Raw genomic sequence first — 139,498 nt, 5'->3', positions numbered from 1 at the left:
CAAAAATGAAGTTTCCTGATTATTTACTTAACACCGGGTCTTCCAAGATGTAGAAGAGTTTCTTTTTTTCAGCTGATGAGAAAACAAGGTTTTGGAAGAAAACAGTTCACCATTTGCTTTTAAATAAAATTTAAATATAAAATAAAAAAAACAAAAATATTTGGCACCCGAAACTTCTTAAATGACAGAATTTTCTTTTCTTTTTTTTTTTAATAAAATAATGGAGTGTTTTTTGTTTATGTTGAGCCTATTCGGTTGCATTAGACAAAGAATATTTTTGATATATTTAATTACTCAAATGTAATTATTTGCATTAGTTTAACGAGGCAAGTCAATTAATAAAATACTTAATTATTATTATTATTATATTTGTCAATTTTCTTTAAATAATACATACAAATGGAATTAAAAATCTCCAACTCTCCATTTTAAAATGCATAAGCAGTGTTGTTTTAGTATTATATAGTATTTTCTACTATTATAATGTTTAATAATATTTTGAATTGGCTTTTATTTTTATGTTTTCAATGTAATTTTAGTTTTAGTAATTTTGTGAAATGTTTCTTATACTTTTTTTTTTTTTAATTTCTGTTTAGCTTCATTTTTAATGACATTCATTTTTTATTTTAGAACGTGAACTTTTTTTTTTTATTAAAAACTCTTTTTAGAAATTTAAAAGCTCTATTTCAAGAAAGCAAAGTTTTTATACATTTTTTAGGTTACATAACCATTGAAAATGTGGACTTTTCTTGGTTTGGTTTGTTTTGTTTTAGATGGACTATCTCTTCAAAAAACAGAAATCAAAATTATCCCTATTTGCTTTAAAATAAAATAAAATATAATTTTTTGGGGACCCCAAACTGTTTGGTTATCAAAATTCTTAAATATATCTTCTTAAATTACAGATTTTTTTTTTTTTTTTTAATTACAGAATTAAATTTTTTTTGGATGGACTGTTCCTTTAAAAAGCAGACATTAAAAGTGTCCATATTTGCTTTGAAATAAAAATAAATATTGTATAATTATTTTGTTTTTTTGTTGAATCAATGATTTTCATTAGAGAGGACCCTTATTTGTCAGCTGAAATCTTGTGGACTACTTTAAAGCTGTCTAAAAATGTATTTTGGACTGTCAAAATGTTCTATGTTGAGCCTCATTCAGTTGCATTTGAAAGAGAATATTTTTTGATATATTTATTTAGTTACTTTTATTCAATGATTTGCTTTCTTTATAATTGTTCACGGTTTACATTTTGATGAAAGATTGAAAGACACACACAAAGATAATCATTTACTGTACAATAGTGCCAAATTTTCACATTGAGTTTAAGCCTCACACAATTATTGTCTTTCTCCAGGGACCACGCCTCGGCCAAGACCAGTTTTTTCCAGCACCTCGTGGAGGACCGCACTGAATCTGCCTTCTCTTATTACGAGTTCTTGCTTCACGTTCAGCAGCAGATGTCAAAGTAGAATGGAAGAACCCCATAGAACCGGCCCTAGGTTTAAGGCTAGCTTCTGTTCCGCGGCTCAACTTTAGCAAGGGAGCTCTTTGATTGGACCGCAGAGAGACACAGAGACACGCCCTCCTGGCCCCACCGGCCAATCACAGCCTGTGGCTCGTCTAGGGGGTGGAGTGTTTAAAGACAAATAATATATCGGACTATTATGGCAAAAATAAAAGAGAGAGAGCACAGAGGACAAAGATGAAATGTAGAGGACTTGACTTGCACATAGAGACACTGAACAATCATTCCCATCTGCTTACTCCCCTTTCATATTTAGCCATCATCATGGGTAGCCAGACGCAGCGAAGAACATTTTCCATGTTAGTTTCACTCCGAGTTTGTTTCCATTGTCTGAATCATTATATGCATGTATTTGGGTTTTTTAATACATGCGAAACTCAGAGCTCTTTGTTGCATATTATTAATCCCTTATGTTTTCTTTATTTGCTCCTTTTGTTCTCCTCCTGTCATTTCCCCTCTCCCAACGCGTTCCTCTCCTTCTGTAATGTGACTTGTGAAACCGTGTCCGTCGTGATGGTGTAATAATTCATCTGTCTTCATCCAGCGTCGACTCGACAGTGGCTGCTCGGACTCTCCTCTCGTCTTCTCAATATCAGCTGCTTGAAACCGTTTAATGAAGCTACGACGTTCCTCGCTGACGACGCATTGTTTTCTTTGAGAAAACGGATCAGGCCACCAACAAATGTTGCTATCCACTTTGTAACTCTCAACACAAAAAAATATTTTAATGTGCTATAATTTATGACGAGCTTATTGAATAAAATGAAAGGATAATTCTAGTTTTGGGTGTCTGCAGAGATATTTTTATTATGGTATTTATTTACATTTAAGCAGGTAAGTCAGTTAAAAATATATATATATTTTAAATATATATATTTCTTACTTGCAATTACAGTGTCATTTTCATATTTTGCTTAAATATGAAACTTAAAATGAGGCTTGAAACTTTACATAAAAATGGAATTGAAAATATCCAATAAGAGTTTTCAATTTTTTTAATGCATAATAAAAGTGTTATTTTAGTATTAAATGTGGCCCTGGACCACAAAACCAGTCTTAAAGGAGTAGTTCACTTTTGGAACAAAAATTTACAGATATTGTACTCACCCCCTTGTCATCCAAGATGTTCATGTCTTTCTTTCCTCAGTTGTAAGGAAATTGTTTTTTGAGTAAAACATTTTAGGATTTCTCGCCATATAATGGACCTTTATGGTGCCCCTGAGTTTGAACTTCCAAAATGCAGCTTCAAATGAGTCTAAACGATCACAGCCGAGGAAAGAAGGATCTTATCTAGCGAAACGATGGGTTATTTTCTAAAAAAAAAAATAATTTCGAGCTTTTTGAAGCTGTATTTAAACTGCATTTTCGGCAAACTTGCATTTTCAACTCGGCGGCACCATAGAAGTTCATTATATGGAGAGAAATCCTGAAATGTTTTCCTCATTTCTTTATGACTGAAGAAAGAACTAAATCTATAGGTAAAACAAAAACAAAAAAACTAATAGTTATCGCCTAACTAGTTGATTGATTACACTGATAATTGCAAACATTTTTTGTATTACAAGGTTTTTTTTTTCTAAAAATGTTAGGTTTAAATATGCAAATAAGGCGTTTACTGAAATATGTGCTAATTTACTATAAAAATCTGAACATTGGATGAAGTTTCTAAATTCTTGTTTCATTTTTTTTGACAGATTAGAGTCAAATGTTTTTACAGATGGAATTTGGGGTATCTCATTTTTGTCACTCCATAATTTAGAAAATACTTGAGAAAAAAAATATATTTTCACAATATTAAAGGATTTAAAATGTATATAATCAAGCAAATTATGAACAAACCCCTCTGTAAAAACCTTCAGGATATAGGCAGGAATAAAAATGCAAAGTTTGGTGTGTGTAAATGCTACTGAAGTAGAGATTTATGACCCAGTGTAAGAGAAAAAACTCATTTTAAGAAAACAGCCTTTAAAAATATGGATTGTAATTGAAATCTTTTAACACAAGTGGATAAAGTGCTATAAAAGAAATGCGTAACAGTATCTTTTGGATGTTTTCTTTCCACTAGTCTGAAAAAAACACTATGAAAAAAGCCCAAAATCTCAAACTTGACAGATGCATGAAAAAACTGTTTTTGCCTGCATTGTCTATAGCCAAAAATACATTTTATGGGTCAAAATTATATTTTTTACGCCACAAATCATTAGGATATTAAGTAAAGACCATGTTCCATTAAGATATTTTGTACGTTTCTTACTGTAAATATATCAAAACTTAATTTTTGATTAGTAATATGCATTGCTAACTTCATTTCTCATGGTCACATATAGTATTTAATGCTATTATAGTATTTCATATTTTTAATTCTCTTTTATTTTATATTATATCTTAATTTTAGCATTAATTGAGTATTTAATTCAGTTATAACTATCAAAGAAAATTGTAATAGTTGTTGATAATTAAAAAAGGGCTATTTATTTTCTCTGTAAAAAGCAGAAATGCAAGCACGTTTTTCTGTAATCTCACCCATTTTTTGTTCAAACATCTAAAATGAGACCATTAACAGGGATTTCCCTCTGGGTGTATGACTCTTATTTTTACAGATAATAATCAAAGGGGAGTGAAAGCAAAACACTTTTCTTGTTCCCGGTTCTTTAAAGCGTCTAAGAATAGATCAACAAAGCTGAGAGGAAAATAAAACACTTTCGTTTAGTCTGACTGAGGAGGAAAGCAAGCGCATGATCGTTATTCTTTCTACTCCCTGTGAATCAGCCCGTGATTAACCACTGCGGTAAAGCCAGCCGCGGTTCAGAAAAACACGGTCAAGCCAGCCGCGATTGATTTTAAACGTGCGCGCATATTACAGTCATTACGGTAGTTTCAGAAACAGCCCAGAGAGAACGCGCTTGCAGAGCGCTTTCATTTAGACGCCCAGGACTGAGAGATAATACTACAAAATGCTCGTGAATTTTTACTTACTTATTTATTTGCATTTCTGCTTTAATATTCGTGTTATTTATTGGTGTCTTTGATGGTTCTTTTTTTGAGATATGGGTCATTATTACACACTTTAGAGGGGTATATTGACTCCATTTCTAATAAGTAGAAAAAAACAATGATCAGTTCTTATTCAGGACGTCCCATACTATTTACACACCTCATATGAAACCATTTTACTGTAGCATTTTTGAGATATAAGACATTAATACACTTTAGAGGGGTATATTGACTCCATTTCTAATAAGTAGAAAAAAACAATGATCAGTTCTTATTCAGGACGTCCCATACTATTTACACACCTCATATGAAACCATTTTACTGTAGCATTTTTGAGATATAAGACATTAATACACTTTAGAGGGGTATATTGACTCCATTTCTAATAAGTAGAAAAAAACAATGATCAGTTCTTATTCAGGACGTCCCATATTAAATGCACACCTCATATGAAACCATTTTACTGTACCATTTTTGAGATATGGGTCATTATTACACTTTAGAGGGGTATATTGACCCCATTTCTAATAAGTAGAAAAAAACAATGATCAGTTCTCTTATTCAGGACGTCCCATACTATATACACACCTCATATGAAACCATTTTACTGTAGCATTTTTGAGATATAAGACATTAATACACTTTAGAGGGGTATATTGACTCCATTTCTAATAAGTAGAAAAAAACAATGATCAGTTCTTATTCAGGACGTCCCATATTAAATGCACACCTCATATGAAACCATTTTACTGTACCATTTTTGAGATATGGGTCATTATTACACTTTAGAGGGGTATATTGACCCCATTTCTAATAAGTAGAAAAAAACAATGATCATCTCTTATTCAGGACGTCCCATACTATATACACACCTCATATGAAACCATTTTACTGTAGCATTTTTGAGATATGGGTCATTATTACATTTTAGAAGGGTATATTGACCCCATTTCTAATAAGTAGAAAAAAACAATGATCATCTCTTATTCAGGACGTCCCATATTATATGCACACCTCATATGAAACCATTTTACTGTACCATTTTTGAGATATGGGTCACTATTACACTTTAGAGGGGTATAAAAAACCCATTTCTAACAAGTAGAAAAAAACAATGATCAGTTCTTATTCAGGACGTCCCATATTATATGCACACCTCATTTGAAACCATTTTACTGTAGCATTTTTGAGATAAAGGACATTATTACACTTTACAGGGGTATATTGACCCCATTTCTAATAAGTAGAAAAAAACAATGATCAGTTCTTATTCAGGACGTCCCATATTATATACACACCTCATATGAAACCATTTTACTGTAGCATTTTTGAGATATGGGTCACTATTTCACTTTAGAGGGGTATATTGACCCCATTTCTAATAAGTAGAAAAAAACAATGATCAGTTCTTATTCAGGACGTCCCATACTATATGCACACCTCATATGAAACCATTTTACTGTAGCATTTTTGAGATAAAGGACATTATTACACTTTAGAGGGGTATATTGACTCCATTTCTAATAAGTAGAAAAAAACAATGATCAGTTCTTATTCAGGACGTCCCATACTATATGCACACCTCATATGAAACCATTTTACTGTACCATTTTTGAGATATGGGTTATTATTACATTTTAGAGGGGTATATTGACCCCATTTCTAATAAGTAGAAAAAAACAATGATCATCTCTTATTCAGGACGTCCCATATTATATGCACACCTCATATGAAACCATTTTACTGTAGCATTTTTGAGATAAAGGACATTATTACACTTTAGAGGGGTATATTGACTCCATTTCTAATAAGTAGAAAAAAACAATGATCAGTTCTTATTCAGGACGTCCCATATTATATGCACACCTCATATGAAACCATTTTACTGTACCATTTTTGAGATATGGGTCATTATTACACTTTAGAGGGTTTTTTTTGACCCCATTTTTAATAAGTAGAAAAAAACAATGATCAGTTCTTATTCAGGACGTCCCATACTATATGCACACCTCATATGAAACCATTTTACTGTACCATTTTTGAGATATGGGTCATTATTACACTTTAGAGGGGTATATTGACCCCATTTCTAATAAGTAGAAAAAAACAATGATCAGTTCTAATTCAGGACGTCCCATACTATATGCACACCTCATATGAAACCATTTTACTGTACCATTTTTGAGATATGGGTCATTATTACACTTTAGAGGGGTATATTGACCCCATTTCTAATAAGTAGAAAAAAACAATGATCATCTCTTATTCAGGACGTCCCATACTATATGCACACCTCATATGAAACCATTTTACTGTACCATTTTTGAGATAAAGGACATTATTACACTTTAGAGGGGTATATTGACTCCATTTCTAATAAGTAGAAAAAAACAATGATCACCTCTTATTCAGGACGTCCCATATTATATGCACACCTCATATGAAACCATTTTACTGTACCATTTTTGAGATATGGGTCACTATTACACTTTAGAGGGGTATATTGACTCCATTTCTAATAAGTAGAAAAAACAATGATCACCTCTTATTCAGGACGTCCCATATTATATGCACACCTCATATGAAACCATTTTACTGTAGCATTTTTGAGATATGGGTCACTATTACACTTTAGAGGGGTATATTGACCCCATTTCTAATAAGTAGAAAAAAACAATGATCAGTTCTCATTCAGGACGTCCCATACTATATGCACACCTCATATGAAACCATTTTACTGTACCATTTTTGAGATATGGGTCATTATTACACTTTAGAGGGGTATAAAAAACCCATTTCTAATAAGTAGAAAAAAACAATGATCAGTTCTCATTCAGGACGTCCCATACTATATGCACACCTCATATGAAACCATTTTACTGTAGCATTTTTGAGATATGGGTCATTATTACACTTTAGAGGGGTTTATTGACCCCATTTTTAATAAGTAGAAAAAAACAATGATCAGTTCTCATTCAGGACGTCCCATACTATATGCACACCTCATATGAAACCATTTTACTGTAGCATTTTTGAGATATGGGTCACTATTACACTTTAGAGGGGTATATTGACCCCATTTCAAATAAGTAGAAAAAAACAATGATCATCTCTTATTCAGGACGTCCCATACTATATGCACACCTCATATGAAACCATTTTACTGTAGCATTTTTGAGATATGGGTCACTATTACACTTTAGAGGGGTATATTGACCCCATTTCTAATAAGTAGAAAAAAACAATGATCAGTTCTTATTCAGGACGTCCCATATTATATGCACACCTCATATGAAACCATTTTACTGTAGCATTTTTGAGATATGGGTCACTATTACACTTTAGAGGGGTATATTGACCCCATTTCAAATAAGTAGAAAAAAACAATGATCAGTTCTTATTCAGGACGTCCCATATTATATGCACACCTCATATGAAACCATTTTACTGTACCATTTTTGAGATAAAGCACATTATTACACTTTACAGGGGTATACTGACCCCATTTCAAATAAGTAGAAAAAAACAATGATCATCTCTTATTCAGGACATCCCATATTATATGCACACCTCATATGAAACCATTTTACTGTAGCATTTTTGAGATATGGGTCATTATTACACTTTAGAGGGGTATATTGACCCCATTTCTAATAAGTAGAAAAAAACAATGATCAGTTCTCATTCAGGACGTCCCATACTATATGCACACCTCATATGAAACCATTTTACTGTACCATTTTTGAGATAAAGGACATTATTACACTTTAGAGGGGTATATTGACTCCATTTCTAATAAGTAGAAAAAAACAATGATCAGTTCTTATTCAGGACGTCCCATATTATATGCACACCTCATATGAAACCATTTTACTGTACCATTTTTGAGATATGGGTCATTATTACACTTTAGAGGGGTATATTAACCCCATTTCTAATAAGTAGAAAAAAACAATGATCAGTTCTAATTCAGGACGTCCCATATTATATGCACACCTCATATGAAACCATTTTACTGTACCATTTTTGAGATATGGGTCATTATTACACTTTAGAGGGGTATAAAAAACCCATTTCTAATAAGTAGAAAAAAACAATGATCAGTTCTCATTCAGGACGTCCCATACTATATCCACACCTCATATGAAACCATTTTACTGTACCATTTTTGAGATATGTGTCATTATTACACTTTAGAGGGGTATATTGACCCCATTTCTAATAAGTAGAAAAAAACGTCTCGGGTTACGTATGTAACCTTAGTTCCCTGAGGGAACGAGACGCCGCGTCAGGAACGCTATGGGGAACGCCATTGGCGGGCCGCACTCTGAATCATGTCTACAACCAATGAACGACGGGGGTGACGTCACAGGCGCGGTGACGTCACTGACCAGGAAGTATAAAGCACGTGCGTTTGAAGCCGGCGGCAGCTCTTAGGAATGAAGCGAGCGCCGCAGGGGCGGGAATTATGGTCCGAGACGCGGCGTCTCGTTCCCTCAGGGAACTAAGGTTACATACGTAACCCGAGACGTTCCCTTCCGGGAACTCGAGCCGCGTCAGGAACGCTATGGGGAACGAGACTACCAACGCCCCCATAATTTCCGAGCCCTGCGAGTGTCTGCTCAACCAGGGTGGAAAAAGAGAGAGCCCTTGTCTAGCATTACGCGGACAAGAAGGCCCCGAGTCCTCGGCCCTCGGGCACACGAGGAATGGTAGTCTTCCTCTGGCTGGTCGCCAGCCAGAACGAGAGGTACTCCGCAGCCCTCAGGCACACGCAGAGTCTTAGTCCTTTGTCTGGGAGTTAGCCAGAACAAGAGGGACCGAATGACCACTGTCTAGCACTCGGCGGACAGATGGTGTGGGAAGTCCTCGGTCCATAGACCCACGAGGAATGTGAACTCGACCTCAGGAGGCTCCTCGGCCCTCGGGCACACGAGGAGAGGGTGATCCTTTGTCTGGGGGTTCAGCCAGAACAAGAGGATCCAAGGCTCGGCCTGGAGCTCTGCCAGGACGTGAGGGAATAAGCCATTGTCTAGCATTACGCGGACAAGAGGGCACTGCAATCCCCGGCCCTCGGGCTCACGGGGAAGACAGTAGGGGCCTCTGCCTGGTAGCCAGCCAGTGCATGAGGCACTCCTCGGCCTTATTTGAAGGCAGACGAGGAGTCTTAGTCCTTGGTCTGGGAAAGGCCAGAAACCAGAGGGACCGAAATACACTCGGTCTGATAGCATCCTGCGTCAGAACACGAGGAGAATTAAGCCATTGTCTAGCATTACGTGGACAAGAGGGCTGTGCAGTTCTCGGCCCTCAGGCACACGAGAACCGTGACCTCTGCCTGGTTCGCCAGCCAGTGCGAGAGGCACTCCTCGGCCCTCGGGCTCACGAGGAGTCTTAGTCCTTTGTCTGGGGGTTCTGCCAGGACAAGAGGGACTGAAAGAGCTTTTGTCTAGTCTTCCACGGACAAAAGGTTAAGGGTGCAGATCTCTTTAGTGGCGAAAAGTGACTTCTCTTCTTTCCGCAGAAAGAATGCGCCTTGAGAAGTCTCCTCCTGGCTAGGGAGGTGGCTGACCCTCTAGGCCTAGCGCACTAGGCCGAGAGTACAGCTGAGCCTGGAGCGGCTCTGAGGTCAAGTTCGTAGTACCTAACGAATGTTAGGGGCGAGGACCAACCCGCAGCATTGCAGATGTCCTGTATTGGGACACCTGCTGTCAGAGCCCTCGAGGCCGACAGACCTCGAGTAGAGTGAGCCTTAAGTCCCAGTGGAGACGGGAGACCAGAGGACTCGTAAGCAGTAGCTATGGCATCAATGATCCATCTACTAATAGTAGGCTTTGAGGCCGGGCCCCCTCTCTTGGGACGTACCCGACCCTGGGATAAAGGAAGGCCTTGGCCATCCCAGGGGCGAACTCTAAATGAGACTGGGCCACTGAAAGGGCCTGCAGGTCCCCAACTCTCTTGAGAGAGGTGAGTGCTAGTAGGAGCGCTGTCTTAATTGTTAGAACGCGGTCCGTAGACTCCTCTAAGGGCTCGAATGGAGGCTTACATAGAGCTTCTAGTACCACAGCCAGGTCCCACGTGGGGACCCTCGGTGTCACTCGAGGCCTCAGCCTGAGTGCACCGCGGAGGAACCGTATGACCAAGGGCTTTCTACCTACTGAGAGGCCACCTAAAGGGGCGTGGTAGGCACTTATGGCCGCCACGTATACCTTCAGAGTGGAGTGAGCTAGCCCTGTGGAGAGGCGAGACTGTAAGAACTCCAGAACTGTACCAACCGGGCAGTTGACTGGGTCTAGGTGGCGCTCGCGGCACCATCTCGCGAATAAGTTCCACTTAAGGCCATACAGTTTCCTCGTAGAGGGAGCTCTGGATTGGAGAAGGGTCTCAACAACCTCGGTTGAGAGACCCGCTCCTATGAGTTGTGCCCCCTCAGGGGCCACACCCATAACTTCCAACTCTCTGGGTGGGGGTGGCATATCGCGCCCCCAGCCTGAGACAGAAGGTCCCTCCTGACGGGAATCTCCCACGGAGACCCGTCTAGGAGAGATACCAGGTCCGAGAACCACACTCGGGACGGCCAGTACGGGGCTACGAGTAGCAGCCGTACTTGAAACTGACGGACCCGTTCCAGAACTCCCGGGAGCAGAACGATCGGGGGAAAGGCGTACAGACGCAGCCTCGGCCACGTCTGTGCCATGGCATCCAGCCCCAATGGAGCTGGAGGAACTAGAGAGTACCAGAGGGGACATTGCGATGTCTCTCGAGTCGCGAAAAGGTCCACCTGTGCCTGGCCAAACACTCTCCAGATCTGCTTCACGACCTCTGGGTGAAGCATCCATTCCCCGGGCCTCGGCCCCTGCCTCGACAGGACGTCTGCCCCCACATTCAGATGTCCAGGAATATGGACTGCTCTCAGGGAGAGAAATTTCTCTTGCGACCAAAGGAGTATCCGGTACGCCAGCTTGTATAAGGGGCGTGAGCGGAGTCCTCCCTGGTGGTTTATATAGTAAACCACCGCAGTGCTGTCTGTGCGGACCAGCACATGACGGTTTCTTAGGTCTGGGAGAAATCTCTTTAGAGCCAGGAATACAGCCAGCATCTCTAAGCGGTTTATGTGCCACGAGAGATGGTGAATGCTCCATAGGCCTTGGGCTGAGCGGCCACTCATGACCACCCCCCAACCGGTAAGGGAAGCATCTGTCGCTAGCGTGATGCGGCGACCAGGAGCTCCCAGAACCGGTCCCTGAGAGAGGAACCAGGGTTTCCTCCACATGGCCAAGGCACGTAGGCAGCGCCGCGTGACCTTGATCTTGTGGAGCGGGTTTCCCCTCGGGGAGAACCCCCTGGTTCTGAGCCACCACTGAAGTGGTCTCATGTGCAGCAGTCCAAAAGGTATCACGTTGGAAGCGGCCGCCATAAGACCTAACAGTACTTGGAACTGTTTGACAGTGAGTGACTGGCCTAGCTTTACTGCGTTTACCGCAGTCAGTATGGAATCGATCCGGGCAGGAGACATACGTGCCTGCATGGAGATCGAATCCCACACTACGCCTAAGTAAGTGGTCCTCTGTAGTGGAGAAAGCACACTTTTCTTGGCGTTGAGTCTCAACCCCAACTCTTTCATGTGAGCGAGAACAGCACCTCGATGCTGAACCGCTAACTGCTCCGAACTGGCTAGGATGAGCCAGTCGTCTATGTAGTTGAGTATGCGGATGCCCTGGAGTCGCAGTGGAGCCAGCGCAGCATCCACACACTTCGTGAAAGTTCGGGGTGAGAGAGCTAGGCCGAAAGGAAGCACTCTGTATTGGTAAGCTTTGCCCCTGAAAGCGAACCTGAGATACTTCCTGTGCTGAAGAAGGATGGAGACGTGAAAGTAAGCGTCTTTTAGATCTATCGTGACAAACCAGTCCTCGGACCTGATTTGTGACACGACCTGTCTGACTGTAAGCATTTTGAATTTCAGTTTCTTGACAGAGCGATTTAGAAGCCTGAGATCTAAAATGGGCCGAAGCCCCCCATCCTTCTTCGGAACAATGAAGTACCGGCTGTAGAACCCGGATTCCCTGTCTTGAGGAGGGACCACCTCGATGGCCTCCTTCCTCAGAAGAGTTTCTACTTCCTGTTCCATTACCAGACCCTGCTCGGGGCTTACTAGAGTTGGAAATACCCCGCTGAAAGGTGGCGGCGTGGCGCCGAACTGAATAGCATAACCTTTCTCTACAGTACGCAGGACCCAATCTGAAACTTTTGGCAGTAGTTTCCACGCTGCCAGAAAGTTTACTAAGGGTACCAGCCTCTCGAGACTGGTGTCTGGATTTATTCGAGGAACTAATTCGGAGACCTGTAACAGCGAACTGGCAGGAAGTTCTTGAACTAGCTCCTCGAAAGACCCCCGTGGGGGCTGCGAACTCTCCAGGGCCGCTACGTTTCCGGGCGGAACAGCTAGAGGATGTTCGCGGGAGATCGCCGTGCCCTGTAACACTGGCAGGGTTAGCTGACAAATCTCCTGAGGGCCCCGAGGGGGTTTGAAACCCGCACCTGAAGGTACGGTGCAAACCCCCTCGAGAGGGGCTGCCCTCAACGGCCCTGAGCCACAACCGTCAGGGCCGTTTAGCCGAGGACCTCTTCGATTGGAGGACGACCCTCAGGTCGGGCCTCTTCTTCTTAGAGGCCCCCGACTTAGAGCGTTGCTTTCCGGGTCCCCTAGGCTGGGCCGGGGGAGCACGGGCGGCAACGCTCTGCTTTTGTGCCTCACGGTAGGAGCTCGTACACGGCTGAGGCTGCTTCTTGGATGGTGCAGCGAGGAAGAAAAGTTCTGAACGCCGCCGCCTGCTTACGGGCCTCCTGGTGCCTGGCTACCACGGTATCAACCGAGGCACCAAAGAGGACAGAGGGTTGCAGGGGGGCGTCCAGAAGCGTGACCCTGTCCTTCTCTTTAACGTCGGACAGGGTCAGCCAGAGATGCCTCTCCGCGGCCACCAGGGCTGCCATAGACCGCCCCACAGCACGGGCGGCCTCCTTGGTGGCGCGGAGAGCGAGATCTGCAGTCTTTTGCATCTCTGTGACGCTAACTTCCTCGCCGCAGCTGAACTCCTTCAGCAGGTCAGCCTGGTAGGCTTGCAGGATGCCCATGGTGTGAAGGCACGCCCCTGCTTGACCTGCTGCCGTGTATGCCTTGCCCATCAAGCCAGATGTAACTTTAAGGGGCCTGGTGGGCAAGGACGGAGCCTTCAAGGACGATGCCGAACCGGGGGACAGATAGCCCGCAAGCGTCTGTTCGACCCGTGGCATCGCCCTATAGCCACTCTCCCCCCCCCCCCCCACGTTTCCATAATTTTCAGCGGGGGAGAAAAGACGGGAGGAGTATGGCTTCTCCCACGATCTCGAGAGTTCTTGGTTCTGAGGGTTAGGGTTAGGGTAACCTAACCCTAACCTCCGAAGAGGTGGATGTGGAGAGCGTCGATAAATCTGGAACCGCAGAGAAGCAAATTGGATGAGCGCTTTCTGCGGTCTCGGCCACCACCTCCACGCCCAAGTCTTCCGGGTGTGTTGCAAGCTTACCAGGCCGACCTGCTCAAGGAGCTGGATGAAGGCGAGGGGGCTCGGCCTGATGACATCGCCCAGCTCCGCAGAACCGCTGATTTGTCTCTCCGCGCCACCAAGGAGACGGCCCGTGCCATCGGCAGGTCTATGGCAGCTGTAGTGGCTGCGGAGAGGCACCTGTGGCTGACCCTGTCCAGCATCAAAGAAAAGGACAGGGTCTTCCTCATGGACGCCCCGCTCGTGCCTTCGGGTCTGTTCGGCGGTGCTGTCGATACAGTCATTGACAGACACCAGGAGGCGCGACGACAAGCCGCGGCGTTTCAGCGGTTCCTTCCTCGCTGTGCTCCAGCTCAGGGCATACTAGTTCCTCATACAGGGAGGCCCAAAAGCAGAGCGTCACCTCGCGTGCTCCCCCCAGTGGTAGGGACCGCGGGCCACATCGACGCTCTAGGCCGGGCTCTTCTAAGCTCAAGACTGATCTGAGGGTGGTCTTGCAGGCTAAGAAGTGTTCGGCCAAAAAGCCCTGACCATTATGGAAGGCCGATGGGGACAGTCCCCTCTGGGGAAGAGTGGTTAACACCTCATCATACGGTGCCCGTCTCTCCTCAGTGTCCCCAGGGGATCGCTTTGCCAACCCTGCCACCTCTGGTGCTTCAGGGCACAGCGGTCCTCAGCGAGCATACCTCTCAGTCACCGCCCGACATTGTAGCGTAGCGGTACCGACATTTCACGACTCCATCCTTCCCGAACACAGGAAGTTCCTGAGGTTTGCTTTCAGGGGCGAAGCATACCAATATCGGGTTCTTCCTTTCGGCCTTGCACTCTCACCCTGCACTTTCACGAAGTGTGTGGATGCAGCTCTGGCTCTTCGGAGACTCCAGGGCATCCGCATACTCAACTACATCGACGACTGGCTGATTTTGGCCCAGTCTGATCAGATGGCGGTTTAACATCGAGATGTTGTTCTGTCACACATGAAAGTGCTGGGGTTAAGACTAAACGCCAAGAAGAGTGTGATTTCTCCATTACAGAGAACCACTTATCTAGGCGTGGTGTGGGATTCCTCCATGATGCAGGCACGTTTGTCTCCTGCTTGTGTCGAGTCAATCCTCACAGAAGTCGCGAGAGTAACAGAAGGCTGGTCACTCACTGTAAAGCAGTTCCAGAAACTGCTGGGTCTGATGGCAGCTGCGTCCAACATAATTCCTTTTGGCCTGCTGTACATGAGACCCCTTCAGTGGTGGCTCAAAACCAAGGGATTCTTCCCGAGGGGAAACCGGCTTTGCATGATCAAGGTCACGCAACGATGCTTTCGTGCCTTAGACATGTGGAGGAAACCTTGGTTTCTGAATCAGGGCCCGGTGTTGGGAGCTCCTTGTCGCCGTGTCACGCTTGCGATGGATGCATCCCTCACTGGCTGGGGAACGGTCATGAGTGGCCGCTCGGCCCGTGGTCTGTGGAGGGGCCATCATCTCACTTGGCACATCAATTGCCTGGAGATGTTGGCCGTGTTTCAGACTCTGAGACACTTTCTCCCAGACCTAAGAGATCACCATGTGTTGGTGCGCACCGACAACACAGCGAGTTCGCGCCTCTTGTACAAGCTGGCGCACCAGATACTTGTGTGGTCCCCGGGGAAACTCCTCTCGCTGAGAGCAGTTTACATCCCTGAGCATCTCAATGTGGGAGCAGACGTCCTTTCGAGGCAGGGACCGAGGCCCGGGGAATGGATGGTGATGCACATCTGGAGAATCTTTGGCCAGGCTTAGGTGGACCTCTTGCAACTCACAAGAATGCGCAATGTCCCCTCTGGTCCCTTGAGGCTGGATGCCATGGTACAGACATGGCCGAGGCTACGTCTGTACGCTTTTTTCCCTGATCGCTCTGCTCCCGGGAGTTCTGGCGAGAGTGCGCCGGGATGGGGTTTGACTTCTTTTAGTTGCCCCGTACTGGCCAGGTCGAGTTTGGTTCTCAGACCTGATTTCCCTCCTAGATGGCTCCCTCTGGGAGATTACTGTCAGGACGGATCTCCTCTCACAGGCGGGAGGCGACATCGTTCACCCCCGCCCGGAGCTATGGAAACTATGGGTGTAGACCCTGAGGGGGCACAACTCGTAGCTTCCGGTCTCCCAACTGAGGTTGTTGAGACCATCCTCCAGTCCAGAGCTCCCTCCACGAGGAAACAGTATGCCCTGAAGTGGAGACACTTCACTTCATGGTGCGGAGACCGCCAGTTTGACCCAGTTAACTGCCCAGTTGGTACAGTACTGGAGTTCTTACAGGCCCGTCTCTCTGCCGGGTTGACCCACTCCACCTTGAAGGTCTATGTGGCGGCCATTTCTGCTTACCACGCCCCTCTTGGTGGCTCCTCAGTGGGCAGAAACCCCCTGGTTACACATTTCCTTTGCGGTGCGCTGAGGTTGAGGCCTCCAGTACGCTCTCGCGTCCCCACGTGGGATTTGGCTGTGGTGCTAGAGGCTTTGTGTAAGCCTCCCTTTGAACCCTTGGAAGAGATCTCTGATCGCCTTCTCACTATCAAGACTGCCTTTTTCTTGGCCATCACGTCTCTTAAGAGGGTTGGGGACCTTCAGGCCCTCTCAGTGGCTCCTTCTTTTATTGACTTTGCGCCTGGATTGGCCAAAGCGTTTCTGTATCCCAAGGCGGGATACCTTCCTAAGGTCCCCAAGGTTGCACCTCTGCCTATCGTACTGCAGGCTTTTCATCCTCCTCCCTTTCGGGAGCCTGACCAGCAGAAGCTTAATTGTATGTGTCCAGTGCACATACGTCCACAGATCTGCCCTGTGGAGGAAGGCTGACCAACTTCTGGTCTGTTATGGCCCTCCGAGGAGAGGCCGCCCTGCTGCTAAGCCTTCCATAAGCCGTTGGATTGTGGATGCCATCTCGGTAGCCTATGAGTCCTCTGATCTCCCCTCACCCTTGGGAGTCAAGGCTCACTCTACCCGTTCAGTATCTGCCTCGAAAGCTTTCTTCTCGGGACTTTCCCTGGAGGAGATCTGTATCGCTGTGGGCTGGTCCACACCCCTAACCTTCGCTAGGTTCTATGGCCTAGATCTCCGAGCCTCTCCTGGCTCCTACGTTCTCTCGCCCTAATTGGCAGGGACACTTCTCCAGTATGGCGGCGTGGGCATTCTCGTTCCCAAAGCGTTTCGATGCAGCTCGAAGTTACCTGGAAGGGAACGTCTCAGGTTATGTATGTATGCCTAGTTCCCTGAAGGGAACGAGATGCTGCGTCTCGAGGCCATACTTCTGGCATTCCCTGCAGCACTTGCTACTTCCAGAAGCTGACGCTGTTCTATCCGCACATGCTTTTCCTGGTCGGTGACGTCATCACGCTGGTGACGTTCCACGATTCCATTGGACTGATTGCACACATGATTCAGAGCGTGGTCACGCTGGAGGCGTTCCCAAAGCGTTTCGACGCAGCGTCTCGTTCCCTTCAGGGAACTAGGGTTACATACGTAACCTGAGACGTTTTTTTCTACTTATTACAAATGGAGTCTACATACCTCGTTAAAATGTATTAATGTCCCATATCTCAAAAATGGTACAGTAAAATGATTTCATATGAGGTGTGCATATAGTATGGGAAGTCCTGAATAAGAGATGATCATTGTTTTTTTCTACTTATTTGAAATGGGGTCAGTATACCCCTGTAAAGTGTAATAATGTCCTTTATCTCAAAAATGCTACAGTAAAATGGTTTCATATGAGGTGTGCATATAATATGGGACGTCCTGAATAAGAACTGATCATTGTTTTTTCTACTTATTAGAAATGGAGTCAATATACCCCTCTAAAGTGTAATAATGACCCATATCTCAAAAATGCTACAGTAAAATGGTTTCATATGAGGTGTGCATATAGTATGGGACGTCCTGAATGAGAACTGATCATTGTTTTTTTCTACTTATTAGAAATGGAGTCAATATACCCCTCTAAAGTGTAATAATGTCCTTTATCTCAAAAATGCTACAGTAAAATGGTTTCATATGAGGTGTGCATATAATATGGGACGTCCTGAATAAGAGATGATCATTGTTTTTTTCTACTTATTAGAAATGGGGTCAATATACCCCTCTAAAGTGTAATAATGTCCTTTATCTCAAAAATGGTACAGTAAAATGGTTTCATATGAGGTGTGCATATAATATGGGACCTCCTGAATAAGAACTGATCATTGTTTTTTTCTACTTATTAGAAATGGGGTCAATATACCCCTCTAAAATGTAATAATAACCCATATCTCAAAAATGGTACAGTAAAATGGTTTCATATGAGGTGTGCATATAGTATGGGACGTCCTGAATAAGAACTGATCATTGTTTTTTTCTACTTATTAGAAATGAAGTCAATATACCCCTCTAAAGTGTAATAATGTCCTTTATCTCAAAAATGCTACAGTAAAATGGTTTCATATGAGGTGTGCATATAGTATGGGACGTCCTGAATAAGAGATGATCATTGTTTTTTTCTACTTATTTGAAATGGGGTCAGTATACCCCTGTAAAGTGTAATAATGTCCTTTATCTCAAAAATGGTACAGTAAAATGGTTTCATATGAGGTGTGCATATAATATGGGACGTCCTGAATAAGAACTGATCATTGTTTTTTTCTACTTATTAGAAATGGGGTCAATAAACCCCTGTAAAGTGTAATAATGACCCATATCTCAAAAATGCTACAGTAAAATGGTTTCATATGAGGTGTGCATATAGTATGGGACGTCCTGAATGAGAACTGATCATTGTTTTTTTCTACTTATTAGAAATGGGTTTTTTATACCCCTCTAAAGTGTAATAATGACCCATATCTCAAAAATGGTACAGTAAAATGGTTTCAAATGAGGTGTGCATATAGTATGGGACGTCCTGAATGAGAACTGATCATTGTTTTTTTCTACTTATTAGAAATGGGTTTTTTATACCCCTCTAAAGTGTAATAATGACCCATATCTCAAGAATGCTACAGTAAAATGGTTTCATATGAGGTATGCATATAGTATGGGACGTCCTGAATGAGAACTGATCATTGTTTTTTTCTACTTATTAGAAATGGGTTTTTTATACCCCTCTAAAGTGTAATAATGACCCATATCTCAAAAATAGTACAGTAAAATGGTTTCATATGAGGTGTGCATATAATATGGGACGTCCTGAATAAGAACTGATCATTGTTTTTTTCTACTTATTAGAAATGGGGTCAATATACCCCTCTAAAATGTAATAATGACCCATATCTCAAAAATGCTACAGTAAAATGGTTTCATATGAGGTGTGCATATAGTATGGGACGTCCTGAATGAGAACTGATCATTGTTTTTTTCTACTTATTAGAAATGGGTTTTTTATACCCCTCTAAAGTGTAATAATGACCCATATCTCAAGAATGCTACAGTAAAATGGTTTCATATGAGGTGTGCATATAATATGGGACGTCCTGAATAAGAACTGATCATTGTTTTTTTCTACTTATTAGAAATGGGGTCAATATACCCCTCTAAAATGTAATAATGACCCATATCTCAAAAATGCTACAGTAAAATGGTTTCATATGAGGTGTGTATATAATATGGGACGTCCTGAATAAGAGATGATCATTGTTTTCTTCTACTTATTAGAAATGGAGTCAATATACCCATCTAAAGTGTAATAATGACCCATATCTAAAAAATGCTACAGTAAAATGGTTTCATATGAGGTGTGCATATAGTATGGGACGTCCTGAATAAGAACTGATCATTGTTTTTTTCTACTTATTAGAAATGGGTTTTTCATACCCCTCTAAAGTGTAATAGTGACCCATATCTCAAAAATGCTACAGTAAAATGGTTTCATATGAGGTGTGCATATAGTATGGGACGTCCTGAATGAGAAATGATCATTGTTTTTTTCTACTTATTAGAAATGGGGTCAATATACCCCTCTAAAATGTAATAATGACCCATATCTCAAAAATGCTACAGTAAAATGGTTTCATATGAGGTGTGCATATAGTATGGGACGTCCTGAATGAGAACTGTTCATTGTTTTTTTCTACTTATTAGAAATGGGTTTTTTATACCCCTCTAAAGTGTAATAATGACCCATATCTCAAGAATGCTACAGTAAAATGGTTTCATATGAGGTGTGCATATAATATGGGACGTCCTGAATAAGAACTGATCATTGTTTTTTTCTACTTATTAGAAATGGGGTCAATATACCCCTCTAAAATGTAATAATGACCCATATCTCAAAAATGCTACAGTAAAATGGTTTCATATGAGGTGTGTATATAATATGGGACGTCCTGAATAAGAGATGATCATTGTTTTCTTCTACTTATTAGAAATGGAGTCAATATACCCATCTAAAGTGTAATAATGACCCATATCTAAAAAATGCTACAGTAAAATGGTTTCATATGAGGTGTGCATATAGTATGGGACGTCCTGAATGAGAAATGATCATTGTTTTTTTCTACTTATTAGAAATGGGGTCAATAAACCCCGTTAAAATGTAATAATGTCCCATATCTCAAAAATGCTACAGTAAAATGGTTTCATATGAGGTGTGCATATAATATGGGACGTCCTGAATAAGAACTGATCATTGTTTTTTTCTACTTATTAGAAATGGGGTCAATATACCCCTCTAAAATGTAATAATGACCCATATCTCAAAAATGCTACAGTAAAATGGTTTCATATGAGGTGTGCATATAATATGGGACGTCCTGAATAAGAGATGATCATTGTTTTTTTCTACTTATTAGAAATGGAGTCAATATACCCATCTAAAGTGTAATAATGACCCATATCTCAAAAATGCTACAGTAAAATGGTTTCATATGAGGTGTGCATATAATATGGGACGTCCTGAATAAGAACTGATCATTGTTTTTTTCTACTTATTAGAAATGGAGTCAATATACCCCTCTAAAGTGTAATAATGACCCATATCTCAAAAATGCTACAGTAAAATGGTTTCATATGAGGTGTGCATATAATATGGGACGTCCTGAATAAGAACTGATCATTGTTTTTTTCTACTTATTAGAAATGGAGTCAATATACCCCTCTAAAGTGTAATAATGACCCATATCTCAAAAAAGAACCATCAAAGACACCAATAAATAACACAAATATTAAAGCAGAAATGCAAATAAATAAGTAAGTAAAAATTCACGAGCATTTTGTAGTATTATCTCTCAGTCCTGGGCGTCTCAATGAAAGCGCTCTGCAAGCGCGTTCTCTCTGGGCTGTTTCTGAAACTACCGTAATGACTGTAATATGCGCGCACGTTTAAAATCAATCGCGGCTGGCTTGACCGTGTTTTTCTGAACCGCGGCTGGCTTTACCGCAGTGATTAACCACAACAAACTCTAAAAATACAACCTTTTATCTTCCTCTGAGAACATCTAATAAGTCGTCCCGGGCCTCGTTGAATTTGCTTCCCATGCTCAGATTGTTAATGATTAATGAATCATTAACGTTCCGTTATAAACGCAGCTCTGCTGCTTTAAATATTCGCGGGCTTTTAAGTTTGCTGGATTCTGATTGGCGGTTTGATTGTAGTTCGTCTGGGAAACAAGCGATCTTGCTGTCAGTGAATCCAACGATATGGTTCTTCTGTGTCGTTAGTATTTTAATAGTTGTGGTGTGAACTATTTTATTAATTTATGTATTTGTTTGTAAAGATTTATCCATCTTATTCTTCAGTGCAGAAGTAAATGTATGGGAGAGAAGAGAAATAATGAGAAGATTAACAACGTGCAGTAAACGGTATGTTTGCACTACAAACCATAATTAATGTAATACATTAAAACAACATGGTAAGACACACCTATCTGCAATATCAAGCAGGAAAACAAGCTGTTCCCTTCCGAGGGAACTCTCACCGCGTCCCCTAGGGGTCGCTATTGGGGAACGCTGCAGCGTGACTCGTGTCTGAAGAATGCATAGAAAAACTCCATGAAATGGCCGGCGACAGCGTATGACGTCACTGCGGCGCGCACGTCGCTGCTGGTGCGTCACTACCGGGCGACACAGTATAAAGAGTCGCCGAAGTAAACATACACCCTCTTCGCTGTCTTCAGCTTTCTCTTTGTCTAGGAGTGCATATTCTCTCACCGGAGGCCTGCTTGTGACGTGTGTGGTAATCTGATACCCGCACTTTCACACTGCCCGAGCTGTGAGGGGAGAACGCAAGCAAGATTACCTCTTGAGAGAGTAGAATGCGATCGGTGCATTCATTGCTTGTTTGTAACGAGAGGCACGCTCTCATACCCACTTGCTACGACTCTCTGCTACGTGGGTGTGATAAATTACAGCTCGTCCAGCTCCCGAGGGACTAATGGGCTTATCGCGAAAACGCAGTACGCAAAAGAGGGAGGTGAGTTTCTCTGTTCCTCATTTTGCATGAGTGTGTTTGCCTCTCGCGGCATTAACAGACGCATTCGCGGCGTCGCCAGCGGCTCCTTGCTCGTTTATTCCCGAGGGAATTTGGCGTCTGGGCGGAGTTTGTTTAGCTCCCGCGGGAGCCGAATATGTGCTGCGCGTCGCGATTGTGGAGTTAATTTACTGCCATAAAATATGTGTGTGCATGTATATGTATATACATATGTATGTTATGTATGCTTATATATGTACATATAAAGGGGAGAGATTTTCCTAGACTAGTTCGACCATGATTATGCAGATCATGGCAGAACAGTCTTAGTAACTACAGCTGTCTGAGGCTAGCTGTACGTTAACTCTTCCTACTTTAGGGCTGGAGGCTTTCAGTCAGTTTTACCTCTGGTAGTCCTTCCTACACATACAGATATCTGCGGATATCTGTGTGTGGGCTTACTGATTACTTTTTGTTTGGAAACAGAAAAGTAGTTCTTTTAAGCTCTTGCCTAGATGGTGCTGTCTCCCCTGCTAGGGTTTAAATAGACAGCCCACTCTGCTGGGTTGGGCTGTTTTCAGGAGGACTAACCGGAGGTCTTTCACTGATCTGTTAGTTTTTCCCAGGCTCTTTGGCCTTTCTGGATTTATGTGATTTGGGCTAGGTAGATCACTGCCTTTGAGTCCTTCACTCCATGAAGGCCCAGGTTCGAGCCCTACAACATGAGCTCCCTGCACGCAGCGGTTCTTATGTCCCATAAGAACCTCCATTACCGATGGTCTGGATTTTAACTCCTTAAGCAGGTTTTGTTTAAGTTTGAGTTAAATGCAGGTCACTCATGGGTGAGTACGATCCATATTTTTCTTTTAATAAAGAAAAAGAACTTAATACTGTCTCAGGCCTGTGTGTTGTGTTTTTGCTTTTCAGAGAAAAACACGACGAGTTTACGGCGGATGCTCCCCCTCTGATCCTACGGGTTATGGTTACGGCAGTGTTCGTCCTATCCATGCCACAGGTCGTGCGGTAAACCACCCTCCCAGCATTTGTTAGACATAGGACTTATGTCCTCTTCAAGGTAAGCTCCCTAAGTTTCTTTCTTAGGATTGCCCTTGGCATGTTTAACATTTGTCCTTTGCAGGCCTTTTTCTGAGAATCCCTCTTCCAGACTCTCTCTGTGGACTTTAGATCCTGTGAAGTGATCTTATCAGCCGAAGGTTCTTTCCAGCACCTCCTGAGTTTTGTCTCCAAGGAGCAATTTCTCAGTTCTCCAGTAACTAAAGTAGTACTCCCCTTTCCGCGGAAAGGGTTTATTCAGAGAACCGCTTCTCGCTGACAAGCCAGGCTTTCTCCCCGGTTCATCTGGGTTAGGAGCCTGTCCCTCTTGTCCAGGCTGATTCTCACTCTTCAGGCTCACACTCGAGCTGGGCTCTCCCCTTCCCAAGGGAAGGGTCCCTAACGAGCGCCCCCTCGATGGGATGGGCGTTCCTCCCTGGCCTTCAGGGTTAGGAGTCTATCCTCATAAGTTCCTGCTCCAGGGGATTTATGTCCCGTTGAGACAGGAACATAAGTCCACCTAGACTGGGGTCTGTCGATCCCCCTGTTAGCCCGAGGGCAGGGTCGATTCAACCGAGGTAGTACTCCCCTTTCTGCAGAAGGGGTTTATTTAGAGTACTGTTTCTCGTTGACAGAGCCAGGTTCTCCTCCCGGTTCATCTGGGTTAGGGGCCTGTCCTTCTTGTCCAGGCTGATTCTCACTCTTCAGGCCTCACGCACGAGCTGGGCTCTCCCCTTTCCGAGGAAAGGGTCCCCAATGAGCGCCCCTCGTCGGGACGGGCGTTCCTCCCTGGCCTTCAGGGTTAGGAGTCTGTCACCATGACTATCCAGGAGCTCCCTTCTCAGGAACTTGAAGTAACTTTAGTAGCTCCCCTTTCCGCGGAAAGGGTCCTCTCAGAGCTCTTCAATGACAGCAGCTCACCTTAATTCAAGGTTCGTCAGTAGCACCACTGTCGTGTGGACAAATTCCCCTTTATTTGGGTAGAATCTGTCATCAGGCTTCCTGAGTCAGGTATGATTGCTCCCCTTTTGAGAAAAGGGTTCCTCTCGAGCGCTGCTCCTGGCAGGAGGAGTAAGCTCCCCTTCTGATGAAGGGTGAAATCGGAGCGCTGCCTCCTGGCAGGCGGGTTTTCCTCTCTGTTAATCAGGGTTAGGAGCCTGCTTGCCTGACTTCCGGGTCGAATGTCACCTCCCCTTCAGGCTTTATGACTAACTAGGAGTTCCCCCCCCCTTTTTTCAGGACCTTGAAATGACCTAACGGCTGCTCCCCTTTCTGCGGAAAGGGTCCTACTAGAGCACCACCTTCTGGCGGGTGTTGGCATTTCTCCCTGCTTCTCAGGGTTTTGAAACCTACCCTTAACATGCTAGAAGCGAAGGCTCCTACGATTGAAGCCTCCTCAGGCTGTTGGCAGCTCACCTTTTAGGGTTCCCTCAAAGCAGCGCCACTGCCGCATGGTGAATTTTTCTCCCTTGGCTAAGGAAGAAATAACCTCTATCTTTCTCAAGGTCCTGATTTGAGCACGTTCGCTCCCCTTCTCAAGGGTCCCGTTTAGAGCACGGCTCCTAGTGGGATGAGTATGCTCCCCTTACAAGGAAGGGTAATTTCTGAGCATCACCTTCTCCTAGTAGGCATCCATGTGGACTGGGTCTAGTACGCTCCCCTTTACACTAAAGGGTCCCTTCAGAGCATTGCCCTTTTTAAGGACGGATGTTCCTCCCTGCAAGTCGGGGTTAGGGGTCTGTCCGCTGTCTGCGTCCACTATATGATGGTCAGTAGCTCCATGATTTCATCAGTCGACTAACAGTTTGCGGACTGTCTGTCCTGATTGGGGTGTAGCATTGCTCCCCTCTCTAATCAGGGAGGGTTCCTCCCCTATTTTAATTCTCGTCATCCTATGACAAATCTGGAGCTTTAATATGAAACCCCCAAAATGGGGGAAAACACAGTCTCCAAATCCCATTTTACTAGGGTAAGTGTCCCACGCTAAACCCTGGGCACTTTCTGAAATCCACAATAGTGGTAAGTGCGCACAGAATCTTTGTGCACTTCCTAAAATCCACATAAGTGGTAAGTTCCCACCAAGTTTTTGGGTTCTTTTCTAAAATCCTATACGGTATGGGTTACGCGGTACTCGTTCCCATTTTTTGAGTTGGTTTAAAACCCCGGTCTCCCTGGGCCCAACTTCACTCGATATCACCTCAGATATCTCCTGACCATCTGTTATCCAGGGTGCGTTATCTGAGGATAACCCCTGCTAGAACGGTCTCTGTCTTGGGACAGGCCTGTTAGTCACTATTTTTGAGTCAGTTCACTGAGGGAACTAGACACAGTAGTACTGGCAGTTCCTGTTCTAGTTAAGTCTAAGTATTAACTTAGCCGTTCCTCCGAAGGAATCTCCGATTCCAACCTGAGCTGTGCTCTGGGTCCTTTGACCCATTCAGGTAAGTGAGTAACAGTTCAGGCTTTGGCCGGGGAGGTTACGTTCTGACAGCTGTCACCTCGTCCTATAGGGATAATTCCTCACAGAATTTACACTTAGTGCTCACTACTATGCACTCCCCTCAGCATGGAGACGTTGGTATAGTTCCCTGAGAAGGGAACGAGACACCACGTCCCCTACGCTTCTTACCATGCCTCGGACGAGAAGCTTCAGACAGTGAAGCGGGTGTATGTTTACTTCGGCGACTCTTTATACTGTGTCGCCCGGTAGTGACGCACCAGCAGCGACGTGCGCGCCGCAGTGGCGTCATACGCTGTCGCCGGCCATTTCATGGAGTTTTTCTATGCATTCTTCAGACACGAGTCACGCTGCAGCGTTCCCCAATAGCGACCCCTAGGGGACGCGGTGTCTCGTTCCCTTCTCAGGGAACTAGGGTTACATACGTAACCTAGAGACGTTTTGTACAGCTAAAAATAGCTGAATGCAGTTAAGACCGGAAGCCTGAGCCATATGGGAAAAAAAAGGTGGATGAAGATTTTTTAAAATGATATCTTTCTATTTATTGGTGTATTATCGACTTAAAGGAGTAGTTCACTTTAAGAACAAAAATGTACAGATAATGTACAATGTTCTTCAGTCATAAAGAAATTATATTTTTTAAGAAAAACATTTCAGGATTTCTCTCCATATAATGGACTTCTATGATTCCCCAGAGTTTGAACCTCCAAAATGCCATTTAAATGCAGCTTCAAAGGGCTCTAAATGATCCCAGCCGAGGAAGAAGGGTCTTATCTAGCGAACCGATCTGTTATTTTTTTTTTAAAACATTTACAACTTATATACTTTTTAATCTCAAAAGCTTGTCTTGCCTAGCTCTGTGTGTTTTCCAGTTCATGACAGTTAGAGAATGTTGAAAAACTCCCGAAATCGCTGCAGAAGTACCGACCCAGTGTTTACAAAGTGAACGTGCAATTAAGATCAAACACCCTTTACAAAAAAACGGTAAAACAGCGATGTAGGGCGATTTTGAAGTTGGAGGAAAAATGAGATGGGAGTTTTTCGACATACCCTAACTGTCATGAACCAGAATTCACAGAGTACACACAGAGACAAGATGAGCATTTGAGGTTAAAAAGTATATAGATTGTAATTTTTTTTTAGAAAATAACTGATCGTTTGGCTAGAAAAGCCCCTTCTTTCCTCTGCTGGGATCATTTAAAGCCCTTTGAAGCTGCATTTTGGAAGTTCAAACTCGGGGGGGCACCATAGAAGTCCATTATATGGAGAGAAATCCTGAAATGTTTTCCTCAAAAAACATAATTTCCTTACGACTGAAGAAAAAGAAAGACATGAACATCTTGGATGACAAGGGGATGAGTACATTATCTGTAAATGTTTGTTCTGAAAGCCAACCACCAGAACACCCTAGCAACATGACAGAAAGTTTTCTTTTCCAAAGGTAAGTTAAAGATCTTATATTTCTCATGTAAAACAGTGTCCCATGAAAGCCATCAAGGGAGTTTGTGTTGAAGAGTGAGATTAGGGTCCATTGGTGCAGTCATGGGTAATGCACCATAAACACAAGCGGTCTCTCACGGCACGCGTCATTAAGTTCGAAAATGACCCTCAAGTGTTGCCACAGTCCATGGATTTCAAAGTCACAGTGTCTGAAAATGATTATTGTTCTCATGCAGATGTTGGAAATGTGGAAAAAAAATGTTTTATAGGTTTTATGTAAAGCTCAGCATACACTTCAGTTTTTATTTTTTCATGGGTTTCCTACTACATATTTCAGTAAGAGACATCATTTACATTATATTAAGCCATACAAGTCTTAATACCCAGGGTTCCCTTTTAGTAAAGTTAAAGGGAACGCATTGAGAGCATTTGAGAACGCATTGGCGCTCTGCCCCAAGTTTACAGGTCGGATGTCCGATTTCAAGCAGTGAACCCTATTGGTAACAACAAAACTTGCAGCCATGGTTGCTTTTGGGAAATGCACCCCAGGTTCATTGTGCCACAGTCATACGAAGGCAAGCTAATGTGATGGAACAATACAAATGTGTGAGATTAAGAGATAATTTCTGGAGAAAAAATAGCACAGATACTGGACAAGGAAGAAATTTGTGTATGCAGGTGCACAATCAGCAAGTCACTTATGCTCACACTGCAGGAAAATATGGCCCAAATCCATTTTTATTTTGCTCTCATGTGACTTAACCTGTTTTTTTTTTTTTCATGACAGTGTAAACAGCACAAACTGCATTGAATCTGATCTTTTCAATTTCAATTTGTATTACTTCCATATGTGGTACTAAATCCGATACAGGTCAGATGTTTTGTAGCGCAACTGCAGTGTGAACAGTCATATCAGAATGCATGTGACATTTAATCACTCTAGATTAACATTTGTCACGATTCTGCACTCATGGAAGTCATTTGAAAGGTAGTCAGTGGAAGTACAGTGATGCACAGTGATGCACAGTGAAACTCATAAGTATTACAGTGACAACTCTATATAAGCAAAACATGAGGGCTCAAATCATAGAAGTTTCAAAACTCTGCTCTCTTCTGTCACATCCTTGTCTTTATTTTTCATATTGCCTGTGCATAATTTCGCTCGCTTCTGCGGAAGTTCACACAATAAATAAACCAAACCAATCTCACGGCAATTTATACATATTTTACGAGGTGGCTAATTTGTGCAAATTCGTATGAGCCAGGTCGTACAAATTCATATGTTTTGTCAAAAATCATACATATTTTACAAGGTGGCAAATTCATCCCTAAATCTACCCCTCACTGAAAACGTACAAAATCTTATGAGTGAGGTTGTATGAATTTGTATGAATTAACCACCTTGTAAAATATGGAATAATTAGTTGCGAGATAGCATTGAATAAACGCATTATCGCTTACTTTACATTCTCCGTGTTTACTTCTGTATAAGAGCGTGCTGCGCAAGTGTTGCCAAGTCCACAGTTTTACCATGAAATTAAGCTACTTTTTCACTGTTTTCACGTGATGTTTTTCGAGTTGAAGCGACCCCACTAATGCGATATTTATCCCCCCGGAATGCGTTTGGGCTAGTTTTGGACTAGTTTCAAATGGGTCCTATTATGCTTTTTCACTTTTTGAATTTTAACCAGTGTGTGGAGTGTATATTTGGGCATAAAAAACATCTACAAAGTTACAAATCTCAAAGTCTACTCCAAAGGGAGATATATATTTTTTTTTTTTACTTTTCAAAAACTACAACAAATGACTCCTTTGGACTAAAGCAGAGGTTTTCAACTCTGGCCCTCGAGGTCCACTTTCCTGCAGAGTTTACCTCCAACCTTGATCAAACTCACCTGCCTGTAACTTTCTAGTAATGATGAAGAGCTTGATTAGCTTGTTCAGGTGTGTTTGATTAGGGTTGGAGCAAAACTCTGCAGGAAAATGGACCTCGAGGGCCAGAGTTGAGAACACCTGGACTACAGTGTTTGTTTTCTGGATGCTATGATGTCACAACACGGTCCATTAGAAAATCATTCAAATAAATCCTGCCTACGGAAATTCAAATCGTTGGCGGGTGGGGGATTCGTCCAACTTTAGCAATGTAGCATGGACAGACGCTTCTAGGATGCTTCCGCGAGCTGCAGGGAGCATTGAATAAAGTGTCTGCGAACATTCCTTATGAAGTTCACCTGAATTCTTGAATCGATTTTGCTTGATAAGCCTCTCAAGGCTGCGGTTCTCTCGGTTGGTGTTTTTCTTCTACACTTTTTCCTTCCACTCAACTTTCTGTTAACATGCTTGGATACAGCACTCTGTAAACAACCAGCTTCTTTGGCAATGAATGTTTGTGGCTTACCCTCCTTATGAAGGTTGTCAATGATTGTCTTCTGGACAACTGTCAGATCAGCAGTCTTCCCCATGATTGTGTAGCCAAGTGAACCAAACTGTGAAACCATTTTGACAGCTTGACAGAAACCTTTGCAGGTGTTTTGGGTTGACTAGCTGATCGGTATGTCACCATATTCTAATTTGTTGAGATAGCAAATTGGTGGGTTTTTGTTAAATGTGAGCCAAATAATCAAAATTAAAAGAACCAAAGACTTAAACTACTTCAGTCTGTGTGCATTAAATTTATTTAATACACAAGTTTCACAATTTGAGTTGAATTACTGAAATAAATGAACTTTTCCATGACATTCTACTTTGAGATGCACCTGTATATCTTTTGGGAAAAAAAAATAATTTGTCTGTGTGGTGCATAACAAAATAATAAACTATTCTAGCATTAAAAGGTATAAAAAAATACAGGTAAAATCATAATAAAATAATAATAATAATAATAGTAGTCAGTCCAGCCCATGGAATTTTCTTTTATAAACCGACCCGGCCCCCAAATTAAAGAAATGAAAATTATGTAGCCCTCTCAGAAAAAAGTTTGGGGACCCCTGATCTAAGCTGTCTACACATTTCATTTTTCACAAGGCAGACCTTAATCAAACCCGGAACTAATTGAGCCACTTGTGCCATCCTGGGGAGAAAGCTATTGTAATATTGTAAATTATGTGAAAAAATAATGCGTTTTTCAAACCACCAAGCATGAGAGCATGTTCTAGTGCACCCCCAAAACAAAATAAAGAAGCAATTGAGTGGATTTTGTTGTCAAAACCTGGCAACCCTGTTCGTATTGTTCTTTTGCACATGTGAGTCGGTTTAGAAACCATGATCTGTTCACACTGGAAATCTGATATTGGCCACATTTAGATATTGGCTCTCAGTGTGAACGTAGCCTTTGATTGGAGCAAGATGGCAATATATCGTACCTTTTAGGTGGTGTTTTTCTTTTAAGTGATTTTATTGATGTTATTTATTCTGTCCTAAAATAGTACAGTGCATCTGTATGCACATGCTAAGCGTTTGTATGAGAACTGAAATATACTTTCAGCTTAAGTTGACTTTTTAGAATAGTTTTGAATTTAAAATGTAAAATTAAAGGTTCGATGAATTGTGAATTGTTCATGAATGCACAAAGGAGGTTCACGGTTGGCCGGCGTAGATGGGACCACATTTCCTCTCCTGCAGAGATTGAACACACACAGACTTACCCTGTACAGAGGGTCTTTCTTCAGTAAGACACACCTATGGGACTCTGAGGGCTTGTTTAGTAATAGAGCACGATGTTCAAGGCTCATAACAACACAACATAGTTGTAAAGGAGTGGTCTTTTTGAGTGGGACAGACTTCACCCGCTGCCCTCCTGACACACACACACGTACTTCTTCTGTTGGCGGCGTCTCTTTTCCACCACAGCACTCTTTGATATTTCTTTGGAGTGAAGTCACACTCTTCCTCTTGCCCAGATAAATGACCACATTTTCCCTTTGCGTGATCCAAGCGTGTTCCTCTCTCTTTGTCTCACGTCTTGTGCTTTGGATACAGCATGACGTATACTGAGATCTCTGTAATTATTCAGTGGAACATTTTTCATCATATTTTGTTCTGTTGTTTGTACACACCCACAAACAGATGGATGTTTTTATGCATTAAATGTATCGCTGGCCACCGAAAAACATGGCATTTCCTGTCTGAGCACAATATGCATTGTTTGACAGGAAATGGGGGAGAGTGCGGTATTCCTCACAATAGGCAGATTATGTCTTGGGAAGTCAGTAAACATGGTCCCTGTTTCTTTAAAAAAAACAAACGTCAGTGGTTTCTTTTACAGTCATCATCAGATCCGCAGTGGAATCTGTTTACAGCTATATTTGATCTGTTATGAATAACATGTAAGAGATAAATTGCTTGCTTATACAGTTAAAATATGAAGCAGCACAACTGTTTTTAACATTGGTAATAACCATAAATGTTTCTTGAGCAGCAAATCATAACATTAGAATGATTTCTGAAGAATCTTGTGACACTGAAGACTGGAGTAATGATGCTGAAAATTCAGCTTTGCGTCATATAAATAAATTATATATTAGAATATGTTCATATAAAAAGCAGTTCTTTTAAATTGCAATTATATTTCACAATATATACTGTATTTGGATTAAATAAATGCAGCCTTAGAGAGCTTAAGAGACTTCTTTTAAAAACATTACTAAGGCTTACTGACCCCAACCGTTTCTCTGAGTCAACTCTGCTGGGTCTTTTATCATCCTGACCGGCTGACTGTATATTCCCGCTCATTATATAACCTCTTACCGAATAAATAAATAAACGTGTGTGATTCAGCTCTAGTCAGCATTAGTGTATTGATTTTTACCTGACTGTGTCCTGAGTCTCTAATGATCACAAGAGAACATCAGCTCTCTTCCTGATCGCAGTGTTTTTCAGAAACATTTCATGCATAGATAGACACACCTGTGTGTACACATGCAGTGTTTATTTACGCATTACATGTCAATCATCAGAATAATAGACCAAAACAGGAATTGCTGTCCCAAAGAAAAAAATAATAAAGGATGTTTTAAGTAGTGTTCCGACTAAAATAAAAGAGATTATTATTATTTTTTTTTTTTTACTTGTTGTCATATAAAACTTAATTATGTGGACCCTCAAGGTTTCAAAACCCTTTATTATTTTATTGTATTTTATTTGATATATGTCATTATAAAAAATGTGTATATTTATGCATGCTTTTTTTGTGTTGGCTTTGGGGAAAATGTGGATTTTTGCTGAATGTATTTAAACAAGGTAAAATGTTTTAAGCTAAACAAAGTAAAACAGTTTTATTGAGAGCAAAATGCAAACTGGCTGAAATATTTAATAAGTGGAGGGTTGGGCATGTATGGAAGCCTAAAAAAAGGTAATTGTGACATTTTATCTCACAATCCTGGCTTTTTGTCTCGCAATTGTTTGTGCAGTCAGAATTGCAATATAAAATCGCAATTCTGAGAAATAAAGTCAAAATTGCGAGATGTAAACCGACAGTTGTGGCTTTTTTCAGAATTGCAAGATATAAACTTGCATTTATGAGTTATAAAATCAGAATTGTGAGATATTAACTTTTTTCCCCTCAAAACTGGAATTGCAAGTTTATATCTCACAATTCTGAGAAGTGTCAGAATTGCAAGAAAAAAGTAAGAATTGTTTATATCTTGCAATTCTGACTTTATAACTTTCAATTTTATGTTTATATCTCACAATTCTAAAAAAAAGTCAGAATTATAATTTGCAATTGCGAGTTTTTATCTTGCAACTGTGAAGCAATTATAAGAAAAAGTCATAATTGCTTTAAAAAATCAGAATTGCGAGATACAAACTCAGAATTGTAAATCACTCAATTCTGACTTTGTAACTCGCAATTGCGAGTTAATATCTCACAATTCTTAGATAAGTCAGAATTGTGTGAAAAAATGTGACTTTCTGACTGTATAACTTGCAAGTTTGAATTTTTATCTCATAATTGTAAGTTTAGTTTTTTCAATTGTCAGAAAAAAAAGTCAGAATTACAAGATACAAACTCACAATTGCAAGAAAAAGTCATAATTATGAGAAAAAAGTCAGAGATGTGTTTATATCACGGAATTCTGACTTTATAACTCGCAATTGCAAATTTATATCATGCAATACTGACCTTATATGCACAATTGCGATTTTATAAAACAAAATTCTGACTTCATAACTTGCAATTACAAGTTTTTATTTCGCAATTGTGAGTCTATTTCTCGCAATTGGGTGTTAATATTGCAATTCTTAGAAAAAGTCAGAATTGCGTGAAAGAAGTCAGAATTGCGAGATACAAACTTGCAGTTGCAAGAAAAAGTCATAATTGCAAAAAAAGTCAGAATTGTGTTTATGTCTCGCAATTCTGACTCTATAACCTGCTAATGTCAGTTTTTATCTCGCAGTTGTGAGTTTAGTTTTTTCAATTCTGACAAAAAAGTCAGAATTACAAGATACAAACTTGCAATCGTGAGAAAAAGTCATAATTATGAAAAAAATGTCAGTTTTTTCAAAAGTTTTTATCTCGCAATTGTGAGTCTATTTCTCGCAATTGGGTGTTTATATTGCAATTCTTAGAAAAAAGTCAAAATTGCGTGAAAGAAGTCAGAATTGCGAAATACAAACTTGCAATTGCGAGAAAAAGTCATAATTGCAAAAAAAAAAAAGTCAGAATTGTGTTTATGTCTCTGATTATGTCTATCTTGCAAATGTAAGTTTATTTCTTGCAGTTATGAGTTTATATCACAATTCTAAGAAAAAAAGTCAGAATTGGGAGATACAAACTCGCAATTGCGAGATATAGACCCGCGAGAAAACAAGTCAGAATTGTTTATATCTCGCAATTCTGACTTTATAATTCACAATTGCATGTTTTTATCTTGCAGTTCTGAGTTTAATTCTCACAGTTGTTAGTTTATATTGAAATTCTGAGAAGAAACTTAGAATTGCAAGAAAAGAAGTCAGAATTGTGAGATGAAAAGTCGCAATAACCTTTTACATTTATTTTGTGGAAAACTGGCTTCCATAGGCATGGAATTTTTTTTCAAGAAATTTTCTTTGTGGAACCTCAAGAGTTCCTACATACAAACATACATAAATAATTTAATTTTATTTCTTTTCTTTTATATTTTGAATGATTATATTACTGTATTGATTATAATATTATTTAGACTTGTGCATGCATTTTCTGTGCTGTTTTGGGGGGAAATTTGTGACATTTTGCAGAACGGATTTAAACAAGGTAAAATGTGTTAAACTAAATTGAAAAGGAGTCTTACTTGTAGTGGAAATCAAACTAATCAAAATAAATAAGGGAAGGGTCAGGCATGTGTTCCGTGTTATAAATGCTATTGCAATCTTGTGGAAATGTGCTGAGCTTTTGATGGAGTTTTGCAGATACTGAATCTGTTTTCACTCAAGACCTTACTAAAATTAACTATAACTTTAAAATAGACTCACATATAGTGTGTATTTTCTCCTTATACTACAGTCACATTACCAAAAGCAGTAATGTATGACAGACTCTGTTTAAATGTTATAAACAACCTGATGTCTTCAGTCTGCACAATACCACACACATCACTTAAATCCATTTATCTCACATTTAGCCTTTAGTAAGTTCCTGTTATTAGTGTGTCAGGAAAGAGTGATTGACAGTGTGTCTGTTGACAAGATGTTCATCTCTCTCTCTTTCCTCAGTTTGTGGAGACTCATTTCTTTGGGTCGGTCCTGGTTTGAGTTCCAGATGTTGATCAGATCTGAGGGAGGAGTGTGTGCTTATGTAACAGCCATGTGCCGTTCGCTCTACACGGCTGCTGTCCGTCTGTCGTTCTGCTTCTGACTGGATCCTTCTACCAGTATGTCAACCACCAGTTTCCCACTAAAGCAGTTTGATCTGGTAGTTGTGGTGTTGACATGTTCATATACCTGCTTCTGTTCAGAGACTGAAATGATGCTCTAAATTGGGCTGGAATTTCTGTCTTCAAGAGCTACGGCACATTTTTTAAAACTAGAGCTAACGTTTAATAGGTAAAATATACAAGACTCCTGTCTACAAGAAGAAAATAATCAAATTAGGATAGAACAATGGAAGTTTATTTCTTCTCTTCTTCTGAGTATTTGATACAAATAGTCATATAAAAAGAACTCTATGTGTTTTTTATCCTGTGTTAATAATCAGTTATTAATAATGATTCTCACTGCTCATTCTTTTAACCCTCTTACACCTTAGGCCAGGGTGTAAAATGATCTTAAAATCTCTATAGAATGATTATCTAATTGTTGATATTATATTTTTATAATTTTATAATCAATTCCTATACATAAGCATTATTATATTTATTTTATTTATAGATATTCATAAAATAAGTTCTAAATTAAATTTTTATACATTTGATTAAATTTAAATATATTTTTATTTATTATGTACATAAGTATTATCATATTTATTTAGAATGCATTGTATTTATAGATACATTTATAAATTAAATTATAATAATTTTGATTATTAATTAGAATTTACATATTTATCATTTGCAAGTTTATACGTGATTCTGACTTTATATCTCACAAATCTGACTTTCTAAATAGTAGTGGCAAGTTTACATCATGCAATTCTGAGAAATAGTCAGAATTGTGAGATATAACCTCGCAATTGTGACAAAAAAAAGTCAGAATTGTGAGATAAATACTTGCATTTGCGAAAAAATTCAGAATTTCCGAATTTATCTTGCAGTTCTGACTTTAAAATTGTGACTTTTTTTCTCAGAATTGTGTAATATGAACTCACAATTGCGAGTTATGACTTTTTCACAGAATTGAGTTTATATCTCGCAATTGTGACCTAATAACACACATTGCAAGTTATTAAGTCAGAATTGCAAGATATAAACTCACAACTGCAAAAAAAAATTGAAAAATTGCGGGATACAAACTCGGATTTGTGGAAAAAATTCAGAATTCCTCATTTTTACCTCGCAATTGACTTTATAACTTGCAAATGCGAGTTTATATCACACAATTCTGACTTCATAACTCGCAATTGCAAGTTTATATCATGCAATTTCGAGGAAAAAAAATCAGAACTGCAAGATACAAACTAACATTTGTGAGAAAAAGTTTTGAGATTTTATCCCACAATTCTGACTTTATAACTCACAGTTGCAAGTTTATATCACACAGTTCTTAGAAAGAAGTGAAAATTGCGAGATATAAACTTGCAGTTGTGAGAGAAAAAGTCAGAATTCAGAATTTTTCTAGCAATTTTGACTTTATAACTCATAAATAAGAGTTATAAAAGTACTGTGGAAAAAAGTCAGAATTGCAAGATTCTACTATTTATAAACTCACATTTTCAAAAAAAAGTCAGAATTCAGAGTCAGTTTTTATCTCGCAATTCAGTCTTTATAACATGCAATTGTTAGTTTATATCACACAATTCTTAGAAGTAAAAATTGCTAGATATAAACTTGAAATTGCACGAAAAAAGTCAGAATTCCTGAGGTTTTATCCCACAATTCTGACTTGATAACTTGCAACTGGGAGTTTATATCACACAATTCTGAGAAAAAAGTCAGAATTACAAGATATAAACTCACAAAAAGTCAGAATTCAGAGTTTTTTTTGTCTCACAATTCTGGCTTTATAATTTGCAATTGTTGATTTATATCACATAATTCTGACTTTATAACTCACAGTTGCAAGTTTATATCACACAATTCTTAGAAAAAAGGTAAAAAATTATGAGATATAAACTTGCAATTGCGAGAAAAAAAGTCAGAATTCCTTAGATTTTATCACGCAGTTCTGACTTTATAACTTGCAGTTGTGAGTTTGTATCATGCAACTGTGAGAAAAAAAGTCAGAACTGCAAAATATAAACTCACATTTGCAAAAAAAAGTCAGAATTCTGTTTTTATCTCGCAATTCTGTTTTTATATCTTGCAACTGTGAGTTTATATCACACAATTCGGACTTTATAACATGTAGTTCTGAGTTCATATCATGCAATTCTGACTTTATAACTCACAATTGCAAGTTTATATCATGTAAATGCGAGAAGAAAGTCAGAATTGCAAGATACAAATTCGCATTTGTAAGAAAAAAGTCGGAATTCCAAAATGTTTTCCCACAATTATGACTTTATAACTCACAGCTGCAAGTTTATATCACACATTTACAAGAAAAAAAAATCTGAATTCCAAGTTTACATCTCAAAATTGCTCTCTCTATATCGCAAAATTGTATAATTGCTCAAAAGCCAAAAATGTGCATTATTTTTGCAATGCAAGTAAAAAATACTAACTAAATACTGGCTGAATAATTTGATAACATATTTCTATATTCATCATATATTTATTAATTAAGTTACACATAAATTATACATCTGTTTAATAATTAAAGTGTATAAATTATGTTATTTTTATTATTATTTTGATTATTTGAAGATATTTGTACATTATACTATGAGATACATAAAAATGTTGAAATTAAAGACTAATTTTACTCTCTATTTACTCAAAATCCATTGCTACTGACTAAAGTAAATATTAAAATTCACCAAATATTGGTTGATTAATAAACCTGACAAATCAACTGATCACTTCAAATACACCTATGTGTCTGAATGTTTACATGAGGTTTAGTTATGAAATCATACTGTATGTTAAACGTGAATCTTCTCCTCCACCCTGCTGAGTAACTATAAGCATCTGTAAACACACCTGATTAAAATCATCCTCTTTCTAACTAATGTTGCCAGAAATTTATCTTGGACATCCACACCTTCTCTCCTCCCTCTCCAAACATGTCACCTCTCCACCCTTATACAATAAACACCTTAATACTGTTAAAACAAGTGACCTTTTGCAAGTGCCTGTATTCCCCTAACATTATTTTATGACACAGTATCACTTTAAACAGCATTTAGACCTATGATAACCATTCATTATAAAAGATATACGGAGCATTAAGCTCATTCTGTCTCAGATCATGAGCAGAAAACAGCCCTCCAGGTTAGAGACGGGACCAGAGCGAAGTGCCTGAGCTCACAGGAGCAAGTATGGACACTGTTACCCAAACCTTTTCAAAGAGCTTCAGAAAACAAAACTGTGAGTCATTCAAACTCAACACCCTCTCCTCAGGCAACAGAAAAACACTTTGGGTTAAAGGAGATGTAGAAATGACTCCAATAGGGCTGGAATCAATACAACTCTCAATGCCAGTGAAATAAAAGACAGTATTTTGAGTCGCCTGTATTGATTCTGTTTTGTTCCTGCTCAAAAGTGAAGGACACGCATCAGTTTCATGACCCAGTTTCTTTACAGTTTAAGAATAAGTAGATGAAAAATCAATGCAGCTGATCATTGGGGGGCAAGCATTACTATTGTTTTTTCACACGTGAGCTCTTCGGAGTTGAGTGAGTAAGTATTTAGCAAGATCTAAAACAACATCGAGATCACCTAGCAACAATCCAGAACACCCTAGCAACCATTTGGAAATTACAGCTTTCAATTGTCAACTCCTTGTTACTTAAGATTTACGGAAGGCTGTTTCCGCCACTGAATTAAAATAAAAAAAAAGGTAATTGCGACTATTTATCTCACAATGCTGGCTTTATTTTTCACAATTGTGAGTTTACATCTTGGGGAAAGTTACTTTAAAAAGTAATGCATTACAATATTGAGTTACTCCCTAAAAAAGCAACTAATTTTGTTACTTAGTTACTTTTTATGGAAAGTAATGCAATACGTTACTTTTACTTTTGAAATCTGGGCAGGGCTTGCTTGTTTGTTTTTAATATAAAAAGTTATATTTTTGGCAAACGTAAAAGCCTTTTAAGACCAAAATCCTCAGGCTTAGAGAAAAGTAAATTCACGTCTGTACAGTAGACTGCATAAGAAAAAAAAAGGTCAACTCTTCAGCAATAAAAAAAGGAAAACAAATGTTAGATTATCTTGAGTAATTTTTGCTTATTAGTATGGTTGAATTGGATCATCGAACGGTTGGCAGCAAAGACATCGGTTATTAAAATGAAACGGTAAAAGTGACACTCACAGCAGCTTTGTAGATTGAGTTTATCTGTTTATATGAGATGCAATTGCCAAAAATTAGCGAGAGCGTCACGCTTGCTTCAGGATGCGTGTAGTAAAAAAAAAACGCGTCTCCACCATTCATACATATTACAGAGGCAAACGGAACATGCAGGATTCATATTAAAACAGTCTTTTTGCATTTCAGTTTTCACAGACACTCGTCCATATCGCGATTTGATTTAAGTAACAGGACAACTTTTGATTTATTAATCCAAAAATCAATGAATTCCGTGGCATTCCGCGCTATAGTAGATTCCGTTTTTTTATGAATGAGTCCGCGATCCAGTCCATGTTTTCGTGGGAGACATTGTAAACTCACTCACTCATGCCGGCATGCACTGCGGTCTCATGAGGAAATGCAGCTTTTTGATATAAAGTTTTTCTTGTTCCCGAATTCAAATATTTTTTTAAGTATTTGTTCGAAATAAGTATTTGTAAAAAACACGCTATTTGTGCCTTTCCGAATACCGTATTCGGGTTCGGCTCCACCCCTACTTCTTACAATTCATTTTTTTATTCTAGATGTAAACACACAAATGCAAAAAAAAGGTCAAAAAATTTTCTTGCAGTTTTGGCTTTATAACAAACTGCAAGTTTATGACATGCAAAAAAAGTTTATATCTTGCAATACTGACTTCATAACTCGCAACTGCGATTTTATATCATGCCATTCTGAGTAAAAAGTCAGAACTGTGAGATACAAGCTCACATTTGCAAGAAATAAGTCAGAACTCTGAGTTTTTCTTGCAATTCTGATTTTATAACTCGCAATTGCGAGTTTATATCTAATAATTCTGATTTTATACCTTGCAATTATGAGTTTCTGAGAAAAAAAAGTCAGAATTGTAAAATACAAACTTGCATTTGTGAGAAGAAGGTCCGAATTCTCAGAAAGAGTCAACATGATACGGTCCATGTAACGCATCACAATTCAATTTTCTTTTTTTTTTTCAATGTTATTTTTGCAAAATTGCGACTTCAGAAATTATAATTTAAATAAATAAAATCCAAATGATTTTCTATTTTTTAATTTTTTAATTTAAGATGAAAAAATTGAGTTTTAATCTCGCAATTCTGAGGGGGGGGGGGGGGGGGCTCTAAATTGTGAGATAAAAAGTTGCAATAACCTTTTTAAATTTGTTTTTCAGTGGCAGAAACGGGCTTCCATAACGATTATAAATAAAGTGAGAGAACATATAATTCAAATACTAAAACTGGGATGAATTTTTTTGTTACTTAAAATATAATGAACTTTAACTGAAATAAAATAAAATAAAACAGAAACGACAACACAGAAAAAGAATAAAACTTTGACTAAAGTTAAAATGAAAATATAAAAATTTTAAATTTAAAATAAAAAAAATGGTAAAACTTAAGAATAGGTAACACTTATTCACTATTACCTGCGACTTTTCCCTTAATAAATTCCTAATTTGCTGCTTATTAATAGTTAGTAAGGTAGTTGTTAGGTTTAGGTATTGGGTAGGATTAGGAATGTAGAATAAGTCATTAATATGTGCTTAATTAGTACTAACAAACGGCTAATATTCTAGTAATATGCATGCTAATAAGTCGTAGTTAATAGTGAATAAGTGTTACCTAATCTAAAGTGTTACCAAAAAAGGACAATAGTATCTCAATGACACAAATATCACTCAAACTAACGGAAAACAACTTGAAGTTTTAAAGATTTTAAAATAAATAATAATATAAAAATAATAAAATAAAAACAGGAAAAAATTTTTTATTGTAGTTCCACATAGTGACCTACAAGAAGAAATAGTCTTGTGTTAACCGTTTCATTCACCTGAACAGGTGAATCTGACAGAAGCAGATCAAATTATATCACAAACATGTTGGATAGATCATCATGAAAACACACAAAAAAATTACATATTGTATGAAAATCCATTCTTTTAAACAACTCCAGACATCAACTTTTTTCATAAGTTATAACCGCTAAAAGAATGCAGCTCCACAGGACGAGGATGTGTGTGTGTGTGTGTGTGTGTGTGTGTGTGTGTGTGTGTGTGTACTCTATAGGGGATGTGTAGCATGTAAAGTGATATATAATCAGTCCAGAGGGTCCAGTGGTCTCTTTGTGGGAGTCTAGATATCGGCGTCCCCCATTTCCTCTCCTCCTCTACAGAAACCTCCCCTTCCATTGAGTTCTCCTCTGACAAACACCCGCAGGCTCCTCTACAGACATGTGTTTTCGGGACATGACAGACTGGTGTTTCTGTTTTCAGAGAACTCACCGCTCAGCATTCTTCTTAAGCTTCACAGTCATGACATGAACAAACACAACACACGTGCTGTAAACTGCTGGAGAAACAGCCGACAGATCTGCAAAAACACCCAGCGGATTGAATTTAGTACCGGATATGAAAGAGAGATAATCAGTAAAAGAACTTCATTAGAACTTCAAAACAAGAACAGTATTTGTACGAACTAGATATAATCAAACTGCTGACAAATGCTGGACAGCCCGCATGAGTTTCACATAACACATGTAAAAAAAGTTGATATTTTGTAATAATTTCCTACCATATATCAAAACTTAATTTTTGATTAGTAATATGCATTGCTAAGAACTTCATTTACACAGCTTTAAAGACGATTTTCTCAATATTTAGATTTTTTTTTGCACCCTTAGATTCCAGATTTTCAAATAGTTGTATCTCGACCCAGTATTGTTTTATCCTAACAAACCATACATCAATGGATATAGGTTATTTATTCAGGTGATGTTTAAATCTCAGTTTCAAAAAATGTACCCTTATGACTGGTTTTGTGGTCCTGCGGTCACATATAATAAAAATAATTAATTTGCTTATTTATTGAATAACAGTGTTAAAGCACTCATACATTATAGTATTATTTGGAGGACCAAAGTACTCCGAATGTAATTATTCAATAAATAATGAATTCAATAAAACAAGAATTAAATGTATCTGAAATACATGATTCATTATCATTCATAAATTCAGCATATTGTTATGAAAAAGCACTGGAGAAAATGGGCTGAAAACAATTAAAACAGCAGATATTTTAAACAATAAAGGTTGTGTTTTCATTGAATTTTACTAAATAAATGGATGCATTTAATTAGTAATTAATTTATTCATTTATTTAATTATTAATTACATTAATTATTTAATAATTATATAATTATTTTAGAATAAACTAGTGCATTTTATTGTTGTTTTATTAAATTCATTATTTATTTAATTAGTTCATTTTTAGTACTTTGGTAATCCAGTAAATGTAACATTTACATTAAATTAATATTAAAAATGATAAAAGTCTCTGTATATATGTACAAAATGTTTTTGATATTAATAATAGGTGTTGTTATTTTTTATTAATAAATAAATAGTATAAATAATGTATTATAATAAATAGTATATATAAATAAGTTATATACAATTTTATTGTACTTTTTATTATTATTACAATTTTATTATTATTATTATAAGATTAATAAATAACAACACCTATTATTATTAAACATATTCATAAATAATAATAACAACAACTATTATTACCAGAATAAAAAAAACTATGTACAATTTTGTTGTACTTATTATTATTAAACATAATAATAAATTATATCAATACCTATCTTTATTTCTATTACTATAATGAACACTATAAATTCATAAATACATTAATTAATAAATAACATTAATAAATAAAAACACCTATTATTATTATTAAACATACTGATAAATAACAAGAACTCATATTATTATTATTATTATTATTATTATTATTATTAAACAACTAAATTGAAAAATAAAAAATAAATGTACAATTTTATTGTACTTTTATTATTATTAAAAAACATTATTAAATAATAACAACACTTATTATTATTAGAAAAATTTATTGAAATTAGTTTTCATTTGTTTTACAATTTTGTTGTACTTTTATTGTTATTAAAAACATACTAATAAATAATAACAACACGTTATTATTAGAAAAAATTAATTGAAATTAGTTTTCATTTGTTTTACAATTTTGTTGTACTTTTAATTATAGTATTAATAACAATAATAAACATATTAATAAATAATAATAAGTATTATTATTAGAAAAATACATTGAAAACAATGTTCAATTTTGTTACTTTTTATTATTTCCATTATTATTATTATTATTATTATTAAAAAGAATTATTGAAAAATAAAATACATGTACAATTTTGTTGTACATTTATTATCACAATTGTTAATCATAATAAATTATTAATTAATAAGTGTTATTTATTAATGTTTAATAATACTAATAATAACAAAGTTGTACATACTTTTTATATTTATTTATATATATATATATATGCACACACACACACACACACACACACACACACACACACACACACACACACACACACACACACACACACACACACACATTTGTGTATTTTATCCACATAATACTAATTACTATTGTTTGTATAAGTATATGTTTTGGCATGGTAATGATTTCCTGGTTTCAAAACAAATAAAATACACATTCATTTGTTTTAATTGTGACGTACAATTCCTAAGACATGTTTTAATGAGGTAAACACTGCGTGATCTCATTGTCTGATGTACATTCAAAGGTCTGTCACACTTCTGCCCCGCAGTGACGTCACCCGGAGGGCATTACATAATGCTGTGAATGATCAGAGGCTGAGCAGATGGAGTTTGGCCATAATCAGGTACAGTACACACATCTGACGCGTCCGCACTCGCTGCTGCTGCTGCTGCTGCTGTCACTGAAAAGAGGCGTTTCACACGCGTCAACGGACTCAGCTTCGTGGAGCTCACTCTGACTTTGTGTTTTCCCTTACCCACAGCTTTTCCTCGTGGAGGCTGGCGCTTTTTTTCCAAACTTTGACTTTATTTGCATGGGACGCTGAGACTGGCATCGGTCGAGCTGTGATTTTTTATTTCCAGTGCATTTTGTCTGTTTGGAGTTGAAACATGAGCGCGAGTGGAACCGCGATGGCGATGTACGGGATGCATTTAGCGGAGGATCAGATTAAAGTTCTGGAGGAGAATTTCACCAAGGTCAGCAAACATCCTGACGACGCCACGCTGATGCTGATCGCAGCGGAGTGCGGGCTGAGCGAAGAGGAGACAGCGGTGAGTTTATTGTGAGATCCTCGTGTAGAACGCTACGCAACGAACTAGAACGTTTGGAAAACGCGTCGCGTTGATTGGCCGATTGGAAGCGTTGCGGTTTGCCGCGACCTTCTGATTGGTCAAATGGCAGCGCTCGCGTTTTGTTTTGTCGCTTTTAACGTACAAAATCTCTAGTTTAAAAAGTGTTGATAGATCTATCTATCTATCTATCTATCTATCTATCTATCTATCTATCTATCTATCTATCTATCTATCTATCTATCTATCTATCTATCTATCATTACATTATTTATACGGCTTTCATAGTTTTCTAAAACATTTTTGACATCAGTTTGGTTTTTTTAACCTTACTAAACTTACTACTAGTCTCACAGGGTTAAAGAACATTCAAAGTAACGTTCCCATAATGTTTTCAAAATGATAAAATTGAACCTTTCCTTAATGGTTTCTACAATATTAACCAAGAGATTTGTTTTAAACATTTAAAAAACTCGATGTTTTGAACGTTCACAAGAAATAACTTGATTTATGTGAATATTAGCATACATATTTGTGACCTTGGACCACAAAACCAGCCATAAGGGTCTTTTTTTTTTTTTTAGAACTTTGATACATCATCAGAAAGCTAAATAAATGTAAGTTTTCGATTAATGTATGTTTTGTTAGATAGGACAATATAACTGTTTGAAAATCTGGATTCTGAGGGTGCAAAAATCAAAATATTGAGGAAAACGATTTTAAAGTTGTCCAAATGAAGTTCTTAGCGATGCATATTACTAATCAAAAATTAAGTTTTGATATATTTACGGTAAGAAATGTAGTAAATATTTTCATGGAACATGATCTTTACTTAATATCCTAATGATTTTTGACATAAAATAGATAATTTTGACCCATACAATGTATTTTGGGCTATTGCTACAAATTTTGTGGTCTAAGGTCACATTTATGTTAGCTGGGATGGTACTTATATCTGATTACACCACAGCTTTTACATCTCAGTGTAATTACAAATGTTAAAAACTTGATACTACAATGCTGTGTGTCCAAAAATATGGTAATACCATGGTACGTTTTAGTTCAAACAACATATGGTTTGACATAAGGATTATGAACCTTTATTGCATAACAACTGCCTGACTTTATTTGATCAGGGAAACTTTATGACGACAATAAATGTTAAAGTAAATAATAATGCCTCTGGAGAGGTGTTTTTCATTGCTTAGAGTGACCTAACTTACACAGATTGAGTCCCTCAGGAGGTTGCAACGTTTAATTGCACAATGAAAGTTGATGGATCAACTCTTCTGGGGTGTGAGCTTACAATTTTTCAGTGAACGCATGACATCTTTAACCACTAAGCCACATTACCCTTGATGCAAGCTTCTCTCATGCATTGTCTTCATTCCTGTTTTGCTGTCACCAGCTCAAAATAACACACTGACAGCATTAAAAAGGCAAAGGGCTTGTGAATGGAGAACTGACACTGACCATAAACAGAGTGTTTGAGCACAATAGGCGACCCGGAGCGCCTCCGGACGCGCCTACTCTCTTACGGATATGGTCGACATGTTCAAACGCATTGTGTCTGATTTCTAAACATGCTCTTTCACATTAAAAACCCACACAGAGTCATGATGTAATGGGCAGTTAGTAATGATGTAATGCATCTACTTACAGTATCTAACAGATACTTCAGCGCTTGTGAGCAACACTATCAGTGCTGACAGCGTGAAGTTAAGCAGCATTTTACTGGAAACACATTCCATATTGAGGCTGGTCTATTACTGTCACTGTGATTGTGAAAAACCAAGTGCACTTATAAAAAATGTGAACGCCTTTGTGATAAATCATCCTACACAATAGAACAGGCTTAGCAATTCACTATTTTAGGGGTGTGTGTATTTACAGAGTGCTTAAATTTACTCATGCTCAAGTCTTAGTTATTAAAGAGTTTGGGGGTTTCCGATGGAAAGCAATAGTTTTATTCAGAAAGGATGCATTAAATTAAACAAACGTGACAGTAAAGAGATTTTTAATGTTACAAAAGATTTCTATTTCAAGGAAATGCTGTTTTATTTAGATTTCTGTTCATCAAAGAATCCTTTAAAATGACAGAAACTGTGAAACTGATCAAAAGAGCAAATATCTGCCAATGCGCAAAACTGAATTCAAATAGAAAACAAGTTTTCATACCCCATTTACAGATATTTGTTCTTGTTTTATACGTGAACTCACTTAATTTGAATTATCCTTTTAGAAAACAAGACTTCTCATCTTTATTTTGCATCTTAAGAAAGTGTATATTGATTTAAAGATGTTCATATATTTGTGGAATACTGATTAAGATTAATATTTTTCAGGACTGTATGCGGGGTTGCCAGGTTTTCACAACAAAACCCAGCCAATTGCTACTCAAAACTAGCCCAGTTTTGTTTTGGGGGGTACAACTGCATTTTGTTTAGATATCTGAATTGGAAAACAGGACACAAATACTGAGGAAGATTGTTATTTTCAGTACTGTATCCAGGGTTGCCAGGCTTTTACAACAAAATCCGGCTAACTGCTACTCAAAACAAGCCCAATCGCATTTTGGGGGCCCAATTGCGTTTTGTTTAGATATTTGATTGGGAAAACAGGACAAAAATACTGAAGATGATTGAATATTTTTCATCATTGTATGCAAGGTTGCCAGGTTTTCACAAAAAAACCTGGCCAATTGCTACTCAAAACTAGCTCAGTGCAGTTTTGGGGGCCCAGTTGCATTTGTTTTTAGATATTTCACATGGAAAACAGGACATAAATACTGAGGAAGATTATCATATTCAGCGCTGTGTACAGGGTTGCCAGGTTTTCACAACAAAACTAGCCCAGTCGCATTTTGGGGACCCAATTGCATTTTGTTTAGATATTTCATTTTATCATTTGTTCAGATTATCATTTGTCAACACTGTATACAGGGATGCCAGGTTTCAGAACAAAATCCACCCAATTGCTACACAAAAACTAGTCTAAATCTATTCAAAAACTAGCCCAATCACGTTTGGGGGGATCTAACCAAGATAAATCGTGTTATGGGAGGTAAAATATAAGTTTTTTTCATTTCAGGGGCAAAATATTACATGATTGGGGTTGCTTCAACTCGCAGACATGAAAAACAACCCGTGTCAACAGTGTTAAAGTAGCCCAATTCCGCTGGAAAACCACAGACTTGGCGACACTGACTGTATGCAGCATTTAATGCAATGACTTTATTACTTTCTGCTCTGATTTAAGACCTTTTTAAGTGATTTAGGGCTTTTTAAAATCCACGCTAATATACTCTATGACCCTGTTTGAAGACTATTAGGAATGTGAGAAATTGTCATGAAAATGTAACCAATAAAAGCTAAGCGCAGTCTCGTCTATGGCTTTACTTCATAGGCAAATTTGACCTGGGGAAAAATGGTTTGAATAACAAACTCTGTTCTAGCTCTGGGGGAAATGATATCACCTCTTTGCATTATTTTAATGCTAAGAAAAACTCAAACGCAAAGGGTGCGGTATGAGGAACAGGTGTACACCTCTCTTTCTCTTTGTAAACCGGTCATGCCTGCTCGCCGTGTTGGCTAGTAAACACAGGCGCTGTGTGTCTGTACTGTAGGGTTAGTGATGGGTGGATACTCTAATGTCAAGTGTTTGGCTCTGAGTCAAACGCTACACATGCTGCACTAAAACCTGTGGTGAAGATGAATGACGGTGCTTTATTTCTGCTGTTTGAACAGTGTTTGCTGTTCTTCTGTTGAAAAATAATGGTGTGTTTGTGTTTTTTAGATGAGCAAACAAAATAGTTCCAAAAATAGGGTGACCACACGCCTCTAAATTGTCTGAAATGTCTGGGGTTTGGCTTTGTTTTGCTTTTGACGGTCTCTACAGTCCTTATACGTTACGCCACGATTGGTCAATTATGTACAAATTACTTTTCAGTCATTACCTTTAGCAGGTATGAAAACAATATGAAAACATAGCCAAAATCTGGACATTTTAGGCAATTTAGAAACCCTCAAAAGAGGATATATGATCACCCAACCAAAGAAGGGGATTTTATACAAAGCTTTTTATATACTCCCATGGTTTGTTATGTAAAACACTGACAGTGTGTTGCAAGGCTTGTGTTAAAGAACATTGTACCTCAGAGCTGTCTGTTTCTATGAAAATCAGCTAATTTGGGACACTCTAAGGCTGATGATACACTGGGCAACTTTTTGAGCAATGTTGCCGGGCAACTTAGGCAAATGTTGCCGTCAATGGGCAACCAGGTGAGATACAGGGCCCACGATTGATCTAAATTATCCAGATAGAAATCTGTTACCCATTTTCAATGGGAAAGTGCCCAAACAATATTGCAAAAAAAAAAAAAAGTTGCCCTATAGAATTGCTCAAAAAGTTGCCCCGTGTATCATCAGCATAAGATTAGTATGTGTGTAAAAGTGAAATATTTACTCAGTTCTTCACTCAGTACTTGTGCTGAAAAAGATTCAAATAATGCATTCAATTATAATCAGATTGATGGTTTAATTGGATTGAAAAGCCTGTGTGTAAACAGCTCAATTATTCTAACTGAGCTTGATCTGAAATACGTTATCAATAAGAACTAAATACACATGTAAACACTTGAATCTGACTATTTCAAAAATACCTTGCATTCATGTAAAAAGAGCTTTCAGAATCCGAACTGACAAAAAATGGTATGTAAACATACAATCTGAAAACATATTGCAAACAATCAGTATAATCTTTCTCTATCTCTCTCTCTGTCTTATAGAAATGGTTCAGGATTCGAAACGCTCAGTGGAGGAAAGCAGAAGGTCTCCCTGCTGAACTGGGATCAGTGAAGGACTGATGGAAGATCTTCAAGTTCTTGTTTTCTTGCCGTTGCTCTCTTTCCGTTCCAGTGATTGTTTAGTAGACCATCTCACTGTCTCTCTTATTTGAGAATGTTTTCTGAAGTTTTATTTTTTAATTTAATCTAAGTTGTAATCTTTTGCTCAAAGTGTATGTATGCCATATATATTTTATTGCCATAATGACTATTAAATGTCCGTAAATAAAACTAAATGTAAGCATCTGTATATAAAGAATTACATCTGTATGGTTAGGGTTTAATTTCATGTGTCAAATAGAGCTTGTTTGCTTTCTCATTAGAAGGACCATCATGGAGCTGAGAAACATCAAAGATACACTTTATCTTTATCTTTATTTATAAACCTATAAAATAACAAAAAGGTCTCTTTATCATCTCAATTGTTTGTGCTAGACACTAATATGAGATTAAATGGAGAACATACTGACGTGTCTTCTGCTTCTCAGTTTTTCTTCGTAAAATAGGCAGCAGAGTTTCATAATCTATGAAAGAGTAGAGTGTTTTTAGGATGCATCATCATTACTGCTGCTGAAACAGTCAGTTATTGTCATGTTTTGGGCTGTACTAATCGATCGGAGCGAAAAAACAACAACATTTGAAGTACTATAAACTGCCAAAAGTTATAACAAATCAAGGAGAAGAGTGCAAAAAACTGTCTGAGGAACAAAAGGCGTTTGTGGTTGGCCAAACTGAACCAGGATTTCCAGGACAAGAATCTTGACAACATTCATGTTTGTTCTTATCATTTCTGATCAGGTAGGTGAAATATTAGGCTAATATCTTAATTATTACTGCTTGTACGCATCTTTACCACCTATTAACTATAGTTTGCCAAAATATTGCACTTTCCTGCTTACTAAGTCCTTTGCTATATGATTTAGCAGCTTCCACATGTTTTGTCTGTGGTTTAGATAGCATAAATTAGCAGAACAACATATTCAGTAGTACATTAACCATGCCATCAGTGCTTTTGTTGTTTACATGGAGTAATGCCAATATGGCCGCATCTAGGTAGCTGACCAAATCGTAGCATAAGCTCGTTTTGAATGCATCTGCAAACCTGGGCACCAACTTGAAATGTGTTAAGGAAAGCCTAGGTGGTTTTAAAATTAAATCTTGATGACAAGGATGGTGAAAGAGTCGACTAAACCTCACGAGTCCATGTGAGAAACAGTGTAAAGAGTGTGAAGCCTCAGGCGGACTTAAAAGCTGATGGCAGCGCTTCATGAAATATTTAAATCTTTAAACACATCCAGTAAGCAAAGGATGGACAGACAAGGCCACTTTTGAATGGTTGGCAGAGCAAAGCTGACTGCAGTGGTAAAGTGTGTGTGTGTGTGTGTGTGTGTGTGTGTGTGTGTGTGTTTGAGCAGTGGGCCGTGAAAAAACATCCCACACCCTCAACGGAAAAACAAACATGCTCATTTGACTGCAGCGCAGATGCTGAGTTTAACACAAACACACTGCAGTACGTTTCCTGGCATATTTTAGAAGATATTAAAATAATACAACTAAGTTAGAACTTGATAGAAATATGAAACTGCAATGCATTATAAGAAATATTTGGTAAATAAAATAAGTGAAAATCTATATAAACTGAGGAGAGAGAGAGAAAGAGCGAGGTGTAGTGAGAGACCATATCACTCCGTCATTGGTTGATTGTGCTAGTCTCCGCCCCCTCCTGCACCAATCAGAACACCCGAATACTTATTGATTTCATCTGCGCCAGTTATAGCAGTGTTGCCAAGTCCGAGGTTTTGCCGCGGGTGATTTTTTTATGTCAGCGGGTTAACGACCCCAATAACGTTATCTTTATCAGCTGGAATGCGAACTGTACCGGGGGAACCCCTCCAAAAAACGTGTATTTTACGTTTTCACTGGGGGACCCCCCTCAAAATGCCACTGGGCTAGTTTTGAGTAGCAATTGGGCGGGATTTGTTGTGAAAACCTGGCAACCCTGCAGTTTAGCTAGGGCTTAAACGCTTTTGCGGTAACGTTACATTAGCGTGTCTCTGAGGTGGCCAAATTCCGGCAAATTACTGGTTAACCATTGGCGGTATTATTTCTCATGACTCTTTTTATCTACTTTATCTATTTAATTTTATGGTATTATATAATTTTCCCTCCACATCTTCCCTCAGGTCATTCAAGATTTGGAAAAATAGCGTAGCATTACGTGACTTGCTTACCAATGGAAAGCTCCTCTTCGGTAATGGGTCAGAATGAAAGTCCAAACGGTTGATAAAAAACATCACAATAATCCACAGGTTTGTTGTTTTTGGTCTTGTTTTGAAGCTCTATAGAGGGTTTGCACCTACATCACAGTTTATATTGGAGATACTTGGATGTAAACAACAGCATGGATTGCACGGTTAATGTAACGTTACTACTCTATGTTACTCTGCTAAACCAAGGGAAAAATGCGTGGAAGCAGAAGCATCATATAGAGAAGGACTTAGTAAGCAGGAAGGGTGCAATATTTTGACAAACTAAAGTGAATAGATGGTAAAGATACGTACAAGCAGAATTAATTAAGATATTAGCCTAATATTTCACCTATCTGACTGGAAATGATAGAAACAAACATGAATGTTGTCAAGATTCTTGCTCTGGAAATCCTGGTTTAGTTTGACCAACCACAAATGCCTTTGTTCCTCAGACAGATTTTGCACTGTTCTCCTTGTAACTTTTGGCAGTCTATAGTACTCAAATTGTTGTTCTCGGTCCGACCAATTAGTGCAGCTAAAAACATGACAATTTACCATTTTCACCAGCAATAATCAGTAAAATATGCAAGTTTTGTTCGGTTCAGTGGCATTGTTTACATTCTTTGCTGCCAATATGGCCGATTGATGACGCATCCTTGATGCTCCCTTGTTGGTAATACATCTCTGAAACACCCTGGGCTGCAAAATGGGTAGAAGCTAGAACCACAATATTTAGTTTTATTATATTCAAATATGACTATATATGTTGGAATACCTCCCCCATTTGATTACTTATGTTATTTACACATGAATCGTTCACCTCTAAATCTGTCTGATGAGGTTCTGACTCTGTTCTGTTTGATGAGTTAATACAGTGAGAGGAACTAGATCTGTTTACTGAATCTGAATGGCTGACGGAGAGCCGTGGCATTGTGTGTCACCACGACAACTCGACAGACACAAGTGGAATCTGTCACCCATGGGTCAGAGAGAGAGTTAGAGGAGGATCATGGGAATAGGAAAGACTTGGAGAGAACAGCAGGGGGAAAAAAGACAGAGAGAGAGGAAAACCGGACTGATTTGAGATCCAACTGGCTCATGTAGTGACATGAGCAAGCAGACAGGGTCCAAACACAGGCAAAATGTGCCAGACAACTCATTTTCAGTTAATTAAAGAATCACAACAAAGCATGCATTAATGCATCCATTTTAAAATTGGTTGTTTATTGTTTTTTAACAGTAAATACAATACATCTATTGAAATACTGGTCATTGCACACAGTCATTTTTATTTTATTTTTTTCATTTTGAATCAATTCACATGATTCTAATACAGACGTGAAATCTAAGTGAACTACAGAATGAAAGTCCAGGCATGAAAACTTACACCGATGTTCAAACCAGATGCTTATAGTCATAGATTTTTCTCATAGGGTTTCTCATTGAAAGCAGCGGCTAGACAGAAATCCAAAAAAGAGACAATCTGGAAACACTATAGGCGTAAAACACAGTCCTGTTTAGGGAGCCAGGCGGGGTTGGCAGCAGGCTAAGAATAATGTAGTACTTAAATTTCAGTCAAAAGTAGTCCAGAGACCAAATCTGAGACCGTGATTAGAAAACCAGAGCAAAAGCAACCAGAGCTCAACCAATCAACAAGCCCCTGATAGGAAAAGAAAGTGACAATAACTGCAGATGATGAATGTGCTGGAAACCACAGCTTTGTGGTCTGTCTTGTTTTCTCAGGGGTGCCATGTTGGTTCTCTGGGTGGGATGTAATCTTTCGAGAGGGCTTTAGGAGTGGATAAAGCTTGGATCCGAGCACTCGCTGTGGCGTTTCTTGCTACTCTAGACACCTGTAAGAGAAGCCAAAGATGCCTGAATCAATCCACACTTGAGAGTCCAGACAGATTTCATGCCGTACTACCAACAAAAACAACTGACAGAATGACCAATAGTTTTTTTTTTTTCTTTCATTTTATTCCAAGGCTCTCAGAGGCCCTGTTTACACCTGGTATTCAGATGTGATTTTGTCAAAAATATCACAAGTAGACATTGGAGACACATTCCTGTTTACACCTGGTGTTTTAATCAGTCTCTTTTATCCACCTTCGACCACTTTCCTGAATGCGCAAAAAGATTAGTCAATGCAAAGATGCAAATTTGGTGATGCCAAATTTTGTCAAGATGTAAAATTCTTTAAACCTGCTAGCGATGCAAGATTCTATGTGTGTGCGAAACAGAGTCCTACCCGACGGGTGAACCGCTAAAACTGACGTAACGGTGGAATAATATTTATCTGTCAGGTGCAGTGCAGGTGACAGGCACGGGTATTTGCTCTTTGGACTCAATCCGGTACACGCTGACCCTGCTCTCAAACGGTCCCGTTTTGTGTTCACGCTCTGTCTGAAGACCGTTTAAAAGCCCTTTCACATGGGACGCGGCAAGCGGTGGAATCTCTGCGCGGCTGCCGCTTTCTCTCATAGTGAAAGTGTTTTGCGGTCGAGCTGGTGTTCACGACGCGGTCTCGGGGTAAACGTATTATAAACAACAAGGTCTCATTTTACTTTACAAAAACAAAATAAATGAAACGTAATGAAAATAGGCTACTATATGTGACCCTGGACCACAAAATCAGTCCTAAGGTTAAATTTTACAAATGAGATGTATATATAATATGAAAGCTCAGTAAATAAGCTTTCTATTGATGTATGGTTTGTTAGGATAGGACAATATTTGGCCGAGATACATCTATTTGAAAATCTGGAATCTGAGGGTGCAAAAAAATCAAAATCCTGAGAAAATCACCTTTAAAGTTGTCCAAATTAAGTTCTTAACAATGCATATTACTAATCAAAAATTACATTTTGATACATTTACAGTAGGAATTTTACAAAAAATCTTCATGGAGCATGATCTTTACTTAATTTCCTAATGATTTTTGGCATAAAAGAAAAATCAATAATTTTGACCCATATACAATGTATTTTTGGCTATTGCTACAAACATACCCCAGCGACTTAAGACTGGTTTTGTGGTCCAGGGTCACATATGTGTTATTTGCTATTTGTCATTTTATGGGACAATGACTAGCGTAGTTTTCATATCAGACATAGTTTACTAAGACATTTTACACATAATTGTATTTTTTACCTGCGCAGGCTGTACTACACGCATTTTCTGGATTTTTTTTCTTTATTTATAGCCTTTCTCCGTATTTTATGGATCATACAGCTCCCTTATAGCCTATTTTAAATGATCTTGGCATGTGCTTAGTGAAATGTGCTTTTGGTTGTTAATAAATCTGTGCGGTAACTGCTTAAATCGTGGCTGCTGCTCATAAAACGATTAAAAATACATCTTTTAACATGCACCGTGACTGTAATAATGTTTTGTCTGTCATTTTTTTTTTCTACCGTCGTACTGTCGCGTGACTGTAAAACCAAAATGCTGTCGGACGTGAAGACGGGGTATCTTTAATTTCAGTTTCAGCCGAACTCATGTTGCTCTACTAAATATTCAGTTCAAATGATTTCTGCATCTGATTCTGCAATGAAAGCACAAGCAGCGCTGTTGCAGAGTAGGAGACGTCAGCAGCTCAACCAATAGGATTAGACTGTCGTCATATCGTAAATGTATCGTCTTCACTCTACGATACATATCGTAACATTTTTGCATCGTGAAATATCGTACCACGAAATATCGTCACATCCCTACTCAGGATTAAGTGCAGTGTGAAAAGCCCATCTGTCTCTTACGGTTCGGATTGGACTCTCTGGTCGTCCGGGGTCATAGAAGTGTCTGTTCTTTCTTAGTTTGGGCAGTGAGAGCTGCTCGAGTCTGGATGTCATCTTGGCTGTTTGAGCTGCACATGAGATGAATGTCTGCACATTCTGCACACAAATACACAAGCCAATGTGAATGATGCTTGGATATATAAAACTCAATGTCACAATGAATTAAAGCATCAGAACCAGTTCTTGGTTTAAAAGTGAGGTTCAAGTCCAGACCTGTCTGTTGCTGGTGAAGTTGGGGTGGTTGGTTTTGGGGTTGGCCAGTTGGAGGATTCGAGGTGAGACAACCACATTCCTTACAGTGGGACTCACATGCCAGATGGGACAGTCATGCTCACACAAGAATGAGTGTGGAGAACTGAAAAACAAAAGAATTCAATACTTTTATTCAGCAATTACAAATTAAGGATGCATTAAAATTAATCAAAAGTGACAGTAAAGGCATTCATAGTGTTTCAAATAAATGCTGTTTGGACTTGAATCCTGTGGAAAATGCATTGGTTTCCACAAAATCAAATCAGCAAATTAGGATGATTTCTGAAAGATCATGTTGCATTGATGACTGGAGTTATGATGCTGAAAATTCTGGCTTTGCGTGACTGGAATAAATTACATTTTAAAACATAAACAAATTGAAAACAGTTTATAAAACAGTAACATTTCATAATATTACTATATATTTGATTCGAAAGAATGATAGTAAAGAGGCAACTAGCTGAAATAAAGTTTTAAGTTTGATATTTCTATTTTTTTATTTTAGTTTAATGACTGTTTATTTCAAGTAATGGAAATGCTTTTCCGAAGACCTGCAAAAATCATCTGCTTTTGGTTTGATAGGAATCAAAGCTTTCTTCTAGTTTGCAGCGCACATGTTCGAAAGATGTTACGTAACAGAAGTCCACAGGTTGCAAAGAAATAGTTAGCTGAATCCAGAGATGAATATAACGGCCTGCATGCAGATGATTTATTTACCACACAATTTCTCTCAAAAATATAAACAACAAAGTCTTCACAAACAAAATTAAATGACAACAAAAGTGACTCGTTATGTTAGTCTGTAAAACAGCTTGGGCCCAGATCTGAGATTGTGATTTACGGTTAAAAAAGACCTCTGTGGTCAAACACAAGACTCGCCAGGGGTTACACTCAGACAGTCGTCTATTGTCTGACAGATCTTCTCTCTTTCTCACACACGCAGCGCTACTGAAAAAACAGATGTTGAATTTTGGCTTCCTCCTCAGCAGGAGCTAAATTTAGTTATGGAAAGATCTCATAAATGTGTCCAGGTTCTCGTTTGACCTCTTACTTCACTTCCTGGGCGCTTCTTCCTCGAGTTTTGGGAGTCGCTAGCCGGACAATGTTCTCGTACTGCCCTGCATGAGAGGAAGGGTGGGAGATCTTCATCCTTCTCCTCTCCTCCTCCTCTTCCTCTTTCCTGCAGGAAGATTGCAGAGGGAACGTCTGACTTCCGAGAGAAAATCCGCCTTTTCAAATAAGACAATGGGACGAGTGTTACAGGATGCTCGCTAGGAACAAGTGAAACTAGGATCTGGAGAGTGTTTATGCTAATCACACCCATATTTCTCAGCGTGGACTTTTATAAGAGTGATTTTTATGCTCTCTGGTGGAGAACGGAGCTGGAAACGCTCTTAGCCAGCTGGACTCGGAGAAGCAAATTAATTTTATCCATTATCTCATAAAATCTCTCTGGCTTTAAACACAACCTTCTCATTCAGAGGATTTGGGCGTCTTTAACCGGGCTACTGGGTGGAAAAGGGGCAGTTGGGCAGAGAGAGAGAGAATTTTAATGCACTTTTTCCTCATAATATGACTGTGGAATTTGTCAGGGTAAGAAAGAAATCAGTGTTTTTGAAAAACGCAGAGAGGAACTGCTACAAAGTAAATAACTTAATCACTTTAATAGCATATTTGATCAAATTATGACGTATGGTGTAAAGTATGACCTGTACACATGCACGACCTAAAGCTTCCAAAAATGAACAAAGAATTGTGAAATTCTAATTTCCTCTAAAAGGGTAGAAGGTAAATAGCAGTCGTCACATGCTTGATTCTGAATGCTGACCTCAACTCATTTATTATTAACCTAAGCGTTCTTTCCATATGAGCTGAAACAGCTAAACCTGAGCTCACACAACTGTCTTCATATACACTACCACTGCACTGTAAAAAGTCACCAGATTCAACTTAAAAACGTAAGTTCAGCAGCTGCCTTAAAAGTTTAAGTTAAATCAGCTTAAAACTACAGGTTATTTTAACTCAAAATAAAATGAGTTGATTTAACTTGTGAGTTGAAATGAAACGTTTTTAAGTTAAAACTGGTGAAAACTTTTTACAGTGTGGGGTTGGTAAAATTATTTATTGTTCTTGAAATAAGTTCTTTAAACAGAAATACTGTAAAAACACTAATATTGTCCGACAAGCCACGGTGCTCCCCGAGACGACTCGTTCTTCTCGAGTCACATTAAAGATTCGTTCAAAATGAACGAATCGTTCAAGAATGACCCATCACTACAGAGAATGACAAACTGAAGTGCAAGGTGATGTCATCAAAATTACTGATCCATATTAGCGGAAATTAGAGACTAGGTTTTTAATGCGTATATCTTCTAAATGCGAATTTTGCCACTGTTTTGGAGCACGTAGCTTTTGGATAACCTTACGTCTAGCGAAATGCTAGAACACATTTTAATGTCATATAATATAGGTTTGAATATAAATTCTTGAACATTGTTTGACTTGTTAGCATAGTGCTGATGAAAATGAAAAGGTTATTTTTGATGTAAACACACCTTTCACCAATAATGTCCAGCAACGCGGCTTCGGCTGTGTCAAATGCTATGCCTTGAGACCCTACGCCCGTTTTCATTTTGTACACATTTTTAAAACTACAAACGCGCTCCGTGTGAAGGTTTCACTCGTTTAGCTCACAGCAGTCGTAAGCCCTTATTTAGCCAGAATTTAAACAGTACCCGTTTCATCCAGTAGGTGGGACTGTTAGTTGACATGTCTGATAACTACTGCACTCTTAATACTACCATGTAAATGGATATTTTAAGGTAAAATTAAACAAATCAAATGCAATAAACAGTGATGCATTTAACAGTGCTATGGCAGGTATCCAACAGTGGTGTTGGATACCTGCTGTTTAGGCAGTCTTTTCCTACACAATTTGATTATTTTATTAGCACCCCATTAACTGTACAACAAAATCTCCAACTAAAAATCCTGGAGTTGCCACTGATTTAAAAATATTTTTTGAATTAATTTACGTTTAAAGAGTTAATTCACCAAAAAATGAAAATTCTGTCAGTAAATACTCACCCTCATGTCGTTCCAAACCCGTAAGACCTTTGTTTATCTTTGGAACACAATTTAGGATATTTTTGATGGAATCCGAGAGCTTTCTGACCCTGCATAGACAGCAACGCAACTGACACGTTCAGGCCCAGAAAAGTGGTAAAGATATTGATAAAATAGTCTATTTGATATCAGTGGTTCAACCGTAATGTTATGAAGCTACTAGAATACTTATTGTGCTTAAAGACAACAAAAATAATGACGTTATTCAACAATTTCTACTCTTACAGCTCCTGCGTCTGCAGAACCACACTCACGTATCATGATTTGGTCCTGAAACTGACATGGAAGAGAAGAAATTGTTGAATAAAGTTATTTTTGTTATCTTTGTGCACACAAAGCATTCTCTTTGCTTTAGTAAATAATGATTGAACCACTGATGTCACATGGAATATTTTAACATTTGTGACTCTGGACCACAAAACCAGTCTTAAGTCGCTGGGGTATATTAGTAGCAATAGCCAAAAATACATTGCATGGGTCAAAATTATTGATTTTTCTTTTATGCCAAAAATAATTAGGAAATTAAGTAAAGTTCGTGTTCCATGAAGATTTTTTTGTAAAATTCCTACTATAAATATATCAAAATGTAATTTTTGATTAGTAATATGCATTGTTAAGAACCTAATTTGGACAACTTTAAAGGTGATTTTCTCAGTATTTTGATTTTTTTGCACCCTCAGATTCCAGATTTTCAAATAGATGCATCTCGGCCAAATATTGTCCTATAACAAACCATACATCAACAGAAAGCTTATTTATTGAGCTTTCATATGATGTATACATCTCAGTTTTGTAAAATTTAACCTTATGACTGGTTTTGTGGTCCAGGGTCACATTTGTCCTTAGCTTTCTGGGCCTTGAGCCTGGACCTTCTGGGTTTCAGCTGTGTTGCTGTCTATGCAGGGTCAGAGAGCTCTTGGATTTCATTAAAAATATCTTAATTTGTGTTCTGAAGATGAACGAAGGTCTTACGGGTTTGGAACGACATGTACATGAGAACTAAACAAAATGGAAGTTTTAAGACATCTGTTGGTGTGCTGTTTCTCGCTACCTGAGCTGAATCTGGAAAGAGAAGTCTTTCTTAGGCTGGGCCAGAGCCTTTATTCTGGGGCTCGGAACGGCCTGCAGTGCTGATCGAGACAACGGCCGTATCGATTCCTGGTTTCCCCATGTCAGTATCCTGAATCCCAGAATGCAAGCACAACAGATAAATCAGCTAGATCAAGGAATGAAACATATTCAGGTAGTGCTGCAAAATATAGGCCTCATGTATATTTGTACTCATGGTTGACAGTAGAGTTTTAGGTTATAATCAAGTTTACAGTATATGCAAACATTTTTTTTTTTTAAGTTTTACCAAGGTGTTGTGGCCCAGACTGTCTTGGACATCTTTGGTTGAGCTAGAAATGAAATCCTACAAGCAAACATATTCAGTTTCTTAACAATACAAATTATGAAAAGATGAAAGGAAAACTCAATTCTGTTATACATACCTATCCAAATGGGATGACTGTAATTCAAGCTCTGTCAGGAATAGAAACCAAACCAACAAAAATATCATAATATTAAACTATTTTTCAATGAAAAATAAGATGAAACCATATTTAGGTTTTGTTTTAAATGCAGATTTTACCTGAGTCCATTCTCTCCAGACACAGCCCTAAAGGAATCCTGGGAAACTAAAAGCTTACTGAATGTCACAGACAGTGTTGCTAAGGAAGCTGTTACTACGGCAACCAAAGTCACATGGTCTCGCTCTGTCATCAAAGAAGAGCTGAACTAACAGACCATGACATCATGAACGCAACAGGAAATAAGATTCCAGCAATTCTAGATTCTAAAAATGACGTCACTGAGGCTAAAAACTAACACGAGGGGATTTTGTTACAAAATTGACACACATTCCTTCATTTCAATTAATATTTAATGCTTATCAAAAGACCATCACCAACTTGATCAAATCTTCACTTGATTTCTGGCATTAAAAAAATGTTTAAAGACAGAAAGGTCAAGTTACAAAATTAATATACAGACATTTGAATCATAGACTATTCTTACTGATGAGTCAGCAAGTTACATTATAAACCGATTACAGCATCTGATCATCTAGCACAAACACACAGGCTTTAAACTCGTAATCAAACATCCCATAATACACAAGCAGCAATACACTGAAAAACATGATCATCTTTGGCATCAAAATGCTCCGTTTTCGTTCTCAATTTAAGCAATCATAATGTTTTAGCGTCTTTAAAACTATTTCAACTAGTCTCTCTTCTACAAAAACAGGCTGTTGTGTTGTCGCTTGGTTTAAAGACTCTTTGGTGACTGTAAAGCCCTAAATAACTTTAAGACACACAGTTGGTGGTCATTCGTCTGACATCATCTCTATGATGAGGTCACGAGCATCTTGCACACCGGCGTTGGCCTCAGACTTTCCCTTCTTCACCCGAGTACCAATCACACTGAGCCGGTGCCCGTCGCCAACATTACCCAAATCCAGCGCCTCGTAAAGATCAGTGATCCCACGGGCTCCGGAGACGTCCTGTGTGAGAAAGCGAAGCATGTGTAAGATCCTGACATAGTACCGTTTCCAAAAACAGAAAAACATGCACTATGTACATGTAAACATACAATATGTATTGTCTACAAAAATAATGTAATTACTGTTTTTAAGACTTGTAAAGCTTAATATAATATGTCTCTAACTTTTATACATATTTTGAACTATGTGGGGCGCCGTTATTTTTGATGAAGTGAAATGGCTGCACTCTGTGAGCTACTAGCACTAGCTGTTGGTATTTTTACCGCAACAATATTCGGAAAATAAAGTTATGATATGATGGCCACATTGTGAGGCTTTTGGTCATAATTTTCGGTCAAAGGGCAACAAGAGAAGCGATGTAAGTCTTCACTGCTTTCTTAGCGATAAGAAAAGGAGAAAAAAATGGGAAGATGCCTGTGGATGAATAAAACTTTTTAAAGACCTGCGTCTTTGATCTCTCCACTTTAGTCCTGATGCCTTTGAGGCTTTTAGTCGTCCACAGCTACTAAAAGAGTTTACAAACGGCAGAGACAAGAAACGCTAGATGCCATCCTGGCAGGATGTGAACATGCCGACGCTTGTCATGACAACAGCCACTGTAGGAGATTCTCAGCAAGGATTTTACTTGATATCAGGGGTGTTTAGACTCCTTGTGGGGAAAAATTGATGGTACGGCATTTGGTTTAAGACTATGCTTATATCGCAACCTGTAAGATCTTTCAGTAGCTGTGGTCATCATACAAGTATTTTATTTTCCAAGTTTTGTTGCAGGAAAAATAGCAACAGGTAGTGCCAGTATCTCATTGAGTCGAACTATTTAATGTCATCTAAATAATGGCACCCCCTCATAGTCCAAAATATGTATAAAACGATTTGTACTTTTTTAAAATAACATAAATCTTTCATGGGTTTTCTACTACATATTTCAGTACGAGGCATTCCAGGTCTTTTCAAGCAGTACATTTTTGTGTCATCTAAGGTGTAAAAAGTTGATTTAAAATTCCGATCTAAATCAAATGATTTGCGATATGCGATTTGAAGTTCCAATCTGAATTAAATGATTTGCGATATGTGATTTTGAAGTCCCCATCTAAATCAAATGATTCATGAACCTGCTTCGAAATTCCAACCTAAATCAAACGATTTGCAAACCTGCTCCGAAGTCATGATCTAAAAATCAAAGGATTGACGATATGTGATTTGAAGTCCCGATCTAAATCAAATGATTCGCGAACCCACTCAGAAGTCCTGATCTGAATTAAATAATTCGCTAACTTCCAATCTAAATTAAATGGTTTATGATACGCGATTTGAAGTCCTGATCTAAATCAAATCATTCACGAACCTGCTCCGAAATTCCAATCTAAATCAAACGAAGTCCTAATCTAAAATCAAAGGATTGACAATACGCAATTTGAAGTCCCGATCTGAATCAAATGATTTGTGAAGTTCCAATCTAAATCAAATTATTCGCGATCCCACTCTGAAGTCCTGATCTAAATCAAAGGATTGACCATATGTGATCTGAAGTCTTGATCTGAATCAAATTATTAACAAAGTTCCAATCTAAATCAAATGATTTGTGATCCACGATTTGAAGTCCCGATCTAAACCAAATGATTTGCGAACCCGCTCCGACAGACTGATCTAAATCAAAAGATTGACAATACGCAATTTGAAGTCCCGATCTGAATCAAATGATTTGTGAAGTTCCAATCTAAATCAAATGATTTGCGAACCCACTCCGAAGTCCTGATCTAAATCAAAAGATTGACAATACGCAATTTGAAGTCCTGATCTGAATCAAATGATTCACAAAGTTCCAATCTAAATCAAATGATTTGTGATATGCAATTTGAAGTCCTGATCTAAATCAAATGATTCACAAACCTGCTCCGAAATTTCAATCTAAATCCTGATCTAAAATCAAAGGATTGACGATATGCAATTTGAAGTCCTGATCTGAATCAAATGATTCACGAAGTTCCAATCTAAATCAGATGATCGGAGAGATTCCAATCAATCTAAGATATTCCAATGTGAATGACTCAATTGATTCAGTTCTTCTGTTCCTCTTTTTACGTTTTCAGCCATTTTTACACAACATTTCAGTTTATCTGTTCTTCTTTTTGCATCTTTAGCCATGTTTACATGATACTGTCAGTACTACTACTGGTTTAGCTCGCTAGTTTTTATGACATAAACTGAAAAGTTGTTTTTTAATAGTTAAATAGTTCATAGTTAGTCCAGGCCTTTAATTTCAAAAGGTCAAATTCAAGCACTTTAAGCACCTTGTACAAACCCTGTAAGCCATACAAGTCTTAATAGCTGGGGTTCCCTTTAACAATGTAGAAGCTTTGTCAACCACTTTGCAAAAACAGGCCTTAATAATTAGAATCACCCCAAAGTTCAATATATTGTTTTCGTTTATATCCATATTTCACTGGAGGAAGTATTATTAAGGATTATAGACTCACAGCCAGAAGGCACGTTTTTAAGTTGAAAACATCTTAATGATGGATTTATTTCTTACAAACACGCAGCTTTTCGCTTCACAAGACGTTAACTGATCTGAACTGTAGTAGTGGTGTGGATTATTGTGATGTTTTTAGCAGCAGTTTGGACTCTCATTCTGACGGCACCCATTAACTACAGAGAATCCATTGGTGAGAAAGTGACTTAATGCTAAATTTATCCAAATCTGTTCCTATGAAGAAACAAACTCATCTACATCTTGAGTACTTTTTTTCCCAATATCACACACCCCTAACCACTTGTGCCAGTTTGGTTTCATGTTGACTTTAAGGCCCGTCTGCCACACCAGATGTGTTTGCAAGAACATTTGGTGCGTCAACAGGAAAAGCCACACTGCCTCAGCACCTTAACCTCACGTCTGACCGTCCAGATGGTCCTGACACACACTCTATCAGACGGATCGTGCTGAGAGAGGATTACAAAGCGCTGCAGCAGACGCTCTCACCTGCTTGTTGGCAAGCAGCACAAGAGGCAGGCAGGGGTCAGACGACAGGAGCTGGTGCAGGAGACGTTTAGCCAGAGGGAATCGCTCGGGGTCAGACGAGTCCACGACAAACACCATCACACGCGCTTTACACAGATACATCCGCCAGTAATCGCGCAGCTTCTCCGTACCTCCAACTGCATTAAAGAGGAAACAAAAGATACAGTTGAGGTCAAAAGTTCACATACACCTTGCAGAATCTGCAAAATGGGACTCTGAGGGACTCGTATGCAACTATTGCAGAAGGTTCAAACACTCACTGATGCTTCAGAACACAATGCATTAAGAGCCAGGGGGTAAAAACTTTTCAAATTTGAAAATCAGGGTAAATTTAATGTATTTTGTCTTCTGGGAAACATGTAAGTATCGTCTGTAGCTTCTGAAGGGCAGCACTAAATGAAAAAATATATTTAGGCAAAATAAGAAAAATGTACACATCTTCATTCTGTTCAAAAGTTTTCACCCCCAGCTCTTAATGCATCATGTTTCCTTCTGAAGCATCAGTGAGCATTTTAACCCTCTGTAATAGTAGCATATGAGTCCCTCAGTTGTCCTCAGTGTGAAAAGATGGGTCTCAAAATCATACAGTCATTGTTGGAAAGGATTCAAATACACAAAAATGCTGAAAAAAGCGTGCATTTATTTGATCTGTCGATTCAAAGCCATGAGTTTGGTGTGCAAGCACCATGCTGTTGTTTGATCTACAGTAATCATTGTATGTGTGTGTAAATGAGCTGTATTTACTCTCTAGGAACTCGATCTGAAGCTCTTCCTTGTTGATGGAGACGGCGTTGAAGCCCTGGGTTGGACTCACGTCTTGTTCCAGGCTGCCTGTGGCGAAACAGTGCAGTAAACTAGTCTTTCCAGCCCCGTCCAGACCCAAAACCAGCACCTGAGTACCTGCTGTCCTGGGCTGCACAACATGGGGAACAAGCATGACATTTTATCACCATTTTGGCTACTTTACTGAAATCACAGCTTGATGGGAGAGTAAAGCTGCTTCACAAGTCACACAGGAAGAGACGGATTAAACTACTAGAGGTCCTTACAATAAATCAAAAAGTCAAAATTTTTGAACAGTAAGATTTTTTTTTTTTTAAAATAAGTCTGTTCTGCTCACCAAGCCTGTGTTTATTTGATTTAAAATACATCAATATTTTTACTAATAAAAAAAACTGCTTTCTATTTGAATATATTTTAAAATATAATTTATTCCTGTGATCATATTTTTTTGAGCAGCAAATCAGAATATTAGAATGATTTCTGAAGGCTCATGTGACTGGAGTAATGATGCTAAAAATTCAGCTTCTAAATCACAAGAATAAATTACATTTTAAAATATAATTCAAATACAAAACAGTTTTAAATAGTAAAAATACTTCAAATATTTACTGTTTTTGAGCAGGCTTGGTGAGCAGAAAAGACGAATTTAAAAAACAATAAACATTACTGTTAAAAATGTATATATATATATATATATATATATATATATATATATATGCACACAAAATACTTAAAGTTGCACAATATTAAACTAAATTATAATGTTAACAAATCAAACATGAATCAAAGTTGCATAATACTATATGGGACTATTTATTTGCATGTAATTACAGTATCTTAAATATAAAAATATTACAGTTGCATGACATTTTTAATTACTTCCACCAACTTTAAGAATTGGTATTATATAATAATAAGAATTGCTATTTATTACTATTTATGAGGATATTTATGAGCATGATTCATTAAGCATTTGTTAAGTATTAAATATTATAATCATATTTATTAATGACATTTCAATCACCTCTTGTCACTGTAAACTGACTCTTATTTTAATTTCAGCAGATTTTCTGCTTTGAGGCCTGACGTATAACCCAAACACAGGGATAAATGAATGTCCAAGAGGAAAAAACTGGATCAAAACCCACTAACCTCTGATATTATGGGCGTTTTTGGTGCAGTTTCGGTCTTGGTCGCTTTATGCACATGCTCTTTGCCGCTCCCGTCCTCATTCAGCTCTTCTTTCACTTTTTTCTTGGGCTCTTGTGTTTTACTCATCAAATAACACACCGCGCACGCGACTCCTCCCGTAAGCGCGAGCGCGGCGCCCACCAACCCGATCTCGCGCGCACCAGGCATGTTTACGCTAAATTCGTGCAAGTTAAAATGTAAACAGATGCGATACTTTTTTTCTACACGCAGACGGACATGATGCGCCACATACAGGCCTCGCCGCGGCTCCACAAGTGGATTAGAAACTCTCGATATTTCCGGTGAGTGGAAATAACTCGAGCGAAAAAACAATTATTCTTGCAGAATTATAAAAGCGCTAAATGAAGTTTTTCGCCATCCCCGCAAAAACGGAAAAGGTGTAACCCGAGCGTTTGCGTTTCCTGGAGATCAACAACAAAAGCGGCGGTCTCGTGAGATGTGAGGTAATCACGACAGACCGCGAGAGATTTGGATCTGGAGTTAAACCAGCGGGGAGTCAAAGCTCAAATAATCTCCCGAGATAAACTAACCTGCGGTCTTTTTAATTTAAAGGCGCACACTCGTCGGTGACATGTTTGATTCAGGTAATGCGCCACAGTTCCAGCAGAGGGCGCGCGAACACACCGCCAATTCATTAATGCTTTGCGGCAGCGCCGCCTGCTGGAGAAATATGTGACCCTGGACCACAAAACCAGTCATGAGGGTCAATTCTTCTAAATTGAGATTTATACATTATCTTATACTGAAAGTGGAATAAATAAGCTTTCAACTGTTGTATGGTCTGTTAGGATAGGACTATATTTGGCCGAGATACAGCTGTTTCAAAATCTGGAATCTGAGGGTGCAAAAAAATCTAAATATTGAGAAAATCACTTTTAAAGTTGTCCAAAGTAAGTTCTCAGCAAAGCATATTTCTAATCAAAATTTAGTTTTAAGAGAGGGAATTTACTAAATATCTTAATGGAACATTATCTTTACTTAATATCCTGTTAATTTTTGGCATAAGATTAAAAAAAAAAAAATTTGATCCATATTGTTGGCTATTGCTACAAATATACCCGTGCTATTTAAGACTAGTTTTGTGGTCCAGGGTCACATATATGATCTATAAATAAAATCAATCTATTCTAGACAGATCATACTTTGGAAAAATGTTAAATACACTACCAGTCCAACGTTTTTGAACAGTACGATTTTTAATGTTTTTTAAAGAAGTCTCTTCTGCTCAGCAAGCCTGCATTTACTTGATCCAAAGTACAGCAAAAGCTGTAAAATTTGGAAATATTTTTTTATTATTTCAATTACTGTTTTCTATTTGAATATATTTTAAAATGTAGTTTATTCCTGCGATTTCAAAGCTGATTTTTTTTTAGCATCATTACTCCAGTCACTTGGTCTTTCAGAAATCATTTTAATATTCTGATTCACTGCTCAAAAACATTTATTATTATTATTATTATTACTATTATTATTATTATTATTATTATTATTATTATGTTAAAAACAGCTGAGTAGGTTTTTTCAGGTTTCTTTCATGAATACAAAGTTCAGAAGAACAGCATTTATCCAAATTAGAAATCTTTTGTAACATTAAATGACTTAATCATCAGTTTTGAACAATTTAAAGCATCCTTGCTAAATGAAAGTATTAATTTCTATCATTTCTTGACCAAAAATTGTATAATGTTGCAAAAGCTATTTATTTCAGATAAATGCAGATCTTTGAATTTTTCTATTCATTAAAGAATCCTGTAAAAAATGTACTGAACTGTTTTAAATATTGATGATAATAAAAAAAAAATGTTTCTTGGACAGTAAACCAGCATATTAGAATGATTTCTGAAAGGATCGTGTGACACTGAAGACTGGGGTGCTGAAATGATGCTGAAAATTCAGGTTTGCATCACAGGAATAAATTACATTTTAAAATATATTCAAATAGAAAGCAGTTATTTTAAATAACAAAAAATATTTAAAATTGTACTGTTCTTGCTGTTCAGTATGAAATGAGTACAATGACAATAATCCAGACTAAAACAATCTATCAAAATCTTAGCTGCACAATGCATTTTTTGTCGCAAATACAAAGGTATAGATTAAGCAAGTAGAACTGTTTTTTTTTATGCACGTAATAAATCTTTTAAAAAAAATTGCGTTACATTAAACATTTTGTGAAATATTGTTACAAATGCAAATGCTTTATCTAATTAAATTTGCTCACACTGGGATGCATTTTCAGAAATCAGAACACATCGACTTGTTTTGTTCTGTTGTCATATTAGTTTAAAAGGAAATCAAATTTCCTTATCATTCCATAAATCAGAAAATTCTGTCAATAGCCAGAAGAAGGGGGATTAACATTTTACATAAATCCAGCTGTTGATATATGAACAAAACCCTTCTGCAAAAAAAGCTTCCAAGTAAATAAGAATAAAACTACAGAGGGTTTGAACTTACACTCTCAAAAAGAAAGGTGCTTCACGATGCCATAGAAGAACCTTTTTTTGCCTAAATGGTTCCATAAAGAAACTTTAACATCTGAAGAACCTGTTTCACAAAAGGTTCTTTGTGGCGAAAGAGGGTTCTTTCGATTTAATAAATGTAAGAAAGAGATGGTTCTTTGTGGAACAAAAAAATGGTTCTTCTATGGCATTGCTGTGAACAACCTTTTAAAGCACCTTTATTTTTAAGAGTGTAGGTCACGTTTGGTCAGTTACTTGGATGTATACAACAGCATGTATTGCATGGTTAATGTCCTACTGAATACGTTTGTTCTGCTTATCAATCCTATAGAGAGTAAGCAGGAAAGGGCACAATATTTTGACAAACTAAAGTAAAGGTGGTAAGGATACATACAAGCAGTATTAATTACTGCTTTAAAAGATATTAGCTTTATATTTCAAAATATGTGCGTTTCATTGCACCTTAATGGTTAAACAATTACACTTACTTCACAATTATGCAAGAGATCTTTAAGAGTTTAAATAAGAAATAGCAAGACACTCAAGAGTTAATTGGTTTTTCCAGGAATCTCTTTATTAAGACATAACACTGGAGATCTGTTTCTGAGGAGAGTTTGTTCAAAATAATCAGGGTTGAGCACTGGATTTAAAAAATAAATATCTCAGCTTTGCATAAGCCTCTATTGTGACACAAAGTTGCTTTATTAAGCATTCATGTATTAAGCAGGGACAAAAGATAAACAGAAATCATCCAGGTCCAGAACATAGGAGGGAGGGGAAAAAAATGAAAACAAAACAAAAGAGAAATGCCCCAGACTCGTTAACATTGATAGTAATGCGTGTACACAGTGGTGGTTACAAAAAAAAAATCATTAACAACGGATTCCCGATTATTCCATACGACAGCGGCGCTCACACTTTGACGTTCAAAAATGACATCATCCGTCAGAATTTAAGGACCGAAACTTTTGCAATTCATCTGCCGGGCCACTAGAGCGGGTGGCGTCTTTACTATTACAGCTCTTTCTCAGTGTTTCATAACCAAGCAAACCGAATTTGAGATGAAATCGTTTTGTTTTGTCTGTCTCTAACTACCATCCTCCCTTCGCTCCTTTCTTCTTCTTCGGCGGTGCCTTTTTGCGAGAGGCTCCGGCTGCAGCAGGTTTCTGTTGTCGCGGGGGAACCACGTTGCTCGTGGCGGTGCCTGTTCCTGAGCCGGGTCGAGGAGAGGTGGGCGGACTGCTGGCGGTTTTACTGGCGTCACTGAAAAAAAAGCAAACACCAAAAGTGGTTCTGATGATGCTTCTGGTTCATTAAATAAATAAAGGATTACTCCACTTCACCAGAATAAAAATGTCCTGTTAGTTTACTCACACCCATGTCATCTACAATATTAAAGTCTGTCTTTCTTCAGTCGAAAAGAAATTAAGGCTTTTGAGGAAAACATTTCAGAATTTTTCTCCATAGTGGACTTCAATGGAGATCAGCAAAATAAAGGTCCAAATTGGTAAAACAAAAAAGGTAAACAACAATATCAGACGATGTTAAAGTTGGAGAAAATGAGTTTTTTTTACCCTACACTACCTTTTTGAACCAAAGTACACAGACGAAGAACTAACCATGTGTGACCTTTCCAACATGATTACATAATGCGTGAAGTCAAGATAGTGTAAGATGAGCATTTGTGGTTAAAATGTATATTAATTTGTTTTTTTTTGTTTTTTAAAAAAATGACCGATTGTTTCGCTAGATAAGACCCTTATTCCTCATGCAGAGCCCTTTGAAGCTGCACTGAGACCTTCAACTCATTGATCCCCATTGAATTCCACTATATGGAGAAAAAAATATGGATTTTTTTTTTTTCAAGACATTAACATCTTGGATAATAGGGGTGAGTAAATTATCCGGAAATTTAATTCTGGAGTGAACTAATCCTTTTAACGTAAAATGAAAGTTTTATTTCATCTAGCTTACCAGTCAAAATGTCTCATTTTAATTGAGTTGATGTGCTAATGCACTAAAATAAAGACTGATAAAAACTTCAGAGGTTTAAAAAAATAAATAAATAAAATCTAAAACCAACTAAAGCTTAAACTAGGGGTGGGCGAATAGGCAAAAATATCATATCACAATTTTTTTTTTTTTTTTTTAAATATCACCATTCACGATTTTATCACAATTATTTGTCATGTTGGTTTTACTATTTTGCAAGTTGTCTGAGCAGCACAGCCAAACTAATTTCCCCATTTTAAAATTAAAAATAAAAAGAATATTGGGCGAAAATAAAAATCTTTGTCATTTTAAGTCTTTGTTATTAAAAAAAAAATAAGAACAAAGATACTACATGTTACAAACACACATAATGTACAAATAAAACAAACTTAAATTTTCAGGTAAAGTAGGTGTATTTAATAGAGGTTTGGGACACAATCTGAGTATGTTTTTGGTGAACTGTCCCTTTAATGACAATCAGCAGCATGTTTAGTTCTGTCGCTTTAAGAGCTGCATGCATCTAATATCTACATGCGCGGGTCCGTTTTTTTCTCAACTGTTTACTTTCACTTTATACATAACCAGCCGTGTTTATATGTAATCCTTGTGTGTTTTTGACAGTATTGGCGAATCAGATGCAAAAAAAATGCTTAGTTCTGTAATCAGGCACTGTTTGACAGGCTTTTAGCGTGCAAAATAACTTTAACCAGCAAGGTTTTAAATCACATGCAAATAATGTACTTTTGTGATTGCGAATAAGTGCAGTGTCTTGTGAGTGAATGTACAGTACAGACCAAAAGTTTGGACACACCTTCTCATTCGTGTGTCCAAACTTTTGGTCTGTACTAAAAAAAACAAAACTAAAAACTGATTAAAAAATTAATATAAACTACAATCAGATACTAAAATAACACTTCATACTACATAGTATGGTAAACTTACAGCTCTGCACACGCTCCAGATGTTGCTCCCTGTGTGCCGCGGCCGACCTGCTCCTTCTTCTTGCCCTTCTTCTTACCGCGGTAGTACGACCGCTCTCGCATCGGCAGCCAGCGCTCCGGGTCGGGGGTCGATTTGGGGTCGTAGTTCTTGGGCAGTTTACCTGAGCACAAAAATATGAACAACTTTGTATCTTGCCAGTGCAAATAAAATGCTAGATCAATAGCACACATACCTTTCTTCTTTTTCTTCTTCTTTTTAACATCTTCTGGACTGAAATAAAAAGAACAATGGTGTTTAATGAACAAGGGGACAGTAAATACAAGCTAGAAATTACAAAATGTTTTGACGGAACCCCTTAGACCTAAAATAGTCCCCTTGAGAGTATTTAAAACATTAGGTTTTCTGATGTTTGTTAATGGTCAAGGTGTACAGACTAAACTTAAAATATTTTAGTGTTTAATTTTTATAGATGCACTTATTTAGAAAACTCTGATGTAGACTATTAAGGGCACACACATCATTACATTCACTGTACTGATCAACTGGATTCAGTCTGAAATGTAAAATAGGTTTAAAATGAAGGTGTATGTTACCCCTGTTCTTTAGGCTGGCTTTCGCCCACGACTTTGGCAGCTTTCTTCCTGATATACGTGGCTCCGTGTGAGTTCTCCAGTTCATCAACGTCCACTTTGAAGGACATGGTGTCCGGAGAAGGCAGATGCTTACTCAGACTGAATAAAACCAAGCGCTCAGGAAAAAAATATAGTGAATATAGTGCAAGAACACAGCATTGTGAGTCCCAGATTTCGATAATGTTAAATTAATTTCCAGGATTTAAGGATTTGATTTGATTTTCAAGTACTTCAATCAGAGATCTCACTTATCAAACAATGTCTACTATTTCAAATTCTAAATAAAGACAAATAAATAAAACCTGGACCTGGAGCACGGAGCGCGAATCATTTGACTTAGATTGGAACTTCACATATCGCACATCATTTGATTTAAATCATTCAATTCGCTTAATGATTCACAAATTCATTTTTGATCTTGATCAAATGAGTCCTGATCTGAAATTTGGTTGTTCTGAGCATAAAACTTTGGAACACAGATCACAAATCATTTAACTTAGATCAGAACTTCATGTATCGTAAATTGAATTTGAAAAAGAATTTGATCTGAATCATTCAATTCGCGAAATGATTCACAAACCTGTTCCGATCTTGATTAAATAATTTGCAATATGCGTCCTGATCTAAATCAAATGATACGCAATATGCCAGGGATCCTCAAATCTGGCCCATGAGATCCACTTTCCTGAAAAGTTTAGATCTAACCCTAATCAGACACACCTGAGCTTTCCAATCAGTGTCTTTAGGATTATTAGAAAAATCACAGGTAGGTGAGTTCGATCTGGGTTGGAGCTAAACTGCATTTGCCCTCCAGGGCAAGATTTGAGGAACCCTGCAATACCCCCATTTGAAGCCCCGATCCGAATCAAATGATCCACAATACGCCATTTGAAGCCCCGATCCGAATCAAATGATCCACAATACGCCATTTGAAGCCCCGATCCGAATCAAATGATCCACAATACGCCATTTGAAGCCCCGATCCGAATCAAATGATCCACAATACGCCATTTGAAGCCCCGATCCGAATCAAATGATCCACAATACGCCATTTGAAGCCCCGATCCGAATCAAATGATCCACAATACGCCATTTGAAGCCCCGATCCGAATCAAATGATCCACAATACGCCATTTGAAGCCCCGATCCGAATCAAATGATCCACAATACGCCATTTGAAGCCCCGATCCGAATCAAATGATCCACAATACGCCATTTGAAGCCCCGATCCGAATCAAATGATCCACAATACGCCATTTAAAGCCCCGATCCGAATCAAATGATTCACAATACGCTATTTGAAGTGCTTATCTGAATCAAATGATTTGTGATACAAGGTCCAATGGTTAGAGAGTCGGACTTGTAACCCAAAGGTTGCAGGTTCGAGTCTCAGGTCCGGCAGCGATTGTAGGTGGGGGGAGTGAATGTACAGCACTCTCTTCACCCTCAATACCACGACTGAGGTGAGTCCCTTGAGCAAGGCACCGATCCCCCAACTGCTCCCTGGGCACCGCAGCAATGGCTGCCCTCTGCTCCGGGTGTGTGTTCACTACTGTGTGTGTGTGTGCAATTGGATGGGTTAAATACAGAACACAAATTCCTAGTATGGGTCACCATTTTTGGCCACATGTCACCTCCTTTCCTTTCCTATTGGAGCACTTCAAAAGGGTGAATCATTTTGCAATGCAATAGTTTAACTCAGAGGTCATCAACCCTGTTCTTGGGGACCCACTCTCCTGGAAAGTTTATTTTCAACCATCTTCAGCACACCTGCCTACAATTTTCAAGACGTCTTGAGGAGCTTGACTGGCTGCTTTAGGTGTGTTTGATTAGGGTGGATTTTGTGCTTATTGTAAAAAGTTACACACTTTCTTAGATACAATGTTAAGTACCTATTCAGGAAAATTGACATTTCAAGGGTTTTTCAGTCCTTTTCCAAAGTAAAGTACATTTACAATCAGTAACCTTAAATGAAGTAGCTCAAACGTCTTTATAGCTCACAGAATGAAACCTATGACCTTGCTGCTGAGATTCGAGTGATATTGCTATACAAAACCAAAATGTTTGAGGATACGCTTTGGCCTTGTCTTGATCCACGAGCGAGTATGCAGAGATGAGCTGGGCCAGCGTGTGGATGTCATTCGTGTTTTGTTTCCACAGCTGCTCCAGATCACTGGTGGCCTCTTTCTTACGGCCGTATTTCAGCTTGTAGTTAGCAGCTTCACGTACCAGAGAGAGGTGGATCGCAGAGCCCGGCTGAAAGTAGATTGAGATAAAAATATAATTATGCAGTCCTGAGCTAATAAAGTCTCAGTGAATCACCATCACTCTAGTTTACCTGCTCTGACTGATAATACTGGATCGCTTGAGTGAAGACGTCAATCGCGCTGTCAATGTCCTCTTCATGCGTGTACATCGTGACCAGAGCAGAAATCTATTAAAAAATAATTACATTTTATATACATATATACACTGTCATTCAAAAGTTTGGGATCAGAAAGATTTTATGTTTTTTAAAGACATCTCTTCTGCTTAAGGCTGCTTTATATGATTAAAAACACAGTGTCACATGATCCTTCAGAAATCATTCTAATATGCAGATTTTATTAAACAAAGATCACTTTTTATCAATTAATGGTACTGTATATATTATATATATATTTATTTCTTTTAAATAAATGCTGTTCTTTTTAACATTTTATTCATAAAAGAATCCTGAAAAAAGGATCACAAAAAATATTAAGCAGCACAACTGTTTCCAAAATTGCGATAAAAAGTGAGCATATTAGAATGATTTCTGAAGGATCATGTGACACTGACGACTGGAGTGATGATGCTGAAAATTTAGTTTTGATCACAGGAATAAATTCTATTTTAAAGTATATTAAAATAGAAAACTAGCATTTTAAATTCCAATTATGTTGTCACAATATTATATTTTTTTCTGTGTTATATTTTTTTCAAAAGCACATGCAATCTCACCATTCCTGGTTTGTGTTTAAACTCTTCTATCGACTTCAGGATGTCACAGGCTTTGGTCACATGACCTGTTGGAGGCATACATATAAATAACACCTCAAAAATCCTTATAAGTGCAGTCTGCTTTCTTTAAGCGTGATTGGTTTGTATTCGTACCTTGCGTCAGGTAGAGTTGTGCCATGGTGAGTTTGATTCCAGAAGCGCTTTCGAGGTGCTTATCTGAAAAGCGCTACAGAGAGACGAAAACGATTATAGATCGCCACAGAATAAGAAATGAAAGAGTAAGGAAGGCAAAGTACCTGCAAGAGCTCTATGGCTTTGTTGTGCTGCTTTTCTCGGCAGAGCTGGGCCACCTGGATCAGAACCGGTCTGGGGTGACCAGGATTCTGGGCTTGCAGGCTTGTCAACAGCTTATTGCACTGATCGGCCTGTGGGACGACAACCGAGAGGTCAGAACCGGTCACAAAAAAAAAAAAAATAATAATAATTTTAATGTATATTGTATAACACAAACTGGGTGTTTACCTGGTTAGTGTACATAGCCAACAAGGCTTTGTTGATCTCAATAGCCTGCAGCTGTTTTTTGGCCAGCTTGTGCTCAACCCCATCAGCACTGGTCAGTTTCACCTTCTTCTTGGAGTCAAACACATTTTGGTCCTGGAGGATCAAAGAGCACAGAGATTAATTCATTGACTGGAGTGGTGTGGATTACTTGTGAATTACTGTGATGTTTTTATCAGCTGTTTGGACTCTCATTCTGACGGCACCCATTCACTACAGAGGATCCATTGGCGAGCAGGTGATTTAATGCTAAATTTCTCCATTAAAAAGGGTGTCATTTATCATTCAGCTGACATGATTGGCCCTTCAGGCATGTGGAAGAAGAATACGAGAGATAGCTTTTTGTTTAATACTACTTACCTTGTTAATGGTGATGATGTTATTAGCAGTCACAGCCAGCAGACCCACATCAGATGGCCTGAACGCAAAGACAAATGCAAAATTATCATCAGAGCATGAATTTATTTGCTATACTTCACCGAAGAAATAAAAAACTTGTAATGTACTCACCCTCAGGCCATCTAAGATGTAGATGAGTTTGTTTCTCGTTAACATTTTGTTTATCATTTGCTCACCAGTGGATCTTGTGCAGTGAATGGGTGCCATCAGAATGAGAGTCCAAACAGCTGATAAAAAGAGCTTAAACAGTGCTTGATCTGTGCATATTTCTCTTCTGATTCAGATAAGACAACCTTTTCACTCACTGAAGAAAGTAATATTATGGACAGAAGATTCAACGTTCAAAGTTAAAAGCATCTTGATGATGGGTTTGTTTCTTACAAACATGCAGCTTTTCACTTCACAAGACATTAATTGATGGACTGGACTGGAGTGGTGTCAATTACTTGCGGATTGTGATGTTTTTATCAGCTGTTTGGACTTTCATTCTGATGGCACCCATTCACTGCAGAGGATCATTGGTGAGCAAGTGATGCAACGCTACATTCTGTACATCTACAAATCTGTTCTGAGGAAGAAACAAATTAATCTACATCTTGGTAGGCCTGAGGGTGAGTACATTTTCATTATGAAAAATGTTGAGTTGAGTATATTAAAGGGAGAGTTCACCCAAAAATAAAAACGAACAGTGTGTACAAGAAACTGAACAGTATTTATATACGTTTTTTCACCTCTTTTTTTACTTGCGGTGGATCAGAGGTAAAAAATTATATAAATGCTGTTCAGTTTCTTGCACAGACCGATCATTTTGTGTCTTAACACCTCAATGTATTGTCACAAGCCACAGGGTAGGGCTGGGCGATATGCAAAAAAAATCTTATCGATAATCGCCTGAGAAAATATCGCGATATCCGATAATATATCCTACATTGCAGACATGCAAACTCAACACCATGTTCAGTTTAGCCTTAATTACTAAAGGCTGGTTTTACTGCTTAAACTAACAGAGAACATCAGCTTTGCTGTTATGTTGGTGTTGCTAATAATTTTCACTGTTATCAAATTTGTGTTTGAAATGAATTTCGTTTTGTGAGGAGAACTGTTGAGGAAAAATAATAAAACAATTTTATTGTACGTTTAATTTCCTTGATAATAACAACTGTAGCATTGTTTTCAAACTTGTAGTCAGGCCATAATGTATTTAAAATATATCATGATTGATTAAATCAGGAATTAAAAACGAATTCTGAGCAGAAACGGCAATGTATTTTTCTTTTTTTTCTGGTAGCCTAGTTCGGAGGTCTGTTTTGGTCCGTTTAGAACGAAATAAAAATAACTGCTTAATTTGTTAAGCATGAGTAATTCAAATTTCTTTTTTTTCCTTTTCGCATTTCAGTTTTTAGATTTTTTTTTATTTTATTAATCGAAATATGGATGGAGCGGATGTGGGCGCATCAGGTGCAATCATCAAATCATCACCGGCGCCACGGTCCTGACAACATCACTGTCTTTACTGGGTGTTTTTAGAGAAAACCACTGCATTACCGTACTCAATAGCATTAACACAGACTTAACTCCCTCTCCCTTCAAACTTTAGCTGGGATGCCACCGTTTCTGTCACTGCAACTTTTCGTACAGGCGCACAAACACACACACACACACAAATTAAATCGTCTGCCTGATGAAAAAGTATTTAAAAACAGCTTCATATTTTAGAAAATGTAGCTAGTTAATATTTGCATCATTATTGATTTCTCTCATCTTCCCTCGACCCACCCGCAAATAATCAGAATGCATTTTTTTTATTACCTGACCCACCAGACCCGCGGATTATCCGCAACGCCCGCGCATATAACAGCCATGCGCGCATCACTAAAACGCGTGCATGTTGAGGGGGTGAGCTGAAAGCACTATAGGCCTATTTGTCTTTATCCATTTGCAAGAAAACTTTGTAGTTTTGTTGCAAATTAATTAAAAATGTATAGTGCTCTATCTCAGCGTAATTATATATAATTATACTGTATACACTGTTTTAAAAATATTTTAAAATAGGGCACTATGTGCGCTGTATGCTGTGAAGGAATTTGGTATAACTATCATGTTTTTCATCATTATACAGTCTGTTTAAATAAATATTCAGAAACATGTGCAGTGCTACTATTTATCTTTTTTCTGTTTAAGTTTTATTAAACTGTAGATTAAAATAAAAGACCTGCGAACACATCTCTGAAATAATCGCATTCACAGATGCACGTTGCTATTATAATAGTCAGTGCCGAACAACAGGCAAATAAAATACAGACTGAGGTTACAAAAGTGATTTAGTCAAGATAAGTGAGGAATTTTCTTTTTTGTTTTTTGAGTAACATTAATGACAGGCGGCAGCGGCTGATGTCAAAACACGAATCCAACACACCCTTGTTTTCTTTCTCAACTTTTTACGTTCACTTAGGGCATAGCCGATTTTATTCATGGGACATTTTGATACAATTCTGTGTGTATTTGTCCATTCGAATGTGCAAGAACGCGAGAAAGAGAGCTCAGTCCAGTGTTCGTGAATATGAAAGGCGGTTTTTAGTTTGACATGCGCAGCATAGAAAAGAGTGAGTTCTATTTTCGTCTTCTTGCAGCTGAATCTTTTAAAATAACATTAAATGCGCATACAGAAATAAAGAAACAAAATCGAAATTTTATTTTAGAACAAGTAAGTCGATTCCTGACCTTAGCGATCTGATTTCCAAAACAGCTTTTCGAAAATAGCTTTAATTTCCAAAAATACGTTTTCGATACCCAACTATCCTACTTTAAAAAAATATTTTATTCTTGCATGCAAAAATACCTGTATAGTAACTATGGGGCTATGTAAAATGTTTGGCAACTACTTAATAGGTTTATCATTTATCTTTTTTCCCTCGACAATTTCGATAATCGTCTGAACCCTGATGTTCACATCGACATCGCTATACTTACAAAACATCGTCGACATACGATAATATCGTCATATCGCCCAGCCCTACCGCAGGGTTTAAATTGGTTTTGTCTGTGTATGTTTTTTTGACTCCTAAAGACATGTGTCCCATGGACTGCCATTATATGACTGACAGACTGCAACGGTTTGAGCTAAAAATCTTTGTGTTCTGCTGAAGAAACAAGGTTACCTACATCCTGGATGCCCTGGGGGTAAGCAGATAAACATAAAATTTTCATTTTTGGGTGAACTATCCCTTTAAATGTGCAGCGTGTAACACATACTTGAGTTTAATGACTTGATTGTAGAGTTGAAGAGCGTCTTCGGTTCTGCCCTGCAGCTGCATCACATAAGCCATCTGAGAATGAATGATGGCCAGTTCAGCATCTACATCCTCCTCCGTCACATCCTAAATAATACACAATGAATCACAATGACATCCCTATTAAGATTAAATAATGCTTACATTAGCAAAACCCAAAAATGTACATGTATTGCAAGCACATCAGATTACAAACATGGAGTAATTACTCACAGAGTCCTCAGCCAAAGACTTCCTGCACAACTCTGGGCAAACAAAGAGAACAATTGGTTAAAACAAAATAAACTGATTGACTCATTCATGTTTTTCTCAGCCAACACATGTTATTCTTAAGAGCTGCAGAGAGACTCAAAGTGAAACCGCGTGGGCGGCTCGAGAAGCTAAATTTTTAAAAGCTGGCGCAGAATTAGTGGCCTATGACTAGCGTGACAGAATCAAAGTATTACATACACTTGCATGAGAGATTTAAGGCTAACTGGCTCGTTCATTGACAAAAACAGAAAAAGGAAGCATTTTACCGCCTACAGATTTCATGAGCCAAACCAAAAGCTGTAATGCACCCTCTGAGGCCGTTCTGACAGTAAATAATCTGCCTGGTTTGGATTGCACAAGATGATTTCCCAGCAGTTCAGCACACTCCCACAGGATGTGAGAAGCAGTTGATTAAAAACATATTCCATATTAAGACCCCACATGGCCTCTCCGTGTTGTAGAGATATGGTCTCCAACAAGAAGGCATTTTCCCATTGCATATTTAAGTACATTTATTTGATAATATTGTGAAATATTATTACAATTTAAAATAGCGGTTTTCTATTTGAATTACTGTTTCAATACCGGCTGATGGGCAGCTGCTTTCAAAAGGACTCATGCTTATTTGTGTTCAAGCTCTGTAAAAAAGGTTTCTATTATTTAGCACACAGTTTGCAGAATTGAGCATTGTAGCCAGATCATACAAAATTCATGTTGTTGTTTTTTTCTGTTTAGTGATAGTGGTTTATGAGTCCCTTGTTTGTCTTGAACAGTTAAACTGCCCACTGTTCTTTGGAAAAATACTTCAGGTTCCACAAGTTCTTTGTTTTTGTTTTTTTAGCATTTTTTGTATTTGAACCCTTTCCAGGAGTCAATGATGGAGTGTGATTTTGAGATCCATCTTTTCACACTGAGGACAACTGAGGGACTCATATGCAACTATTACAGAAGGTTCAATATTCACTGATGCTCCAGAAGGCAACACGATGCATTAAGAGCTAAGGGGTGAAAACTTGAATTTGAAGACCAGGGTAAGTTTAACTTATTTTGTCTTCTGGGAAACATGTAAATATCTTCTGTGGCTTCTGAAGGGCAGTACTAAATGAAAAAATATATAATAATTAGTCAAAATAAGAAAAATACACACATTTCTCTATGGGTTTAAAAGTTTTCACCCCTGGCTGTTAATGTATTGCTTTTGCTTCTGAAGCATCAGTGAGTGTTTAAACCCTATGTAATAGTTGCATACAAGTCCCTCAGTTGTTCTCAGTGTGAAAAGATAGATCTCAAAATCAAACAGTCATTGATAGAAAGGGTTCAAATACACAAAAATGCTGAAAACCCCCAAAATTTGTGGGACCTGAAGGATTTTTCTGAAGAACAGCAGGAAGTTTAACTGTTCAGGAAAAACAAGGGACTCATGAACAACTATCACTAAACAAAACAAAAAAAAACAGCTGTGGATCATTCAGGTAACAACACTGTATTAAGAATCAAGTGTATGTAAACTTTTAAACAGGGTCATTTTTATAAATTTAATTATCATTTTCTCTTGTGGACTACATGTAAACATTTTATGTGAAATATCTTATTCAGGTCAGCACTAAATAAAAAAATAACATGCATTTTGTATGATCCCTCTGATTCTATTAAAATAATTAACATTTGGCAGATTCTGCAAGGTGTATGTAAACTTTTGACTTCAACCGTAAATAAAAAAAAAACCATCATTTACTTTCCATAAAAATATTCCGTAACATTATAAATGTCTTTACTGCCGCGTTTGATTAATTTAACCCATCCCTACTAAATAAAAACTATTAATTTCTTCCCAAAAGCCCAAACTGTACATATTTGGAGTTTGCATATCAAGTCTTTTAATGATAACAGATGCGCATTATCTGCGTTGACTATTAGGTTTCTAAACCAATACAAACCTAATCTCAGCTATAACCCTAAAATAAAGGCATGAACTCTGACCTTCAGCCTTCTGCAGTTTCTGCATGGCCTGGCTGAGCTGCCCTTGACCAATCAGGCAGCAGGCAGCATTGTAGCACAGCTCATATGAGCTCTCCGGTAAACCAAGATCCTCCTGAATACAAACAAAACATGGAAAAAATGTAAGATGCAACCACTTCAACACATTTCCATAGATTAACATGTCCATTTCTCACCGGCAACGTGTTCTCCCAGGTGCTCTGCGCCGCTAATACAGCCGACAGATTTGTCTTCCTCTCCTCTTCATAATCGTCCTGAGAGTTTCTAATCAGGTCTTTATAGACGGCGAGACACTCGTCATACCGCTCCAGTCTGTACAACTACAAACCAAGGTCAGAAATTAACCTTTTTTATTAAGGGGCAATACTTCACCTTATTATTATAAAAACCACATATTTTGTCTTTATTGTCGAATACTTACATTTGCCGAATTACTTTAATCAATATTTTAAACTGTTCTCAATAACAATAGACTGTTTAAAATTGCATACAAATTATACATGTAAAGGTGCTCATGGGGCTCCGATATTCTGACAAAAAAACATTATTGTAGATTATTGCTCTTTATGTCATAACAATGATTATGAATACTGATATATAAAACAATATAAAACGTTTTTGGGTTTTGGGCACGTCACATTCCAACTTCACAGAAAAACACGTCAGTCTATGACGTTTGCCATATCTAGTACAAGTTATGCAAAAACTCCTGTTATAATCACAGAAGCTACTAAATAGTGTGTTTGCAATCACATGGTTTTGATAACGCGCAAAATGCAGCTGAAGGGCAGGAAGTTATTTTTCTCCATAGGAATCACTAGCAGAAACTCGAAATGCCTATGTTTTGAGTTGTTTATGCAAACCTAGAAATTTCACTTCCTATCGTGTATGAAAATTTGCTGTTCATAAGGATGAAAACGCAAGAAACTGACTGAAAAACGCAGAGAAAAGTGGCTTGTAAACCTGCATCTGCGGTCAGGAGGAGAGTCGGATAATGCTTGTGTGTGCAAATGGTTAATAAAAGATATAATAATATTAAAATATAAACTAATATATACAGCATGAGACAGTGAGAATTCGCTAAATACCACAGGTAGACACGATGTAAATAAGACATTATATTTGCAATTGATTACAACGGAACCTTGTGAGATTGTCATAAATTGAAGTGAGTTCATATAAATGTGGAAATCACTTTTGAAATTGTTTGCAATCAGGCTTACATAGCTTATATTTACAGCCTCGACTAATCTAAGCACCTCTGATTGGCCAATGCAGTCCTAAATTCAAAAGAAACGAAACTGATTGGTTATAAGGCTCAACGCTGCACAAAATAGCATGTAAAAACAATCTGATGCAGTGTGAGCGAATCTAAATATAATTCCATGAACTGACACACTTTATTCATTTTAATGCCAGCCGTAACACATTGTTTACTTGCCCCTTTGTCTTGAAATTATAGGGCATTTTTGTTTATTCTGGTGGCATTTTTGCCACAAGCCCTGATTAATTTCCGACCCTGCTACACAAACAACTGCATCAACGCGTGCATTTAGACTTCGGACTTAGGCTGCAGTGCAAAACTTAAAATGCCTTTGCTGACATACTCATTGACCCAGAATTTAATCAAACTACACGACTCTCACCACTTGGCCGTAGAGCTCCTTGAGTTTGTCTGTTTGCTCCGGGATTGCCTGGATAGTTTTCAAAGCCTGCTCCACCCTATTCAAACGGTATTCGCAGTAGGCCTTCTCAAACCCGATTACATCACTACAGAGACACAAAACAACAACACACAAGCTTTTATTACATCGAAAACAGATGCAGAAAAAAGCTGAATAAAATAACATACCATTTCTAATGATTTTTTCAAAGAGTCCCTCACTACATTTTTTTGGGATAATTAGCCAACAACAACTTTTTTTGGTTAAAAAAAAAAGGTGTGGAATAAAACAGAAGCAGTGCATTTTAATGCAATGAATGTACATACATTGTTTAAAATACTAGTATACAAACACAGCTGCAATCTGGGTAACAATCTTACCTGGTCAGTGATTTAGTGTGAGTGTTTATGACATTCAGGGCTTCTTTAAAACCTCCATTTTGGACCAGACAGACTATTTTACAACGCAGTGCCGTCACATCATCCCTATTTTCATGAAGAACTGCAAAAAGTAAGAAAGAATTAGTAAATAAAAAAAATCAACAATATCATTGTGAAATCTTTAATATTGATTTTTAAATCGAATAAAGTAAACTTAAAAAAACTAGCAATTGTAGATCTTTAATAATAAATATACTATTCAGACATTTGACAGTATGTTTACATTTAATCCAGCCTCATATGACACGTAATCACTAAGCACAGACCCCTCAAACCTCCAGAAAGTCTTGAGGACTGCCAAGACAACCTTTAAAACGCTATAATGAGTTGTATTATTGAAGTAAACACCCTATTTGCCTTCATAAAATCTGAAATTTGTGTAGAAAACAGACATTAGCGAATCTACTGCACTGCAGGTTAGACACATGCTACGAGAGACATGGAGCTAAACAGTGTTTTTATCTGTAGTGAGAGAAATATGGATTAAAATATGATTAAGATGTTTTTATTTTACTTTTGTTGACAGCTTTCAGGGCTCTAGTAAAGTCGCCATTCTGTCCGCAGCGGTTGATTTCGGTCCAGAGAGCAGAAACGGGCCCCGATCCGCTCGCCATCTTCAGCCATATGAGCGGAACCAGACACCGGGGCAGAATAAAAGTCCCACAGCAAGACAAAGACACAATAAAAGTCCGCAATCTGAAGCGTAAACACACGACAGAATAAAAGCCTAATTTTAAAGAAATGTTCGATAAAATATTTTGGATATCGACTGCCTTTTTTCTTTTTGTCTTATATTTTGATGATTTTGTTCTTTTTTTTTTTTTTTTTTTTTTCAAATTCACGGCAAAAAATGAATGTCTTGTTTTTAGAAAGTCAAAATTAAAACAAGCAAAATAATCTGTCAATGGACTAACCAAAACAAATATTTCTGCTTGAAATAAGATTATTTTGCTTACACTATTGGCAGATTTTTAGCTTTTTCTAAGCAAAAAGTCACTTAATTTAGACTTTTCTTTCTGAAAACAAGACAATTTTTTTTGCTTGTCTTGAAAAAGCTGAGTCCGATTTAAGAATTTTTAGACATATTGGCTGGAAACAAGGCAAAAATCTAAATAAGAAAAGCATTTTTTTGCAGTGTTATTATCGTTGTATGTAATAATTAGTATTTTGTTACAATTACAAAAGTTTAAAATAATAGAACTGATCAATTTAACAGTACTAAATTATTAAGCCCCCCAATTAATAACCATTACATTACGTGGTACTTAGTAAACATATTGCTTACGATTAAACTAAATTTAGAGGCGGTATTTTTAAAGCTTCAAAACGTCTCATTGTTCCTTTTTCAACCTGATGGGTGTTTATTTTTTTATTTAAATGCGTCATGACAAACAAAGAAAAATACCTAATCATAAACAACTTCTATTCTCATCTATGTGAACGGAACCTATCTGAGCATTCTGAGGTTTTAAAAAAATACATTTTCATACGTTTTGGGCATAAATAAAGCCTTGACGGATGCAGCATTAATTGGCCACAGTAGAGGCGTATTTAAATATCATCACAGGACGTGAATCATAGCATCCTCTTATTGTTTGGACTGTAGGAACTAATGCTGGTCCAAGAATTAAGACTTTTATATTTTTACTAAAGCAGATGTCTAAACAGGTCATGGGCAGGTCACTGTACGGATGCTAAAATGAAACCGAAACCATAAGAAGAAAAACATAAAAGTGATTAAATATAATAGCAAAAATGTTAAAAATCCCCCCAAAAAATTACTTCAACCTATTAAAAAGCATTCTTATTAATGCATGTAAAATCCACTTGCAGTCTTCAGGGTCCCATTGTGACTACAATTGCTTATCTTTCTCTGTGAATAAACCATAAGATTATGGTTAAAAGAGAACTATTTCTAGTGCTCTTTTATCATATCTGCAAAAGATCAGCTACCTAAACTGAGGAACTGACTTGTCAGATTCTAAGGCGGTATTTTTGTGGTCAGGTTATGTAGGTCACCATCTGATCATCAAACATTTCAGACCTTTTTGCTAACAGATACCAGTTTACTCTACATTTCTGCAGCTTTACATTGGTTTTCCTTTGTGCTTTTTCTTAAAAGCCACCATTTAGCATCTGACATTCGATTTCTTAATATATTAACAATTGTTTTATTGACAATAATTGATTTTTTTTTCTTTTGGTGCTTCTTGAACTGACTAATTCATTCTGTCCAATGCATAAAATCCATTATATTCTCTCTATTTAATTTAAAACAGTTCTTCCTAATATATTGGAATTGTTGGCATACAATCTGTTTTTCAATTTGCACCACAAGAGGGCAATACAAAGCAGTTCACATATGCACTTGGCTGTTTGTCATAAGAGCCAAACTGGCACTTTTTCAAGATTTAAAGGGATAGTTCACCCAAAAATGAAAATTCTGTCATTAACTACTCACCCTCATGTCGTTCCAAACCCGTAAGACTTTCGTTCATCTTCGGAATACAAATTAAGATATTTTTTAACACATTCATGGTACTCTCATGAACGCACGTCAAATTGTTGAATGAAGTCATTTCTTTTGTTTTCTTCTCACACAAAAAGTATTCTCGTAGCTTCATAACATTAAGGTTGAATCAGTGATGTCAATTGTACTATTTTAAGGATGTTATTACTACCTTTCTGGGTCTTGAACGTGTTAGTTGTGTTGCTGTCTATGCAGAGTCAGAAAGCTCTCGGATTTCATTAAAAATATCTTAATTTGTGTTCCGAAGATGAACGAAGGTCTTACGGGTTTGGAACGACATTCGGGTGAGTTAATGTAATTAAAGACAGAGTTTTCATTTTTGAAAATGAAGGCATTAGCCGAAGGCATTGCAAATATGGCCACTAATTGAACAGTCTTTTCTTTAAAAGGAACGTCTGAAAGTAGCTGTTATGGGACAATATATGCTCTTCTAGAAGTGATTTGGATGCTGATGGTATATATACCAGTGAAACATGTACAATTGGAGTCAAAAGTTTACATACACCTTGCAGAATCTGCCAAATGTTCATTTTTTTTAACCAAAATAAGAGGGATCATACAAAGTGTATGTTTTTTTTTTTTTTTTTTTATTGATAGTTGTTCACGAGTCCCTTATTTGTCCTGAACAGTTAAACTGCCTGCTGTTCTTCAGAAAAATCCTTCTGGTCCCACCAATTTGTGTATTTGAACCCTTTCCAACAATGACTGTATGATTTTGAGATCCATCTTTTCACACTGAGGACAACTGAGGGACTCATATGCAACTATTACAGAAGTTTCAAACACTCACTGATGCTCCAGAAGGAAAAACCATGCATTAAGAACAGAATAAAGATGTCTACATTTTTCTTATTTTGCCTAAATATCATATTGTTTTCATTTAGTACTGCCCTTCAGAAGCTAGAAGATACTTACGTGTTTCCCATTAGACAAAATAAGTTAAATTTACCCTGATCTTCACATTCAAAAAGTTTTCACCCCCAGCTTATGTTGCATATGAGTCCCTCAGTTGTCCTCAGTGTGAAATGATGGACCTCAAAATCATACAGTCATTGTTGGAAAGGGTTCAAATACACAAAAATGCTGAAAAACCAAAGAAGTTGGTTGGCGGTTTAACTGTTCAGGACAAACAAGGGACTCACTTAACAACAAAAAACACAGCTGTGGATCATTCAACAACACAGTATTAAGAATCAATTGTATGTTAACTTTTGAACAGTGTAACGTTTATAAATTCAACTATTATTTTTTGCTTGTGTACTATATGTAAACGTCTTTTATGTGAAATATCTTATTCAGGTCAGTACTAAATAAAAAATAACATGCATCTTCTATGTTCCCTCTTATCTTGGTAAAATAATTAACATTTTGTAGATTCTGCAAGGAATATAAGCTTTTGACCTCAACTGTAGTGTGTCCTACGTTCCACTTTACATTATACATTATATATACATTATACAACTCTCTTGTGTATAATCCATCATACACTCAACCCACTTTAAACCCATAACCAAATCCAGGTCTAGAACAGGTCTTAAATATATCAAGGGTTAACTTTCAGTTGCTGGTTATTCTGCTTATTAATACTGTATTGCTGTCAGTCAGATCAGATCATAGTTAATCATCATTCTGGGCTCTTTTCCAACATCTTGACTAATTCTTATGACATGGTTTCTTCCTTCCGGAGTTTGTGCACATGTTGACATATTAGAAAAGAAAATGCCAAGGAAATGTTTCAACTTCAAAGCGTTAAGCTGTTTATCATAATTGGCTTAGATTACAAGAATCTTGTTGGTTTGACTTCCGCTGTTTGCATCGTCGGCCATTAAAGCTGAAATGTCTGAAGCATCATATGTCAACGACTGCTGACAAAGTGGAATAAGTACTCCTACATAATGTATATAAATTTAGAATAAAGATAATATCTGCAACCCATCCAACAGAGTTGCTTATCTATACTGTACCACTGAGTAAGCCTTGAACCACAGTGTGAACCAACACCTACACTGCACTTTGCATATATGTCATTGCACACCAATCCCTGAACCAAGGACTCTAGACTCGGCCTGGTCTTGCAAAACACCCTTGGGCCATACATGTGCAAATCAGCTAAACTATTAAGGAAAAAAACAAACAAACACTGAAACCAGATTCGGGATCTGTCTATATGGAAACAGAGCGCAGGGGAATGAAATCGGTGACGTCACAGTCTTATTTCCAGGCATCAATATTAGCGCGTGGGGTTTGAGGTAGGATGTCTTGCTCTTTTGCTCACCATAGGACTCCACCGTCAAAAACACCACAGATGTTTCCACTGAGCTGATAAAAATGAAATAAAACAGGGATCCACTGCTCGTTTATGCGTTTAAATAAACACTGAAAATACAATGTTGCTCAGCCATTTCTGACAGTGACAGTAGGCTAATATACACAGAATACAACTGACAGTAGCCTTACTAGAATAAGTCATCAAAATGGCGCAAATGGTTAAAGAGGAAATTGTAGGAAATGTTAAATCAGCATAATCTTAGAATTGAGCTTTTTTAGCCATCATTGACTGGATGGATGTCTAAATAAATAGAACGGATAAGGCCTAATAAAAGATAAATAGCACAGAAATGTGCTTGTTTTGGCAACAGATCACCTTTGAAGTAGTTCAAAATCTGAGAATGCGGCTTCATGCAAAGAGTCTCCTCTTTGTTTGATGACAACATTGTATTTTTGTGGTTAATAAAGGTCTTCTATTTTTAGAGCATGAAAAATGGGTCTATAGCACTTTCCTGTTGCACACACACACACACAGAGTGTTGAGTCACACGCATCTCTGGAAAACTCTGTTTTCATGAGTAACTGTTTAAAAACCCCTTTGTTCTCCCTAAATCGGGTTTAATGCTACTTCCTGGTGACCTTCACAGTCCATCACTTTCACTTTTAGTCAGGGGCTGTTGTATTGGGCTCACTAATGGAAAAAAAGAATTTTGTGGTTGAGCTTTTACAAGAAAATTATTGTGTGTAAGAAATCTCTTCCAGCAGTTTTTCCAATAATTGTTTTTAAAAGTGAAAAGAGATAAATGCGCAAGTGATAAATCTAGCTTTCTATCAGACATAACACTTCTAAAATTACTTTTCATTTCATTTTCATCTGAGGCATCTGAGTTCACCACCTTTCACTTACTGCAAAACAAGTACAAAAGATGCACATGAAATTTCATATGGACTTTAAAACATAAAATCTATCTATCTATCTATCTATCTATCTATCTATCTATCTATCTATCTATCTATCTATCTATCTATCTATCTATCTATCTATCTAGTGTACTGTCAAGTGTGTGTGTGTTTGTGCGTCAGAGTCAGTTGTGTTGTGAGTCAATCCTCCAGGGTAAGTGCGTTAGCGTGTGTCTATATATGAATAACGTGTGTTTGTGTTTGTTTGGAGATAAAACGATCAAATTGAGTGTTTCAGTGATAAGTTATAATAAATGTTTATCCGTTTAAATTTGTATTCAGTGTTTAGTTCAGCTAGACTAGCGCGCTAGCAGCGTGACTAGCTTAATCGGTTCTGTTTGAAATCCGGTTTGTTTCGCCGTAACCTGTCACATGTCATCGCCGTGCTTATGTGAGTTTAGTTTAAATGTGTTTTAAGCGAGTTTAGGAATGAAATGCAATTTTAACGTCATTAGAACAGAGTCATGCACTCGTATCAGTGTTTAACGTTACATTCCTAAAACCATTGATAACATAATTTACATGATTTGTGAGTTTTTCTCTAAACACCGCCTGCATATGTTTACTGTCTAACTTTATTGTGTTGGATTTCTGTCTCTAAAGCTGTTAGGTGAAGATGATGATGAGGGGTTCATCCTCCAGAGGGTCCAGCTTGGCCCATAACCGCTGGACAAACATCTCATCCCATACGCCTTTCTCAGATTTAAATGACCTCAACAACAATAAATGTCTTCCTGGACAACCACTGAGCCCCTCCGCCAAAATCAGTTAAGCATTAAGGGTTATGCTTTTGTTTATGTCTAACTTTAGTCTCTGGATAGACTGACCATTGCTTCTTTAGGAGTGTGTTTATAAGGCCAGTCAAGGGTTCAAAAATAATTTACATCGAATTTTCTTTTTGTGTCAAGTTGTCAACCTAAAATGGCATTTGCGTCCTATTTTACTTGCATAATGTGATGTGTTTCTGTAGTAGTGAAAGACATAGGTCGAGACATTTTTATTTGGAACAGTGAATCAAGCACAATGACACCAGAAACATGCATTTTAAGATTAAGATGCATTAGTTGCATTTACATACTGGCCAAACTGAACCAGGATTTTCAGGGCAAGAATCTTAACAACGTTTGTGTTTGTTCTTATAATTTCCGGTCAACTTGGTGAAATATTAGGCTAACATTGTAATTAATACTGTTCATACGTATATTTTACCACCTATTAACTTTAGTTTGTCAAAATATTATGCCCTTTCCTGCCTACTAAGTCCTTCTCTATATGATTTAGCAGCTTCCACACTTTTTTTAATGGTTTAGGCAGCATAAATTAGCAGAACAATGTATTTAGTAGTACATTAACCGTGCAATCATTGCTGTTGTTTACAATATGTGACCCTGGACCACAAAACCAGTCATAAGGTTAAATTTTACAAAACTGAGATATATACATCACACAAAAGCTCAATAAATAAGCTTTCTATTGATGTATGGTTTGTTAGGATAGGACAATATTTGGCCGAGATACATCTATTTGAAAATCTAGAATCTAAGGGTGCAAAAAAAAATCAAAATACTGAGAAAGTCACCTTTAAAGTTGTCTAAATTAAGTTCTTAACAATGCATATTACTAATCAAAAATTACATTTTGATAGGTTTACAGTAGGAATTTTACAAAAAAATCTTAATGTAACATGAACTTTACTTAATTTCCTAATGATTTTGACATAAAAGAAAAATCAATAATTTTGACCCATACAATGTATTTTTGGCTATTGCTACAAATATACCCCAGCGACTTAAGACTGGTTTTGTGGTCCAGGGTCACATATGGTCCTCCATTAAATCATGTTAAATTAATATCGTCCACTGCCATTTTTGTCTCCTTTTCAGATTCTAAACCAAAAGGCCTTCCCCGTGAACATATTGACAGATATAAGCGAGGAGATACACATCCAGTCTCAGCGTTGTACCAGCTCTCTCAGGTTCTGCAGTTTCAGCTGGATATGAAAGAGACTGTGACCACCAGTAAGTGGCATGTTTCACTGTTTCCCTCCTGATTTTTTTTTTATGTAGTGCATTGTTCATGCTTTTAACATTTGTTTTCTTTGTGTCTGAGCAGCAGGAATAACAGGGTTTTACTTTGCGTTCTGTGCTGTGATTGATGGAGTCCAGTATAAGACCGGAATGGGCATCACAAAGAAAGAAGCCAGAGCCAAAGCAGCTGAACTGGCTCTTGAAGAGCTCATTGCGAGTTTAGAGAATGATGGGATTCCTTCAGATGTTTCTGGTAATAATCTAAAGTTGATTTAAGGCCACTTACTACCAGCTAGAAAACACAATTTCATACTATTGTGATGAACTGATTAAATTTGAGCACTGTGTCAGATAAAAGCCTAATTTATAAATGTACAGTGTATTATTCATGAAGAATTATATCTTAATTTGTATACACTTTTTGAACAGTAAGATTTTGTTGTTTTAATATATTTTTAAAATCTCTTCTGCTCACCAAGTCTGCGTTTATTTGATACAGCAAAATCAGTAAAATTTTAAAATGTTTTTACTATTTAAAGTAAATGAAAGTCTTCAGTGTCCCATGATACTTCGGAAATCATTAAAATATGCTGATTTGCTGTTCAAGAAAGATTTTTTATTATTGTTATTATTATCAGTATTTAAAACAGTTGGGTACATTTTTTTTTTCAGGATTCAGGATGAATAGAAAGATCCAAAGATCAGCATTTATCAGAAATAAAAAGCTTTTGTAACATTATACACTATACCCTTCAAAAGCTTGGAGTCAGTATCATTTTTTGTTTTTTAAGGGAAAGAAACTATAGCAATTAATATTTATATTTAGCATGGATGCTTTAAATTGAAAAGTGATGATAAAAACATTTATAATGTTACAAAAGGTTTGTATTTCAGATAAATGCTGTTCTTTTGAACTTTCTATTCATCAAAGAAACCTGAAAAATTTCTACTCTGCTTTTGTAAACATAATAATAATAACAAATGTTTTTTGAGCAGCAAATTAGAATATTAGAATGATTTCTGAATGATCTTGGAGTAATGATGCTAAAAATTCAGCTTTGAAATCACAGGAATAAATTACATTTGAAAAAATATTCAAATAGAAAACATTTTAAAATTGTACTGGTTTTGCTGTACTTTGGATCATCAACAAAAAAAAAAAAAAAAAAAAAAAAAATATTTATATATATATATATATATATATATATATATATATAATTATTATTATTTTTTTAATTTATTTATTATTTATTTATTTATTTTTTATTTTTTTGACCATTATCAGTTACCATTATTTTTGTAAGCCTGCTCGTGTGACCTTCTGGTTGACACTTTCCATATAACCGATGCAAACAGTTAGTCAGTCCTTCCATTTTTAATGTAAATATGCAAACTTTGAAATTCAATGTGAAAGTTTCCCCACATGAAAGAGAACATCCTCGCTGTGCTCCCTCCCCTCGAAACAGACCCATAATCACTCATTGAAACTGTGGTGAAACACTTTCCTGTTTGAGGTGGGGGTGCATCATTTGTTTTTAAATGCAAAAAGAAATCACATTCACACATTGGGGTGGTGCTGAAATCTTACGTATTATATCTTTTCAGCCTGTTGCAATTGCATATAGCCAGCAAACAATTTATTGCTTGTATTTTATGTTTCACTACATATTTAGGTTTGTGCATTTGAAACAGCCCCTTAACCCTAATAATTCAAGTTTGATTAGAGTCCTGCATCGTTTGATCTTGTTTGCCAATAAAGAACCACCCATCAATGCCACCCTGTAAACGGCATTTTAATGCAGCAAAACTCTTTAGAATTTCTTAGCAAATGCTCGTGCATTGCTCGAGACCACAAAGCTGCAAGTCTTACTCACGTTTACTTTACTTTTGTGTGTGCATTTGTGTTTTTTCAGCAGGACCTCCTCCTCTGCCAGTAAGAGAAAAGGACTCAACAATCCCAGAAATCCATTCTGGAAGAGCTGTATTAGGTAAATAATTTTTTATTTACCATTAGTAAATTATAAGTCTGCATGTATTTAACAGGCCGCCTAAGAACAGCTATAGTAACCTCTGACGTCAAAGCAAATAATAATGTCGCATTCGGAAATATTTGCGAACGTGACTAACAATTTCGTTCTTGTTGGTTTAACGCAGAAAGAAAGAATCCCATTAAGGATCAGGTACCCAGCGTGGTGAGGGAGATGTTCACCAAGCTAATGGACAGTTACCCAGAATTCTCTGGCTGTGGCGGAACAGTGGCTGCATTTGTCATGCTCTCTCGTAAGTCAGACGTACAGGATGTCAGACCACAGTTTTTCACTGTGGTATTAGTATTCATAAGTCATGTGACATTTAAGGTGTTCTTTGTCACCTAATAATCTATCCTGCGCTGAATCTGCGCTGTCAGAGCTTTCCGAGTGAACCTCACAAAATAGGTCACCAGCATATTTAAGGTTATGTCGGCTTTAAAATGATACTTTCTTAATTTTGGCCTTCACGACAATTAAGATTCTCAATATTATAATGCAAAAACTTAAATGTACGTTATTTAAATTGTATTTGTTCAACGTGGTAAGATTATTTGTTGTTCTACCTTTAATTTATTCTGATTTATAACTATTTTTTTTTAAATATTAAAAAGACAGTGATAATCACTTTTGAGAAGTCTTTAAGAAACAAGTCTTTGAGAATCTTAAGCAAAGCATAGGTAAGTATGTTTATGGTTATTTAAATAATTGTCTTGAAAAACCATTTCACAATAAAAAAGTAGATGATTTTCTGTCACTGTTCCTTATTTATCCTTAGTTGTGACACAGACATGTTGTTAAAATGTTTATTTTCATGAGATTCCTCTTTACAACAATGGCAACATCAAACACTTGAAGTGCCTCTATTGTGATATTTTTATATTTAAGGTTTCTAATATTGTTTTGGGGGTCTCCTACAATAGGTTTACAGGCATGCAAGGTCAAAAAACACTTTAATTTTCTCAAAATATGCATGTAACACCTCATTTTCCAGCAATTCTGAAACGATTGCCCACTGAAAAAGAAATGATCAATTAATAATTTTAACTGTAGGTTTATATGAACAGTGAGAGACGGAATAACAACAAAAAGTCCAGAAAAACACATTTCAACAAGTTATAAATTGTTCTTCATTTCAATGAGTGAAATTAGTATTTGAACCCCTATCAATCAGCAAGATTTCTGGCTCCCAGATGTCTTTAATACAGGTCACAAGCTGAGATTAGGAGCACTCTCTTAAAGAGAATGCTCCTATTCTCAGCTTGTTACCTGAATAAAAACCACCTGTCCACAGATTCATAAATTGATATGCATTTTAATGAGTGGGATTAATATTTTGACCCCTTCGCAAAACCCTAATTGGCAATCACAGAGGTCAGATGTTTCTTGTAGTTGGCCACTGGGTTTGTACACATCCCAGGAGGGATTTTGTCCCAATTCTTTGTTGCCTTGGCCATGTGTTTTGGGTCATACCCACCTATGACCCATTATCAATGCCCTGGCTGGCTTTAATGCCCTGGCCCTGATGGCACATGACCCGTCTATCGTCCCTTTTATGCGGTACAGTTGTCCTGTCCCCTTAGCAGAAAAACACTGCTAAAGAATAATGTTTCCACCTCCGTGTTTGACGGTGGAGATGGTGTTCTTGGGGTCATAGGCAGCATTCCAACATGGTGAGTTGAGTTGATGCCAAAGAGCTGGATTTTTGTCTCATATGACCACAACACTTTCACCCAGTTCTCCTCTGAATCATTCAGATGTTCATTGGCAAACTTCAAACAGGCCTGTACATGTGCTTTCTTGAGCAGGGGGACCTTGCGGCCGCTGCAGGATTACAGTCCTTCACGGCGTAGTGTGTTACCAATTGTTTTCTTGGTGACTATGTTCTCAGCTGCCTTGAGATCATTGACAAGATCCTCCCGTGTAGTTCTGGGCTGATTCCTCAGCGTTCTCCTGATCATTGAAACTCCACGAGGTGAGATCTTGCATGGAGCCCCAGACAGAGGGAGCTTTGTGCTTCTTCCATTTGCAAATAATTGCACTAAATGTTGTCACCTTCTTACCAAGCTGCTTGGCGATGGTCTTGTAGCCAATTCCAGCCTTGTGTAGGTCTACAATCTTGTCCCTGACATCCTTGGACAGCTCTTTGGTCTTGGCCATGGTGGAGAGTTTGGAATCTGATTGATCGATTGCTTCTGTGGACAGGTGCGCCCGAGCGCTTTGTTGATAAGGAAGAAAGCGGCGCGCCTAGCGTTTTCCACGCGTTTTTAGGCGCGTCATGTGAACGGCCCCTTATTCAGTTAACAAGCTGAGATTTGGAGCACTCCCTTTAAGAGAGTGCTTCTAATCTTAGATCGTTACCTGTATAAAAGACACCTGGGAGCCTGCTGATTGATAGGGGATCAAATACTTATTTCACTCATTAAAAAGCAAAACAGTTTACAACTTTAACTACAACGTTAAATTATAGACTGATCATTTCTTTGTCAGTGGGCAAACGTACAAAATCAGAAGGGGATCCAATCTGAATTTTTTTCCTCACTGTACATTAAATAAAAGATTGAATATGAAATGATTGCAATATAAAAGTATATTTAAAAACTTTAATGTTAGGTGTGATAAATTAGGTTTTTTTTTATTGATTGACGGCACTAATATTTACTTGAGATGAAAAAAAGTTTTGTTTTCTGAAAAATTTAACAAAATGAAGTGAATTAATGCTTAAAACAAGAACAAAACATATCATTGGGGAATAAAAACTTTATTTCTTTTTAAATTAAATAGATTTTTTTTTTCAATTGGCAGATATTTGTTCTTTTTTAAATTATAAGCGCACTTTATTGTAAAACAAGACTACTTGTATTCAATTATCGTCATTTTGCTTTTTATGTAAATGTATCTTGAATTAGAATCTTAAGACATTTGAACTGGTAAACAAGACTAAAATACAGGAAGAGGAGCATTACTTGAAAAAGTTATTTCCATATTCTAGTGTTTGGGAGCAGTGCATTTTGTAAAATCAATTCAAAAGTCAAAGAAAGAAATTGGTTGGAAGTTTTGTTTTCAATTCGTTCCAGTAATTGGTATATGAGATCCAAATTTGAATCTTTGCTTATCACAGTAATCCTTATCCAGTAAATAAATGAAAAAGCTATGGATCAAATGGTGTGGGAACCCTGCAGGACAGGATGTGTAGAGAATTCTGACACAGCGGTAAATAAAAACGTGTTTGGGGCCGACCGGATGTGTGTGAAGAATGATCTTGTCTCGTTTACACTCGACCACTTCCCAGTCAAAGACGGATCCGGGGAAATAATACTTCCTTTTGCTCATTTTTAGAATACATGTAGTCGTATGCAATATATTAAACAAATGCCACCTGTTTCTTGCATTTGAAGTATCATGAGGGCACTTAAAGATGACGGCAGGTTGGAATTTCCGCAGATATTCTATATATAGTATAGCCAGTAAGCCATTAAATAACAATGTTACACCAAAAATGGAAATATGACGGAATAGGAAGTCATTAAATTATTTCCTTTGAGCTTTCCATCATTTTAAATCAGATTGACGTAATTCTGAAGCTAATCCAGATAAACTAAAACACAGGAAATGTTGGAAGATTCTTAGTGATATAGGTAACATCCACAGGATGTTTAGATGTGCGTACAACCGTGTAATTTTAGACAAGCTTAATGCCCAGGGAAGGTAATAAGAGGTCGTAGCCTGGATGGAAATCTTGCTGTGATGAAATTTACAGTAAAAGGAAGGGAATTGGGAGACATTCCCAAGTGTCTGTTAGATTCCCTGGAATAGCGTGTGATTGTTGATGGGTTTGTTTGAAGCTGGTCTGATGAAAAAGTACATGTTAGGAATTTTTCAGTTTTAAAGTGAGTTCTTTTAGCATTTGTAACTCTTTCCCATTGCCAAAAAATGCATGACGTTATGCTTGTAGATAATGATTGTTTGAAATTCAGTTTTGCCATCATAGGAATACATTACATTTGAAAATATAGTCAAATAACAGAAGTATTTTACATTGTAATAATATGTCACAAAATTACTTACGTACTGTGTTTTTTAAATAAAATAAAATATATGAAGCTTTGGTGATGAAGAAAACATTCACATGTTTTCTACAAAACCTGTAATTTTTACAAACAATGCATGATTTGAGTAAAATGAGTTTGAAATTCAGGAACTTCAGGGTTGCCATCATGAATACATTGCATGTTAAATATATATTCAAATAGAAAATAAATTTAAATTGTAATATATTAGAAGAAAATGATGAAGAAAGTGATGAAAGTGATTGGCACTTGTATCTCTTTCCTGTTAACAAAAGAAAAAAGCATGACTTAAGGCTGAAATGAGTAACATACACCTTGCAGAATCTGCATTATTTTACCAAAATACGAGGGATCGTACAAAATGCATGTTATTTTTTTATTTAGTACTGGCCTGATTAAGATATTTCACATAAAAGATGTTTGCATATAGTCCACAAGAGAAAATAATACCCTGTTCAAAAGTTTACATACCCTTGTTTCTTGATTCTGTGTTGTTACCTAAATAATGTTTTTTTTTTTTGTAGTGTTAGTTGTTCATGAGCTCCTTGTTTGTCCTGAACAGTTAAACTGCCCACTGTTCTTCAGAAAAATCTTTTAGCTCCCACAAATTCGTTGATTTTTCAGCATTTTTGTGTATTTGAACCCTTTCCAACAATGACTGTATGATTCTGAGATCCATCTTTTCACACTGAGGACAACTGAAGGACTATTACAGAAGGTTCAAACGCTCACTGATGCTTCAGAAGGAAAAATTATGAAGAGCTGGATGAGAGATGTGTACATTTTTCTTATGTTGTCTAAATATCATATTTTTTCATTTAGTACTACCCTTCAGAAGCTACAGAAGATACCTACATGTTCCCCAGAAGGCAAAATAAGTTAAAGTTTTCACCCATTGGCTCTTAATTCATCGTGCTTCCTTCTGGAGCATCAGTGAGCGTTTGAACCTTCTGTAATAGTTGCATATGAGTCCCTCAGTTGTCCTCAGTGTGAAAAGATGGATCTCACAATCATACAGTCATTGTTGGAAAGGGTTCAAATACACAAAAAGAGTCATTACATTTTTTAAATGTAACTATTATTTTCTCTTGTGGACAATATGTAAACATCTTTTATGTGAATATCTTATTCCAGTCAGTACTAAATAAAATAATAATGGATTTTGTATGATCCTTCTTATTTTGGTAAAATAATTAACATTTTGCAGATTCTGTATGTAAACTTTTGGCTTCTACTGTATTTCCTGTAATCAGAAAAATGCATGACTTCATTCTGATGTGGGTGTTTGAAATCTCTTGACAACCCATAATTAAGTAATGTATCATCAGTCAAATTTTGATTTACAGTTCTTGTCAGTCCCATTGGCTAGTGTTTACTCATTTTGTCCTGACCTAAACTGTGTTCTGTTTGCAGCCGAAGGATGTGAGGTTGTTGCTCTTGGCACAGGCAGTTCAAATACCAAAGCCAGTCCGGCCCCAACAGGACGAATCCTGCATGACTCACATGCGGTAGTAACGGCTCGGAGATCATTAATGAGGTAAGTGGGTTTTTCAGTTGCAGGTGGTCATCATAATCATGTAAGTGCCCAGTTCAGAGAAGATCTGATGCTTTTCAAAAAGTCTTTTGCCACTGATGTTTGCTCTGTTAACACTCTGATCAAAGGTTTGGACACACTTTAAAGAATTTTGGTTTCTTATGGTCTAAAAGCCTTTGATTTAAAGGCCTTTTCGTTAGATTCTTGAGATGTGTTTGAATTTGTTTAATATAAAACAAACAGTGTTTGCAAAAAGTTTTTCTTTGAAAGTAGAAGTTGCACAGGCTGGTGAGAAGAAATCAGAAATGTTTCTTGAGCAGCAAATTAGCATATATGCATGATTTCTGAATGATGTAACACTCAGGACTGGACTAATGACTTCTGTTTGTCAACTGATCTCAAAATGGCCAAATATAACATAGGTAAGTATCCTATGATTGTTTAAAGCATAATTGAGTGGAATTTAAAGGTGATTATGCTCCTTTTTGCAATATGTAATGTAAGTCTCAGGTGTCTCCAGAATGTGTCTGAAGTTTCAACTCAAAATACCCCACAGATAATTTATATCATTTTGAAAATGCCTATTTTGAGTGGAAGCAGAAACAAGCTGTTTCCATGCTTTTTTCTTTAAATGCAAATGAGCTGTTGCTCCCCGCCCTCTTTTCCAGAATAGAAGCTGTGCCTTTACAACTCATACCTCAGATACTCTGCTGTTTGCTTTTGATTATGATGTCTATCAGACTAAAATCATGCATTTTAAAGCCATATCAGTTTAAACTTTTGATATGTGACCCTGGACCAGAAAACCAGTCATAAGGGTCATATTTTTTAAATTGAGATTTATACATCATCTAATAAATAAGTTTGCTTTGTTAGATTAGTAGAACAATATTTGGCTGAGATACAACCATTTGAATATCTGGAATCTGAGGGAGAAAATCGCCTTTAAAGTTGTCTAAATGAAGTTCTTAGCAATGCATATTACTAATCAAAAATTAAGTCATAGATATATTTATGGTACACAATTTACAAAATAGCTCCATGGAATATGATATATACATAACATCCTAATGATTTTTGGCATAAAAGAAAAATCGATAATTTTGACCCGTACAATGTATTGTTGGATGTTGCTAGAAATATTCTTGTGCTACTTTAGACACACATCCGAAGTACGCGCACAAAAGGTGGCTGTTTTTACACAGCATGCGAGTACTACACTAAGTTCTCTTTCATGTCTTATTGCGCTTTAACTGTCAAATACACACAAGTTTATGTTAAAACGCACAGGAGTTACAGAAACGGTCAGTTATGTCTGTGAAGGTAAATAGCTGGAAAAGTAATTGCATGTTTATATTAGATCTGTGTGGCAGGAAGGTAATATACAGTAAATAAATCAATAAATTTACTTCTCTCTTATCTCCTCTGATGCTGGGACTCAAAATAGTGTTCAGTGCCTGTCTGTGCAACCAAAAACAGAACAGTTAGCATGCTTTGCTTGAACTTTCGGCATGGTGTTAGAACTGGTACACCGTTGTCACTTGCTAAAAATAAAATGGTGGCTTCGTGGGTGGAAACATGCAGATTAAGGGGCAGTAATATTATAATAAGATCCGCTTTATACATCACAGATGGAGCGAAATCTGAGTGGCTTGTTTTTTCACATGCTCGCAGAGAATGGCTTGCCAAATGTTACTGGGTTATCCTTTTTCACTCTTTTGGGTTGGAAGATGAACCAGACACCTGTTTATAGCACTGAAACAGGGAAAAAGTCAGATTTTCATGATATGTCCCCTTTAAATGTGTTTTGATTGTTCCATAGGTTTCTGTACAGGAACCTGTTGCTGTTCTTCAGTAAGAACAGCACTCTGGAGGAGAAGTCAGTTTTTCAGCAGGACCAGACCACGAAACTCCTCAGCCTCAAAAATCACTTCACTCTACACCTGTACCTGAGCCAACTGCCCAAAGGAGCAGCGCAGATACCGTCTCAACTGTATGAACACTCACACACAGGGGTTATTTACATCATATTTAGCATCATATGAGCTTTTATGGCTCATAGTATGATATAGTGTAAATTTGAAAGAGAAAACTGTTCAGAAACATGCAATTCGGCACAGATGTTGATATTTACCTCTTACATATCTGACCAAAATATAAGATGAAATTTTGATGTATGGTATGTTAGGATAGCACAATATTTGGATACAACTATCTAGAATCTGAGGGTGCAAAAAAATCAGCTTTAAAGTTGTCCAGTAAAGTTCTTAGCAATGTATATTACTAATCAAATATTAAGTTTTTACATATTTATGGTAGATAATTTACAAAATACCTTCATAAAACACATGATTTTTGACATAAAAGAAAAATTGATCATTTTGACCCATACAATGTATTGTTGGTTATTGCTACAAATATACCTGTGCTACTTGAGACCAGTAGGTCCAGCGTCACAATTGTCAATTGTCGTCCGTTTTCTAGCCGCCTCAACCCTCTGTCAATCTCTGCATGGGAGGTGAATAATCAGATCGGCCTTCATGTGGTGGTGGAAGGAAAGGTCTTCTCCAAGTTCTCCAGCTCGTATGAGCAGATGGGCTCACATGTGGTCAGTATGTCGGCCACCGATAAGATCATGCAGTGGCAGGTGTTGGGCTTCCAGGGGGCGCTACTGAGCCACTTCATTGAGCCGGTCTACGTGAGCAGCATCTTCATTGGTAAGTTGGAGTATAGCCCAGTGATGATCAGGCCAGTTGCTGTTAATGCATTTTGTCCCTGCTGTGCTCAGGCGACGGGAGCTGCAGTGATACTCGCGGTATGGAGATGGCAGTGAACCAGCGTGTGGATGGCATCACCTCAGCGCTGCCCTTGTACTACTGCGTTTACCGGCCGCACATCAGCCTGGTGTCCTCAGCCATGCCTCCGGACGCACACCCTTCCCAGAAATCCCTCAGCGTTAATTGGAGCCACGGTGATCTTTTGGTGGAGGTGGTCAATGCTCTAGATGGGAGGTCTACTGAAGAGTGAGTGTCATTCATTTCCAGATGTAAGCTATTTTCTGTTAATGTGCAAGACTTCTGATTCATCAACCTCTAATTCAAAGAATAAGAAAAAATGGAAATTGCTGACAGTGTACTCATCCTCAGGGCATCCAAGATGTAGATGAGTTTGTTTTCTCATCGGAACAGACTTGGAGAAATGGAGCATTACATAATTTGCTTACCAATGGATTCTCTGCAGTGAATGGGTGCCGTCAGAATGAGAGTCAGTGTGAAAAGCTGCATGTTTGTAAGAAACAAATCCATCATTAAGGTGCTTTTATTTTAAACTCTTAAAATAAAGGTGCTTGATCTGTGCGTATTTCTCTCCTGATTCAGATGAGATGACTTTTTCATTGAAGAAAGCCATATTTGTGATAGCCAGAAGCAATCCTTTAAAGTTAAAAATGTCCTAACGATGGATTAGTTTCTTACAAACATGCAGCTTTTCACTTCACAAGACATTAATTGATGGACTGGAGTGGTGTGGATTATTGTGATGTTTTTATCAGCAGTTTTGACTCTTATTCTGACGGCACCCATTCACTGCAGAGCGAGCAAGTGATGTAATGCTGAATTTCTCCAAATCGTTTTTTTGTGAGGAAACAAACATCTACATCTTGGATATCCTGAGGGTGAGCACATTTTTAGAAAATTTTATTTTTAGGTGAACTATCTCTTAAAAATACAATTTTACAATATCAAGAATAACAAGCTGTTTTTGTACAGGTAAAATAACTGAAAGTGAATGGAAGCCCCGCACATTCAAGTTACAAATGGCCACGCCACTCTAACTGTCTTCAACCTAATTTCCATGTGTTTGTTTTAGTTCTCCATTTAAGAGCAGTCCAGCCTTGGCTAGCCGACTTTGCAAGGCAGCGATGTTGAGTCGGTTTAATTTGGTAGTTAAAGAGGCCCAGAGAGAGGAGCTACTCACCGCTGTTACCTACAGAGAGGCCAAGGTACTGCATTCCTCCTTAATTACATTTAGGAAGGGCTGCATTATTTGGGGGAAAAATGTAATTGCAAGCCTTCTGGCAAGATAAAACCAAAAAAAAAAAAACAGGATTAATAAAAGCAGCAGAAGACATAAAAATGTGTTAGCAAGTGATAAGCATGCTTTTTTGGTGTTCGTATACCAGTTTTACAATTAATTTAACATTGTTTATGAAAATGTAAAGATAAATAGGCAATCACAGTGTGCATTAAAGGGATAGTTCACCCAAAAATCTAATTTCCTCATGATTTACTCACCTGTAAACCATCCTAGGTGTATATGACGTTCTTCTTTCAGACAAATCCAATCAGAGTTTTATTAAAAAAATGTCCTGGCTCTTCCAAGCTTTATAATGGCAGCAAGTGGCTGTTATTTTTCAGTAGTCCAGAAGAAGTCCAATAAAGTGCATCCATACATTATAAAAAGTACCTACGTGGCTCCAGGGGCTTAAAGGGTTACTCCACCCCAAAATAAAAAGTTTGTTTTTACCCCCATGTCGTACCAAACCCGTAAAAGGTTTGTTTGTTTTTGGAACACAAATTAAGATATATTGCATCTGTCCCATTGACTGCCGAGTAAATAACACTGTCACAGCCCAGAAATTTATTAAAGACTTCATCAAAATAGTTCCTCTGCCACTGTTTGCGTAGAGGGATACTCTCCAAAATGGCGCTACAATGACACGGAGGAGACGAATTGTTGAATAAAGTCATTATTTTTGTTTTCTTTCCAAACGAAAAGTATTCTCGTAGGTTTGTAAAATTAGTTGAACGTCTCTCATACTTTTCTGGGCTTTGACAGTGGTTTTAACCTGGCAGTCAATGGGACAGTTACAAAGATCCACTTTATTGACTTCTTTATTGAATCTCAACAGCCATTCACTGCCATTATAAAGTTTGGAAGAGCCAGGACATTTTTTAATATAACTTAAATTGTATTTGTCTGAAAGAAAAAACTCATAAACAACTAGGATGGCTTGAGGATAAGTCGATCATGGGATAATTAGAATTTTTAGGGGGGGAAATCCCTTAAATATAATTATATGCACAAATGAGCAAAATTTTAACAGCTTTCTATTAAGTACGTAAAAATTACATTATAATGGTGATTTCCTGAAACGTATAAAAAAATAAAGAGATTAACATTTTTGTCCATCTGGACATTTATAAATTGTTCATTAGAACACTTTGAAAAATGTTGTATGGTATAATATTAATAATAATAATAATAATTATTATTATTATAAAACCAACAAAATATTGATTTGGATTGTAATATACTGCTGTGAAATAAAATGAAAATCTAGTATTCATAAGAAACAATAATCATTTTATTTTATAGCATTTACACTAAAATTACAGTGCTAATATTTATGGCTGTCCATTCATTGTCAAACGTTAAACTATCAAGATTTTATTTTGCTATAAAACTTCATATGTATAAAAGAACACAAGCACTTTGCACTTCGCTCTGAAACACGAAACATTTAGTTATTTAATTAAATTGCAGTCTTTGTAGTTTGATACTTGCACTGAGCCATAACCCAGTTTGTTTTATTCTGATCAGTCACGCATTCTTAGTTTGCAATGTCAACTTTAGCACACTAGCCAACTCAAAATGTTATTACAAAACCTAAAACACCCTAGCAACATCCTGAAAACACAAAATTACTAGTAATCTGTATTAGAAGAAATGTTAACTTCTACTGTAGCTGCTGCAAGTTTTTCAAATCAGATTGGTATTGGATGTTTAATTTTGACCATCTCGTTCTGTATTGAACATCAAGATGATGGCAAAGCCGTACCAGGAGGCAAAGAGTGTGCTGAAGTCATACCTGGAAAAGAAGGGCTACGGCCAGTGGGTGGAGAAACCGCCGATCAGTGACCATTTCTCCATGTGAGAACCATCTACAGATGCCATGAGCCACTGCGATGGCATGTTTAGTTTTTTATATGTTGAAATTGCATGCTAAATTGCTTTTTGGTTTGCATGTTTGTTTGTTCTGTTCAATTGTGATGTTTGTCGGTGGCAAAAAGTGAGGCACTTGCAGACAACAGATGTACATATGTTTATGGACTGGGGAAACCTACAGTAACTGGATGTGAAGTTTCTTTACTCAGGTGCAAAGATATAAAATACATAAAACCAGTTCAAGACAGACCATAAACAAAATAACAAAAAGGGGTGTTCTGTTTCGTTTTTCAAGGCAAATGAAAATAAAAGTGTTTCTTTTGGTCATTCGCTTGCTTTACTGTCTGTACTCTCTCAAATGTTATATTATGAAAGAGTCAACCTTTCCCTGTTTTGCTTCTTGATTTCATTGTATTCTGATAACACTGTTGACACTTCCTAAAAAAGTAACCTATTGCGTTAGTTACTTTTTATGAAAAGTAATGCGTTACATTACTTTTGCGTTACTTTTGAAATCTGGGCTTGCTTGTTTGTTTTAATATATAAAGTATTATTTTTGGCAAATGTAAAAGCCTTTTAACATCAAAAAGAAAAGTAAATTTACGTCTGTACAGTAGACTGCAGAAGAAAAAATGTCAACTCTTCAGCAATAAAAAAGGAAAACAAATGTTAGATTATCTTGAGTAATTTTTGCTTATTAGTATGGATGAATTGGATCATCGAAGGTGGGCAGCAAAGACATCGGTTAATAAAATGGGATTAAATACATAAAGGATATTTGTATTATTTAATTATTACACGTTTGCATTGAATTTCACTGTTTTTATTTATTTTGAGGAATACTGTATCTTGTTTTTTTTTTTTAGCGAGTGAGATGAATTAATGCATGTTTACATTTATTCTAGAACTAAAGTAACTCACAATTTCTCTCAACTTGGGGACAGGAGAGCTTCTAATCAATAAATGGGGGGGGAAAAGTAACTGACATTACTTATTTGAAAATCTAACTCAGATATTTTCTTGTCAATTAAAAAGTAATGCGTTTCTTGGAAAAAGTAATATTATTGCTTACTTGCGTTACTTGTCGCGTTACCCCAAAACTGGTGCAGAGTGCTGCTTTTAACTGCTTCATGGGTCACTTTATGAAACCCTAGTGAGAAGCAGGCCACTGCACTGTTGGTGTTTGTTTCTGGGAGTTGAAGGTAAACATCAGATATTCAAGTACCCTGATCACACCAGAGCACAGGAAACCTCAGGGGCTTCCTGTCAAAGGTGTAACTGCATCCAATCGCTTTTAATACACGTTTATGTTAGCAGGGCTCATGTGAGGACCATCTTTCCAATGAATTGGGTTGTATTGCGCATCTTAATGACAAGACCACGTTTTGCAGGAGAAGGTTTGTACTCTGTATGTAGATCTTAAAATGCTCTGATGAAGCCTTTCTGCATTAGGCTTTTTTTTGGTAAATGTTATACAGAAGGTAGTGCTTTTGTAACAAATGCACAGGTCCAACATGCATGTTTTTGTATGTGTTTATGTCATGCAACACAGATACTGCTAAAAATGCATGGAAGTTGTGCTGTTTACATGCATGATTGTCTGATGTCAGTGCTTGAACTTCGATTGTGGTCAATTTATGTCATTTATGTTAGTTATTAGTCATTATATTAGTTAATGCACTGTTAGAATTTCATCTTAGTAAAACTGATTGCAGTTGTGGGGTCTGGAGTCAAAGGTCAAGGGTAAAATGCGCATGAAATGGAGGTTTAGAAACGCTACAAGGAGAAACCAATGAAAGACCAAGGTAAGATGATAGAAGGTAAACGTTTAATATTTGATTGCATTTTTAAAAAGACAAATGTTAAAATAACACTTTTTTGGGATTTATTCCATAACATTTAGTTTTTATATGTGCACAGCGGTTCATAACCGTGCTAGCTAACCATGTGCTAATTAGCACCATTGAGGTTGGTTCAAGTATCTAAAATTGTCACAACCGAAAAAGTCATAACCATCATTGTTTCTGGAGTGAAAAAAGGAAATACATAATCATTTTTTGGGGGAAAGTAAACTATACTACAGTTATACAAGTTTCTTATATTTTAGTATGTTTAAGTAATGTTTTAGTTTAAAATGTGCCACTAAAACATGGGATGTTTTGTCAAAAATAAACGAGATGTTATGATAGTGTTTGGTTCAATGTAGGCTATATTCAAACTAATGAATCCTTAACTGAAATCAGTATGATCAACTTTTTGACTTTTACAAAGAAAAATTGGTTTCAAAATGCAACAAATCTCATAAATCACTTTAAAATCACATCATTTTATAAAATAGAAAAGGCCTACTGTAAACAAAATCTTAATAGGTCAGAATAACCCTTTCTTTTTCAAATGATTAATTACTGTGTTTCGGTAGTTACAAATTTGGGGAGAGGACAAATATTCAAAAGCTTTCAAAAAATGCAATATGAGAATTAACTGCACAGTTAGCTACTTGAAATATGTGTCTTGGATATTGTACAATTTGCATACATAGAAAATTTGTGGAAAAATATATTTTTTCAAGACGTTTTCTTGAACCAATTCTGTAGAATAGCTCATATTAGTTACATAAATTACATTTTAGACTGGTCTGGCGGTCAATGTCTCGACCCTCGTCAATGTCAAATTTACTGCGATGGCCAATCAAATCTAAGTAGGCGGGGTTTACTGTTCATAAGAGGAGGGCGTGAATTTAGCGAGAAGCGCCGGCGGTTTTAACATTAAGGTCGAGACCAAGGTAAGATGGAAGAAGTTTAATATTTGATAGCAGTTTTTGAAATAGAAATGTTAAATGACCGACAGTAATGTAAAATAATTAACTTTTTTTCATTATTAGCCGTTTTTAATAGAAAATTGGTATCATATTGCTCAAGACATGGTTATATCGTCTCGATGAATCCAACCAGATTTTAGATTTTAAAAGTTCTGTTTACATAAAAAAAACTGCAAGCAAAACTCTATCGTTCTGAAAGCTATAATCTTTATAGCTATAATCTGAATAGACATGTATGACTGAGAGCCTGACCAGTTTAATATACGTTCATAATGAAACGTATGAAAACAGACTTATCAGGCACTGCACATGTGAGCAAGGTATAGTTAAACTGCATTAGGAAAATTACAGGATTCATGCGTTTTTAAAATTAAATTCCAGTCCTACCCCATCCCTTTCAATCCGACCTAAATTTCTTCCACATCGTTTGAGGTGTTTACATGAAGGTTTTCCAGTCAGATTGAACCATATATCCATTTACTAAGATTATTTGGTTGCGTGAATATATCTAAATAATGTAATATGATCGCATGAATTTATCTATAGAATGTAATATGCACTTGGCCGAAAACAAAAATGCTATGTAATAATTATTTATTATTTTATTAAAGGAGTAGTTCACTTTCAGAACAAAAATTGACAGATAATGTACTCACCCCCTTATCATTCAAGATGTTCATGTCTTTCTTTCTTCAGTCGTAAAGAAATAGTTTTTTCTCTCCATATAATGGACTTCTATGGTGCCCCCGAGTTTGAACTTCCAAAATGCAGTTTGAATGCAGCTTCAAAAGGCTCTAATTGATCCCAGCCGAGGAAGAAGGGTCTTATCTAGCCGAACAATTGGTTATTTTCTAAAAACATTTACAATTTCTATACTTTTTAATCTCTACACAGAGTACACACAGAGCTAAGACGAGCATTTAAGGTTAAAAGTATATAAATTGTAATTTTTTTTATTTAGAAAATAACAGATCGTTTTGATAGATAAAACCCTTTTTTTTCCTGGGCTGTGATGGTTTAGAGCCCTTTATAGCTGCATTTTGGAAGTTCAAACTTGGGGGCACCATAGAAGTCCATTATATTGAGTGAAAACCTGAAATGTTTTCCTCAAAAAACAATTTCCTTACAACTGAAGAAAGAAAGACATGAACATCTTGGATGACAAGGAGGTGAGTACATTATCTGTAAATTTTTGTTCTGAAAGTGAACTACTCCTTTAAATAGAAAACATTTTTTTTTATTGAACTCAATAATATTAATGACACTGAATTAAAAAGCACACAAGCCAATAAAATAACCACACTTTTATTGAAAGTAACACCATAAAATTAGACAGAAAATATATTTCTTCTTTTTTTGACTAATTATCCACATAATATAGCTATTATTAATATGGCATGTGAGCAGGGCATAGCGAGGAGCAGATCAGTGAACGAGAGGGTAGATTCATTTTACAAGCATTGCCCAGAATAGCTGTACTACACCATGTTACAAAACATTTGCGCTATCCACCTTATTCTTAAACACCGAAATAAGCTTATGGATGAGACTTCTGGTTCATTAGCCGCTATAGGCAAATAACAAGGTTTAAAGGGTTAGTTCACCAAAAAAAAAGAAAATTCTGTCATTAATTACTCACCCTCATGTTGTTCAAAATTCGTAAGACATTTTTTCATCTTCAGAACACAAATTAAGATATTTTTGAAGAAATCTGTAAGCTCCCTGACATTCCATAGACAGCAGGTGTCCTTCCACATTTAAGGTCCAGCTTTGTGCTCGGAAAAACAAAGCAAAAAAATATAGGTTTCTCTTCTCATAGCTTTATAAAATTAAGGATGATCCTCTGATGTCACATCGACTATTTTAAAGGAGAAGTTCACATCCAGAACAAAAAATTAACTGATAATTTACTCACCCCTTGTCATCCAAGATGTCCATGTCTTTCTTTTTTCAGTCGTAAAGAAATTATGTTTCTGTTTCTGAAAAGTTCACTGTCAACTCTCCATATAGTGGACTTCTATGGTGCCCCCGAGTTTGAACATCCAAAATGCAGTTTAAATGCTGCTTCAAAAGGCTCTAAACGATCCCAGCCTAGGAAGAAGAATCTTTTTAAAATAAGTCATTTTAAAACATAAAACATAAGGGTATTTCTGTAGTCTTTGTTTTAAATTTAACAATTAAAATAAAAAACTTACTTAAAAATATTAAATACTTTTATTTACCTGCGTACCATGTAGCCATTAATCAACATCAAAGAAACCATGAACTGGTAAATAAGGTTTAGATGAAAAAAACTTTGGGAATGCCTGCATTACATCTAAACTGATAAATAACAGATTGGAGATTAAAGTAATAGCAGATTTGAACTGAAAGGATTATTACTGCTTTCTTTACACACCATTTAACAAACTCAGTTAAATGTGTCAGTGTCAGTGTCACTCGTGCTCCTAACTTAAAAAAATTAGGAGCACAGTCAAAATTTCAGGAGCACATTCTAAACAATAATCAAAAAATGATAAAAAAAAAAAAGTGTCTTCCCATTACAAGGGGATATTTGACTCAAAATGATTTACAGGGGAATTTAGTTTTTACCTTTGTTTTTACCTTTTCATATGTTTAATGAGGCTCAGAGGTGGGATGACTGCAATTAAATTCATAAATTCATGTTGAGATTAATGCTTTAAATATACATTTTTTAATACAGAAATATTAAATGATTTAAATAACTGAAAAGATCTGCCAGCAGGTGGCGGCAAGACACTGATTTAATTACTGAATCATGTCATTCATTTGATTTGTTCGAGGGGATGGTTCATTTAGGAATAAAGCAAGTGGTTCTCTTTATGAATGGGAAATTGAATCATTTTACTAGATTTGTTTAAAAACGCACGTTCATTAATAAACGAAACAGCACTGTGTTTGAGTGGAGATGTGCAGCGGCTCAGTTGTGACTTGTTTTAGACTATTTTGATGACGAAACAGAGCAAAATCAGGCAATAGTGTTATAGTCAGACAATGTAAGTCACTTAAAGGTCCCATATTGTACACATTTCTGGAGGTTTATTTTAGTTGTTGATGTCCTTAAGAATATATATTTGCGGTATAAGTGCCAAAATCCATCTCAATATATTTTTACAGCTCCTTTTTTAGGAGCTCTGTCAAAAACAGGTCGATTTTGGCCCATCTAATTAATATTCATGAGCCTCTCTTCTGATTGGCCTGTTGTTTTCTGAGTGACGCACAGCCAGGCCAACCACAGGTAACTACGGTCATGTATGCTTTAGCCGAGCCCAGAGCCATAGAGAGAGCCTAGCCTGCTGATATTCAACAAGATATTTCAGAATGATCATTAATGTTTTTTCTTTTTCAAACACCGGATGCAGTAGCTACATAACTGTTGCTTTAGTAAAGCCCCTTTCACAATGCGCGCTGATTCTGGAAAATTACGGGAACGAGCGCTGTGTGAACAAAAGCCAGAACCATAAAGGCAGTGTTGTAGTGATGATGCACGTTCACGACGAAAAAATACGTGCAAAGTGGAATGAAGCGGCGATCAGGCAGAGCCAGCTCCTCACTATCAGCACTGAAGCACAGATTGTTCAGGTTAGTTTCAGTTTAGTGAAACGTACGCGTCGCATTACATCTCACATCCAAACGTCACATGTCTTTATGGGTTGTGTGTAAAGCACTCACAGATTCCGGAAAACAACTGTGAATAAACCAAATTAAACAACTCCGGAACAAATCATGGGACACATTATCCGTGTATTTACTGGAATCGCTGTGTGAAAGAGGCTGAAGTTGACGTGCCTCTGGTCTCTTATATTCACGTTGTTCTGAAGCCTGTACAATGATGTAGTTTTGACATCTATCGACTGAACAGGGTTTTCTAGATTAGTTTCCGTGTTGTTGTTGCTTAGCAATGTTATGGACACGATGTTGTCTGGGTTTGACAAAAGGAGGGTGGGACGGTGGTTGGTGTTCGGGGTGGTGACTGAAGGCGGTGACTGAGTAGATCGGACGTCACATCGTTACGGAAGTCACAGCGGCTCGTGAAAATGAACAGCTACTTTAAGCAGGCTGTGTGCAGTTTACTGTGGATTGACTGTTTTGATACTCATATGGTAGTTACATAGCCCCTAGCCAGGAAATTTCGATTTTGACAATATGGGACCTTTAATAATAACTTCTTGTTTATTTAACTGTTGTATTAAATCAATATCTCATTTACAAACTCCCTTAAAAATTATTAAAAGCTGTCACTCTTCTTAGTTCGCAGTCTCATAAAGCTCTATTATAATCAACAAAGCACTCTACACTGCACAGTTAATCTCTTATTTACACTCTCTCTACACCTTGTTTATGGAAGAATTCGTGAGATATGTCTGTGATACATTACTCAACGTTGCAAAAACATGTAGAAACCTTTGAAGTGGCCCTGAGTGCAAACACAAACATGCTGATCGGGTCAGTTGCACATGGTGCTCCTAATTATTTTCATGAATATGAATATTCGTGAAATGGTCGCACTGTAGAGCCCTGAGTGTGTATTTAGCAAATGCATTTTTTTTGTTAGTAATTAATTTAAAAGACTGAAACATTATTTTTATTTGGTTGAATATAGGCTAAAAGTACTGAGTGTGTCGCCAGACAAAACGTTTGAATTTAGCAGTGAAAGTTTAAATACACTGGTGATCGTCATCCAAATCAAATGGTTAAAATCGAGGAGTTTTGGGGGTTTGGAGTGGGTGAAATTAAATCTGAGGTGGCACAAATCAGATCAGAGGGGTACCCCATGGTTGAAATCACATTCGGTTTAATTTTTCACATTTAAAATCATATTCCGGGAGTGAAGGGGTCTGTCCTTTCAGGGCTTCAGGACGTCATGGGGTGGAAGGCCCGCTCTAAAAGGAATAGTTCACCCAAAAATGAATTTTATGTTTATCTGTTTACCCCCAGGGCATCCAAGATGTAGGTGACTTTTGCTGCGTCCCAATTCGCCTACTTATACTATGCACTAAAAGTATGTACTCTTTTTGTGAAGAAAAAGTACATACTTTTGAGTATGTAGCAGAATAGTAGGCAAGCTTTGGGACGTACTACTTCGTCATAACTGCTTCTTTAAGGGACGCTCTGTTGCTTAGTTACCTGAATCCTGTCACTGTTTAAACTGTCATCACAGTTAATATTTATATACATTTGTTTAATTTAATTTCCTGCCGTATTAGAGAGAAATGAAGGCACTTTCTTTCACGAGTCTTTCATGCCGAGATTTCTGCTCTTGTCTTTGCATAATTATGCATTTAAACGTTAATGACCAAACCTATCATTATAGAAGTTCATAATGTTGCTGCACATGAAATATAACACGGATAACATTAAAAAAATATTTTTTATCAGGTTACACATTGATTGTTTATCACTAAAACCCCTTTCTCTACCTGTCCGTTGGTCGCGCATATCCGCCATATTTGTAGTTTTTTAACACTTTTTATGCGTGTTTGTAGTTCTAATCGAATCCTCGTTCACCGCGCAATGTGTTGTGGGCAATATTAAGCCGTTAGAGTGTGCACTTCGAATTCTGAAGTTAAGTAGTAGACCATCCGGGAATCTTTGGAATACTTTTTTAAACATACTACGATTTGGGACATACTAATTCTATTTTTGATTGCTATTTAGGACGGATACTATGCCGTTTCAGTCTGTCAGTCATATAATGGCAGTCAATGGTTACCAAATCTAAAAAAAACATACACAGACAAAACCGATACATTGAGGTTTTAAGACCTGCCTCATATCTCCCAATAGTAAGATAATCTCTGGAGTGAAACCTGCGCACTAAACACTGCTGGGCGCTGCGGTGCAAAATATATTTTTGGCAGCCAAAATTTCAGCGCATCCTAATAGCTAATGACAAACAGATTTGGAGATAGAAGGTTTTTTTGAATGACTAGACCGCAGGTGTTTCAAAGATGCAAATGATACTAACTTAAAAGGGAGTGTGGGAGCGTGAGCTTAATCTTTTGCAATTGAATTTGTGACATGCAGATAAGTGAATTATTTATGTTTTTTTTTTTTGGCATATTTAGAGCTTGACCTACAGGACATTTTCACTGTGGGCATAAGATATGTGTTCTTTTACAGAATTCTTTCATGTGTTTCCACAGAGAAATATAGGCATATGGGTTTGGAATGACATGAAATTGAGATTTTTTATATATTTTTTTGCAACAGATCATGTACGTTCTTCATGTTGAGCGCTGAGGTGAAGTAGGGCCTCCACAATGGCAGTTTAGCTCACTATTGCTGAGTTTGTGCAGCTTGTTGGAGCTTAGATAGTATCAGTCTATGGTTAAAGGGACTCATTCACATAAACTCTCACATGTGGACCTAATTATTTATTTATTTTCGGTTCCTGTCCTGTTTGCTGCGCTGGCGGCTGTCCCGTTATCCCACATACCCCTCATTCCCACACATTTCCTGTTGAGGAAGGTGGGCGTTAGTCTTGAGCAATCATCATTTGGTGTCAACTTTTAAACCAGCGGACAATTGAACCGACTTGCCCTGTGGTTTAATGCTCAGAGTTGTGCTTTTGTTTTTTTGGGGTGATTGGCACCTTATGGAAGTGCCCACACACTATCTAATCTCAAACTATTCTTAAAGCTGCAAAGTGCAGCTTAATCATTTCCCTTCACACCTTTTAGGAAGGAAAGCAGTCATGTTAGTCTTGTTTGCCATGTGAAGTACTACTATTGCTCATACTTAGGGTTAGAGATTTCAATACTAAGCTTAAAAATTATACTTTGATACCTAACATGTGCTGCACTGTTTGTACTGCGGATATGAATAATGCCTTGCTTGTTTATGGTTAATGTATAATTTCCCTAGACCTACAGATTGTAGATTGTATGCATCATATGGGACCAGGCCTAACTTGATGCACACATTGGAGATAATTTCAGCTTTAAGAGTGCTATCTTAATCTAAACTTTATAAGAAATATAGAAATTTCCTATTGACCATTCATTTATTCATTCATTGATTTAATTGTGTAAACGTTATAGAAATATAAACATTTATGACTATTTATTTATTTAATGTAAACTTTCATTTTTTATGTTATTTATGCATTCATTCATTCATTTATTCATTTTATTTGTGTAAACTTTAAGAAACATAACCATTTATGTATTGATGTTGTTATTTAATTATTTATTTAAACTTTATAAGAAATATAGATGCCTCCTATTGACCATTCATTCATTTGTTCATTCGTTTTATTAGTACAAACTTTTTAAGAAATATAACTATTTATGTATTTATTTATTTAAACTTGATAGAAAATATAAAAATCTTTTATTGACCCTTCGGTCTTCTATTCATTCATTTTATTTGGATAAACATTTTATATTAAGATATATAGCCATTCGTCCATTTATTTATTTGTTTAGACTTGATAAGAAATATAGAAATCTCCTGTTGACCATTCATTCATTTATGACCATTTATTTATTTATTTATAAGAAATGTAAGCATTTCCGTATGTATGTATGTATGGATTTATTTAAACTTTAAAAGAAATATAGATGTTTCATATTGACTATTCATTCATTAATTCATCTTATTTGTGTAAACTGTTTAATAAATCAATATCCTTATCCATTTATTTAAACTTCATAAGACATATAGAAATTGCCTATTGACCATTGATTCATTTAATCATTAATTTATTTGTGTAAATGTTATAGAAATATAACCATTTATTAATTTAATGTAAACTTTATTGAAAATGTAAGAATCTTTATTTATTCATTCATTCATTTTATTTGTGTAAACGATTTAAGAAATATAACAATGTATTTATTTAATCTTTATAATAAATATAGAAATCTTCTATTGACCATTCATTCATTCATTTATTCATTGATTTGTTTGTGTAAACGTTATAGAAATATAACCATTTATGACCATGTATTTATTTAATGTAAACTATTATAAAAATGTAAGAATCTCACCCTTTATTTATTCATTCATTCATTTTATTTGTGTAAAAGTTTTAAGAACTATAACAAATTGACTTAACAATTAACTTAAAAAAATATAGAAATCTCCTATTGACCGTTCATTCATTTATTCATTGATTTATTTGTGTAAACGTTATAGAAATATAACCATTTATGACCGTGTATTTATTTAATGTAAACTATTATAAAAATGTAAGAATCTCACCCTTTATTTATTCATTCATTCATTTTATTTGTGTAAACGTTTTAAGAAATATAACAATTTGTTTATTTAAACTTAATAAGAAATATAGAAATATCCTATTGATTTATTCATTGATTTATGTGTGTAAACGTTATAGAACATTTATGACCACTTATTTATTTCAACTTTATTACAAAAATAAGAATCTCACCCTTTATTTTTTAGCATTTATTTTTTATTAATTAATTTATTTATTTTTTGTATAACCATTATAAGAAATATAATAATTTATTTATTTGTTTATTTATTAAAAATTGTTTTTAAATCTCCTATTGACCATTTACTCATGTGTGAACGTGAGAAATATAACCATTTGCCACCACTTATTTAATGTAAACTTCATAAATATAAGACTCTCCCAATTTATTCATTATTTAATTCACTTCAAAATATAAAAATCCATTAATTTATTTTTTGTTAACTTTATAAGAAATATAAAGTTCATTTCATGAATTAATGAATACGTTATAAGAAATAAAGCTTGACACATCTCCCATTGACACTGACAGAATTTCTTCTTGCAAAATGTAACCAGCAGTGATTAGATCATTGTAAAATGTACTAAATATTTACTAAATTGTCTTCCTCCTTAATACTGAATTGTGATTGGCCTTGTCCTCCCTGCGTAAATATATGAATTCAAGGCCATTTTTGCACTGCTGACAGAAAACAAGATACACTGATATCTCTAAACCTAAACTTAAATATGCACTCTTCTTAAGCTGCATCGCAGGTGATGCTTTTTCAGGAAGTGCAAATATAGTCAGAGAGTTAATGTTACCCTGGACAGACATCTATTTTTGGCAGGGCTGAGTGACTAATAACCTCTAAGGGGGAAAAAAATGTTGTGCGTGACCGCAATGGCATTAAATAAATTAGCGTGCATAGTGAAGGAACGTGCCTTAACGAGTAGCTCTAATTCACTGTAATGCTAAGCATCCCAGTGTGGTTTAAGTGGGTAGGAATGATGCACGCTGACCTATTAGTTGTAGGAGTCAAAAATGGGTGGATCTATTTTCCAGGCATGTTTCCCATTGCTAGTCATATAAAACGTGTGATGAGGGACTTTCCCAATGAGTTCACACACATGATGTCCACCTTGGTGACGGAAGATATCAAACACCCAAAAAAGTAAAACTTCAAAATTCCGCTGTCCCGTGGTTTATATATAGGTCAGGGGGTCAGAATCATAATCGGCAGCCGCATTTCCATCTAACGCTGTAGCAGAGGTACAGTTCATCACCTGTGACCTCCAGAAATTACCCTTACGTAATGATAAACCCACAAAAAAAATCTCAAACATTTAGAAGAAATCTTTTCACATTTATTCATCTTAAAATGGCAGAAATACATATAAATAACTAATAAATATTTTATAAATACATAAATAAGCAGCGAAGCATATGTCAAATAGTGCTTTTCTTTTTAGAGAACTGGTAACATCGGTCTTCATAGAAGTTACATAGACATCAATATCAAAAATACATTCCTAGCAATGCAATGTATAAACATGAGTTACTATTAACTATTATCGTAAACCAATATGAGATGACCATTACATCACATCACATAAAAATAAAAAAACAATCATTTAAGTTATTTATCCCTGATGTTTTTTTTAGCTTCCTGAACATTGTCTAGAAATATCTTGAAGCCTGCAGTGCTCAAGAGCAGGTTCACATGGTCACAGGTCGGTCAGCGTTGTGGCCACTACATGACATTGAGTAGTTGCACCTGTTTTTCGATGTCGTCTACAAACTGTTTAACATCTTTTTCGTCATACATCTCACAGCTGCAGTCTTGGCTTGAGATAGCTGGAATCTAGTGAGAGTAAGAGAAGAGAAATATGTCAAACTCTTCAAAATGTCACAAAGGTTTTGCTTAATGTTTAATACTTAAAAAGTCACTTTTTTGGCAGCAGTACCATAGAAGAACCATTTTTAGTCAGTTTTTTAAAATTAAACATTTTTATGTAGCACAGTTTAAAAATTGTAGCAAACCTTTTTCATTATAAAGAACCTTATGTGAAATATTCCTTAAGGAACCATTGATGACAATAAGTGTGTACACTGATTACTCTTTTTATTAACTTCTATACCCTCTCTTTATCAAATGGTAAGGTGAGAGAAATGTTACTTACATTCCACTTCTTAAGCAGTGTTTGATTCAGGTCATAGATGAGGTTATCGAAGGCAGCTGCATCTTCATCTTCATTGTTATCGTTATCTTTAATACCGCATTCATCTTTAAGGACAGATAGCTCGGAAATAATGCAGTTCACAGCTGAAGACATGCAATCCTTCAAAGAAACAGAGACAGAATTGTATTAGGTCTATTTCAAAGCAGCTGGTTTGCAGAGCGCATCTCTTTCTCCCTGCCACTGTGAGCGTGTGTGTGTGTGTGTGTGAGAGAGAGAGAATTATTGTGAGAGCTGTTTCTGCTGGCTTGAGGTTTGGCTTTCTCATAGTAACCTCCTTCCTGTGTGAGTTATCTACTATCGCTCTTTAGCAAACAAAGTGATGTTAAGTGCTCAAAGCACAAAAAAGTTAACTTACCTCTCTGATGTCAGAAGGGGAGTATAATCTTATGCTGTCTGGCTGTAAAAACAAAAAACAAATGCACACTTAGTTTATGACTTAAAAACAGCTTGTGATATGGAATATCTCTAGATGTTTTAAAGCAAAAAATACTTACACATTGTATTTTTTGAAGAGTTTTATTCAGTTCTTTAAGATCATCCAATATGTATTTGCTGGTGTCCCATTTCACAGGCTGGGCGCTCAGGCAGATGACAAGAGCCAGGGTCAAAGCACAAATCCAGTGTAGAGCAAACATGATGTCCTTCCACCTGCTGGATGGTTATCCTCAGTTCACAGTTGTGAGTGACTTACAACCAGCTCGTCTGGTTTTTATGTATTTGGGTGCACTTGGAAAATGAATGGGTGGGCAGAGGACTTCAGATATTAGCAAATACAATCAACTGCTGGAGTTTTTTTTTTTCCTTTTGATGACTGTTGGGATTTTCTTTTTGCCCTTTCTCCCTCAGCTAGCCCCCACCCCCTGTCCTTCCACCCTGACTGTGTGTGTGTGCGCGCGCTCCTGTGTGTGAGTGCATTGAGGTTTTATGCTGATGTGATATTCTGAATGTGGTAACGTAGACACCAATAAATAGTAAATAACTTTGGTCAAATATCGTTGACATGAGATCATACTGTAGAATACCATTACATCATGGGCACCATCGGGTCATTAGTTGTGTGGTTTTCAAAATATTTGGTCTGTTTAATTGCATACAATACCCTCAGAAAAACTACTTTACAGGCCAAAAATAAATTGGTGTTTAATTCACTTTGAAATCATTTTCACTCAGACGTTTTCACTCTGATATAATTACAAATTTACTTCAGTTAACACAGTGAATGAAAATGTAAAAAATGTTGAAATAGTAAAACAATCTTTGTTTTATTTACTTTAACTTTAACAAAAAAAATATTCTTTACAGTGTACAGTAGGTGCATAGTGTTGAACTCCTTTACTCCTTATGTGAAAATGATGCTGTGTCATTTTTTTTGACACCAGTGGGCGCTGTCAAGCATTACATTGGTGGATGTTTGTCTGTTGTTTTTAGGTGACTGAAGGTGATGCATGTAAGATTCTTAGAAATAAAGGTTCTTTATTGGCATTGATGGTTCCATAAAGAACCTTTAACATTAATGGAATCTTAGGTTCCAAAAAGAGGTTTTCACATTAGTGTCAAAGCCATTTTTGGTTCTCCAAAGAACCTTTCAGTGAACAGTTTCAGAAGAACATTTTAATAATCTAACCCCCCCCCCCCCTTTTCACTATATTTGACCTTGGACCACAAAACCAGTTATACAATTTTTTAAAATTTACTATTATAATAATATGAATAAATAAGCTTTATATTAATGTATGGTTTTTTAGGATAGGATAATATTTAGCTGAGATACAACTATTTGAAAATCAGAAATCTGAGGGTACATAAAAATCTACCTTAAAAGGAAGTAAATTACCTTTAAAGGAAGACTCTACTTTTTTTTGAAAATAGGCTCATTCTCCAACTCCCCCCGAGTTAATAAGTTGAGTTTTACCGTTTTGAGTTTTACCAAGCTTTTACTGTTCTCCTGTTCTGGCGATATCACTTTTAGCATAGCTTAGCATAGATCATTGAGTCCTATTAGACCAATAGCATTGCTATTAGCATTGCTATTAGCAATAGCATTGACCAGCGAGTTTCGATATTTGTCCTATTTAAAACTTGACTGTTCTGCAGTTATATCGTGTACTAATACCGGCGAAAAATGTAAAGCTGCGATTTTTCTAGGCCGATAAGATTAGGAACTACACTCCCATTCCGGCGTAATAGTCAAGGAAGTTTGCTGCCATAACATGGCCGAAGCAGGCGCAGTAATATCACGAAGCACATGTGCAAATGCTAACCTAGCTGGGAAGTAATTTCAGACGCTGAGTGATATTACTGCGCCTGCTGCGTCCATATTACGGCAGCAAACTTCCTTCCTTCCTTCATCAAAATATCTTTATAATTTTCCAAAGAAAAATCAATAATTTTGACCCATACAATGTATTTTTGGCTATTGCTACAAGTATGTGTGTATATATATATATATATATATATATATATATATATATATGTATATGTATGTATATTTGTTTTAAAAAAATTTAAATCAGTGATGGAAAAATCTGAAGGCCATCCGTCATTTTGACAGTTTACACTGCGGGTGATCTATTGTAAATTGTAACTGTAATTCCCATCCCTGTCCAGTTGGTGGTGAGCGATCTCCAGTGTGGCAGCAGAGCACTGGATACAGAATAAAAACGAAACTGTCATAATGAATCTTTGTGCATTTGATACCCACATGCGAGCACCCAGTTTAAACTACAGCGATCTATCATCATGGCACATTAAAGATCGCCATAACGGTATTTATTGCTTGAATTTCCTAATGAAATAGACAGAAATTTTAATCTGAGACTTTTTTATGTTGAAAGTAACAAAGCACACAGAGCTTAAGAGCTTATTGCGATTGATTAGATAGGCACATCAGTGTCAAAAGGTTCTCCGAAGAACCTTTCAGTGAACAGTTTAAAAGAACATTTTAATAATCTGAAATACCATTTCCCACTGTATTTTTTCCCACTATATTAATACTTTTTTGGAATTAAAAGGTTCCATGGATGTTCAAGGTTCATCAGTTCCAACTCTGTAAAAAAAATTCTGCAAATAGGTACAGTGTGGAAAAAAATTATTTGATACTCTGCTAATTTTGTACGTTTGCCCACTGACAAAGAAATTATCAATTTATTGAACAGTGAGAGACAGAATAACAACAAAAGAAGTTATCCATTGGTTTGCATTATAATAAGTGAAATAAGTATTTGACCCCTTCGCAAAACATGACTTAGTACTTGCTGGCAAAACCCTTGTTGGCAATCACAGAGGTCAGACGTTTGTTGTGTCATCACTCCTCTCCATGTCATTAAAGTTTCAAGGCTGATGTTTGGCAACTCAAACCTTCTGCTCCTTCCACAGATTTTTCATTGGATTAAGGTCTGGAGACTGGCTAGGACCTTAATGTGCTTCTTCTTGAGCCACTCCTTTGTTGCCTTGGCCGTGTGTTTTTGGTTATTGTCATGCTGGAATACCCACGGATTGGGTTCTTACCCAGGATTTGATGGTATATGGCCCCGTCCATCGTACCTTTGATGCAGTGTAGTTGTTCTGTCCCCTTAGCAGAAAAACATCCACATAATGTTTCCAACATCCATGTTTGATGGTGGGGATGGTGTTCTTGGGGTCATAGGCAGCATTCCTCCTCCTCCAAATCATTCAGATGTTCACTGGGAATGTACATGTGCTGCAAGATTTCAGTCCTTCACGGCGTAGTGTGTTACCAATTGTTTTCTTGGTGACTATGGTCTCAGCTGCCTTGAGATCATTGACAAGATCCTCCCTGTGTAGTTCTGGGCTGATTCCTCAGCGTTCTCCTGATCATTGAAACTCCACGAGGTGAAATCTTGCATGGAGCACCAGACCGAGGGAGATTGACAGTTATTTTGTGTTTCTTCCATTTGCGAATAATCACACCAACTGTTGTCACCTTCTCACCAAGCTGCTTGGTGACGCTCTTGTAGCCCATTCCAGCTTTGTGTAGGTCTACAATCTTATCCCTGACATCCTTGGACAGCTCTTTGATTTTGGCCATGATGGAGAGTTTGGAATCTGATTGATTGCTTCTGTGGACAGGTGGCTTTTACGCAGGTAACAAGCTTGTTACCTGTATAAAAGACATCTGGGAGCCAGAAATCTTGCTGATTGATAGGGGATCAAATACTTATTTCACTTATTAAAATGCTAATTAACTCTGGTGCGAATGCTTTATCAATGCTGATCATTTAAGTAAGTGTGAATGCTGCCATCTAAACCCTGATGCACACCAAACAAGCCATCGAGACCACTAAAAAGATGGGTCTCGGCCCGCTTCCAAATGAAATGTGGTTCGAATGAAATATGAGCGCAACACAGACCAAATACTTCTAAACAAACCAAAAACTGGACGTAATGATAAGATGCAGTGTTATGCGGAAGTATTTCACGAAGGGAACAAGCAGTGTATCCAAAACAAAATCAGCAGAGGGCAAAAGTTGAGCAACGAGGAGATAAAGTACTTTTTATGAGCTCTTTGTAAGTATTTAAGACGTATTGCTACTGCACAAATCCATACAGGTGGAACTGGGGAGGTGGAGGGTTTCAGAGGAACTCTGAAAGCGCACTGCGAAATGTCCTAGTGAATGCTAACCAGCTTTTTAGATGTAAAGCAGCAAGCTCACTGGCTGCATATGCAACATGAACCAATCACAAGATGCTTGAAAGAGCATTGTAAAAATAATTTCAATCCAATTGAATCCAATGAAAACATCAATAGACAAAAGAAAATCTCCCTCAGTTGGACAATATATGTTGCAATGAATGAAAGACGTCAAGTCAATTCATTTTTATTTATATACTATGTGTAGTGATTCCCATAACACTGCGTCCATCTGCCTTTGGTCCAACTCCAAGAGCACCACCTGTGACTGGTGATGTGATCTGATCTTACTTTCTAACATTATGCTGTACTGATTCAGAACTTCCTGAGGATGCACTCCAAACCTGTGCACATGTTTTCTCTGCTCTAAGCGATAAAAGCAGTGGTTTTCAGAAAACAGTACATTTAGATAAGTTTCATGCATCTAAGCAGTACATGAGTCAAGTTTGCAGAGATTATCTTCAGACTTTTCCTTCCTGAATTTAGAAAACAATGTAGATAATGGCTTTCCTAATACATTTTCCCACAGGAGATATGGTGACAAAATTTCCCTTTCTATTTCATCACAAACAGTTCATCAGCACAGTGAAAACCTTTTTGAAAAAGGCTTGGTACCATAGTATAGCAATGGTCATGGTCATGGTATACCAGTTCTGTATATGATTTTCAAACTGTGGTGTTAAAGATATTTCAAAGTATATTCTGGTATTACTTTAATTGGCAATGTCCAAAAAATTGTATGGGGCTTTTTTTTGGAGAGTGAAATGACACTCAGCTTAATCTAGAAAGGTCATTAAATGTGTCATTATTCTGCATTTAGTAATAGCCAGTAATGTGGAGCAGAAAACTACTAACTTAAAAAACTGCCATGGAAAATGTACTTGTGTCAGTATTACTAATAGCATACATTTTGCACAGAAACTGGTTTTCCCCATTAACCTAGTGTAATGATTTTGATATTGCACGTGCTACTTAAATTGGTTTGCGGTCAAAAAATCAGGAAACACACACACACACACACACACACACACACACACACACACACACACACACACACACACACACACAAAAAAAAATATATATATATATTTATATATTTATATATAATTTTCCTGATAAATCACATATACGTGATTAGGAACAGTGCTGCCAACTAAGCAACAAATTTAGCCATTTTAAAAATTTCAAATGATAAAAAGGCACACATTTTTTCCTGTAAATTGCATAAAAAGAGGAAATCAAACGTGTCTTACAGTACACATATCACGTGAATTAAGTTGCTAGTTGCAGTAGTTTGGTAGTTTTTGTTAATTTTATGATAACACCTTATTAGTTTGTATCTGCACTTGTTGATCAGTTTTAAAATATGCGCTTTAATATAATACAATGCTTTAAAATCTAATAGGTCAGAATTTGTAGTTTGACTAGTTAATTAGAAAATACATAAAATGTAATAGTTTAAAATGTGTAAATGTTCAAAAATAAATTGTATAAAAAAATATATATCTTACATATTAATATTATTATATTTATTTTTTTGTTTTACTAACAAATCTAAATTCACATTTCAAACCATATTCACAATCATATTTTTTGTTGAGATTTGAGTGATATATTGTGTATTGTATGCAGTTGTGTTGTGATTACACAACGTCATTTAGCAACTTTCTCAGAAATTGGCAACACTGATTAGGAAGCATTATAATACTGTCATGTTTATATAATCAGGGTAAGGCTTCAGTAAGTTTCCCCTTTACCTACAGCAAAGGCATCATTGAATCATTGGGGACTGATTCAGTTTGATCATTTTTCCATGTTACGTGGATTTAGGGGGACAAAAATGTTTGATTGAGACAGGTATTCATGCAAATTCATTTTTAAGGTTAACATGAAGCTTGATGTGATGCAGTGGCCTTGAAATATATTTGAATAGTTAAGATACGTTTTAAAAGGTTAAAATTTAACTGCATAAAATATGAAATATATATGTAAAAATTATGTTATGAACTTTTTTCATACAATAATCTGAGCCATTTGGGGTGAAATGAAATCCATTTTTACCCGTTTAATTTTTCTGGATTCAGTTTTTTCCCCCATTTTAATTTAGACTCTTTTATTGACTGAATCTAAAATATTATTAAAAAAAACGTACACAATTTAACAGCAATTTATTAAAAGTTGAACAAACATAAAACATTTTAAGGCCCTATGAAATTTTGTTTAATGTTTTACCCCCTCAAATGTAGTTCTATTTTTACACAATTTTGTGTTTTCCATGATTTTTCTGAATTCTATTTTAATGGGTTCTTTACATTTTAATAATCAAAATCATCTCTAATTAATTGATTTGATGTAAAAAGAAAAACATATATAAAACAAATATATGTTATATATATATGTGATCTTTTTTTCTCAGAAATGCAATGTTGTGTATTTACATTTTTATAGTAAATAAATTCTAAATAATTTTAGTACTAGTAGTAATACTATCAGTACCTTAAGTAAAATATTTCTGTCACGGTTCCTTTAAGTTAAACCAAACTTATATATTGATTGGTTGCTGTGAAAGAAGTATTTATTTATTTCCACATTTTTTGTGGTTAAATATTGAATTAATTAACTTATTCATCCAAAATTTGGCAAACTCTGAGACATATACAGTAAATTCCATTTTTATGACTGGCTTCCACGTTTCTGTCCATGTTTTCTGCATCACGGAAATCATAGGGCCCTTATTTCCTTATGACTTCACAGGCAGTATGATGCTAAAAATACAGCTTTAAAATCAGAGGAATAAATTAAATTTTAAAATATTTTCAAATAGAATGCAGTTATTTTAAATAGTAAAAATATTTCAAATTTTTTACTGTCTTTTAGGGCAGTGCAAATAATCGAAATTGGGTTTCGATTTCGATTTCAGCTTGAAATGATCATGAGAATGCAGTAATCCAAACGATTATTGCGCCCCATTCCGCCCCCTTTCCAGTTGTGCGCTTTCGCTCCTCCATAAAAACCTACTTTCAGATGCAAATCAGGAAAATCATGTAACATGACTTCTGCCTTAATTCCTTCATGTCTGATTGGTTAAATCTATTTGTTCTAGATTTAACCTTAAAAGGGTTTTTTTTTGTATTCAAAAATTTGAGAGGCTGTGGGGAGAGGCAGTGAAAGTGTAGGTCTCATTTCTTGGTTTCAAGTTGAAAGAGTGCTTGTTGTCACTATTTACATCTGGTGATTTTGTTCAGGCATTCCTTGTTTCACTCACGGGCAGCATTTGAAGTCTGCGTAAAGCAATATTAAATATGTGTTGTGAGTTTGTCACACCACAGAAAAATGTGTTATTAACCACTCAAATTTGAATGATAAAATAAGTGGCAAGTAAATAAAATAGGTCATCAAAATCTTGAAAAAAAGCAGTAATCTCTGCTCTCAGGTGCTTAATTATTGGTGTGAAGAAAAGATTAACATGAAGCCATAAAAAAAAAAAAAGAAGTACTGGGTGCTCAGTGGAACTTTCATCACACCTGATGACTGTCCCTCGGCGGTTAGAGAGTGTGGGAAGTGTTTAGTGAAAGTGCGAGAGAAGGGAAGCCGTCAGGGAAAAGCCCTCTGTTGTGCTTTGGAAGTGCTTGTGCATCACAGGTCTTACATTGAAACGGAGGGAAGGAAGTGACGATGTCATGGAAAAGCATCTTGCAGCACCTCAGGGTTCCCTCTGTATGCGTGTGATTAGAGACTGATTTTATCTTAAACAATCTTCACTTGGTTAAGTCAGAATCCCACTGATTTTTTCCCTAAAACAGAGAAAACTCCCTTTTGATGATTTTATAGGGCTTTTATAAATGCATCCTGCCCACTTCATGTCATAGCTGAACATCAGTGGTTGGGCATGAAAACAAATGTTAACAACTCCTAAAATAAAGTTAGTGACCGGTTGGTTATTTCAGCTGTAGTCCTTTGACAGGAAGGCATTCTCATTTTCATTTAAAACATAATGGTTTTGCCAAAATGTTCCTGTAAAGATGATGTGAACCCTTTGATGTCTCTGAGTTTACAGCTGTAATTTGTTGAATCACCAGCATGTTCTCCTCAGATCTCCTGTCTGGAAACATCCCAACTCCGGAGGAACTGATGTTTTTTTGTAGATGGAAAAACTGGCATAACTATGGAAGCCCATTCCCGCCACTGAATAAAAAATAAAAGTAAATTCTGACATGTTTTTATCTCGCAATTCTGACTTTTTTCTCTGAATTAAGATATAAACTTGCAGTTGAGTTGTAAAGTCAGTATTGCGAGACAAACTCGCATTTACAAGAAAAAATTGAAGTCTGACTTTATAACTTGCAATTAGGAGTTTATAATTTGCAATTCTGATTTTATAACTCCCAAGTGCGAGTTTATATGATGCCATTCTGACTTTATAACTCGCAATTTTGAGGTTATATCTCACAATTCTGGCTTTATAATGTAATTGCAAATTTATATCTCACAACTCATAATTTTGAGTTTATATCATGCAGTTCTGACTTTATAACTCGCAATTACAGGTTAATATTTTGCAATTCTGACATTGTAACTCCCAAGTGCGAGTTTATATTATGCAATTCTGACTTTATAACGTAATTGCGAATTTATGTCTCACAATTCTGGCTTTATAACTCATAATTTTAAGTTTATATCTCGCAATTCTGGCCGTATAACATAATTGCGAATTTATATCTCACAATTCTGGCTTTATAAATATAATTATGAGTTATAAAGCCAGAATTGTGAGATATAAATTTGCAATTACAAGTTTATATCTCGGAATTCTGGCCGTATAACATAATTTGCAAATTTATATCTCACAATTCCGGCTTTATAACTCATTATTATAAGTTTATATCTCGCAATTCTAGTCGTATAACATAATTGCGTATTTATATTTCGCAATTCTGACTTTATAACGTAATTGTTAATTTTATACTTTGCCATTCTGATTTTATAACTCGCAATTACGAGTTGAAGTTGAGTTGAAATCACGCAATTCTGACTTCACAACTAACATTTGTGAGTTTCTATAACACAATTCTGACTTTATAACTTGCAATTACGAGTTTATATCTCGCCATTTTGAGTTTTTTGAAATCACGCAATTCTGACTTCATAACTCACAGTTTCTAGTTTATATCACGCAATTCTGACTTCATAACTCACAGTTTCTAGTTTATATCACATAATTCTGACTTTGTAACTCGCAAGTGCAAGTTTATATCTCACAATTCTGACTTCATAACTTGCAGTTTCTAGTTTATATCACATAATTCTGACTTTGTAACTCGCAAGTGCAAGTTTATATCTCACAATTCTGACTTCATAACTTGCAGTTTCTAGTTTATATCACATAATTCTGACTTTGTAACTCGCAAGTGCAAGTTTATATCTCACAATTCTGACTTCATAACTCACAGTTTCTAGTTTATATCACATAATTCTGACTTTGTAACTCGCAAGTGCAAGTTTATATCTCACAATTCTGACTTCATAACTTGCAGTTTCTAGTTTATATCACATAATTCTGACTTTGTAACTCGCAAGTGCAAGTTTATATCTCACAATTCTGACTTCATAACTTGCAGTTTCTAGTTTATATCACATAATTCTGACTTTGTAACTCGCAAGTGCAAGTTTATATCTCACAATTCTGACTTTATAACTTGCAGTTTCTAGTTTATATCACATAATTCTGACTTTGTAACTCGCAAGTGCAAGTTTATATCTCACAATTCTGACTTCATAACTTGCAGTTTCTAGTTTATATCACATAATTCTGACTTTGTAACTCGCAAGTGCAAGTTTATATCTCACAATTCTGACTTCATAACTTGCAGTTTCTAGTTTATATCACATAATTCTGACTTTGTAACTCGCAAGTGCAAGTTTATATCTCACAATTCTGACTTCATAACTTGCAGTTTCTAGTTTATATCACATAATTCTGACTTTGTAACTCGCAAGTGCAAGTTTATATCTCACAATTCTGACTTTATAACTTGCAGTTTCTAGTTTATATCACATAATTCTGACTTTGTAACTCGCAAGTGCAAGTTTATATCTCACAATTCTGACTTTATAACTTGCAGTTTCTAGTTTATATCACATAATTCAGACTTTGTAACTTGCAGTTTCGAGTTTATATCTCACAATTCTGAGTATAACTCACAATTACGAGTTATAAAGACAGGATAATGATACAAGGACAGGTGTGGGTGATTAACTAATACAGACTTAATGAGGAAACCATATATGGGCACAGAAGGGAGAAACTAACATGAATAGTCCAAAGGGGTGTGACAATAACTCACACTAACGACTTTTATCTTGCAATTATGAGTTTATATTTTGCAATTCTGACTTTATAACTTGCAATTTTGAGTTTATATCTTGCAGTTCTGGCTTTGTAGCATAATTGTGAATTTATATCTCACAATTCTCGCTATTTTGAGTTTTTATCAAGCAATTTGGACTCCATAACTCGCAATTGCAAGTTAAAATCACGCAACTGACTTTTAAAACTCGCAATTACAAGTTTATATTTTGAAATTTTGACCTAATAACTGGCAAATGCGAGTTTATATCTCGCCATTTTGAGTTTTTATCAAGCGATTCTGACTTCATAAATCATAAGTAAAGTTTAGATCTCACAATTCTGAATTCACAACTCGCAATTGTGAGTTTAAATGATGCAATTTTATGCAGATGCAATTCTGACTATAACTCGCAATTAGTTTGTCTTGCAATTCTGAATTTTTAACTCGCAATTTATATCACAAATCCTAGTTTATAACTCACCATTTAGAATTTTTGTCAAGCAATTCTGACTTCATAACTCACAGTTGAAAGTTTAATTCACGCAATTCTGAATTCACATCTCGCAACAGTTTAAATGATGCAATTTTGTCTTCATAACTCGTAATTGCAAGTTTATATCATGCCATTCTGACTTTATAACTTGATTTTGTGAGTTTATATCACGTAATTCTCGCTCTATAACTTGCATTTGTGAGTTTATCACACAAATCTCGCTCTATAACTCGCAAGTGCAAGTTTATATATCACAATTCCGATTTTATAACTTGCAGTTATGGGTTTATATCCCGCAATTTTGAGGTTATTTCTGGCAATTCTTTAACGTAATTGTGAATTTATATCACGATTCCTAGTTTATAACTCGCCATTTTGAGTTTTTATCAAGCAATTCTGACTTCATAACTCACAATTGCAAGCTTAAATCACGCAATTCTGAATTCGTATCTCGCAATTGTGAGTTTAAATGATGCAATTTTGACTTCATAACTTGTAATTGCAAGTTTATATCTTTCCATTCTGACTTTATAACTTGAATTTGTAAGTTTTATATAACACAGTTCTGAGAAAAAAAAGTCATCACATTTTTTATTTTTTTTATTCAGTGGTGGAAACAGGCTTCTATGCATATCGCACCTTTGGTGCTCATTAGTGATTTGAGATAATTTTGAAACCATCCTTATCGACCAATTCAGGTGCTCAAAACTTTTTTCCTAAAGAAACTTACCCTGATTTTTGTTTTAATAAACTCAAATAAAACAGAAATCAAACGGTAATGAAATTGGCCACGTTATTTATTTTCTGAAAGTACACCTTGAATGTAATGCTTTGGGTGTTAGCGGCTTGTGAAACCTAGTGTAATGTATTGCGCATACAGTCTGATGTCACCATGTTGCATGTTTGTAAGTCAGTTTTTTTTAAAATCATAAGTAGGTTGGCAGGAAGTTCCCACATGATACAACTTCCTGAAGTGGTTTCAGCATTAAAGCCGCTTGTGAGGGGCTCAGGCCTGCAGGGTCAGACGTGATCAAGATAACCCCTGTGGGCTGCAACACTGATAATACTCATTTATATAAAAGTTCTCCTCAAAAACCCACACACTTGCGTCAGCGCACACTACCTGAACTATGGAAAAATGGCACTATCAGAGCAAGAGGGAGAATCAGTTTCACCTAGTTTCACATAGGGCGATGTGCTGCTGAATCATAATGATTGGAACATGAATAATGCCAAGGAGCTCTGATTTGAGATAGATGCACCCTCATGTCATTGCAAACCCGTAAGACCCTAGTTCATCTAAAGAACACAATTGATTTTTTTAAAGGTGCCATAGAATGCATTTATACAATATTATAAATTGTTCTCTGATATCTACATAGAAGGTATATGGCATAGGAAAGGGCAAAAAGTCTCCAGAAATGGTTTTACAGGTCCATTTACAACCCTAGGATTTGTCCCTAAAATGAAATGCTCTGTTATTGCCTTATTTGGAAGGTTCGTGAATATTAATGAGCTCTGCTCTGATTGGCTGTCTCACAGAGCTGCTCATCTATAGACCTTTTTCCTGAGTAAACGATGAGCGCCGCCATTACGAATTCTTACGACTGATTGAATGCTTTTCTGTTCCGGTTTCCATAGGAACCCATTCAAATAGGGTCCATCTGTTTTTAATGTAGCTAACGTCCGCAGCTTCGTGTCATCTACACACTCATTAAAGTGAGGCACTGACAAATGACGGTCATTGCCAAGTGATGGCGCTTTGGAGCCATGTGCTATTTAAAAACATTTTAATAGGTTTAACATTAGATTATTAGCTCGGAATATACCCTAATTTGACTAGAAACAATGCAGACCGGAAATGCAAAGCATTCTTTCAGTTAAGAATCGGACTTACTTCCGCGTTCAGGAAAAACGTCTATAGCTCATACATGGATAAAAAAAATATATTTAATTACGGAGCTCTAGCCGCTTTTAATATGCGGTTTGTTGAATCTGCCATTTTGAATCGGCGACATTTTCCTCTCACTATTGTGATGCATGTGCTCTGTGTAAAGTTATAATCAAAGACTATAGAATACCAAAGACATGTCACTCGTGTAGTTTTGAATGGGGAAAAATGCAACGCTCATTATGGCCGCGAAGCCCCGCCTTCTTAGTGAAAGAGCCAATCGTTGATTAGTAAAGTCAGCGCGTCACTGCAGCTGCCGTTAGAAGTCCCGGTTGCTATAGAAACAATCGGCGCTCTAGACGTGCGCTCAGTACTGCGCATGCGCACTGGCTCATCTAGCCGGAAAAATAAGCGTTTTTTCACCCTATTGGAGCACAAGGAACCATATTTATGAGGCAGTTCTTGTTGGATTTCTTTGAAGATTTAAAATATGAAATTTAATCGTAAGCTTGTTGAACAGTTTTGGAGAATTTGATGTTTCCCCATTCAAACAGATAGGAGCTGCACTTGTATGCCCGAGAGGCGTATCAAAGATGGCCGCCGAGTGACATGACTTGCCTTAAAGGGACTTTGGTTATAATGCAGCAGGAGTGCTTAAATACCACATAAGTTCAGGTGCTTGTAAGTGATGCTCAAGATCTGTAAATCATTTGCCATCATCAGCGCAGTTATTTCTCCATCATTCACCATCATCAGCGCACTCATCTCTGTTTATGTGGTAAGTAAAATCCTATGTACTGCAATGTAACAGGCTAGCGCTAGCATTAAGCTAACCGTGTCCCTTTAGTGACTTGCCTTATTTTACTGATGTACTGAAGTTAATGATGACTGGGCGTTGCAAATGTTGGAGGCGTAACTATTAACGATCCTGGGGCTATTGCGTAATAGTCAGTGTTATGTTGGAATTGACCTCTTTTTCAGTGGACTTTTGCAAACACTAGATTTATATAAGAAGGAGGAAATGGTGGTGTTTGAGACTCATGGTATATCATGTCCATGTACTGAACTGTTATTATTCAACTATGCCAAGGGAAATACAGTTTTCCATTCTATGGCACCTTTAATAAAATTTGAGAGCTTTCTGACCCTGCACAGACAGCAATGCAACTACCACGTTTAAGGGCTAGAAAGGTAGTAAGGACATTGTTAAAATAGTTACATCAGGGGTTTAACCGTACTTTTGTGAAGCTTCCAGATTGTGTCCAAAGAAAACAAAAATGATGACTTTATTTAACAATTTCTTCTCTTCCACGCCAGTCTTCAACATGTGTTCACGAGAGGACCACAACGCACACTTAAAAGAATAGTTCACCCAAAAATGAAAATTTGATGTTTACCAGCTTACCCCCAGTGAACGTGCTCAGGACAGTTGGACATTGAGGTGGATCGGAGGTGATACTGTTAAGTTTCTTGCACGGACAAATTGTTTTGTGTGTTAAGACTTAAATGTATTATCACGAGCTACAGAGTTTAATTTTGTTTTGTCAGTGTATGTTTTTTTGACTCTCAAAGCCTTGGGTCTCAGTGATATATCTCATTATATGACTGACAGACTGCAAATCTTCGTTTGTGTTCTACTGACGAAACAAAGTCACCTACATCTTAGATGCCCTGGGGGTAAGCAGATAAACATCAAATTTTCATTTTTGGGTGAACTGCCCCCTTTTTTTTTGGTTTGTTTTGAAAATGAAAGGGTCTTGCGGGTTTGGAATGACACAAGAGTGAGTAATTAATGACAAAATTTTGGGGTGAACGCTTGCATGTAAATGTCTTGTCTGTGAGAGAGAGACAGATACCATCCATAAATCTGTGGTTTTTGAAACTGTTTGATCATGCCGTTTTATATTGTACACATGCACACACAAATAGATAGATAAAGTCTAATTGTGGCATCCGGAACTTTGACTTGAGTAAGTTTTTGCAAAGAACAGAAGATTATTTCATGACAGTTGATGGATAGAAAGATAGATAGATACAGAGAGAGAGAGAGAGAGATTTCATTGGTTAGTTGGATGTTAGTTAATGGTGGGCGAAGTGTAAAATCAGTCTGAATTGACCTTAGAGTTTATTGTAAGGGTCACACCTATAGAGGAAAAGTGGCCAGATAGATAGTGTGAAAATAACTCAACCTTCTCTCCAGATGACTAATGAACAATGACCCAACAACAGCATGTATCTGTGTGCAACATGAAGGCCCTGCTGATGTCATTTGTCTTAGGTGGCTGCATAGCTTCATAGTTCAGGTTTCACCTTTCAGAAGCTGATGAAGTATTTTGCCTGTACATGTCTAGGCAGCACCTGCAGTTGTCCTGAACATGTTTCATGTTTGTGAATTTAGAGGACTCATGTGGTTTTATGTGACCCTGATTGTCTCATATCTGTACTTTGGTACTGACTCAGGTCTGCACAAGTAATATCCCATCAGAGCATCTCATCTGCCATTGGTCAGGCTGTGATCTGACTGTGCTGTTTGGTGGTTGTTTACCTTCTGTGTGTTGTGTGTATATTGCAGAAGGTTTTTTGTGGCCTGAACCTGAAATCCCCCGGTTGGAAATCACACAAGGCTGTTGTTTAAATCAACAAAACACATTTTTAAACACCTGCTGAGAGAAGCTGTTTGCAGCTGCCAGACTTTGAAAATTTTGTGGTGTGGCTAACCACATTTCACGAGTGTGCAATTCAAGAGAGACAGGTTTTTCTGCTTTTCTTTCATTGATTTGTAGTTTTTTTTTTTATTGCAAAATGCAAAAAAAGAAAAGAAAAAAGAAATCAGGTGTTTGTGACCACAAAAAGATCTCACTCTATGCTGATCTTCAGGTGCTAGAAAAGCTGGTAATGGGGAAAAATTCTGATATTGTAAGCAAAAACAGCCTGAGGGACTTTTTTAAAATTATCTTTGCTCATGCATGCATATATATATATATATATATATATATATATATATATATATATATATATATATATATATATATATATATACATATATATACACACACTACAGTTCAAAAGTTTGGGGTCAGTAAGACTTGTAATAGTCTTTAAAGAAGTCTCTTATCCTCATCAAGGCTGACTTAAAGTTACTTTTATTCAACCAGCAAGTTTTTTTTTGACCGGAAATGACACAGGCTTCTCCCAACCAAAAGATAATAAGACGATGTACAAGAGGCATCGTTGTGGAAAAAATATTTCTCAGCTTTTATTTACATTTGTAAAAAAAAAGTGGCATGTCCAAAATTATTCATACCTTTGCAAACTGTCACAGTCTATGGGAAAATCCAAAGTTCTATACCATTCCAAATAGTCCAAGTTGTTCTGCCTCCTAATTACCCTGATTCATTGAGAACAGCTGTTTTAATCAACTCAACAGGTGAAAAACTGAAGCTCTCTGCTGTTGGTTTGTGGACAGTCATGGCTAAGACAAAGGAGCTCACTGAGGACCTGCGGCTCCGCATTGTGGCTGCTCACAAGTCAGGAAAGGGCTATAAGACCATATCTAAATGTTTTGAAGTTCCAGTGCAAAGTAATATTACAAAATACAAGATGTTCCACAGCGACTCCTGTGCTGGCCAGGAGGATAGTGAGAGAGGTAAAAAAAGAATCCAAGGATCACCACCAAGGCCATCCTGATGAATCTGGGCTCTGCTGGTGGCAACATCTCAAGGCAGACAGTCCAGCGGACACTGCACACCACTGGGTTCCATGGACGCAGACCAAAGAGGACACCACTTTTCCAGATAACATGCACAAAAGCCTGCTTGGCCTTTGGAAATGCTCATCTGGACAAAGAAGAAGACTTCTGGTCTTCTGTTTTATTGTCAGATGAAACAAAAATTGAATTGTTTGGCCACAATGATGTAGCCTTTATTTGGCATAAAAAAGGAGAAGCCTTCAACCCTAAGAACAGCCTCCCCACTGTCAAACATGGTGGTGGGAACCTAATGTTTTGCAGGTGTTTTTCAGCCGGTGGACCAGGGAACCTAATCACAGTAAACGGCACCATGAAAAAGGAGCAATAAATCAAAATTCTCAACAACAACATCAGGCAGTCAGGAGTGAAACTTGGCCTTGGGCACCAGTGAATATTTCAGCATGACAACGACCCAAAACACACAGCAAAAGTGGTAAAGAAATGGCAGACAAAAACATTAACGTTTTGCAGTGGCCCAGCCAGAGTCCTGACTTAAATCCAATTGAGAATCTGTGGAGGGAGCTAAAGATCAGGGTGATGACAAGGAGACCCTCCAACCTGAAAGAGTTGGAGCTCATCGCTAAAGATGAATGGGCAAAAATACCAGTGGAGACATGCAGAAAGCTGGTCAGCAATTATAGGAATGTTTGATTGCTGTAATAGCCAATAAAGGCTTTTCTATTGATTATTGAGAAGTGCATGAATAATTTTAGCCAATAAAGGCTTTTCTATTGATTATTGAGAAGTGCATGAATAATTTTGGACATGCCACTTTTTGTTCAAATGTAAATAAGATTATTATCTTCTGGGAGTCGTCTGTGTCATTTCTAATAAAAAAAACATGTTGGTTGAATAAAAGTAACTTCAAGTCATAATTTTGCCAGGGGTATAAATAATTTCGGGCTTGACTGTATATATAGTAAGATTTTAAGCTTCAATTCAAAGGGTTAAACAAACCAACAAACAGCCATTTTTATACACAGCCCCCCATTTTCAGGGGCTCAAATGTAATTGAACAAATAAATATAATTATAAATAAAATGTGACCCGTGCTGGCAAAATGAGTCGGAATAGGCAAATTTTCATTTCATTTATTTTTTCATATTTTCCATTAAAATACCAACAAGTCATATCAAAATGACAATCAGGGTCACATCAAACCACAAGAGTCCTCTAAACTCACAAACATGAAACATGTTCAGGACAACTGCAGGTGCTGCCTAGACATGTACGGGCAAAATATTTCATCAGCTTCTGAAAGGTGAAATCGGACAAAAATTGACTGAGCTACAGCCATTTGAAGGCAAAAGAGTCAGCAGAGTTGATTTTGAGAAAAAATGGAGTTAAAGTTTTCTGAAGATTCCAAAGCAATGGCATATTTTTCTCCAGTCTCACCAAGACATGTTTCGCAATAATGTACTTTATAGGGAAATGGTGCACTCTGGGAGAAGCACATATTATGAACACACTTTGCGAATGTCAGTCAGCACGATCGCGTTGTTTTCATTTGCATGGGTTTGAAAATCATATTTCACAGGTTTGTCATTGAAAATACAATAAGAACATTCACAAAGCTGGAATGCTGCACTTTGTATCATGGTTTTGGTCTTGCTGCATATGGTCTATTGTTGCAATCACCATCATGTTTCACAGATAAGAAAAGGTTCTTATGGTGGAATGTACAGGTCCTTCTCAAAAAATTTGCATATTGTGATAAAGTTCATTATTTTCTGTAATGTACTGATAAACATTAGACTTTCATATATTTTAGATTCATTACACACAACTGAAGAAGTTCAAGCCTTTTATTGTTTTAATATTGATGATTTTGGCATACAGCTCATGAAAACCCAAAATTCCTATCTCAAAATATTAGCATATCATGAAAAGGTTCTCTAAACGAGCTATTAACCTAATCATCTGAATCAACTAATTAACTCTAAACACCTGCAAAAGATTCCTGAGGCTTTTAAAAACTCCCAGCCTGGTGCATTACTCAAAACCGCAATCATGGGTAAGACTGCCGACCTGACTGCTGTCCAGAAGGCCATCATTGACACCCTCAAGCAAGAGGGTAAGACACAGAAAGACATTTCTGAACAAATAGGCTGTTCCCAGAGTACTGTATCAAGGCACCTCAGTGGGAAGTCTGTGGCAAGGAAAAAGTGTGGCAGAAAACGCTGCACAACGAGAAGAGGTGACCGGACCCTGAGGAAGATTGTGGAGAAGGACCGATTCCAGACCTTGGGGGACCTGCGGAAGCAGTCGACTGAGTCTGGAGTAGAAACATCCAGAGCCACCGTGTACAGGCGCCAGGTCAAGCCACTTTTGAACCAGAAACAGCAGCAGAAGCACCTGACCTGGGCTACAGAGAAGCAGCACTGGACTGTTGCTCAAATTTTGCATGTCATTCGGAAATCAATCTTCCATCTGCTGAAAAGCTTTATGAGATGATTTCATTTTTCAGCACGACCTGGCACCTGCTCGCAGTGCCAAAACCACTGGTAAATGGTTTACTGACCATGGTATTACTGTGCTTAATTGGCCTGCCAACTCTCCTGACCTGAACCCCATAGAGAATCTGTGGGATATTGTGAAGAGAAAGTTTAGAGACGCAAGACCCAACACTCTGGATGAGCTTAAGGCCACTATCGAAGCATCCTGGGCCTCCATAACACCTCAGCAGTGCCACAGGCTGATTGCCTCCATGCCACGCCGCATTGAAGCAGTCATTTCTGCAAAAGGATTCCCGACCAAGTATTGAGTGCATAACTGAACATAATTATTTGAAGGTTCACTTTTTTTGTATTAAAAACACTTTTCTTTTATTGGTCGGATGAAATATGCTAATTTTTTGAGATAGGAATCTTGGGTTTTCATGAGCTGTATGCCAAAATCATCAATATTAAAACAATAAAAAGCCTTGAACTACTTCAGTTGTGTGTAATGAATCTAAAATATATGAAAGTCTAATGTTTATCAGCACATTACAGAAAATAATGAACTTTATCACAATATGCTAATTTTTTGAAAAGGACCTGTAGTGCAGTGTTTCTCAACTCCAGTCCTCGGGGCCCACTGCTCTGCACATTTTGTATGTCTTCCTCATTTAAGGCACCTGATTTTGATCATCAGCTCATTAGAAGAAAGATTCATGAACTGAACTGAGTGTGTCAGACTCAGAAACATACAAAATGTGCAGAGCAGTGGGCCTCGAGGACTGGAGTTGAGAAACACTGCTGTAGTGTGTTCTTTTTTCCAAACATAACACTTATTTAAACATAAGTGTTTATTTTGGTCTCTTCCATCTACAAAACCTTTCTCCATTAGTCCTCTGGGGTTGCATTTCCCAAAATCTTTGTTAGCTATCTGTGGTTGCAAGTTCTATTGAACTCTATTGGGAACGGTGGAAATTTAAACCATAGTTGCTTTAGGTAATGCAACCCTGGCTTGTTCACATGATCTTTAGCCAACTGAAGATGGGGAATTTTCTTTTTGGGGAGAAGTGGCTTCTCCTTGCAACTCTGTCACACACACCATGATTGTTCAGTGTTCTCCTAATGGTGGACTCATGAACATTTAAGGGATAGTTCACCCAAAAATGAAAATTTGATGTTTATCTGCTTACCCCCAGGGCATC

At 37.0% G+C, this 139,498-nt stretch overlaps 6 protein-coding genes across 6 annotated transcripts; 2 read left to right on the top strand and 4 right to left on the bottom strand.

Annotated features, from left to right (window-relative positions):
* Positions 1-44,182: 44,182 nt before the first annotated feature.
* LOC141288809 (homeodomain-only protein-like) lies at positions 44,183-49,955 on the top strand. The gene is made up of 2 exons (XM_073820976.1): positions 44,183-44,625; positions 49,430-49,955. Exons 1-2 carry the CDS (start codon positions 44,464-44,466, stop codon positions 49,505-49,507), a joined length of 240 nt encoding a protein of 79 aa, XP_073677077.1. The 5' UTR covers positions 44,183-44,463; the 3' UTR covers positions 49,508-49,955.
* Positions 49,956-52,958: 3,003 nt separating this feature from the next.
* On the bottom strand, positions 52,959-57,046 carry LOC141287882 (sperm microtubule associated protein 2-like). The gene is made up of 4 exons (XM_073819977.1): positions 56,833-57,046; positions 55,743-55,884; positions 55,491-55,625; positions 52,959-53,588 (listed from the first exon to the last, which is right to left on the bottom strand). The coding sequence occupies exons 1-4, from the start codon at positions 56,928-56,930 to the stop codon at positions 53,475-53,477; spliced, it is 489 nt and encodes a 162-aa protein (XP_073676078.1). The 5' UTR covers positions 56,931-57,046; the 3' UTR covers positions 52,959-53,474.
* A 3,767-nt stretch (positions 57,047-60,813) lies between these two features.
* LOC141288738 (ADP-ribosylation factor-like protein 9) lies at positions 60,814-67,045 on the bottom strand. The gene is made up of 4 exons (XM_073820908.1): positions 66,407-67,045; positions 65,216-65,384; positions 64,433-64,608; positions 60,814-61,452 (listed from the first exon to the last, which is right to left on the bottom strand). The coding sequence occupies exons 1-4, from the start codon at positions 66,611-66,613 to the stop codon at positions 61,276-61,278; spliced, it is 729 nt and encodes a 242-aa protein (XP_073677009.1). The 5' UTR covers positions 66,614-67,045; the 3' UTR covers positions 60,814-61,275.
* Positions 67,046-69,480: 2,435 nt separating this feature from the next.
* Positions 69,481-84,715, bottom strand: srp72 (signal recognition particle 72). The gene is made up of 18 exons (XM_073820131.1): positions 84,592-84,715; positions 84,018-84,138; positions 83,620-83,743; positions 82,150-82,293; positions 81,956-82,067; positions 79,937-79,968; positions 79,686-79,810; positions 76,395-76,452; positions 75,999-76,130; positions 75,773-75,901; positions 75,630-75,702; positions 75,477-75,541; positions 74,833-74,928; positions 74,569-74,750; positions 72,456-72,593; positions 72,095-72,132; positions 71,863-72,022; positions 69,481-70,191 (listed from the first exon to the last, which is right to left on the bottom strand). Exons 1-18 carry the CDS (start codon positions 84,689-84,691, stop codon positions 70,020-70,022), a joined length of 2,001 nt encoding a protein of 666 aa, XP_073676232.1. The 5' UTR covers positions 84,692-84,715; the 3' UTR covers positions 69,481-70,019.
* A 5,736-nt stretch (positions 84,716-90,451) lies between these two features.
* Positions 90,452-105,766, top strand: adad1 (adenosine deaminase domain containing 1 (testis-specific)). Its single transcript, XM_073820187.1, has 11 exons — positions 90,452-90,602; positions 91,719-91,853; positions 91,948-92,115; positions 93,776-93,850; positions 94,017-94,142; positions 99,373-99,496; positions 101,316-101,486; positions 101,978-102,210; positions 102,282-102,516; positions 103,361-103,493; positions 105,315-105,766. Exons 1-11 carry the CDS (start codon positions 90,452-90,454, stop codon positions 105,426-105,428), a joined length of 1,665 nt encoding a protein of 554 aa, XP_073676288.1. The 3' UTR covers positions 105,429-105,766.
* A 12,222-nt stretch (positions 105,767-117,988) lies between these two features.
* On the bottom strand, positions 117,989-119,360 carry LOC141288069 (interleukin-15-like). The gene is made up of 4 exons (XM_073820186.1): positions 119,220-119,360; positions 119,081-119,122; positions 118,666-118,824; positions 117,989-118,346 (listed from the first exon to the last, which is right to left on the bottom strand). The coding sequence occupies exons 1-4, from the start codon at positions 119,358-119,360 to the stop codon at positions 118,236-118,238; spliced, it is 453 nt and encodes a 150-aa protein (XP_073676287.1). The 3' UTR covers positions 117,989-118,235.
* Between the last annotated feature and the right edge of the window lie 20,138 nt (positions 119,361-139,498).

Source organism: Garra rufa, chromosome 16 (genome assembly GCF_049309525.1).
Source record: "Garra rufa chromosome 16, GarRuf1.0, whole genome shotgun sequence".
NCBI classification, from domain to species: Eukaryota; Metazoa; Chordata; class Actinopteri; order Cypriniformes; family Cyprinidae; genus Garra; species Garra rufa.
Note: the sequence above shows the minus strand (reverse complement) of the source record. Positions and strands in the feature narration are given on the sequence as shown.

Excerpts from the sequence above, each read along its gene's own strand:
- LOC141288809 (XM_073820976.1), top strand. The coding sequence starts at position 44,464 with ATGAGCGCGAGTGGAACCGCGATGGCGATGTACGGGATGCATTTAGCG. Across the intron at positions 44,626-49,429 it reads TGAGCGAAGAGGAGACAGCG|AAATGGTTCAGGATTCGAAA; the intron begins GTGAGTTTATTG and ends TCTGTCTTATAG.
- LOC141287882 (XM_073819977.1), bottom strand. The coding sequence starts at position 56,930 with ATGAAGATCTCCCACCCTTCCTCTCATGCAGGGCAGTACGAGAACATT. Across the intron at positions 55,626-55,742 it reads ACTTCACCAGCAACAGACAG|AATGTGCAGACATTCATCTC; the intron begins GTCTGGACTTGA and ends ATTTGTGTGCAG. Across the intron at positions 53,589-55,490 it reads CAGAGAGTCCAATCCGAACC|GTGTCTAGAGTAGCAAGAAA; the intron begins GTAAGAGACAGA and ends CTTCTCTTACAG.
- LOC141288738 (XM_073820908.1), bottom strand. The coding sequence starts at position 66,613 with ATGCCTGGTGCGCGCGAGATCGGGTTGGTGGGCGCCGCGCTCGCGCTT. Across the intron at positions 65,385-66,406 it reads AAACGCCCATAATATCAGAG|CCCAGGACAGCAGGTACTCA; the intron begins GTTAGTGGGTTT and ends CATGTTGTGCAG. Across the intron at positions 61,453-64,432 it reads TGCTGCTTGCCAACAAGCAG|GACGTCTCCGGAGCCCGTGG; the intron begins GTGAGAGCGTCT and ends TTTCTCACACAG.
- srp72 (XM_073820131.1), bottom strand. The coding sequence starts at position 84,691 with ATGGCGAGCGGATCGGGGCCCGTTTCTGCTCTCTGGACCGAAATCAAC. Across the intron at positions 84,139-84,591 it reads CCTGAAAGCTGTCAACAAAA|TTCTTCATGAAAATAGGGAT; the intron begins GTAAAATAAAAA and ends TACTTTTTGCAG. Across the intron at positions 72,023-72,094 it reads GAAGAAGAAAAAGAAGAAAG|GTAAACTGCCCAAGAACTAC; the intron begins GTATGTGTGCTA and ends TTTTGTGCTCAG.
- adad1 (XM_073820187.1), top strand. The coding sequence starts at position 90,452 with ATGATGATGAGGGGTTCATCCTCCAGAGGGTCCAGCTTGGCCCATAAC. Across the intron at positions 94,143-99,372 it reads TGCATTTGTCATGCTCTCTC|CCGAAGGATGTGAGGTTGTT; the intron begins GTAAGTCAGACG and ends TTCTGTTTGCAG. Across the intron at positions 102,211-102,281 it reads CGTGAGCAGCATCTTCATTG|GCGACGGGAGCTGCAGTGAT; the intron begins GTAAGTTGGAGT and ends TGCTGTGCTCAG.
- LOC141288069 (XM_073820186.1), bottom strand. The coding sequence starts at position 119,360 with ATGTTTGCTCTACACTGGATTTGTGCTTTGACCCTGGCTCTTGTCATC. Across the intron at positions 119,123-119,219 it reads CTCTTCAAAAAATACAATGT|CCAGACAGCATAAGATTATA; the intron begins GTAAGTATTTTT and ends TTGTTTTTACAG. Across the intron at positions 118,825-119,080 it reads CCCCTTCTGACATCAGAGAG|GATTGCATGTCTTCAGCTGT; the intron begins GTAAGTTAACTT and ends GTTTCTTTGAAG.